General features: G+C 33.6%; 3 protein-coding genes and 1 long non-coding RNA gene across 9 annotated transcripts; 2 read left to right on the plus strand and 2 right to left on the minus strand.

Annotated features, from left to right (window-relative positions):
• The first annotated feature begins 17,742 nt into the window (after window positions 1-17,742).
• Window positions 17,743-33,630, plus strand: LOC126737277 (uncharacterized). Of its 2 annotated transcripts, none has more exons than XM_050442108.1 (4): window positions 17,743-17,783; window positions 18,002-18,189; window positions 24,715-24,838; window positions 33,144-33,630. In XM_050442108.1, the coding sequence occupies exons 1-4, from the start codon at window positions 17,772-17,774 to the stop codon at window positions 33,492-33,494; spliced, it is 675 nt and encodes a 224-aa protein (XP_050298065.1). In that variant the 5' UTR covers window positions 17,743-17,771; the 3' UTR covers window positions 33,495-33,630. The 2 variants fall into 2 exon arrangements, with proteins under 2 accessions (XP_050298065.1, XP_050298066.1); XM_050442109.1 differs by lacking the exon at window positions 24,715-24,838 and adding an exon at window positions 29,220-29,337.
• A 2,522-nt stretch (window positions 33,631-36,152) lies between these two features.
• Window positions 36,153-82,602, minus strand: LOC126737274 (PI-PLC X domain-containing protein 3-like). Of its 5 annotated transcripts, none has more exons than XM_050442103.1 (7): window positions 82,160-82,593; window positions 65,061-65,229; window positions 64,869-64,998; window positions 44,185-44,346; window positions 42,978-43,191; window positions 41,603-41,811; window positions 36,153-36,800 (listed from the first exon to the last, which is right to left on the minus strand). In XM_050442103.1, the coding sequence occupies exons 1-6, from the start codon at window positions 82,314-82,316 to the stop codon at window positions 41,606-41,608; spliced, it is 1,038 nt and encodes a 345-aa protein (XP_050298060.1). In that variant the 5' UTR covers window positions 82,317-82,593; the 3' UTR covers window positions 36,153-36,800; window positions 41,603-41,605. The 5 variants fall into 5 exon arrangements, with proteins under 5 accessions (XP_050298060.1, XP_050298061.1, XP_050298062.1 ...); XM_050442104.1 differs by lacking the exon at window positions 36,153-36,800 and having other exon boundaries at window positions 41,524-41,811; window positions 82,160-82,345; window positions 82,443-82,583; XM_050442105.1 differs by lacking the exons at window positions 36,153-36,800; window positions 82,160-82,593 and adding an exon at window positions 65,292-65,899 and having other exon boundaries at window positions 41,524-41,811.
• LOC126737269 (uncharacterized) lies at window positions 52,477-55,155 on the minus strand. The gene is made up of 2 exons (XM_050442092.1): window positions 54,380-55,155; window positions 52,477-54,315 (listed from the first exon to the last, which is right to left on the minus strand). Exons 1-2 carry the CDS (start codon window positions 54,455-54,457, stop codon window positions 52,855-52,857), a joined length of 1,539 nt encoding a protein of 512 aa, XP_050298049.1. The 5' UTR covers window positions 54,458-55,155; the 3' UTR covers window positions 52,477-52,854.
• LOC126737278 (uncharacterized) lies at window positions 55,138-56,108 on the plus strand. The gene is made up of 2 exons (XR_007660978.1): window positions 55,138-55,437; window positions 55,501-56,108. It is a non-coding gene; the product is annotated as an uncharacterized LOC126737278 (long non-coding RNA).
• Window positions 82,603-144,179: the final 61,577 nt, after the last annotated feature.

Raw genomic sequence — 144,179 nt, forward strand, 5'->3', positions numbered from 1 at the left:
AACAATTATTATTGTTTAATAATTTAGGGTCATTTACTAACAATTCTGCAAAATATTATTTATTTGATTTAACTTTTTATCTTGTTTAGTAGTTTTTATCTTGTTCATTTCATGTTTCTTGTTCTTGTTAGTGTTAAATAGTTTTTTCGTATCTAGTTCTTTTCGTTTGTTTTTAGTGAGTTTTGTCTAAAATTGTAATTTCCAAAATTCGCCATGCGATATACCAGTGAAGAAAAATGTGGGAATGTTATATTATATGTAATAGGAATGCAAATCTTGCAATCGCCAGATATTTGGAACTGTATCCTGAGAGACAACTGCCAGGTCCAAGACTATTCGCTATGCTTGTTATGAACCTTAGAACTCATGAAAGTTTTGAAATAACGCCAGAAAATTATCAAAGGGACAATGAAGCTCGCGATGAAAACATTTTAGACCAATTTAATGCGAATCCAAAAACATTGACTCCAAAAGCTGCAACTGATATGAATATACCAAGGACTACCATTCAAAGAGTCCTTAAAAAAAATATCGTCCATAAAAGCCTACTATTGTTCAAGTTTTAAGGGATACAGACTACCCAAGACGATTAGAATTTTCAAACTGGTTTGTAAGGCAATGTCAAGAAATACCTAATTTCAGCAGGAAAATTATTTAGACCGACGGGACATTTTTTAGCAACTGCGGAGTATTCAACAGGCATAATCGTCATTTTTGGGCTAGTGAAAATCCTCATGAAATGGCTGAACGTAGGCTACAAGTAAGATTTGGATTTAATGTATGGTGTGGTATGTATGGTAAGTTAATTACCCACTCCACAAAATTATTTTCAAGTAAAATGCTATAATTGTTTTTAGATAATCACCTTATTGGTCCCTTTATTTATCACCAAATATTGACAGGTCAAAGATATTTAAATCTTTTGGAAGCGCAGATATTACCTACCGTGAAAGCTATAATACCTGAAGAACAAATACGGAGTGAAGTGTGGTTTCAACAAGACGGGTGTCCCGCATATAATACTCGGGACGTTCAAAACTTGTTAACGCAAGCATTTAACAATAAACTTATCGCGAACCGCGGTGCTGTAAATTGGCCAGCTAGGTCTCCAGATATTACACCCTTGGATTTTTATCTTTGGGGATATGTTACAAATGAAGTTTACGAGTTTAAACCACCCGCGACTCTCGAACAACTAGAGGACAGGGTTCAGACTGTCTTATATAAATAAAAACACCCTGCGCAAGGTAACTAGAAGTGTTTTAAAGAAATGTGAAAAATGTTTTAACAAAAATGGCCGTCATTTTGAATAGTTTCATTTAATATTATTGTTACAAATAGTTATTTATTTTATTTAGAAATTACGTAAAAGTATAAGTTAGCAAGTTAGTAAGTTAATAATAATTGTGTGTACGACAAAATGCCAATAAAAACCATGGCCAACTCAGCGAAAAATAAACTATTTAATTTTTTGACGTAAACATAAAATATTTTCATAAAGTGTTATACATCATTTTAAAGGGACAAAAAAGATCTTTTTAATTTAGCAAAAAAACAAAATGACCGCCATAAGAAAAAAAGAAGTTGAGGATGGAATCTCAGAACCGAAACGTCGAAAACAAAAACTGAATTCAGGTATGCGTTGTCCTTAATAAGTTGTCCTAATAATGTTTTTACAGATTTTAAAAATATGTTGAAATAAAAAAAATACAGCCCTTTTTCAAAAATGCAACTTTTTGATTTTTTCCAAATATTTTAAAATCGGAAAAAGATAAAATCCTTCTGAAAGCGGCACTAAATTGGTAACTAAATGCCCTACAACTTTCTCCATTTAACTAATTTTCTATCTCTTATAGTTTCCAAGATACCCATACATGTACACCCAATTTGGGCCACACTGTATAATTGCTAATTATAGTAACTTAAAATATTACGTATGTAGGTATCTACTATTATGCTAAATAACATAAATAACCTACTATATGATTATATGATAAACTTAATTCTAAATAATATTATATAATTTAAAGCCTCTATTATTATACTTCTTTCTAATAATTTTGGTAATAAAATCGAAAAGAATCAATATTTTTAATTAAAAAAGGTGATCTTGTCTTATTTCGATAGGAGCGCCCGTTTATGAAATAACCAAACGTAAATGTTTTGCAACCTACACTCATAAAGTATTTTTGATCACGTTTAATAAAATTAAAAGGTATGTTACAAATCATCAGGTATAAACATGACATAGGGCTATTACAAATAATTCATTTTAAGATCAAATACTGTTTTCTTTGTTAAAAATTTTACTTCAAAATTGTAAATAATTGAGAAAAATTAAAACAATTAACTTATTAGCTAAGAAAAAAACTGAAAATACCAAACAAAACAAACAAACAAATTATAGCGAACGTTCGAAGTGGTTGCCATTTTGTTGGAGACATAATCTTGCTCTACCAGACTTATTGCGCGAGTAGCCCTTAAAATAGAAAATGGATTTTCACGACTTTTAATTTCTACAGCATATACCAATCCATAAATAGTAATCTACGGAAGTTAGTTATCTCCAGATATCGAGGAGGCCAAGTTATAGGACCTTGATTCGTAAATCTATCCATAGTTTTAAAGAAATAATTTATACAAAGAACTATTTAACTTTACCAACGTAAATGTAAAATAATTAAAATGCCAAACAAAATTCAAGCAATAAACAAATTGTCAACAAGCATGTCATGATTTACTTAAAACTTAATAATTATTTTTCTTCAAACAGGAGGCTTCTAACGAAATAAGACGAGAGTACTTTTTTTATGTAAAAATGTTCTTTTTAATTTTACTATCGAAATAATTAAAAAGTGACCGGAAAAAAAGTTATGACATTTTTATCTTTGCTGACTACTAATTTTAAACGACCCTGTATACATTTTAGCATAAAGTCAGTAACAATAACAGTAGTATACGATAAGAATTTCGAAAGTAGACGACCAGGCGTTTCGAAAATATTAACAAAAAATCATCTTCAATGGGAATTGACGACAAACAAAGAAAAACACAAAGTCATGTAAACATGTCATAAAACGGGCTACACGTGTTTCGCTCTAGTTAGAGCATCATCAGGCCTAAAATAAAAATACTACTTAAATAAAACTAAAAACTTACATAAAAAACCTTTAGAAGCCATCTACACACTTCACAGTACATAAATAAACAATAATTTTAAGGTTATAATTGTACAAAGCAAAAAATAAAAAATTAAAAAGTGGAACGCAGCAACATAGACTCAACGAGAATCGAACCCGGTACAAGGTTATAAGTTAGTGGAGCGATATAGGCCATGAATTGTTTCAAAAAAAATTTTAGGCATACAACCAGATAAAATGTCTATATTATTATAAAGTATATTAGTGAGCATCCGAAATGACAATTTACGATATTTTTTCGTGGTCGAGAGATTTTTGATTTGGAAAAATAACATAAATTTGGGTAAATTCGAAAAATGCATATTTTCAGCTTACACGCATAATATCTCTAAAACGGACAAAGCTAGGAGATAAATTTTTTCACCAAAATAAAGCTCATTTATTACACTTTCTAACAGATGTATAGATTGTCAAACCGTATTTTACTTTATATGTTTTAAATGACGTTGAATGGCTGACGTCACAAAAAAATACTGTAAAATTTCACTAAGCGACAAACTTTTTTATTTCTAACTTTTTTCACATACATGCTGAGAAGCAAATTAAGAAAAAGAATCCAAAAAGTTTTTAAAGCAAAAATTTTTTATTTCTGACAAATAGTTTTTTTGTTATGAATTTTACAAAACCGCGAAATTAAAAAGCTTAAAAATATTTGCTGATGTTATAGACGCAGCCGTGATGATTTTGGATCGACGCGACGGCGCGGGGTCTTTTTTTCCGTGCTTAGTTGATACAATGTTACACCTAAAATATATATTTCTGATATAAGATGATTTTTTAATGCTATTTTAGCAGACCAATTTATTTAGAAGAGAGAAGTCCATTTTTAAACCACTTAAAACTAAAAGTACAAAAATAAAAGCAATACATTTTTTTAATTCTCGTAACTAATAAGGTATACCTTGTTTTTAGAATTCAGCCTCTTCTTCGTCGTTTTCAGATAACTGCGTTTCATCTATTACCTCTTTTTGATTGTTGCACTGCTTACAACCGCATTGGTCAAAACATTTTAGGCCCTCTTTAATACAGGTGCATTTTGAATTGATGCACTTCTTATCCGAGCAGCACAAGTTCAACCCTTGCCTGATAAATTCGGGCACTGGTTGTTGCTTCGCAGTATACGTTTTCCAGGATCCAACCATTATATTCAGGATCATTATTAGAGCCCAACTTTGCTACGTTACTATTACACCAGATTCTTAGCTGGTGCATAAACCTAAAATTGTATGATAAAAATAATAAAATAAAAGTTTGTGTTAATAATTTAAATGATTTACTCACCTAAGAAAATGCTGATAAAAGGCCGCGTTAGTTGGTGGCAGTTCTGATGATGGCTTATTGGTCGTTGTAGCCATACGCAAGCGTAATTCATTAAGTGTTGTTATATTTTTATATATCAACAACACATATTTTGTAGCCAGCTCCAATGCGTTATCCTCTGGAAGAAGGGGTAATATTGCCAAATCTTTGAGTGTAAGAAGATTCTTCTTTAAGATGTCAAATGCGGTCCTTTTCCCAACTTTATAAAATGCACAAGTTGTGTCACATCCAGTTAAGCAGTGCATGGACAAAAAACAGGAACAAATTTCTTGTCCTAGAATTTCAACAACCATATTTATTGAAACATATCGTCGTTTCGTACCGTGTCCCAATTCGATCAATAATTCAACTGATTTTAATGCAGTCAAAGAGCAATGAGAAATGAATCAATAAAATGAACACATCTGTATCTATAGATTTTATCAGAATTCGTTGACTATATTGCGATTCGTACACTGTACGTAAAATCATCCGTGTATCAGCTTCTTCTTGATTGCTATATAAGTCCTTCAAATATTGTTCAGGAATGTTTTTGGTCAACAAAATAACTTTTCATGGTCTTCAAATCCTTCAGCAATTATTAAAGCCTCACCGTTTAAAAGATTTGTGGAGCTATTTAAAGTCAGATATTCGGTAAAGAATATTAACAACGATCTTTTATTGCGGACTGATTTTAACAGATATCGAAATGCACCAACTTTTCTTGTTCCAATTATATTAAATTGTGCTACATCAGATTCTCCACGTCTAATTCTTTCAGCTGATTTAATGGAAGAAATTTTGTAAGTATCAAAAACTATGGTGATGCGTGGTGCCTGACATTCTCAAAGTCCAAAATTTTCTTCAAAAAAACTTTTCCAAAGTCGTTAAACGTTTCGAACTGTTTTTCATTCATTCCTTGAATTGTAGCCATTGCATCTATTATTAAAGACTGTACTACAGGAACTTTTTCCGATGTATTAGGTAAATCTACAATTTTTTAGCAAGATCCGATTTATTTATTTTCCGCATCGAACCATCTTCATGGAACATAGCTAATAGTACTAGGGTTAATTCATGTGAGAATATCTCACCTAAATTAATTTCTCTCAGTTGTGCAGCACATAATATTCTTCTCAACATTAATTCGGATCCAATCAAAATATTTCCTTTATTTTTTGCATGTTTTATATGGCTGTCTTTAAATGTTTTTATTTTGTTTCTCTTTTGAGGTTTCCAAAATTCTGAAGATTTACTTGTATTAAAATTTGTAAAGTCTATTTGTAAAGCGCTACTAATAATTGATAACAGACCCTGCACTCTTGGATTTTGCACCACAGATTTGTCCCTGTCACTCACAGGTTTTTCACAAATAATACACTCCATCTGTAAAAATGTCAAAAAAAACCAAATCTAATTAACTAAAACACGCGCAATAAATCCAACTACATTGCTATACAGTATTCAGTCAACTGAGCTGGAAGGCCCAAGTACGATACAAACCACAAAACACAAACAATACAAATAATAGAGAAATGCATGCATCGCATTTCCAATAATTATGCCGCTAGCACGGGTTGGGAAGGCACGCTGCGAGAGTTTTTCATAGATAGCGCGGTCTTGTAAAATTCATAGCAAAAAAAACTATTTACCAGAAATAAAAAAAAAATTACTTCAAAAACTTTTTGGTTATGTTGTCTTAATTTGCTTCGCAGCATGTATGTGAAAAAAGTTAGAAATAAAAAAGTTTGTCGCTTAGTGAAATTTTAGAGTATTTTTTTGTGACGTCAGCCATTCAACGTCATTTAAAAAATATAAAGCAAAATACGGTGTAGCAATCTATACATCTGTTAGAAAGTGTAATAAATAGGCTTTATTTTGGTGAAAAAAAATGCATTTTTCGAATTTACCCAATTTATGTTATTTTTCTAAATAAAAAATCTCTCGACCACTAAAAAATATCGTAAATCGTCATTACGGATGCTCACTAATATACTTTAGAATAACATAGGCATTTTATCTGGTTGTACTCCGATTTTTTTATCTCGCGAAATAAGCGACTTTTTGTCTCTGTTTCGCTGCACATAAGTGTAAAACCTATCGGCTATACGGACCTAATGCTAAAACAACTTAGCACGTTAGCCAATGTAAATTGAAGAAAGTGACTACAAGGAAAACGAAACTTAGCTAAATTAAATTGTTAAAAATTAAATTAGGTTCAAAAGTAAACACGTCATTCACACACACGAGAACAGGACTCTTTTTAGCTTTTGTAATTTCCATTTTCTCCAAAAGGTCAAGCTTCTTACCTTTAGGGTTACCAAGATAATAAGAGTTACCATGAAGCATTTCAGCTTCCACCCCCGGAGAAAAATTATGAGTAGAGGCCAGCAAATGCTTCGCAAACGCTGATTTGGTATCACTGACATTGGTATTTTTAAATTTTTCAAAAAGCGCTACGTGTTCTTTAATGCGTGTAGAAATTTTTCTTCCAGACTGGCCAATGTATTTGTTACAAAATTTGCTTATTAAAATTTTTTGAAATTTTGCACGAGGGTTTGCCAGATTCGTCTCTTCAAAAAGTTATATTACATTTTTTCTGTAAAATGTACAGGGAAGCCAATAATTGACCCCCTTAAAATTTACATGGGATTTCCTATGTTACGCTCGGCGACGCAGACGCACCACTCGGTAGATTTCTTCGGCGTCTATGGCTTTGATGATCGCCATTTGAAAATACCTGGCTGCGAGTAATCTCTAACAATATTAAGGGTAGTGCGTAATCTAAGGGTTAATCTTATGTCGCCAGAAAGTTTTTTCACTTTTTTTATCGTGAAATATCTGAACAACCGCAAATTTAAAGCATTCCGCAAGGCGGAATATTCTTTCAAGTTCACGACAGCCGTCAACTTAAAGCGGTTGCATATTTTAATAAAGTCACTAGTCTGGCAGAGCAGGTTTGCCATAGCTATAGAGCTAAAAATACTTGCCGTAATTGAAAGTTTAAAACGTTTTAGGATTTATTTGATTGGCCATCATTTTAAAATAATAACTTAACTAACTTTGGTATTAGATGAGCGTCTTACTGGAGAAGGATATTTACGCTTTCTGGAAGACCATTTAATACAAATGTTGGATGATGTTCCGCTAATTGTTTGACACCGAAGGTATTTTCAACACGATGGAGCCCCGCTTCATTTTAGTCGCCGAGTGCGTAATTTCTTAGACAATCGTTTTCCTAATCGTTGGATTGGCAGAAGAGAACCTCAAGTTTGGCCACCGAGGTCACCAGATTTAAATCCACTGGATTATTGCCTCTGGGGGGTGGATGAAAGCTCTAGTGTACGAAACACCAGTAGAAACCGTAGAAGGACTTCACAATCAAATTTTGAATGCTTCAAATATTATTAAAAATAATCCCCAAGCAATTAAACGTGCAACACGAGCGCTTAACAAACGTGCTGCAGCTTGCTTTGAAGTTGGTGGGGGTATTTTCGAAAACATTTTAAATTAGTGGAATTTTGTTTTCTTATTAGTATTTGTTTGTATTGCTTTTAAAATAAAAATTCCTACAAAAAACTTCAAAACCAATTATTTCAGAAACGGTTGAGAATCGGATTAAAACATATGGGTTAATTTATCTTATTTTAAACTTCTGAACATGTTCCCAAAATATTTCCCTTTTCTCCCGAAACACCCTTTATGTACAGATGTATTTCAGTAGATTATATGGATAAATTCTTAAAATCATCAGAAAGAGAATCCCGAGCAATAAAAGAGCAAGCAGGTTTTCATGCTGAACTATCATAAGATTTATTTTCGTTTTATTGTAGGCGAAAAAATTAGACATATCATACCAAATATTATTATTACGCGCTTATACAGGATGTCCCATAAATAATGGTAATTAATTTACCAGCAGATTTCTTTAAAAAAAAATTAGGTAATTTTTCCTAGTCCGAAAGTCATAGATAGCCAAGATACAGGGTGATAAACTTAATGTAATTTTTTTGAATTTTGACCATACTAACCGTACCTTGGTTAATAAGTGGCAAATCTGGATATTTCTGCCTGAATAAGTGGACAACCTCTAGCTGAGTACGACTTCTGTCCCCATAACCAATCATCATTAAGATTTCAGTCTTGTGGGATTCGGATAAATAAGGCATTTTTTCAATATAAGCTAACTCATTTAACAACTGGTTGAAATTCAATTTAACAGTGACACTACAACAATGTCAGGAAATGTCTCGATACCAATAAAATAAACAAACACGCCAAAAATTTACCAACACAAAATATTTCGAGACTTTTAATAATTTAAGGGTTTTTATTTTTTTTTTTCGTATTTCTCCTTTAGATAATCACAAAAGTAAATAGGGCAATTTAATCAAGAAAAAGGGCTATTTTCAATGAGAGTTTAAAAAAAGTGGCTTTCCATTTGAAAAAAAAAAGTTTGGGTTAATTTGGACCCCCCCTGTAGGTGAAAAAATACAAAAACTATCTTGAAATGTGAAAAAAAATAAACAAAAATCGACGGGTCTCAGGAATTTTGCGAGATAAATTTTGATTAGTTTTAACTGAATTTATTCCAGTTAAAGTCACCACACTGTATATTAATTTGTCATTAAAAAAAACTTCTGCTGTGCTATACAACGCTATAGCATGACTTTGCAGGGCCAGGGCCTACTTGAATTTGAGTACTAATGAAGAACTCTTGTATATATATAAAGAATTTTATTATCAACAAGACGTTTTCAACGTATTTAATATTATAAATATCATTCGAAGTATTCATCCACATTCAAAATCTATTTTAGAGGTAACAGTTAGGTAATCTTTAACTACATTCATTTTTTACTAATTGAGGATATAGTAGTTAAGGTATTATAACTAATTCTACTGAAGTGGACAAAATTGTTTGCAAGCTGCAAGCTTTTTATGTCGTGCCGAGTTATGACATGCGTAATTATTACCTTTCTATTATTTTATGTTTGTTTTGATTTAATTTTAAGAATTATCCTGTTGTTTTGTTCCGTGAATAATCAACTAAGTTTAACGCCAACAAAACAAACTATGGATAAAGGATTAAATGCGCTATATTTAATCCTTTATTACTATTTAAACTAATTTAATTTTTTACTAATTAAAGGGTCACTACTGGCCCTTTAATTATCATATTAATCAACCCAAGGAGCCTTTCTGGCTCCTTGATTATGCGCGGCGTACGGGGATAGGGGACAGATAGCTCGAGGAAAACGACTTAATTTCTTTGACAAATGTACAATACATTATCGCCTTAGGCTGTACAAAGGGCCTTACCACAAAAGACCAAGGGTAGTACAGGGTGTAACTTTGTCTATTGGTTTTCAGCTGAGAAGCGTTATCAACAATAAAAATACCTAAATTAAGAAATAGTTTTAAACCCAACCCTTTGGATAACTATGCCTCGGGATTCCCCGGAACCTAGCTATCCGAGCCAACTCTTCCCTCAGGTAAGGAGACCGACTGGGTAACGGCAGGTAATTTGTCGGTTCACCCAAAGGGCAGAGTTACCCCCTTACAAGGATATTTTACCCCTAGGTAAAAACCAGTGGCTTATGGTCCAACCGGTTCCTACCTGAGGGTAGAGGATCAGCACGAAGTGGTTATCGAATAACTGATGATCTCCCTATTATTTTGTCCCTAGATTTCGAGCCTGTATTTATACCTATAAATTATGTCAATGACCCATAGTAAAATAAAGATGAAATACGCACAATTGCTAAGGTTGCATTTTGTGCTTCGCAAATTCGGTTGTGAAGTTGACTAGTAATTATTAATTGTTTAGAAATTATGACAGTGGAAATTATGTGTACTGAGTGTAATTAATTTGGACACGACAGTATTATAATATTTATCGTAATAAACATAAAAATAAAAAAAAAATCTATGTTTATACTAAAGCAAAAAAGACCTATTTAACAAAACCAAGACCTTTAAAAAAAAAAAAAAATTTAAGCATGTTTGTACAGTAAATCATGTTCTCATAAACAGGGCGAAAGTAAGTTTAAAGAACAAATAAAGTGTTTTTTAAGTGTAATATGCAAATCAAGCCAAAAAAAAACTGTATAGTCCATTTTTTATAATAACGTATTGAAGAACAAAAGTACCGTAAGAAGTACCAAAAATACATATTTAGATTTTAGTAATACTCAGATCTAAGTTTAAAAAAGGGTTTTCGCAAGTGCACAAACTAAACCAAATTATATAAATTAAAAAGCGAATTAACGCAAAAAAAAACCAATGTTAGCAAAGAATTCAATTATATTATATAGAACGCTTTCTTTTTTTTTAAGGGATCTCTCTGCAGCGGTTTCCTTTTATGATTATGTGCTTGGCGGTTTTAATTCCACCGGAAGTGAAAGGATTAAATATAATACTATATTCTTTCCGACATTTCATAATATTACACAGGTCTTTACAATAAGATGTTTATAAATCTCATCATTTTTATTTTTTATGTTGCAGGATAAGTAGTTATTATAAAAATTATAATTTTCTTTACAATTTTCATTTGTTTTCGAAGATAATTTTCATTTCGTTTTAATTATCGGTTAAAAGTGATTTGAAACTTTTCAATTAGGTTATTTCTTTTTTTGAATTAAGTTTTAATATGCATTAATAGCTATAGGTTTCTTTAATTTTATTTGATCTGCATAGCGGCTAAATCATGGTCCTTCTGGGTGTATCAATATGAATTTAGTAAATCTTGGAATTTTTTTTCAGTTTGTAGCTGATATAGTTGGATTGGTAACGGGGATTTCCTAATAGAATTACCGGACCATACCCCAATAAAATTGGTTTTTTTTTGTTTCAATTTTATTGGGGTATGGTCAGAGGCAACATTATTGATGTTTTTAATTTGATTATGGAAAGGGGTGTTTTTTTCAAGGGATATATCTAAAAAATCTGCGCTATTATAGGAATAGTGGGTTGGTTCTATGGGAGAAAGGATTTGTATTCTATTAGCGCTGCACTGAGAGGAGAGCAATTTCCCTGCAACATTGTTTCTTTTGCAATCTCAAAGGGTGTTTGTAGAGTTTAAATTGCCCGCAATAGTTATTGGGAAATACTGATGTGGACATCTTCTGGTAACTGCTCTTCTGAGATTTCATTTGTTATGGAAACAGTTGGCTTTAATCAATTTAATCAATGGTGACATGTCTTCTAACCATACACTGGTATTTAACATGCCATCTCCACACCCATGGTATTGTGGAAAACCCAGAATGTTGGTGGTGTTGGGAGTAGGATGAAACTGCAGACCTCGTTATCGGGGAGTGCGCAGGACTTACGCGTGTTTAATCTATAGTTTAGCCAGCAACATTAAATCCTTCAAACCATTGGTTCTTCTAAAGCTTTTGGTAATTCTTGGTGGGGCGCGACGAATTCTCCCACTGCCTTACAATTCAATTCAACACTACTCTATCCTTAAAATAACTTTCTTACATTCTTCGTAAATAACAAATAAATCATCTTCGTGTACGTAATTCAATCGTCCCGGCATGATTTATTAATTAACAATTTGCAAATGACAAGTAGTGTAGGATCACTTGACTGATTTATAACGCCGCGCCCTCACGGTCATCTGATGCAATTTAGAATTAAACACTATAGTATTCTTACCATAGAAAAATATTAAATTGGAAATTAGTCGTCAGTTACCAAATCAAATTATTTGGAAAAAAACTGTATTTCAAAAGTGGTTGTTCCTAATTACGTGCTATTTAAAAAAAAAGAAGTATATACCAAGATTTCTTGAAGATTTCTTCTTTAATAATAAAACAAAAAGTAGCAAATATGGTATTGTTGCTATGAGAATATTCTTGTCTATCGAAATACGTAATAATATACCAAGTGTACCGGCGGAACCCTGGGCGGTGTTGGAGGCAAAAGGTAATGAAAGGATTGACTCAAGATAATATATCAACCTCATTAAAGATATCTATAAGGGGGCTACACTACAATATACGTCAATGTAGACGAAAATATAACGATCGAAAAGATCTCTATAGAGGGGTAAGACAAGTCGATTCAATTTCTCTAAAAATGATTTACCCTGGCATTAGAAGACGCGTGTAGGAACTTGACATGGCAACAAAAGGGAGTCAATATAGACCGGAGATTTTTGAGTCATCTCCGATTCGCCGACGACATTGTGATCATGAGCACTGATCCGGACGAATTTTCCACTATGGTATACGAACTAAAGAAGGTAGGAATAGAAATGAACCTCCAGAAAACATCAATATCAAATCGTTAATCTTACACTTCAACTTGTGGAAGAATATATATTTATCTGGGACACAGTATCAGGATAGGCAAAGACAACCAATGCAGACAGCCGAGAAAGGAGGTGAATCAGTTTGGTATGGGTAGCATTTAGAAAACTCGCATATATTTTCAAAGAACCGAAGATACTAATTAATCTGAAACGGAAAATATACGATGCATTCGTATTACCAGTTATATTGTACGGGCTCGACACCATGACAAAGAAAAGTCCACATTAACTACGGGTTTTTCAACGTGTGATGGAGGGTGCGATGATGGGAATTCGCTTAAGTAATAAATAAAGAAACGAGAATATCAAGATAAGAACCAAAATGAGTGACGTCAGAGAATCAATTGCAGTTGCGTTGGGCAAAATGATGAGAAATAGACGAAATTCATTATACAGTGGAGAACAAAGAGAAGCAGAGGCAGACCCAGGCTAAATTAAATACATAGAGAGAAGGGCGGGAAAGAACTGGATGCTCTCAGAATAAAACAGTGACCATAGAAGGAAATGGAATAGGCCCATGTCCGGGACTGGATTAATACATGCTGATAAATACCAAGTGTCCCATTTATTATTTATTTATGTGTACAGTGCCAATTTATTATACTGTGTTTATAGCAAAAAAAGATAAGAAACTTAAACATTATAAGCCCTGAAACTAGTAGAGATCGAATTGACATACAATGTAAGTGGGCATAGTAGGCTAACAATAAAAATCACATAAATATTCAAAAACTCAAGATGACATGATAAAAAGTAAACTAGAAAAAATATTTTAAATAGACTACGTAAGTACAGAGTGTCCCAAAAATATACCGACAAACTTCAAGCAGTGGTAGAGGACATCAAAACAAATATTTTTTGTCCAGTAAGCATATGTCCGCAAATAAGCCATTTGAGCTCTAGACAAAAAAAAACTGTGTTTAATACTATTATTTTTCTCATTAACTGAAGCGCTGTTTGCAGTGCTCGCTTGTACGAAGAAAGATATCCAAATCGTAGACACCATACAATCTGTTCTATCCATCGTCGCTTTGGAGGGGGGGACCCTGGTGGAGCTGGTCGACCAAGAGCAGTTCGTACAGTTCAGGTCGAAGAAGAAGGATGTATCGCGTGTGGAAAATAACCAATTTACAAGTGTTCATGTAATTTCACACCAGATCATATAAATTCTAGGATCATCTAGAAATTTAGTATATTGAATCTTCCAGGAATAACTTTTGTACCTTTTTCATTAAGATTTAAATTATAAATATGATCCACACCAGTGGGCTTTTTGCAAATGGTTTCTGAATTTTAACGAGCCTGATTATGAAAAAATATTATTTTTAGATGAGGCATGTTTTACGCGTGATGGTTACTTCAATACCAGAAACAGCCCTATTTGGCATGATGAAAATTCGAATGTAATCGGCCACCAACAATAATTTTCTGTAAAAATCTGGGCTGGTATTTTTTGACAGAATATAATTGTTTACTTATTGCCTGTCCGTTTGAATGCGGACCTCCATTTTCTACAAAATTCCTTGCCTCGAATATTGCGAAGCATTCCTATAAACCTTACAAATAACATGTGGTTTCAACATGACGGGGCACCTCCACATTTTGGTGCAAACGTGCGCCGGTATTTAGATTACCGATTTACTTAACGATGGATTGGAAGAGGAAGTCCCGTTATCTGGCCCGCGCGTTCTCCTGATCCCAACCTCCTAGTTTTTTTTTCTTTGGGGTTATTTGACAAGTTTGGTCTTAGTCTAAGAAACATCTGTTCCTAATGAGGAAGATCTGCTAGCAAGAATTATAGGTAGCTGTACCTATGTTCCGAAGAGTTCGCAACTCAATGACCTAACGAAACAAACTTTGAATTGAACCAAATAGTAGGCATTTCGAGCAACTATTATAAACAATAATTTATTTGTTAATAAAGAAAATAATGGTTAAAATGCACTGCAAACAGAGATTCAGTTAATGAGCAAACTAATAGTACCGAAAACAGTTTTTTTGCTCTAGAGCTTAAATGGCCTATTCGCGGACATAGACAAAAAATGTGTGTGTTGATGTCCCCCCCCCATCCCTTGAAGTTTGTTGAACCCGTTCTAAAGAATTATGTCAGCTTTGCTGTGAATTTCTTTAAATATTTTTAAATCATTTGCATATAGCAGAATTGCATAATTGAAAGAACACAGGACAACATCATTAATAAATATAAATAAAAGTAAAGGTGCAAGGTAAACATTTAATTTTATTAGTAGTCGAGTCTTTAGTTTTGTTTTGACTAATATTTTTGATTTTAGGCTGATGATGGCTAATGATGGTCTAGCTAGAGCTAAATACTTGTAGCCTGTGATTATATGTTGTGAGAGCGTGGACTTTGTGTTTTCTTTGTTTTCGTCAATTTTAGACGGTATAATAAATTTCATTTATATTCTTCTCTTTTGACCATCCTGTATTAATTAATAATTATCGAAATTGCATATAAAGTCTATTAAAATTAGTTCCCCTCTATAATAAACCCGACCTAAATATAATTATAAAGATCTCCTTATAGGAAAATTTGATACGTAATTTTTGACATAAATATTTCGATATATAAAAGACGGTAAGGCTTAGATATAGGATATATATGACACAAAATGTATTTGGATCCTAATTTATACAGGGTGTAAATAAATAGATGCGAATAAATTCAGGAGCTGATTCTTGGGCAAATTTTAACAAAAAAACTTTATATGAACGTATGTCCTAAAAGGCGTAACTTTTGAGATACCGGGTGGTAAAGATTGAAGAAAAATATATGTATTTTAATAAAATTTGATATAGGTTTAAACTAAATATTTTTGATGAAAAATATGGTATACTACTTTTTTAAAAAAAAATTTTGTTTTTGTAATTTCCATTTATTTCTGAGCAAATTTGATCTCTTGACTTTCTTTTGTCTGAAGTTGCGTATACGATTAAAAAAATTTAATCCATCTACCTAAATGTATTACGTGTTTATTATTAATGTTTAGATGTAATTCTAATTTTTGTTTTAAACCAAATGAAACGAAAAGAAATTAAATAATTATAAAAAATTTTGAAAATGATCAGCTTCTGCCATTATGCAAGAGGCTATACGTCGCCGCATTTGTCGACGAATCCGATAAAAAATTCCGGGAGAATTTTGAATTGCACATGAATTAATGATTCGATTTCTCAAGTCCCCATGTGGTAAAATCTAGTGGATTCATATCTGGTAACCGAGGTAGCCAAAACTGAGGACCGCCTCGGCCTGTCCAACGATTTATATATGTTTCGTCTAAATAACGACGTGAGTCGTTAATAAAGTAATTTATGTTATTAATAAAGTAAAATGGGCAGGAGCCCCATCGTGCATAAACCACATTACTCTTTTAATATCTAGGGGTACCGCCTCAAGAAGTCCTGGAAGTATGTTTTGGAGAAAACGAGTGTATGTTTCCCCATTCAATCTCTGTGATAGAAAATGTGTACCAATAAGGTGGTCTCCAATGATTCCAATCCATACATTTAAAGAAAATTGTTGTTGGTGATGAGCTGCAACTATGGTATGGGGATTTTCATCTGCTCAAATGTGGTTATTAATGATTGCCTCTCTGGGAAAATTAGGGTTTTGCTTAATGACTTCTAACATCCAACGAGAAAATTCAAGACGCTTACGAAAATCTTGTTGTAATAGGGCCTGGATTAGTAGTTGGATTAGTACGTAATATAGATATAATAACTGATCTTTTAAAATAGTCCATACCGTCATATGATTGACATGTAGCTGCAGACCAATTTTTCTAGTACTGGTGTCAGGTTGTTCATCAATTAAAATAAGTACTGCTTCTTCCAATTTCGGTGTTCTAATATCACGTTGGCGACCACAATCATACTTTCTTGGTTAAGAAGTTCCAGTTTCTCGTAGTCTTTGATGAAGGCGTGCAAATAATGTATGATGAGGTACCATTCGTTAAGGGTACATTTTAGCATACATTCTAGATACTTGCAATGAATTTCCGTTGGCAAGACCATAAACAAAATTCATATTGGTCATTTCTGCATTTGAAAAATCTGCCATTTAGATGAAATGGATCAAAATTGCACAAAAAAGTTTCTACTTTAAAGGAGGCAAAAACTGACAATCAACCAATAATCATCAGCAAACCTTTTTAACAGGTTAATACAGATTCATAGGTTAATACATTATTTAATAGGTTAAGTAAACAGTGATGTATCATATTTTCCATCAAAAATATTTACTTTAAACCTTGCACGAATGTCACTGATACAAATTAAAAAAATGAGTGAGCCTCAAAAAATGCCTTTTGATGCATAGATAATGCATACCAAATATTGCTAAAATATCTGCAGGGGTTCCGTAGGTATTGTAAAAAAACATATATTTTTCTTCAATCTTTATCACCCGGTATCTCAAAAGTTACGCCTTTTAAGACACACGTTCATTTAAAGTTTTTTTCTTAAAATTTACCCAAGAATCAGCCCCTGAATTTTTTCGCATCTATTTATTTACACCCTGTATATAATTCAAAAATGTAATAATATATTCAAAATAACAAAGTTGACACCTACTTCCCGTACTGTCAAATTATTCCTGAGTATAGTTTTCCCACAGGCGATCGATGCGGTGCCTGGAGACTGATGCTGAATATCTGAAACCTTAGTTATTATACATACAAAAATTAAAAATAAAAGTTAAATATAAAAAACTAGACGAGTTTACTCGCGCCCAGGTCTGAGTTAACAGTTCATTTATGTTCAATGATCTAGATAAATATCACCTTTCTTTAAAGATTTTTAGTCAAAAAAAAAGCGAAACTGTAGTTTAGATCTGCATTGAAACGTAAACATATAAAAGTTAGAATTTCTGTAAGCTACTCTAGTCTAACTCCACTACTTGTTATAAACTAGTCATACATTTGGTAAAAATGTTGTTAAAGGTAAATATATATTTTGCATAAGCGATCGCATATCGATTTCAAAGATAATAAAAAAATTCCTTATATATTTTCATTAAAAATATAATATATAGGCATACAAATCTGACATACAATTAAAAATTAAATTGAATTAAATATTTTAACACTTATTTTGTATAATAATACAAATAGGTATGTATTTATGAAGTAAGTAATGTTAATAATCTTTTTTTTTCCAGTTTTGTCCAGTACTACTAGGAAGCTTGATAGGAGTTTTGGCTTCACAGAAACCTTATTTATTAAAAGAAAAAAATCACATGAATAGTCCTTTGACATCACCAAATGACCAATCCTTCGCAGAGTCAGGTTTGGTAGGTTCAGCACAGCCTGCAGCGTTGAACCACGGAGCAGTAAGCAAATATTTTCAGTAAGTCGGTATTTATTTATTTTAAATTATTAAATATCAAAAAAGTAGAGAAGATCCATAGAATTTACTACAACTAATAAAATAATGCAGTTTTGCAGCACTATTTACTGTATTCTACTTCTTTTAATATTTTTTCTCTTAGGATATATCAATAGAATATATTGAAGAACCCTTTTAAGTTGCATTGTCTAATTAAAGCTACCGAAAAAAATATATATTAAATATATAAACATATTTATATTCTTTTTGAGGATAATTTATTACAATTATGTATAAAAGATAATATCAGAAATAAAAAATATAAATGACTGCTACGTCGCATGATATAATACATTTAAAGGAATTTTCGACTACCCTATGGCACAAACACGATTTCGGGTCTGATTTCCTATTCCAGTGGTTTTGCAATTATGTTGTTAACCATTTGCAACTTGCGATGCAGTGATTGCATTATTTCTCATGTGTGACATTATTTGTGTGAGTGCATTATTTCAGAGATGTTCCATGTTAATATCTTCCAATAGTAAGCGGTTAGCCTGCATCAAGTTTTTTTAAAATTTTGATTATAGGTGCAACCATAATCAACATCAAATCATAGGCTACGTTGGGATCAAAAGAAGCTTAAACTTCCCGCTTATATAGAGTGTCCGATATATAATTGACCAGCTTGTCTCTTGAATATTTGTGAAATGAAATATACCCATTTTTGCCACCTTCAGCTTTTACTGAAACTAACAATTATGTATTAAAAGTAATACAGCCCCTGGAAGCCATACAACCCTGAGCGCTCTTAATTACACTTTTTGGTGGGTTTGGGAGAAATATTTTGAACGGCTTTCGTAATATTGTTTCCTTCAGCTGCCCTACAGCAACTGCTTTGCTGGTATAAACTCATAGCCCGTTAAATCCGGTGACCTTGAGAACCAGGTCACCAAATTGAGAAATTAACTATCTGGAAAATAATGTTCATTAAAGATTAATTATTTCCCTAGCTGGTGATTAATTTTTCAGTCTTGCTGGACCTCATGTTTTGTAGATTAAATTGTTGAATTAGAAGGAGCCAGAAAGTTTATAATTACACCATATTATGATAGCATTCGCTGGTTACAGAAAGATAATTACCTGCTGCGTCTTTAAAGAAAGAAGTAGAATCAGAAGAGCAGAGTCACCAAACTGTACTCGACAGGAATAAAGTGGTTGACCCAAGATTTTGTAATACCTAGTTATGACAATTTTTCCTATTAACAAATCCATTCATATTAAAGCGGGCTTCATCGCTCATTATAACTTTTTGGGAAAAATCTATCTTGTATGACTAGAATTTTATGCGATTTTCATGATCTCATGGCTGTACCCTTGAGTTAGTTGAATTTAATATGTCTGCAAATATGATATTTTTTTAATATAGTGCCTAACCGCATCCGGTGAATGCCCAGTTCTTAAGCATGATATTTGGTAGATGTCCCAGACCTAGAAAAGTCTTTAACGTCATCGATGTATTCAAATGTACGCACCAAGGGACGATATTTTGATTGTAATTTTATCATATATTCCAAATAGTTAAAAATGTTCAAATAAAAATGTCTAAAATAAGAAAGTCTCCAAATAATATGCAGTCGAGAGAAAAGGTAGTATTCTTTAAGTTCTTGCAAATGAGCAAACTTAACGGCTTCCATTGGACATGGGTTATCAGGAAGGCGTCGTATGTCAGTACCTTGAGATGCAACTTGGTGTCGAGGCAATTGTCTCCATCCGACGTCTAAAAAGTGCAACTTGTGGGAAACCGCTTCGTTTGGATCTCTAGCTCTCTGTTAGCTCTCAGAGTTCCGTTTAATCAATAACCTTTTCAGGTTTTAATTTAATATCACAAAATAACTTAGGGTAGAATTAGTATTGCCATGGAACTATGGGCAGTTTGTTTGCTTGCAACATCTATAATGCATTGATGCCAAATACTTATGTAGAAATGGCAAAGAAACACACTTTATAATATCATAAAAATTTGTCACTTATTTTGACAGGGGCAAAACAATACTATTTCTCTTTAACAAAATATGACAATTTTTTTTAATATATATATATATATATATATATATATATATATATATATATATATATATATATATATATATATATATATATATATATATATATATATATATAATATATATATAATATATATATAATATATATATAATACTCTATAAAGAAGTCAACATTCAAAGTTAAATTAATGTAGATCACGTATATAAGAGAAAAAGGCAATACCATCGCAACGCCGCTCGATCGCATTGTTGATTCCACCGACAGAAGTAATCTTTACCAGTGAGGTAAAAAAAAATTTACTTGATAAATATTTATTAATAATAGATTATGCTTTAAATTAGAAACAATATTACCGTTCATAAACTCTTTATGCTTTCTTTTAACGTACTTCATTAGAGTAAAGGTACTTATCTAATAAAAAGCATTTATTATAGAAATTAAATATTTTATAATTATTATAAATTTCTTAATAAGTTTTTATTATTCTACGTTTATGAAGACGGTTGTCCCTTGATATGATGTTATGACAATATCAGTATTTGCTTGTAAAAAGATCGGCTTAAGTCGCCTTTTTCCCATGGTGCGGCACAAACGGCACAAGTTTTTTACTATCTTAACAGTTCACAAAAGCACTAAAATGACTCAACCTTTTTCCTTTTTCAACCAAAAACTAAAGAAAAAACACAGAACTTCACAAATGCCAAATGTAAACACATAGCTGTTTGTCAATATGACCTTTTGCAAGATAACATCAGCTTTTGCCTGCAGTGTTGCCATTTTAAATTTTTTGGAAGCAGTTTTAGGAATAAGAATGTTTTTCTGCTTTGAAGATGTTATTTTTTCGTTTAGAATAACATATATCTATTTCTACTTTTTATTTTCGATTTTCAATCTAACATCAATAAGTTAAATTTTGGTGGTAGATATTGTCCACTTGCATCGCCCGGTTCAATACCACCACATAGGACTTAGGCGGCGTGAAGTGGTTCCATGGAACTCACGTTTCGCCGCCATGTCGATGTGTCCGGTTTCCAAAGGGGAAATGGAGTAGAAAAATAAATGCATGATGGCGCCCTCACGACCAAAATTTTCCAAAATGTTCACCTCATTTATCCTGGATACGATCTACACACCCGATTTCGACTAAACTTTGGATTGGCAGTATTTGTCAAGAGCGATTTGAGTTGCCAGCGGGAGGAAACGCTTGAACCTGCGGACTTCGACGTTATGTGGTTCAAAATAATAGCCAGTGGAGCCACAAAATTTATCTGTTGTATCTACAGACCACCAAGCGACACCCAATATAGGCGGCTCTTTTTGAACCTGGTTGATTGCATTAACCAACTGCAAATTGACTACCCAAGCGCAGAAATCATCGTCATGGGTGATTTTAACGTTCACAATATCAACTGGCTGCGCTTCTGCAACAAGAACGATGATGAAGGACGAGAAGCTGAGCTATTTGCCACCATATGCGGGCTTACGCAGCTTGTACTACTACCAGAATCCCCGATCCAGACGGCGAGTTCGCGAGTCTCCTAGATCTGGTCTTGGCTTCAGACCCTGACTCGTACACTGTATCAGTACAGGCCCCCCTAGGAACATCGGACCACAAATTGATAACAGTCTCTTGCCAGTTGGATGTTAAAACGCAGGATCCTCCGATGCCGCGGAAGGTATGGCACTATAAATCAGCAGAGTGGAACCATCTTCAGGAATCTAATCGCTCATTCCCTTGGAAAGAAGTCTGCTTTAGAACCAATAACATCTCAGAATGTGCAAACCAAATTACAGAGACGATCTTGGCAGGAATGGAAGCTTATATCCCTTTTTCTATTAAATACGGATCAAACAACAAGCAATGGTTCAACCTGAATTGCAAAAAGGCAGTAAACACTAAAAACGCAGCATATCGCAAATGGCGTCGACATCCTTCCACCGAAAATCGGAGGAACTTTTTAACCTCCAGAAATAGCTGCAAGCGAATTATTGATGAATGCAAAGAGAGTCACAACAACAGGATCAAAAACAAATTGCTAAACTTCCCAAATGGAACAAGATCTTTCTGGTCGGTATCGAAAGCCGTTAGTCAAGGAGTCGGCCTTGCCACCCCTAACAGCAGATGATGGTTCTATCGCGGTAACAGCAAGGGAAAAAGCCAACTTACTGGGTAAACTCTTCGCGTCCAATTCTACTCTGCACTCGCAAGGCAAAACACCGCCATATTTGCCAAGGGTGAATTCATCGATGGGAGAAATTTCGTTTCCCCAACGAATTATAAATAAAATTCTTAAAAGCGTAGACACCAACAAAGCTTCTGGATCCGATGAAATTCCAGCCCTAGTACTAAAACGTTGTGCAGACGAATTGACTCCTCCCTTATGTAGACTGTTCACGGCATCGTATAAGCAGGGCTCATTTCCAACAAGCTGGAAAACTGCTCGAGTGCAAGCTGTACCCAAAAAGGGTAAGAAGACGATGCCCTCCAATTACCGCCCGATTGCACTAGTTCCAGTAATATCGAAGATTATGGAGAAAGCAGTCAACCAACAACTGTTAAGATATCTGGAATCATCGGGACTAATCAGCGATCATCAATACGGCTTCCGAAAGCTTAGATCCACCGGCGATCTTCTGGCTTACGTCACACACTTGTGGACGGATGCCATGGAGAAGCACGACGAGTCCCGCTCAGTCGCTCTTGACATTTCCAAGGCATTTGATAGAGTGTGGCATGAGGGACTACTAACCAAGCTCTCCTCAATCGGCATACAAAACTCATTATTGAATTGGATCAAAAGTTTTCTTGAACAACGAACAATCCAAGTAGCCGTCGATGGACACCTCTCCGACAAATTTAACATTAACGCTGGAGTCCCTCAAGGATGCATTCTATCCCCCACCCTTTTCTTGATATATATCAACGATTTGCTAGGAACCACTGTCAATCCAATCTACAGCTTTGCGGACGATAGCACACTTATTTTCACATTTAAGTCCGCCAAACCAACGACAGCCGCAAGTTCTCAGAATCTTAGACAGCAACAAGTAGCTTCAACCAACAACGATATTAGAGCAATCTTGGAGTGGGGCGGTAACAATCTGGTCAATTTTAACGCTAAAAAAACGCAGGCTGCAGTATTTACGATGAAGACTAACCTTGGTGGCCCGGAGCTGGTTATGGCAGGGAAAACATTGCCAATGAAATCATCTTTACATCTTCTAGGAGCCGAAGTCACCAACAGTGTGTCCTGGCATGACCACGTTGCCGAGATCGCCAGGGCAGCTTCCAAAAAACTCGGAGTGCTTTTCAAAACGAAAAAACTGTATACACCAGAACAGCTGCTGACTCTTTATAAGGCTCACATACGCCCTTCCCTCGAGTATTGCTCGCATATCTGGAGCTCTGCACCCAAGCATAGTTTAAAGCTGCTAGATTCTTTACAGAAGAGAGCTATTCGTCTTATCGACAAACCAGAACTGACAAAGAGTCTGGATAGTCTGGAGCACAGGAGAAAGGTGGCTGATCTCTGTTTATTCTACCGTTATTATCACGGTAAGTGCACCTCTGAGCTGGCAGGCCTGATTCCACCCAGGGCTGTTTTGGCAAGAAGGACGCGTCTAGCAGTTGCGGCTCATCAACATCGAGTCTACCTGCCTACCCCAAGGACGTCGCTGTATCGGGACTCATTCATCTGGAGAACATCTTCTTTGTGGAACGGGCTTCCACCTCACATATTTCCCGACGCATACAACCTACAGCGATTCAAGATAAATGCCCACAAATATCTTCGCGCAAGCACCACTCCAAGAGTGACATAGGACTTTCCTACTGTGCTTGTGTTTACCATAAAAAAAAATAAAATAAATTAACATTAATATCTGTTATGTGTTGCTATATAGCTAAAAGTTCCTAGGTTGTCAAGTTTACACGCATTTTCCTCTTTTGAAAAACAACTTGACAACAGAGAATCGATTAATATGTTTGTAAATAAAACACCCTCCTTGACCCTGTGCAATGTTGAACTCAAACAAAGTTATTGTTTACTAATTCTAGCCTTTCAATGTTCTAAGCAAAATAATAAATATTTTTGAGTAATATAACAGCCTAGAAACGTGGAAATGACGAAAAACTCCCCTGTCATTTTTTCGTTTCTGACATATAATTTGCTTTAACCAATTCAAGGTTTTAAAGACATGAGAAATATTAGCTACTACGCTAGCTCTGCTGTATCTTTCATGATTCAGATGAGGGATTTTGCAGTTTATAGTAGGGGCGTTGACTTTGGTTCGTAATATCTGTACAGTGCTAATTTTTTGGCGACCTTTTACAGTAAGAACGAAGTTTCACATAACAGGCTATTGTTTTAGTTAGTTATCAGACAATCTTATATTTTATTGCTTAAAAACAAATTAAATCAGATATCAATTACTTCAAACTAATTAAATTGAATGAAAAAATGTATTTTTTTAATATAGGGATATTTATATGGCCCAACACAATCCCAAAGAAATCGAGTTTGGTCATGTGTTCGAAAATTCAAACGATTGGGAGCAACGGTTCGAGAAAATTAATTTGGATAATTTAAGCCGACAAGGAAAGGTTAATAAAAAATATAATGTTTTGTTCTGCACGCTATTTTGGTTCTTTTTTTGCCAGTTTAATTTACTGCTTTTTTTAGAATGATTTAATTGTACTAACTGTGCTGGGCTTGTAAAAAGGGTTTTTTAAGCAGATTTTAAATTAATAAAAAGGTTATATATTGACTTATACATGTACCATTTCATGCTAGAAAGGCAGCAGAAGCAGGAATGCCACGATGTAATTACAACTATTGAACAAAGCATTCATTGCTTATAGTATGACAAAGCAGATATTGATTTTTGAGGAAAAATTCTAACGCACCACTTTCTGGTTTTTTCGTTATACACTCTTGGTTTTCAATAGCCCCAGAACAAAAACTCTAGTCGTTCTAAGACTCCTACTAAAACATTCTTAAGAAAAAACAAGTACCTGTACCGTGTTCTAAACGAACTTTTCGCATTTGACGCTAAAAATTAGGTCTCAAAATATAGATTCAATTTTAACACTTAATTTGTTTTATATTTAGTATACATTTTTATATAATTCTTTTAGTGCAAAAAAAATGTGAAACAGGAAATTATAAGAGAGTTTTTCTCAAATATCATTATCTGATTTTTAAATACTATTATTCCATATCTAGCCACTCACTGTACATATTCTTCGGGTAATGCTTAATTGGAACAAACTCATCCAAAGTCTGAATATGTATTTTTGTACTCCAGTCATAATATGTTGTCATCCTCAACTGCCGTATTTCTAACGAAGTTTGCACGTCACATGATCGTTGGATAACTTTTACCTTGAACTAATGTCATAACCTCTAGACTATACCGAGATCCTTGAATCACTCTAGACTATACTGAAATCCTTTTTACCTTCATGGTCCCAACATTACGGAGGGCCGAATGCAGATACCTCACTTACCCAACAATATGAATTTAGTACTTGTTGACCAGATAATATACATAGATAAATTAAAATGGGCAGTCACTGCCCTCGAAATTCTCATTCTTCAAATGCCGGGACGCATTTATCCAGGGCTACTTTAGAGGAGTTTGGGAAAAATATTGCTGTAGATGGTACAGGTGTTCAAAACGTGCCTGGCAGGAACCCAAGGTAGGGCGAGAAAAAAAACCGTACCACACCTTTATCCTAATCAGTACGAATACCCCTGGGAGATCAACAGACTCCATTCAGTAGTAGGGCGGATGTAAAGTTCGATACAAAGGTTTCAGTTCAAGCTCGGTCACAAAAAGTCCACCCTAAGAGTACTGTTTTGACAAAACAACCGTCTGAAATATAACTTACTCGTTTAATACAAGAAACACTCCAAACAAGTGAATCAGGTGAAGTTTTAATATGCTTGCTAAAAGAAGAGTGTGCAGAACATCAAAATTAAGGGTATGCGGTAACTATAAGCTTATAGAAGCTGTCTGTGGGTAGGGATGTTTTCAACTTAACTGTGGAACATGGTTCTAGATAGTCTCATTGTCCACCTAAATAATTACTTAGCAATATCTTACGATACAATTGCTTATACAGATGACATACTGGAAATGGGCAAATTCGATAGATTTGTTCTCGAGTTGCGAACGTTACATACGTTCGCAACCGGGTCTTCAAATAATGTAAAAATGATGTACGTAACACTTTTTATGCATTAACTTAAAAGGACTGAGGTGGAGGACTTATTCACTAGCAATAGAAAACTCATAAGTTTTGCTTTGGAAGGCAAGCAAAAAAAGGAAGTCACCTTTGTGTGACACTCGATAGGAAAGTAAATTAGAAATCTTATACCACAAAGATAATACAAAAGGCATAGGTAGAAACTATGGTTTCTACAGTAATACCTAAGACCTATACTATCGTACGATCTATCGTATCATCTTGAGCCATAAAGTATGTCACATCACGATTTGTCGGAAACCATGTTTATAAAATCGAATGCGTCAACATAGCAGGAGCCATGAAAGCCAGAGCTTTAAATTGAGTGTCTGTCATGCCTAGACATTTATGTTAAGGAGATCTTCACATTGACTCGCTTCTGCTCCTTTGAAATCAATATGAAATGAGGATTGGCCTGCAAATGGGTCGCTTCTGGCGGGAAACAACAACTACGCTTCTACTAGCCTATAGGCTGCTTTTTGGCTATTTCCTTTTATTTCTAAAGGTTCATATTGGCATAATAAATGTAATGCTCCTCGCTAATTTTACCTTAATATATACAAAGTCTGTCAGAATTTCACCTGTAAAAAAACTAGTTTATCCAGGGCATCAGGTATCTAGTCACTCTCAAAGTAGTTCCTTTGACTCGACACACTTCTCCCAACAGGGTCGCCGAAAGCATTATTGAAGTTTAACCCATCTGTCACAACCATATTGTCTTCGCTTGTCTGAAATCGTGTTCTTTTTAATAGCTCCTTGATTTCGGAGGATGACTTGCCGTCAGTAGCGGCTCGTCAGGGGACGCGGGTGAAGCGCCGCTTCACCACAAATTTTAAAAAATTTAAGAGTTTTAAAATCGACATCTTTACGTTTACAATTTAGTTTGTTTTATATTTTATAACAAATTAATTCTTTATTTTATCTGATTTATCAAAATAAGTGTAATCCTATAAAGAATATATTTGTAAAAGTATTCAGAAACCCGAGCGCGCTAAACATATTCTCATAAGAGCAGCGGCGACCGCCACCGCATGTGTCAATGCAGCACAATTAGCAGAAACAATAATCCGCTGCAACACCTCTCCCCGCGCTTACGACGGTTGCTATGGCAACGGACGGACAAACACGCGGGGTAATTTACAGAACGGCGCGGCGTATGCATGCCGCTGCCAGCAAGGTTCTTATTCTATTGACTTAGTTCTTGTTTATCGGAAGTAAATTCCATCGCGTTCGGGAATTTTTTTATAAAATGTTGCCGTTATATGACCCAATTTGCATAATAAAATTTTGTTTTTGCTGCTTATGGTATATTCTGAGTTTTGCGCTTCACCTCTTCCTAAAGTCACCAGCCGCCACTGCTTGCCGTGAATGATCCCCAATTTCTTGGTGATCATAACTGCGCTCACTTGCACTGTACAGCCTCACATAGATGATGTCGGACTCTAGTACTCTGGGTTTTTTCCCTGCGAGTTAGCAGTTAACGTCCCTTTGGTTTTATGTGATACCAAAATATCTTCCTTCGTAATGCTGTAACGATGTGCTAGTGGTTCTTCGTTGTACTTAAACTGAAAACTAGAAAAGACACTTTACATGACATAACTTTACTTAAACTCTGCGTAACAGCAATTGACACTACAATGTACGTACACTGCTTGATTCAAACTTCATATATTGTAATATATAACATAGTATACAGAATTTTTCTGTATATTATGGCAAAATATTTTCTGTATAGTATCTGGAAAAAATTTACACTAAAATATTTTTTAGTGTCAATGTTTGTTACGAAAGTATTTTGTAAGGCAGCTATATGTTGAATAAACAATACAGTGAAGCATGTCTTAAACGAAGTGGGACAATTTTATTAAGAAAAAATATTTGTTAATTTAAAGAATTAGTAGAGGAATGATAGGAATATCAGCCATTATGTAACAAGGTTTCCGCCTTTTAAAAGTAGCTAGAGTATTATAGAGAGTCTAAAGGGCACTATTGTAAACTGCCTAAGTTCTATCCTAGACGAAGGCGAAGTGTTTTCCTTATCTCTTGGGTGCATTTTTATCCGCCAGTATTTACTTTTCAGATTTAGCGTTGAAAACTGATGTGAACCTGATAGCATGTCTAGAGTGTCGTCAATTTTTCTAGTCTTTTATGCGCTTAAGCAAGTTTTTATTTTTTTTTATGATTTTTAATTGGTCTTTCTATTTCTCGTCATGTCACTTTTTCTTTCTTATTTTATTCCTCAACCTTCTTCAACAGCAACTCCATTAAATTCTAAATATCCATTTTCGGCCTGACTTCTGGTTCAAGGCATCTGCTTAGTTAAATATGCTTACTTCAGAGATAGAACTCGGGAACATACTCCGGTCTGGAACACTATTATGCCAGGAATACCCTTTTATATCAGGAACACACTTTTTTAACTCTCAACTCAGACTACAAAACTTTCACCTGACTTGCATTGACTGTCTATCTACAATTGAATTACATAAATAATCTTTAATAACTTTTAATAATATCCTTTTATGTCCTGCTACACTGTAGCAGTCTCAATGTACATATATTTAAGCCAAAATGGTTTGATCAAATTAGATTTTTGAAAGGTCAACTATTTAAGACACAAATCAATACTAGTTAAATATTACATTCGTACTATTTTATCGAAATAAAAGTATAAATTATTAAATTTTGGTAACACTAAATTCCTAACTAATTTAGATTTTTTTCCTACTAACAGATACGCCCACCACCCTGCACTAGACCAGTACGAACACGGACACAAACAAGGCAACGAACAGCACTTTATTGAAAATCACGCAAAAGGACATCCCCACATAGGGGAATTCAAAAATAAAGTAATTCATATTTAAATTTCTGTAGATAAAGCAAGCATATAAGTAATACCACTTAGATTTCAAACCAAATAGTCTACTCACTCACCGCGTTCTATAGTGACACAATTCTAAAAATGAAGTTTTCAGGTAAAAGCATTTACAACTTAGAAAGAAAGATTTAGAATTTCCGAATATTTGAAGAGAATAGAGGTCTAAAAAAAGTCTAAAAAATATTTATTAGAATTATAAATGTGCAGGCTTAAAATAATGCACTCGGTTGAAGTAATTCTATCATTTCTGCTACTGAAAGGTAGATGACACCGTCCTATTGCCAAATAACAAACCAAAGATGTTCGATGCCTATATCCTGCAGCAGAAAATGTCTGCTACCGTGTTCCAATATCTTTGCCTTTTATTTTTCTTCCAAACTCATTCCCAGAGCCCCTCCGACCTCTAACCTCACTGCATAGTGGGGAGCGGATAAAAATATATATTATCATATATATATGATAAATATTTATCATATATTTATCATCTCTAGGACTGTTGATGGTCCCTTCGCTTCAATTTTTAGATTATTTGGGTCTGTCTCATTCAGATATAACTGAAAAACTTTTATTAAAATCTGCTGCGTAGAGTTTGCCCGATCTGTTGGACCAAATTTCAAATCGTCTTTTCAGTCACTCGTATATTACTCCATAACTTCTTCTTCTTCTGGCTTTGGCTTCTGTTCTATCTGCCATATAATTTGCCAGTTTATTTGCTAAGTCATCGGTTTGGCTGGTTCTAAGCATAATCACTGTAACTTTGTTTTACTGATTATCGTTTCATTCGTTCTTCGTTGGTTGGTCGTAACTAAAATTGAGTAAGCACAACTCATATATTGTCATTAGAAAGGAATGCAGGTGCATGTTGGCACTTGTTGATAGATTACACTGACTATGAGAATCACAAACGAGAATAAATTTAAAAATGTATCCTCTCTTTTGAATTCTTTATTTGTATGTCCTATCACCAATCTGTAGTCCAAGTAGCTGCGCTAAAGAAATTAAAAAAGACTGTAACAATTATAATTTGTCAGGTTTCCCTCGCTGTATAGAATGATACTAAACATGGTTGATATCAAACACATTTGGTTTAACTCACAAAGTAAGCTGGGATGTTTCTAAAAATTCACTTAACTCAGAATTTAGTAAGTAGTCCATTTTTCTGAAAAAGACCTCTCAGTCGGTCTGGGTATATAAACTGAAACCGTTGACTTTGTGTCCCTTCACCCTCTGAAATAACTTAGAACTTAGCCTGTTGTCGAGTTGTGTCTCTATAGAACTTTGTGAGCGTAGTACTTTTATTAGTTTTATAATTTTCAAACCTGCATTAAGTGAATAATTTAATCTTTATAGTACTATAGTGAGGTATAGGTATCAGGATTTTCTTAAACTTTTAGGTTAGTGCGGTTACTTACCCAAAATTCGTATTGGATTGAAATTTTTGAACTAGATTTATCCGTGTAACATTTTTACCCGTTCGTTAGTGAATTAAAACATTTGATGCACAAAAATAGTCAACTGATTGGTTTTACATGTACAGACTAAATACGATCACTTAGGACTATTACAAATATTTATTTACAGTCTATTTATTTACTACTATTTATGTCGATTTAAAAGTCGTGCCAACATTCCAGCTAGACCATTGTTCCAGAAGATTCGCTAACCTTCCACATGTCTCCAGAGATGTCGTGCGGTGTGCCGCTTGCGCCACCGGAATAACGGAGAACAGCTGATATATCGGCAGCGTTGTCAATATTGTTACATTGGATTGAAAAAAACTTTCTTTAATAACTATTATTCTATGATAATGGAAATGACTATTATGTCAGAGAAAAGATAATTATATTATATTATAATTAAATTATTATCAGTTACTCTCACTACTTCAGAAATTGTACACATCTGTAGAGCCTGGTGTGCACATCCCGCGATTTTCCTGCCGTAGTCCAATTTTTTGAAGTTTTTTGTTAATGTCTTAGATATTACTTCTTCGGCCAAGAGAATTAGTGATACTCTAGTGACTTTTATTATTTGCCACATGTTTTTCGATTCTACTACTAAGTTTTTGTAGCTCGTTCTTTTTTTCCGACTGTGTTTTCCTGATTTTATAAGTCAGTGGCACTGCGATATCAATTATTTTTCCGGATCAATTATTTATGTAACTAGCCTGCATTGAGTCATGGCAAAGAAGCTACTTGGTCAACGTTTTGTTCCTTTAGATTATAGAAGTTTGGGAAATTTACCGCGCAAGGTTTGTTCCTTGAAATTTGTTCTTCGCATATAGCACATACTTAAATTACTTCTTCATGTCTGTGCTTGCTTTAGAACAACAAGTCTGTTTTGCAACCTGCTGATCCTCGAGTGCAAAATTTCTTTCCTCCCTCCAATGGGTTATTAGTTGCAAAATGACAATATTAAGACGTGAAGTAAATAGTTTATAAACCACAGATAAGTAGGTTATAATTCTGTAGTTTTTTTGGTTTGCTATAGTCTCCCTTTTTGTATAACATGTATGCGTTGCCTTAATCAAGGAGGGCAGAAATCTTCATAGGGTCCTCTAGTCCTTACAGCTTAATCCAGAAGTTGTTGAGTCAATCAGGTCCAGGCGATCTCCACCAGCCAGTAAGCTGGTCAATATTCTCGGCTGGAAACTGATCGACTCTTATTTCAACGAATCTTGATGAATGCTGCTCGATGTCCAGCCAGCTAGTGTTTAGTTTTGGATCATAAGAAGTTCCAGTATTGAGGGAATTGGTCTCTGTTAGTGTTTTTTTGTGATCTGAGGGAGCTTTTGGATACTGCTTCTAGACTCTTGTCTTAGGCGATCTTCTAATTCAACAATGAGTTGTTCGTCAATTTTGACGTCAATCAATTTTGCCTCGAAGTTTGTCGACATCTTGCATCGACCTTCCGTTTCAGGCAGGGATCTAATTTTCGGCATTTTCTCGATTCTTCGGTTCCTGGTATATATAAACTTTATCCATTGTGTTTAAGGACTGTGACGGCATCGCAATACAAACATAGGACTTGATTTAACTTGCTCTAACGTCCGCTGCCTGCCTTCTTATTATTATCATTATTAGTTATTATCTGAAGAATTTTCAAATTCTCATTCTTTAATATGTGTAATGAGCATGGCTTGTACTTTTTTTTATGCGCGACATTTACCTAGATAATATCGTGTTATTAATTACATAAACCAATGATTTATTTTACTGCGGAGCAGGTTGAGGTGATAGAGTTTCTTTTTAACATAAAAATTTGCCAATCAAACAGTGATGATTTAACCAGCCAAATTGGTCAATAGTCTCAAATTTTCAATCATCATCAATAATGTTCGAAAAACTGGAAATGTCTAAATAAAAACATCGAAACAGTCTCAGAAAATTGGCAAGAAGTACAGGAGTAAGCAAAAGTAGAGTTCACAGATGGCGTCGTAAATGCCGATAAAGTACAGTGTGTCGTGAGTATCTCACTATTAAAGTCAATAATGAATCTATTACATCTAAAATGGGATACACTGTAACTCATGGTAACCATAGAAAAAAAACTAATATTACCCGCGACAGAGAGAGTTGAACTATATGAATGAGAATTGATAATATCACAGGTTCATAACACATATACAATTCCACAACTGCAAATTGTACAAATCAATTCTTTTAAGGCTTTTGCATGTTCATAAATGTTGCTTGCTCTTAAATCTTTTAAATATAACAATTCTGTAAATTAGATAATAATAGAAGCTTTTTAAAATTTATTTTCAAAATTTTTTAGGTAAGATGGGGGGACAAACATGGAGGATATGGTGAACACTACTGGGACTTAAATCATGCGGGTCATGGAGGAGAAAGTGATGCGGAGGAGACTGAACAAAGTGACATTTATGCTGAATACCCTCAGGAGACGCAAACTAGCAATGTTCTTCTCAATCCAAATAATCAACGTACTTTCTCTCGTAGTAAAAGAAATCCAGATGATGATGTTGAGTTCATTAATGAAAAGGCCAAGTCAATAATATTAAATGATAGAACACCTAAACATGGCGGCAATTACAGAAATGCAAAAAAAAGTAGATCAAAACGGAGTACAACCAATAAATACTATTTTAAAAATAAATATCATTAGTTTTAAATCACTCTAAGAGCTTGAACCAAAGTATTTAAAAGAATAACGGCTCACTTCAGTGTTGGTTAAGGCTTAAATATTTTATTTCTTATTTAGATTTTTTTATAATTTTTTTAAATAAAAACATAAACTTTGAGCAAGTTGTTTAATTTTAAATACATACCCATAAAAAAACATGCCAGAAATATATCATTAAGATTCAATTTAGACCGAAATGACCCACTACTACAATATTTCGTTAAGAACCTTAATATGGTTTAAAATATTGTACATTACAACATATTCTATACTAGATTATACTATACTATAAACTAAGGACCACACAACACATTCATTTCACTTTTATGCCAGGGACGCACTTATTTTGTCTGTTGGGTCTGCCAGTATTGACGTCCAAGGGTAAAATTGATCACCGAAGACAACATTTCCAGACTTTTTCGACTAGACTCGTAGATAAAAGAACGATATACTAATAGGAATGGTTGTAAACTGGTATCCAGATTAGTTTGCTTAAAGTTTACCATAATTCTTAAATAGGTTTTAAAAGTGCGACTAAATCTTTTAACTATTCCATCAGACTGGCGGATGTAGATAGAGGTGCGGCTATTATTGATTACTAGCAAATGGCAGTTTCTTCCTTAGTCTAAATGTATTTCTCGGGAGACACTAAATCGGCATGTCCAGTTCTGGAACAGTACTTCAGCTACTATGGTTCCTTCTTGGTTTGGAATGGCATAAATCTCGAACGACTTACTTAAGCAGTCCACAGCAACATGAGCATATTGATTTCCAGAGTTGCTATTAGGATAATGTCCGGTTGCTAGGTGATGGCAATTCGTTCAAAGGGTGCACCAACAAGATACTGTATCATTTTTATCTGGTCCGGGTTCTTGGACCCTTGGTTGATGACCATTGCTTATAATGTCGGTACCGGCGTTCAAAATCTTCCTGACTTTTAAACCTATAAAAACATTTATCTCTCTTTTGCCAAGGTCTTAATAACTCCAAAATATCCGCCGCCAACATATAGACAGCTTTAGGTACTTGGACTCGGCTTTTAAGGCGTGACTGTCAGATATGTCTTTTTTTCCATCTGTGCCAGGTCTTCCAGACTCTTCTTAATAATTCATCTTGGATAGCCAACAAATTCCATTGTCCTCAGAAGCTTTTGGTTTTGAAACTTGTTAGAATAGCTCTCCATTTTGGCTTTAAACTTTCTCAAGACTTCAATTCATACATAAGGCCATTAACTGGGTCGTCACACTGATTCTAGATTATACTAGCTGCGTGCCACTCTTCAGGACTATTAATGCGATAACAAGCAAATGTCCCTGGCTATTAGTTCAAATCCTTTTTAAGGTACTGTTGGCATGTTTTAATATAAGGTATTCCGGACAAAGCATCGGTATTTCTGTGTGATTCGCCGTTCATGTGTTGTAAAGTGAAACTATTGGAGCTGTTCTTGATTTGTCCTTTAAGGTTTTTAAATTGCTGCCTCATAATTCAGCCATTATTAAACAATGATTAGTATCTCCAACTCCGCTAATAAAATAATTTATAGAGATTCGTTCTCGAAACTCCGTTGAGGCGAAAGGGTAAGCCTACTAATCAAGAAATATTGGCCTTAAACTGTTGGAGACCTTCATCAGGTTGTTGTCTTTTAGAATTAAATTGGCTCAATATACTTATTGAACATCGGCTTCACCGTATCCCATCTCTAAAATACGCACCGGTACGTCAAAATTGAATTTATCCTGAGATAACCACATTCATACTATTTCTGTAGCTTCTTCTCTTAGGCATAGCTTAAGATTGATCGCCCTTTCTTCCTTATCCAAGCGGACCCCTGGCAGCGGCCTCCAACTGATTCAAACTTAACTGTCCACAATTTACATTCCAAGATTGGAATGAATAGGGCCACGCTTTTTTTAAGTATTTTTTTATATAATTATTCAATTTCTTCTTGAACTGTTGCTTTAAAGTGAATGATTAACTCTCTTTGTTTCCTCGCAAGATCTTCTTAAAATTATGTATCTTATTTAACAAGAGGCACGAAACCGACTTGTGCCTCTTGTTCATTTTTGTGTTTCTTATCTCGTTCTTTTTGCTTATAGTCTCATTCCTTGCTCTTCTACGTTTACGAATTCTTTTCCTTTGTTATTTTTTCTCTCTCGTTTTTCTTGTTTACGATCTCACTCCTAGTTCTTCTCTTTGTTCTTGAAAATTACGAAACTCACGTCACATTTAAAGACATATGTGACGTGAGTTTGATGTGATCATGGAATAATTTAGAAATCCTTAAAAGTTTCTACATTGTTTTTGCCCATGGAAGCAGACCAATATTTGTAAGATAACACTAACAGTCAAATTCAAACTACCAAGACTTACAACAAAATGCTCGATAAGGGAATTCCTCAAACAAGATGAACTATTAATAACTAGACCCTATGGGTGGAAATATTAAACTAAGTGTAAGTAAAATCCTAAATAAACTTTACTAACCGACTTAAACTATAAAATAAACACAAAACGTAACTTTCCTAACAGTATTTTTATTTTTATGAACATGATACACATATTGTAAAATATACAGGAAAAGTTACCACCCTTAGTTACCTCTCACTCTAAGATTTCAGGAAAATGACGTTACACGTGAAAAATTCTTATGTAAAAATTAGATCCATGGAGCCTCAGAAGTCAATTTTTACGCAAGTATCTTATATAAGAAGTCGATTCGTTACTTAGTAGTTTTCATTTCAGATCAGAACTATTTTATTACTTGCCAAAATTCCATCCATAGCCGTAGTTCCCCAAACAAAAGTTTGAAACTTGACGAATACACCATCTATCAAGCGATTACACCAAAATGTAATCGCTTGATAGATGGTGGTTGTACTATTCTTAAGACCGTCACTTTTCTGGCAATCTAACTTTAGAAGATAATTCAATAACGAGATTTAGATATTAAATAACGAGACTGTTTAAAAAAATTCTACAATCAAATGCTTCCTTTCAATATACTCGTCACACACTTTTTTATCAGTTACGAATTCCGCCAGTTTTCGCTTCACGTCTCCCATCGCCTCGAGCCGGGTTCCTTTGAAGGAAGACCTAATCGTTGGAAATAGGAAAAAGTCACAGGGTTCTATATCAGGCGAGTACGGCAAACGTTCCAACACTGGAGTATCTCTAACGTCTAAGTAACGGTTCTTAGATAGAGCATTAAGAGCAGCTGCATTTTCCTGGTGCAACATCCACGAATTCGGTAGTTTTTTACGAACTCTCATCCTTATCACGCTGCCGTTGCTATATAAAAAACGATGCTAATCATTAAATTTTCGTATACATATATCGTTTATTTAGTCAAAAAATAATACAAATTAACAACTAATACAAGTTATACTACGAGGATACTTAATAATTACCATATTACGTTTTAAAAAATTAAATAAATAATAAACACAATTACCACAAACATATGTATATTATACAAACAAAAACGAGACGCAAATTAGACAAACAAACATGAAAATGTTGGTAGAAATAAGTGGTTTATTATACTAAATTTGCAATTAAATGATTTTTACAAGCCCTTTTAAAAAACTTTATACTTTCGATTGTTTTCATTTCTATTGGCAACATATTTGTTTAGACCATTAAAAAATAATGAATTTTGAGCACGTTCTTAAGAAACTCTAGGTATATAAAAATTATTTCTCGATCGCCTGTTATGATCATGTATTTTGACAGAGAATGTGACTTTACTCAACAGATACTGTGGAGCTTGACAAATTTTAATCTTACGGACAAATATCAGCGTATTGAGTAGAAGATGCTCTCTGACTAGTAACCATTCTAAAGCCTTCGATTTTGACTTCATTTCGACATCCTTAGTTTTTTTATTCTTAGGGATGCATGAGTTTTCCAATATGCGTATGAATTGCCGCTTAGATTCAACATCCTATGGGAATATCCAGGTTTAAACGCAAGTCAGATTCTATTAAATCTTTTGGGACCAACTTCACGCAGAGTTTCGTAATTTAAAATTTTTCTGACAGTTTTTTTATTGACATTTACAATCTCAGCAATGAATATAAATACGATGATCTCCGTGCACAGTTGATTTTAGTCACTATTTGCGAAGTTGAACCAGAACAGATGGATATCAGTTAATTTATTATATAAGATATCAGATAACAGTTGGTCATCTTCGGTGCTCTCTCAGCCACATGCACGAAATAGAGAATTCTCATCACAGACCTCTCTCAAAAATTTATAGGACTTAGTCAATTTTTTTAAAATTTAACGAGAAACGTCAAACTGATCCAAAACACTTTTCGTTCCTAACCTCAATAGAAAAAATACTACTACAGCGACAAAAACGTATTTTCATACTGGAATAGTAGACACTTTCACCTATTCCAACGCTGCATGCGTTTCCGACCAATCTAGGACGCCTTCTGCGGGCAGCAGGAGCTAATCTTATTCTCATATAGTTCAGAGAGTGTAATTCCCGTTTGGAAGTTCGAAGGGAAGGACTATGCTTTCGACAAATATCAAGCACATCCATAAAATAGTACAGCAACTCAGCTTAGATCAATTTGTTGGCGTCCGCCGGCAGTAAATTTCTTAAATAAATCGCAAAAGAAATAAAACTTTACCAATGTACATGACATTCAAAATAGCTAAACACCTAAAAAAAATATTATGTACTTTGAAGTAGTAAGAGTATGTTTAGAAAAATGTATTTAAAAATTATATAGCGAGAACAGGAGTCCAGCCTAACCACTATATAGAATAAAACCACTATATGATTTTTACTATATAGAAATTTTAGTTATTTGCCAGACTTTATATAAAATTTATTTTTCAAAAATATTGCGCCAACTAAAAGATAAATATAGATATTTAGAGACTCGCCTATAGGCACGTTGATGTAGACTGATGTCTGCCATATCAAATCATTAGTAATCTATCAGTCGGTTTGGTACGCAAGGGGTCAGGTAAAAAAGTACCATATTTCCTAAAAGCTTTGTAAACCCTTCTCTTAGTACCACTCACAATGGAGACCGAGAAAGATTTAAGCTTACCCATTCTAATTCTCCTTGTGAAGAACCACCATGGAGGCATAGGCACATCAATCTGTTCACAGGCTCTATTCATATCATTTCTTTACAGCAAACCTACACAGACACACACACAGACTGGACAATACCTACACTATGAGTTCAACCATCCTGCATCTACCAAAGTGGGGATCATTAACGCATAAATGAATATATTAGTAGAGATTTGCAGTAGACTGGTTTCCTGAAGAAGTTCATCAAGACCATCATCCAGAGGGCTGAACAGCCCACGAACATCCAACGGATAAATTCGCAGGATATATCTACGGAGAAGACCAGGTGTATTGCCAGAAAATACCCCGACAAGGCTGCCTTTAAATCGGGGAAAGCAACCAGATCCGCAGCGTCAAAAGACAAACTTCTGAAAAACTGAGTCACCATCCTCTGTAAGTATGGAGTTTTCGAAAGATGGAGGATTGAAAATAGACTAGAGTAGGAGAAGAATCTAAATCAGGCATATCTATAGAAGTAAAGCCAAGATTATGTACAAGAAGCGACACAACCCAGGATTCTTTTGCTAATCAGGTCTACACCTGATTAGCAAAGTAGTTAGCGGCGTAGTGAGGTATTTTAGTTTAGGCTTAATAACAGTTAGAGATACTCACCAACCGGAAGTATTTAACCCTAGTGTTAAACCTTCAAAATATAGAAATATCTTTTCATTATAGGTGCTTACTGCTCAATTTAACCGTATAGTTAATAAAAATAGTCAAAAGAGATATGGCTGTTACTATACATATTTAAAGTGCTTTCATTGCAAAACAAACCACCCTTAATACCGTCTAAAAAAAACACCTAAATCTAGATATACAGGGGGGCGTCTAATTTTATATTTGACAAAGTTCGGTCTATCACCTCCAGCTAATCTCACTTTGATACGTCAAATGGGCATCCCCATCGTGTGACACATGATTGTAAGCAGCATTAAAATGTCTATTCCACAGTGCCAATAAAAGTAAATCGGTTGACGTAGCAGCGAATAGTGTTATTTTATCGACAGTATACCCTGTACTGGGATCACATAACACATAAGAATACATTCTTATGTGTTATGTGACTGGGATTCCAAAATTATGATTCGACGCGATTACTCGATATGACTGATTCTAAAAAAAATTTTCAGTAGTGAGTGTCTTGCGGATTGCCTGGTTTTTAACGATTTGTCGACGACACACTTGGGTATAACGTATGCCCCAGAGATATATTTTCCATAAAATATAAACCTACGGTTTACGGTCCGTAGGTTTATATTTTATGATATTTTCTTACTTATTTAATACGCGCATACTGCGTCAGCATCTTTTTTAAACGTATTTGCTTTATCGATGTTTATCTTTTCATTTGTTAATCAAGAAGCTTGCTTAAACTCAAACAACTAATAAATCTAATTCAAAGAAGCATTGGACAAGATTTTAATTTTGGAATTAGCGAAACTACTGCAAGTCGTTGGATCCATAAAACTACTGAAATTATGGACAATCACCTTGCTGACCGATTCATTAATATTTTAAATACAAGAGATGAGAGACAACTTAATAAATTAAGATTTATGGAGAGATCGAATAAAACGAGTTTAGTCGACAATTGAAATTCAGAATTAATTAGAATCACCCTGCTCGTTACGTCTGAGTCGCGATCGAATTCGAAGTCGTGATCGTATCGAGATCAACTCATGATTTTAGAATCCCAGCTCCAGGACTATAGGCGATCGACGGATAGCCATTTGACATTTACAATACCAAAGTATGTCAAATCGCTATCAGTATGATACATCATTTTAAAGAACATAAAATCAACCAACAGTGTATAAAAACATTTAAGTTTATATACTTATAAACAGTAAGGGTGTAAAAAGATGTTTAAAAAATAAAAAATTCAATCTGTTCACAGAATTTATTTATTAAGTACTCAAAATGTGCTCCGTTATTCGCGAGACAATAATAAAGTCTATTTTCGAAATTCCTCACGAACATTGGCAAGTGCTTGTCCGCTAATATCTCTACGTTCACGAGTAATTCGATCCTTTAAATCATTAATACTTTTAGGTGGAGTTATATAAACGTTGCATTTCAAATACCCCCAAAGGAAAAAATCTTGTGGTGTTAAGTCTGGCTACCGTGCGGGCCATTCAATTGCACCACGCCTGCCAATACACATCCGTGGAAACTGTTCATTAAGCCACTCTTGAACTGTCAAAGCCTAGTGCGGGGGAGATCCATCTTATTGGAAATACAAAATTATTTTCGTTTAGTATCCCAACACCAATTTCATCCACACAAAAATATTTGGACTCAATGCACTGTTTATTACCATACATTTTTACTGGTAAATCCATTCAACTTGCATCAATTTTTTTGGTTAAGTAAGAAAGGAAAATTGTTTTTCATTTAACATAATGTGTGACACTATGAGGCAACTACTAAAGTTTGAGCTTATAAAATGTGTCTTACTATCATACATTTTTGCTTACTATTCGCTTATACGTCAACCAATTTAATTTTTTTCGTTTTGGTTAGAGATTGATTGCCTCCCCTTTAAAATGATGGACAAAAGATCCATTATTCCCAGACATTTTTGGTCACTATTCGCTGGTACGTCAACCGATTTAATTTTTTTGGCACTGTTGAATAGATATTTTAATGATGTGTCACACGATGGAGGTTCCCATTTGACATATCAAAGTGAGGTTAGCTGGAGGTGAGGAGCTGATTGACAGAACTTTGTGAAATATAAAATTAAACGTCCCCCTGTATATCTAAATTCCCGTGTTTTTTTTAGTACTTGTTAAGGGTGGTTCGTTGTGAAATGAAAGCACTGTATATATCTGTATATATATTAAATCCACCGATTTATCCTTTTTTTAAATATTACCTTGAGAAATCAGGTCTTGAAGAAATATTACATTTTCAACACAACAATCATTTATTACTACATGAGATGGTAAATAATAACAAGTAAATTTCAACAACTCTTTAGACTTACCGTTTAATTTATGGGTGAGGTCATGCGCTTAGGCAAGTCTCTAAGTAGCTTTAAATTTAGATTAATTACAGTTTTTGTAAATAAATTATCTGATAAATCTATAAAATCGCCTATTACTATATTCACGCCCCTTCTGCCAGGAGTTTGCTTAGAGATCCACCCAGTCCTTAGGTCCTCGAAGTCTATAGCCAGCTTTTGTTCAAGAGTTGCTGAAAAACATAAAACCCATTTAAAAAATAAAAAATAATAAAAAAAAACGATTTCATTCCATGCAGTAGAAAATTGAATTATTCATAATTGAATTATTGACGAGTAAACCAAATACAATCATAGGTATTAAAATCGTTAAATCTATTCTTTCACATAAAGGTAATATTGCAGTGTTTGACAATGACCTACGCTAAAAATTTTGTAAGATTTAAAATCGTATTGCAGCTTATACAGGGTGGCCCATGAAAAACAGACCAGCAAAGTTTACGGCTTTGGATGTGAACATTTAAAAAAAACCTCGAATCCGTATACTTTTGTTTTCAGGGGGACATGTTTACACATAAATTCCATCACTATAACTTCAACTCCTTAGCGAAGGTCATGGGCTATTGGGATATTGAATTGAATTTTATTTATTAGTACTTAGGATTTGTCTTATTAATAATTAAAAATGTCCGTCGGTCACCTCCATAGTAAAGCAACTGTTCAAAGTTTTCCCACACATCGTTATTAATATCTGGTGGAATTTGATGGAATTCATTAGTGATGCGGTTCCGTAAATTTTCTATGGATTTAGCCAAAAAAACATCAAGAGGACAAATCGGGTGATCTTACGGGCTATTTGATGCTGTCCGTTTTCCCAATCCTCCTACCAGAAAAACGTTTCAAACAAATTGAACAGAATCTATTTTACAGCTGAGGCTGTGGATATTATGGCTGAACCATACTTCGGAACAAAACGAGCATAAACTGAAATCAGTTAAAAAGTTTACAAAAGGAAAAGTCGATCAGTTTTTGGATAACAGACATATGTAAACCAAAATTTGGTTCGAGTATTTCTCAGAATAAGCATTCCACCGGCAAGGCAATCAACAGCTATGCAATAGCGGGCGGAAAACACAAATTTTAAGAAAAGCTCATTTCAAAAATTCATGCTTCTAGCATCCTAAATTAAAAATAATAAATGGATGTTTCATCCGGATAATATGAATGAATTAATGCTGGGTATGTCACAGTCACATCACAGTGGGCACGTGTCAGACACCAGTTATTTTTTTAAAAGCAGACACGACACGAAAATTTTAAAGATAAGGACAATATGGCCAGAATATATAGTAATAGTACTAGTAGGGAATAAAGAGTTTTTAACATCTTGAATACTTACTGCACGAATTAAATAAAATATCTGTTAAAGTAGGAGTCAGGACAATTTGAGTAATAAATCCAACATTGTCCTTTCTATCCTTAATTTTGTCATCCAAAAAATTAAATAACGCATTGTGATCTATGGTGTTAGCCCAAGGAGTGGGAAAGCTAGCAGAGGGCCAAAATAAAGGCTGTCCAAAACGTGCAGCATCTGATCTGTAGACAGTTATAACCTAGAAAAAAAATATGTTTATGTTCTTAAATTCTTAAAAGCATATGAGGGCGGTTCAAATATTATCGAGACAACTGCTGTAGATGATAGACATACTGATAGCATGTATGTTTTCAAGGTCGTGGCTCGAGTATGTAATAGCTGGGTCCCTTACGAACATTGTGGCATAGTTTTTGTCAGGAGCGCATGTTTCACCCGCGTGCTAACGATCATGAGTAAACGTCAAGTGCCGACCGCTGTTGCTCACCGTATTGTCATTCGTGTTTCAATGTGAGAAGGTGTTTAAAATACCCAATTTTTTTGTTGAAAATGAATAAAATTTGCTTTGAAATTGTCTGCAATCAGTTCGGTAGTGAATATATTTAAATAGGCTAAAGCATTCAAGAATGGCCGCGAAATCGTCGAGAATGAGCCTCATGACCGCCGATCGTGGGTCATCATACCAGATATCATTCGCCGCGCACAACTTCCTGCGCATTCAACGTTCTATCAATACTGCATACTACTCTAAACTCTACTCTCTGCATTCTAACCATCTGAAAATATACGTGAAACCCGCTTATTGCTCGAAACGAAGAAGCATTCCATCAAGAAGTGTGATTCTTCTCCAGGATAACGCGCCCTCACACCATGGGTTTGATGCTCGATACAATATCGAAATTGGGGTGGGAGGTACTGAAACATGCTCTTTACAGTTCGGATGTATCACCTAGCGACTACCACATATTTGGATCACTGAAAGAAACCCTCAGAGGTAAAAAATTCAACACCGATGACGGGGTAGAGGAGTAGAGGAGTTTGTGCGCACATGGCTGTCCGAGTTGCCCAAGAAATTCTTCTATACCGGCATTAAAAAGGTGAACAAAATGTGTAAATAGTGAGGAAAAGTACTTAGAAAAACGGCAAATTTTTGTACATTTTTTTCGATAGCAAATAAACGTGTCAGAGCATTTGTCTCGATCATATTTGACCCGCCCTTAATTTAGATGCGTACCTGGTAGCTAAACTGACTTGTCATATAATCAAGAGATAAATGATCCATATGATCAGAATATGGCAGAAGCTTGGTTCCATATGTTTTTAATAACATTTGCATTAATTTTCCATGTGTTTGTTGAGTAAATCCATAAAAATGTTGAAAATCTAATATAACGACCTTAAAAAAAAAATTGTGTAAGAATTTTCAAGTAGATAACTTTGGTGTCCTACACCAATACAATAAGCAAAAAAAGAGTAAAAAAGTGTTCAATTTTATAGGTTTTACGTACAAAACTAACATCAATGTTTGTAGTAATATTTCATTTTTTTTTTTATTTCTTAATATTATATGTCTTTTATTTTAAAGTCTGTAGCTGTCCCAACAAATTTTAAGTGTGAAAATACTTTGACAACCAATATATAACAACTGCTTATATACAAAAAATATAAGGCATTTTCAAAAAACATTTGGATATATCATGGTAACTTAAACAGATGTTGGTTTGATCTAAATACAGTCAAATACGGCAATCTAGCACGTTAAAATTAAATTGCCAAATTAAAATGGTTTTTGAATTCAGCGCCAATCCAACTGTCCAAGTTATTTTGAATTTAACCAATAACGATTTACAACGTCTGCATGATGATGATTGACAGGTATATTTCTATGACGTATTTCCTCTCCAGACAGAGAGCCTCTCCTATCTGTTCTCTTAACCAATAATCATCAAAAGTTATATGAAAGATAGAGTAGCAAAGTGTCAGATCATAATAGAGCCACAATAGACCTAGTGTCATAGTGGAAGGACACAAGATGCTCACAGATCCTAATGCGTTTATTGTCTACCTTTCATTTGTTTCCAAACAACAAAACTGAATAAAATATCACGAAAATTGGTTCCTTTAATCTACGGAATTATTTAGAAGTGTAGGGTGCTTTTTTAACGGTAATTAAATGACGTTTAAAGCACAGTATGATTTTAAACAGATAATCATGTTTTTTTCTTACATTTTTGCATTTCCTTGCTTGTCAAGCTGACTATAAAGCTTTTCGGAATCTAATAGGTACAAGATGCTATAGGGCGCGTATTACAATTAGGATAGCGGAAGTGTTTGCTATACTTGAAGTAGCAGAAAACGAGAAGCATTGGAAGGTAACGGAGGGATTTACATCTACTCTGATAGTCAAGCTATCCTCAAGGCGATCCACAAATCCAGGGCCAGCTCAGCGCTAGCCCAGAAATGCAGAGACGCATTGGAAAGACTTGCAGCACACAGGGAAGTGAGACTGAGGTGGGTGCCAGGACGAGGGCAATGAGCGGGCCGACGAACTGGCAAGACAAAGTTTTGTTAGCGATTTCGTAGGTCTCGAACCTTGTCTCGGTCTCAGTAAGAAACGGAAGAATTGGAGAAGGACAGAAGAATGTAGACAGGCCAAGGAAATAATGACCAGACCATGACGGCTCTAAAGCAATGCGACTGCTAGCAAAGACCCGACAGAGTATCAAAGACTTGGTGGGAATCCTGACTGAGCACAACTGCCTAAACAGGCATCTAAACCTTCTTGGTTAAAGAGAAAGCCCGCTTCATCCGAATTGCGGTACAGGGGAAGAAACTTCATACATCATACTAGGTATCTGTGATAGGTGGAGTCGCCTGAGAAGAAAAACTTTCGGAGCAACGGAAAGATCTGGACTGGGACAACGTGCAAGCTTTCATTAAAAGGACACCGACTCAGTGAAGACCGCGCATTGGGGGTTCTGCGGTTGGCGAAAAGAGACTCCTTAGGCCTACTTGCCGAGCTCTAGCTCCTCCACCCTTACTACTACTACTACTACTAGATTACCATTAGGATAATCCTGCGAAATAACACCTCATCCATACATCATAAGAACTTGCATCCGATTCAGTATTATAGGTAAGTACGGATAATAATGAAGCAACACTTTGGCAGAGGCTAATTAATTTTTATTTTATAAAAGCAGTCATTTTTTTAATTTACCCTATTGCCATAAAGAGCTCTTTGTTAAAAGCCTATACAAATTAGTGCTTAAATCGGATATGAATTTGCCATTAAAATTAACCAATCTCATGAATGATTTAAGAGCAGTAATATCGCTCTGATCAGACGCATTTAAAATTGCATTTATTTTATCTAGAGAAGTGCTCAGTCATTTTTTAATAAGTCATTTTTTGTATAAGTATGTGAGCTTTCTCATCCTCCTCATTGATTAAAATATCAACAGACAAGATGGCTACAATCTCCAACTTTGCTAAAATACTTTCGATAACGCACTGAAAAATTCTTTGATATGCAACTCCAAATGAAAGTCTGTTTATTCTAAATAGACCTTTGTGGGTATTTAAAACTGTTAGGGGTTTAGATTTATCTGATAATTTAATTTGTGCATAAGCTTGTTATAAGTCAATTTTGTTAAAATGAACGCCATTATTTAACTCAGCAAAAAGATGATCTATTTTTGGAAATGGATATTTATTAATTTCCAAATGTTGATTTAAGATGACTTTAAAATATCCGCAAATTTTCCAGGTGTTTCGGCATTAACTTTTCATTTCACTGACATTCCAATTATTGTTCAACTTTCTCCCTTAGAGCCAATGCTAAATTTCGAGATTTATAGTAAAACGTTTTAATAATATTGGATACGTATGTCAGGAATAAATGGAAAAAGGTACTTACAATTCTCATCAATAATAAATATATACTAGAACTCTCTTTAGCTTGGCGGCTTTCTGATACCTTCTTATACCAGGTTAAAGGAACGAGGGTTTAAGGATAAAGGAGGGTGACACTTTACAAAGATTAAAAAATAAGCTATACGCGAACGCGTTTCAAAGTGTAGTAAAGTATATGTTATCTATCTATAAAAGACAAGAAAAAGAGCATTACGAACTACAGAGTGTGTACAGGTTGTTTAGAAACATACATTTTTAAACAAATGAAAACTGAACATACAGAAAGCAAGTGCAGGATTATCCTTTAAGTGTATGGTAGCCTTGGCGTTTGGTATAGTTTTTTTTTTTTTTTTTTTTTTTGGGGTCGGTGGAGAAATTCTTTATGAACACTGGTTACGCGGCGCCGCCCCCAGTAGTGTGGGACTCAGTGTCGAGTCTGTTTCGTCCTATACCCACTAAAACTCCACCGCTGGGTGGTGCCTTGTGGCTCCCTACACTGCGGTCTGCTAAGAAGCAGTCCTATTGTGTCCCATATGTTTAGTCCCACAGGTTCAATTCTGTAGCTTCAAGGAAGTCCAGGATTGTGCCCAGTGGTAGATTTCTTATACCCTCTGGTGAGGGTTTCTCTTCCCCCAGGAATGTTGCCCTGGTTTGATTAAATGCTTCACAGAAGCACAGTATGTGAAGAGTTGTTTCGTCCTCCTCATTGCATCCCCTACATAGCGAGGTAACTGATTTCCCTAGCGTATGCAGGTGTTTCCTGCTGGGTGCATGGCCTGTAAATAGCCCTGCGACCCTTCGCAGTTGTTGTCTGGAGAGGCCCAGTATGTTCTCACCCTTCTTGAAGGGTGGGCTGCCTATAAGTTGTTTGGATTGTTCCATCTTTGGCAGCTGCTCCCAGTAGAATTTGTTCTGGTTTGTTAGCCAGTTGCCGATTTCCCTCTTCCAGGTCTTATCGCTGACACAACATGTTGGTTCAGGGCCTACCAGGCTGTTGCTGGCTCCCTGGGTTGCAAGTTGGATAGCCCTTCTTGCAGCCTTATTGTTGCCCATATTCTCTGCTAGGATTATCTCTGGCCTATTTTGCGCTTCGGCGAGGTTCCTGAGATCCTCCCAGCAGCTTTGCACAGTCCTTGACTTAGTCTCGAACTGTTGTAGTGCAAGTGTTGCAGCCTGGTCTCCTGTGAAAATTGCGAAGGTTTTGCCTCTTGGCAGCCCTTCTCTCATCAGTTGGACACAGGTTTGTATTCCTATTACGCTTGCCTGTAAATTTGTTGTTTCGAGGCCCAGGTTTAGCATAAGTTGTCTGCCCTGTTGTTCGTCCTCCACCATGCCCACAGCTACCCCGATCTTGGATCGTTTGGTTACCGTGTGCCATACTGAGTAACCTCTTTGCCTGAGCCTGTCCGCTTCTGCGTCCAGTGGTCCCCTTTTCTCTTTGATGACAAAAGGTTTGTCTAGGTATGTGACCTTGGTTCTGTCTGTTCTTAGGACCAGGCCCCCAAGGTCCTGTATCTTGTCAAATAAGGCATTGTGCCCATCTTTCGATAGGATTGTTGCGCCATTTGACAGCAGTCTTTTCGCCCCCGTTATAGCTTCAGCCCGTACCACTAAGTGTAGCGGGCTTAGTCCTATCAGGTTCTCTAGGGCAGCAGTCGGCGTTGTTGACATCGCTCCTGTTATGCCCAGACATGCTATTCGTTGTGTTTTGTTGAGTATCTGTATTACAGTCCTCTTTTCTGCCGCATGCCACCATATAGGTGCTGCGTATGTAATGATGGGTCTAACCACTGTCGTGTACATCCAATGTACCATTTTTGGTGACAGTCCCCATGATCTACCGAACATTCTCTTACAGTACATAAGAGTTTTCGTGGCTTTATTTGTAGCCTGGATTACATGTTTCTTGAAGCTGAGTTTTTTATCCAGGGTTATACCTAGATATTTGACCTCGTCTTCAAGTCGCAGATTTTCTCCATAAAATTTTATGTTTCTAATGGGCTCTAGTTTCCTTCTTTTGGTAAAGGAAACCAGAGTAGTTTTTGTGGGATTTACCCTTAGTTGTTCTTCCTCACACCAGTGCTCGACAGTAGTCAGGGCTCTTTGCATTTTTTCGAATACATGAGCCTGACTACCCCCTCGTGTAAGGATGACTATATCGTCAGCATATCCTATAGCGAGGATAAGCTGCCTCTCCAGTCGTGTCAGCAAGCTGTCCGATTCAAGGTTCCACAGCAGCGGTGACAGTACGCCCCCTTGCGGTGTTCCCCTGCACACTTTGGCCTTAACCGTTGTGCTGTTGAGATTTGCTGCTACTTTCCTATGATTTAGCATTTGGGTTATCCAGCCGCCAATCATGGGATGTATTCCTCGTGCTGCTATCGCACGGTTGATTGAGTCATATGATGTATTGTCGAATGCTCCCTCAATGTCTAAGAAAGCTCCTAGGGCGATCTCTTTGTTGTTCAGAGATTGTTCGACCCTCTGGGTTATCTCGTGAATCGCTGATTCGCAAGATTTACCTGTTTGGTTGGCATACTGGTGTCGATGTAGAGGGTTGACCCGTAATACATTGTCCCTGATATGCCTTTCTATGAGCTTTTCCTCTGTTTTTAGGAGGAATGATGTAAGGCAGATTGGTCGGAAGGATTTAGGTTTCGCATAGGAGTCGCGCCCCGTCTTTGGTAGAAATACTACCTTTGCTTCCCTCCTCTCTGGTATATGCGCCGTGGCTAGACTTGCCCGCATTATTTTACATAGTGCAGGCAGCAGCAGTTCGCTACCCCGCTGTAACATGACTGGCATTATGCCATCCATTCCGGGAGATTTAAATGGTTTGAAGGAATTTATCGCCCATTTAACCTTCTCGTAGGTTACTACCTTTATTGCTAGTTCCCAGTGTTCCCTTTTGCCCCTGTTCGGAATGATAGGAGTTGGGTCCTGGGTATGTTCTGGTTGGTGGAGAATTTTCGATCCCGGAAAGTGCGTGTTCAGCATTAAGCCAAGCGTTTCTTCCTCGGTTGTCGTATATTCTCCATCGGGTTTTAGACAAGAGCCTAGGGTTTGTCGTGGCCCTTTGGATATTGCCTTGTGGAGTCTAGCATATGCTGGTGTCTCTGCTATGTCCCGGCATAGCTTCCTCCACCCTTCTTTTTTTGCTCTTTTTATAGCATCATTGTACCTGGTTAAGTGTTGTCTGTATAGATTCCACTCGCCAGTTCTTTTGGCTCTGTTAAAAAGCTTTCTTACTGTCTTCCTTAGCTCGCTTAATTCTTGGTTCCACCATGAGGTGTTCCCTGCTTGACGTAGTTTGCTTGGTATAGTTAGGTAACCTTAAAAACTTTTGATAATTTATTTAATCAAATTTCTAAAATCTTAAGCGGGTTGGGAAGGGCAGGAAGACTTTTCTCCACAAATGAAAATGCCAATCTTTTGTCAAGAGTTATGTATTTCGATGAGTTCACTCATCATCATCAGACTCTAACACTACATAGCTGCGGTGTTTACATTGTAAACATAATTGTTGTTATGTTTTTCTTTATTAAATCTGTTATTACTTAGAGGAAAAGAGACAAAACGATGTATCAAGAAATACATGCTAGTCATTATATGTTAAAAATAATGATTAGTCACTAGTTATGTATCTAAAGCCGCGTATCCACTAGCATTAACATTTGTAGCAACATTTGTAAACGTTTGCGAATATTGATAAACGCTTGCAAAACGAAGTACCCACCGATTAGCACATGTTATTTAAAATTGTTCACAAAGCAGTTTTGAGAGCGTTTGTCGTGTATCCAGGTTTTTTTTTATTTTGAGGAAAACCGAGAATAGAAAAATTGTAAAAATGGCCCCGTTAAGTAGAAAGAAACTTGCTGCCTGTGCTGCATTAGTATTTTGTGCACTAATAGAAAAAGAAAAGAAGAAAAAAAGAAGGAAACATAGATTTTGGGTGTCTCATTTTTTAAAAACTAGAGTTTCTATGCAGCTGATTTCTGATATCAAAACTGACAGGAGTAGCTTATTCAAAAATTTTACTCGAGTTTCGCCAAGATATTTTGATTTTCTGCTCTCAAGAATTTCTCCAGAAATATCTAAAATTGACACGAACTATCGAGAGTGCGTCTCTAGCGAGCCGAAATTAGACTGGCCATCACACTTCGCTTTCTAGCGACAGGAGATTCCTATGCCAGTCTTATGTACCTCTTCAGAGTTTCGAAGCAGCTCATTTCTATAATAATTCCTGAAGTATGTGCCGCCATCATGAAAGCATTAGCGAGCTATGTAAATATCTATTTATCTACAAACGTAGAATATCGCGTCTCCACTGAAATCAGGCAGAAATCCACAAACAAGTCAAATCCTTTGAAGTTACCAACTTTTCGCGGAACAGTGACAAACGCCTGCAAACGTTTGATGTGAGTGACCGACGTATCCACCGGATAAACATCGTGTTTGTAAACGATTGCAAATGTTTCTAAACGTTCCGTTTGTCAGGTGGATACGCGGCTTAAAAGTATTTGTTTATTTTCTATAAAAATATAAATAAATATCAAATTCTACTTGCATGGCGCTTTTCAGAATTCACCGGTGGTTGCACCGGCAGTAACCGGGCCATTTAGAATCAACCCGGTACAAAAAAAAACCCATATTTCAGAATTAACCGGTGAAATCAGCTAGTTGCGACCGACGAGGCTAACCGGGATTTTAAGGTGAAATCTCGACCAAATAGATTCTTCCTAGGATTCCTAACCTAATTTTGTATTTTTTGCGGCTTAGTTTTTATAAATTTGTTGTTGCTCACTTTTCATTTTGATTTTTTGTGGATATTTTAAAATGGTAAGTTTATTTTGATGGTCGAGTGATAATAATACTTTAAAAATATTTCACACTTAAAAAATATCTTTCCTTAAAAACTAAATATTTACTTGTGAATCTCTTGTAATCTGTCCGTTTGATTATGGAGATTCTGGTGTATTTTGTAAAAAAATTCAAAAGTTACAGAACTCGTGTCAGTTTTGACCTTATGCGCACCATACACGTGACTTTTATCCGTGATATCCGTGACTTGTATCTCATCCACTAGAGACAAGCCTATCTGTAAAATGACCATATATTTTTACTCGAGTTTTTGGTGTTTACAGTTTTGACCTTCCATGCTTCATAATTGCTTCAACCTATTTTTATTCCTTGATTGTAAAAGGGTTCTCGGATCCCACAGAGGTTTTGTGGCATAAATGAATGAAACCAACATTTCGTCATCTAATTTGTTGTGTTTTAGGTCACTTAAGTTAAAATATTATCCTCGTTTGTGCAAAGCTCGAAGGTGATACCCTGGTTCTCCCCAAGATATACTAGGAAACCTTGGTGTTCCAAATAATTTTGGCACTGACTATTAATTAAAAAGCCGCAATAGTCACATTTAAAATATGTGGAACCCAAACTCGACATATGGTACAAAATAACAACTAGTAAAAAAAATTGGTAAAAACTCAAAAATAACAATAAAAAACAAATAGTACAACAGACTAAAAATATGGACTGAAGTTCAAATTCATCAACTTGCCTGCTTATAAACAAGACAGATATAATGTATATGTGCCTTATATGAGGAGCAGACTTGCAAATTGCATTTTGTCCATTTTTACCAATTTTCAGAAAACGCAAAAAACTACTATACAAAAACTAAATGAAAGAAAAAAAAAATTATGTCATCATATAATGGCATTGAGTGTATGGACCTCGATTACGAGTTTCTGTACAAGAAAGTGAAAAAACAACTTGAAAAAATACAAAAAATTGGTGGACAAAATGCATTTTGATTATCTATAGTGGACAAAATGCAATTTGAATGTCATTATAATTTTACAAAATGAATAAACTGTCTTAAATGAAAAAGTATTCTATTCAAACATAAACATGAAACAAATAAAATTATTAGACATGTCAAGAAAACAAAAAAACAATATCTCTTGTTTTTTTTTAAATTTTAAATGAAGTTATTTTCATCAGTTTCAGCGCATTCGCAAGCTTCTTCACCATCTTCGTACTCTTGATCTTCATTATGGCTTACAGCAAGATTTTCAAATATTTCAGCCATCCATCTTAACTCAGGGTCTGTGTCGTACCATTTGTCACCAGATAACGTAACAAGTAATTTTTTTAAACTATCAAGTTTTTTCTGTTTTATTTCATGTCCAAGCCGTACTTTAGAAAGAACGATTTGATCCAAGCGCTTTTTGGGTTTTAGCAAAGTTTGGAATTTTTTTGCTGGATCATCCGTCCGATATAAAGATTCAGATTTTACCACCACTTTTGAGACCGTACCTCTTTTAATGATTATTCTCTTACTTAAGCTAATTCCTATTACTTTCTTTAAAGAGACTGAAGCTTTTTTGATATTAACCAATGACCAATTCGTTCCAAGTTGTCTAATTTCTCCTACTTGTTTGTAAAGTTCACAATATTTTTCAGGTGTTTTTATGACCGCGTGTCGCTTTAGGATCTTTTCCACCCTCCCAAAAATTCTGTCTGCTGGAAGGTAAGAGTGTCCCCGGACTGGGAAGATAACCTCTACCTTCTTAATTGTTTCTGGAGCAAAGCTGTGCAGCCATAACATAAGCATGTGGATGATAAAGCTGTTTTTATTTTGCCCCCCGCATCCATCAGAAAAGAGCCGAAGAGTGTCTACGTTAGGGGCAAAATTAGTTCTTTTTAAAAAATCAAGTACTGCTGATGAAATTTCTGTGGCCCCTCTACCAGCTTGGTGTTCCATCCATGAATAAAAAACTGGGTTTTTACAATTAGTGGCTGTAATGCAAAAAAAGTAAATTGAAAGTTGCTGTGCATAAAAAGCATCTTGTATGGGAACTTTTGGAAGAACCTGCACTTGCTGCAAATCAAAACAAAAAGACACTGAGCTAGGTAGTTCTTCCTTCATTATTTTGAGGAACTGAGATGCTCTAACCTTATGAACTTTTAGTTTGGTCTGCAGTTCGCTTTTGTCAATAATATTTCTGGCATTACAGATTTGTGTTGCAGTTCGAACACAAAAATTACATACATCCGTAGCCGGGCTACCAAAGCCTATATTAAAGTGATTATTGAAAACTCTACTAAAGTGTTTATAATTTACTTTTTGATCAGCCGACACATTTTGATTATAGATTGTCCAAAGTTTGGCAATACTGTATTCGGCAGATAAGTAAATTCTTCTTGATTTGGCACGGCCGTAGTGGCTTTCTTTGCCTTTAAGATTGCTTATAAATTTTTTTACCTCATTAAATTTATTTGCAAACTTGTGAGACTTTCTATCTCCTCCTCTTTTTTCAGTAAGGGTTGAACCAATTTTAATTTTTTTAGAAATTGTATTTATTCGCCTTTGGGAAACGCTGAACAGAGCCCGAAAGAGTTTCTGGCAAATTTGTTTCTTAGTACCTTTAAGAAACACCTAAAAGGAATTTGAACTTATAGTTATATTTTAAAATACATATTAGATGACCAAACTTACGAACGAAATAATTAACGGAAAAATTATGCGGCTTTCCATTTTCTTTTCGATTTCGTTTTCTTTGTGGCTCCTTAATATCCATGTAGCTAGCAAGTAAGTTATCCTGCTTAATTTTGTCAGGGTGCTCAAAAAACGTTTGGCGAATCTCTAGCAGAGCTTGTTTTGATAATTCTTGGCAATCAAAATTAGCATTTTTATTTTATGATCACAAACTACGTCAAAATTGTCGAGATTGATATCCAAATTTGAATACCTTAGAGATTAAATAAAAAATATTAACTTAATTTATAAAACCTAACCTTATAAATTACCTTATTTGCTTTTTTCTCTCGCGGCTTATTATATTTCTTTTTCTTTTCCTACTGCCCCTATCAACACTATCACCAACAATATGCTATCCTTCTAACCCTTCCATTTTTTTCGAAAACAATACTTTTATTCTAGTTTTATAAAAAGCTTGTAAACAACACCGAGCTCTAACACGTGGATCGCTAAAATGAACAAAATCTCCATCGAAATGCGTTTTGTCCACGTTTACGGACAAAATGCGCTTTGAAAGTACAACGTGACTGGACTTAAATCAGTTTGTTTGTCTGGGTGAAATTTACCACCTAATAACACGGGGACTTAATGCAGTTTGACTGTCTAAATGTTCATAAAAAGTTGGTATTTCATCATAGGAATGCAACGCCATCTCTATCTCAAATATGGAAAATTTGGACAAAATGCATTTTGCAAGTCTGCTCCTCATATGGTCTTTTCCAAAAACATAATATTTTATGTAAATTTATTCCCGCAAAAAAAGCGCAAAACAATGCGACTCATGCACCAAGGGGCCAGAATATACCATCTTCTAAAGCTGCCTTAACCAATCTATTTAAAATACTAATGGCTGTGCAGGAGACACTACCCTAACCTTAATTAAATCACCCTCCAGTTTCAATTTTTTGTTTATTTACTGTATGAAGTATAACCTAAATAATTATTTACATTTAATATTATTCTTAAATTAAATCATATTTGTTAAACTCTGAATGGTCCTGAGTGCAGTCTATAATGCAGGTGAGCAAACATAGTATAGGCATCAACTTAGCACTTAGAACATAATATATGCGTTTTTTTTAGGAGGTAGACAAATGTCCTTTGTGTAGACAAGCACTAACTGTTCAACAAATAAATTTTAAATCGGCAATAGTGATGTGTCTTAACACTAAGTGCCCCTACCCTTTTCCTGGAGAGTCTATAGTTATTAACCGAAGTATGAAAGACATTAAAAAATCCATAGATATAAAAAAGCTAGTTGAAAATGAAAGGGTTACAAATGCAAGGAATTTACAAAATTCAGAATACATATTTACTTCGGAATTAGAAGACGCAATAATTTCACAAGAAATTTATCAAAACAGGGAGAAGAGTGTGATAGAGAGTGAAAGTGGCTGTTCAAAACAAAGATCTCCAATGAGTAAGCATCCAATTGAAATATCGGAGCTTGATGAATTTTTAGCTCAATTGCTTCAATAACTTTACAAGTTACTATGGTAATTTACTGCCAATAGGGTAAGCTATACAGTGATTGGGCACTTAAGAAACTTACTGCAAATAATAAAGTTGTTTATTCAGATTTAAATCAAATGTATGCATATATTTTTGTGGTTTAATGGAGAGTTCTAACCAGTTTTTTTTTAAATTACTATTTATATAAATGTTTTTGAAATTAAAAAAAATAAGAATAATTTAGGTTTTTCATTGTTTTAGGGCTTGACTATGTGCCATCTGATATTGGCTCATTTAATATCAGTGATTGGCATATGGTTAGGTGTTAAATAATTTAATTTAGGTTATAAGATGTAGGTTTTTATTCAAAAATATTTTACAACTAAGTATTACTTAAAGATACAATAAATGTCCTTTAAAATGTTAGTTATGTTATGTGTACAGATGAAACATATTTTTCCAACAGCAGTTGAGTTAATAGTTAACTCTTCAAATTTACTGGCTTTCATCTTCACTCTCGGAGTCAGTGACAATTCTTCTGATGTGTGGCTGCAAAATTGTTAATTTCTTACCCGCGTCTGTGTCCAGTGTTTCAGACTTGGAACCACCCTTTTTAACTGCACTGTCTTTTACCATACCGGAACCCTTTACCTGTGTTTTCTTTTTTTTAATAATTTTCTCTCTGCAAGTAATATTTTTTGGTTATGTTTTTATATTACTTTCTTGGTTTCAATCTTATCTTGATTGCCATTATCAACATGTTGTGTGCTTGAGAGCAAGATCCTCATCATTGGAAGTTAACTGTGGTGTCCCACAGGGCACTGTTTTGGGTCCTGTCTTGTTCCTGCTATAAATTAATGATCTTGCTCAGTAGAATATCTCTGGTTACTTCACCCTTTTTGCCAATGATACTTCAATACTATGGCAGGACATGGACATTGGGCGGCTGAAGCGAACAATAGTTGATGATCTAATTATCGTTAAAGAGTGGTTCAACTGCATTTGCTTGTGTATAAATCTGATGAAGACTCACTTAATGGGACTAAAATGTGATCTCACAGATTTACTTTTTAATGGAGATCTTCCTCAGGTGCCTGTGGCTAGGTTCTTGGGAATCCTTATTGACTGTGATCTGCGTTTTGAGGAGCATATCCTGGTTTTAAGCAGGAGACTCTATTGAGTGTCCTACTTAAAGGACACTTAATAGAGTGAGAAAAGTTAGGGAGGAATTGGGTCACAAACTGGCTAGAACTGTATATATTTTCTTTATTTCAGTCACATCTCTGTATGGTATACTGTTCTGGAGTGTGGCTAATCAAGGTCTTTTAAATATCCTCTTCACTACTCAAAAGAGGGCAGTTAGATTCATTGTAAATGTTTCTCAAAGAGAATCCTACAGAACGCACTTTGGGGAACAGAGGATCTTGACGCTGACTTCTCTCTTCCTTTTGGAAACATCTTCCCTTATTTTTAAAAATCCTAGTAGGCTGCAAGGTCCAACACCACTGCATGTGACTCGTCAGAAATTTACTCTTACCGATTTCTAACAATACTTGGGTAAAGAGGTCATTGTTATATGAGGGTCGAAAAGTTTTTAATTATTTGCCTATTGGTTTAAAAGATACTAATTCATTAAGGACTTTTAGAGGATTGCTGAAGAAGTCAGTTTTAAGCAAACCTTATTATGATTTGGAAGAGTTCTACCGGAACGTCCTTGAGATTATTGTATATAAGTTTGTATATATTATAGTTTTATGGGTTCCTTTCTTGTTGTGAATGACGCTAAAGTTTTATTTATATATGTTTTTTAATTGATTTTATAGTTTATGATATACCTACTAGTTTTAATACCTTTTTTTTTTATACGTCAAGTTTTGCCAGAGTTTGATATTTTATTCCGTTTTACTATTTCATAATTTGTTTTATAACTTAAATCATATGTTTTACCACTACTTTATATATTTTATAATTTATATTTAATCCTTTATTGAGGTATAATTATTTTCATTCATCTTGTTAAGCTATATTTTGAGTATCAGTTTTGTTAACAAACGTATATCATATTTTGTTAACAAAAATGTATATTTTTTTAAACAATAAAGCACTTTTTGACTTTGACTATTTACTTTTTTGCCAAACCACAAAGGCTGGTGTTAATTTCGTTTGTTTCCATATTTTTCGTCAATAGAGATAACGTTTTCTGGTTTGAATTTGTAAATTCTGTCAGAGAAATATATTTTGCTTTATTCTTGGTTGTTTGCTTTATTTCAAAAATCCCTTCCAAAGCTCGTTCTATATGTATAATATCTTCTACTAAATTTGCATTACTTCCTTAATTTTCTCTGGCTGATCTCAAAGCATTTTTTTCTGTCATATCTACTGAAAATACTAAAGGCTCTTTATCTATGAGAATGTGCTTTGACAAAATGGTGTTTGTGTCTTCAGTGATCTCTTCAACATAATCTATTTTAGCACTGTTTTGGAAAACAATATGAATATTTTCTGTGTCCATATTTATTTATTTAATAACGGTATCCACCAATTTTACAAAAATAAAATAATACAAAAGATACTAATATTAATACAACTTAAGCTAGATAATACTAAGACATAAATCAATGTTACAAATTAATTAAAGAAACATGTTAAAGTCAAGAGTTTCTAATGAATTTGAGAGAACTCCTAAAACTGCTAAAAGAAACGTGCCAAAGTCAAGACTATATCTATCGAAAGAACGTTGCATTCTAGTTATAGGATTGTGCTGTCCATAAGAACCTCTATCAAAATCTATATAGAAGAGTTTTTTTTAATTCTAGTCAATTTTTGCGCCTGAAAATTCAGTCATGCCAGATATTAATTTAAAAATAAAACACAAGTCTGAATTATTATGCCTTAACTCAAGTGGGTCCAAAGAGAGAACTGACATGACCGATTTGTCATCAGTGTGACCATTAGCAAATGGAACCTTAAGTTTAAAAGAACAATTTCTTAAGAATTTATTTTGGACTTTCTCAATATTTTCAATATGCGATTTATAAAATGAAGACCATACAGAACTAGCATATTCCAAACTAGAAGGGACTAACGAACAGTACATATGTAAGTATATCATCATTCAATCTCTTAGGTTCATGTGTTCCATGGTTTTCCCATAAAAATGTTTCGTTATTGTTTTAAATTCTTTGTACAATATGATAAACTCATCGGTACTATTTTCATCGAAGTGATTCATCATTTCAAAGATTTTAATTCTTTGTTCTCCAACTATATTTTTGGACTAATCGTATGTAATCTATGTCTCTAGGTACCAGTTAGGTCAGTTTCTTCCATTTGTTTATTGCAATCTTGTAGTAACTCATTCATATAACACATATGTTTAGTACCAAGACATTTACTAAAATCAATAGATGGCGAGTTTCAAGTATTCCACTCGCTCGAAATCCATATTTTATAGTGTCAGCTTTCGCGTATTCTTCTATAACACCTTTTAACAGTGGAGCAAACTGATTAATGCTTCATTAGGGTTTTATCTTCTAAATTCTAATACAGCTTTTTTCCACCCTGTTTTTAAAGGTTTGAAAGCGAAAATATCTGGGGGCTGCATTATTCTGGTAGAGTTAGGATAGAGCGCAATTAATACTATTTCTAGCTGGGTACAAAGTTGATTGATTTTAAGTGTCTGATGCGTGGAGTGACCATCGACAAATAGGATTATTGGAAATACTGATCAGTTTCTTTTTAAATGGGGGTAGACATTACAATGTACTCATAGAACAATTCAACCTTCATCCATTCATTGTCGCTATGACCTATTCCCGAGGAAGTGGGCACGGAATTTATTATGGGAGCTGGAAGCCTTTTATAAGGATATAGATAAGTATCGATATCATTACCATTATATTTATTTTAGCTTGACCAGAAAGTACCTTATACACATTTCTTGCACCTCGTGACGCAATAACTTTATAATGTTTTGGACAAAGATAAAAACAAGTTTCGTCGCCATTGAAAACTCTGTTGGGATCATTAAGTAACTGAATTAGGCTTTTACTTTTTAAATATTCTTTAATTGTTAAAAACCATTTACGGATAACTCCTTCTGAGACCACTGAGCTGGCAGATGTAACTGCCTCTGGCGTACGGTGAGTTAAAGTCGGATCACTAAAAATACACGATACCAGCCATCTCCGGATAAATTGTCTGAAAATTTATTTTCACGTGAATTTGATTTTAGGAATTATTTAACAGATAATTGGATGTCCAATTTTCTGACCGGAAATCCTTTTTGGTAGCTGCATAATATCCATTCTGCCAATATAGCCTCTTCTTCGACTGTAAGAATGGTAGCCCGGCTCAAACTGGTCTTGTTATGGAATTTTTCACTTTTTCTAAATTGTAGTTTGCCGCGGTACTTTAAAGATTTGTCTATCTAATTAAATTAGAATAGCTTGATTAGTACACATCTAATTATATATAATTTCTTGTACATAATAAATTTTCAATTTCATAAATTGTATTTTAATAAGTTATAACAAAAATATTGTGATAAAAAAGAATTATTTTTTAGAAAGAATAATTGTTTAAGAATCCAAGCACAAAATTTGTGTGTTTACTTAAGAGAAATAAATGCAATTTAATTAATTACAAAGCTATATCTATTTTGTGTAATTTCTCTAAAACTTTATTTGAAATATGCATTTATAATTAAACTTACTCTCAAAGAAAACTATCTGCTCTCACTAACATGGGTTTATGGAGAATAGGTCACATATCACTAATTTAGGATGACTTTCTCAGTATATATGTTGTTCCACACTTGATAATCGGGGACAAGTTGATATAATTTATACTGATTTTCAAAAGACATTTGATCAGATCTTGAAATAGTTAGGATTTTCAGAAAAATTAATAAAACTTCTTAAATATTTAATTCTTTAATGCAGTCGAGTTAAAATAATTTATAAAAAGGCAGCAAGAAAACTATTAGCATAAAAATTAATCTTTTTCACACTGTACCAAAAATTAAAGTTACTGTCACAATAGCCATTAAAATATAATAAAAAGAAAAAATATAAGGAAACAAACAAAACTAAACTTAATAATTTTAAGATTGTATAAAACGTAGATATATAGAAAGTTATTAAAAAACAGTTTTGTACAAATTAAAAAAGATGAAGGAACGGCATAACAACATGCCTCTTTCCAAAATCAATTTCTTAGCAGATGAGAAAAAAACTTTAAGACTTAACCGACTTTTTAAACCAAATGATAAATGGTTAAAGTCTTTGTGAGTGTCATAAATCAGTGACCTTTTAACTATTAGGAAGTTTGAGGTATAGGTAGAGGCAAAATTAAGAGTTTGTCGAGTCACATGTCAAGTGGGCCCTTGGAGACTTAGCTGGTTGTTAAATGTAAGGGAAGATGTCTCCAAGATATAAATGACTTATATAATATCCAACCTGGTTTTGGTTTAATATTTTCTCCCGAGTCTTGAAGTGTGGTCTGCAAGATTCTCTTCGGTCTACATTAATAACCATAAATTGATTAATTTTTTTCTCTAGAATAAAAAGAAAATTTAAAAGTCCTTGATTTGCCACTCCTCAGAATGATATACCATATTTAAGATAAGATTCAAACAAGAAAAAATACACTGACCGTATAAGTTGCTGGCCTAATCCATTCCTTATTCACACCAAAACATCCAGGAGATAGCTTTTTGCTCAGTGTAATAATATGATTTTCAAAATGTCCCCATCAATAACTAATCCTAGGAAGTTCTAATGGTCTAGGAAGATGAATATTATCTATAACTAAACCTCTTACATCTCACTCAAACCCAACAACATAGGTTTTGCTTAGGTTTAAACAAAGGCAATTAGCATGAAACCATTCCTTAATGGTCTTTAGGACGTTAGGTCCCACATTATAATATGTGTTAATTCTACAATATTTTTACATTTACCACAATATTGAAGCATCATATACAAACAGAGTGAACCCCCCAGATATAATTAGATGAACCAGGTCATTAATATAAAAGGAATAGAATAATAGATTCAAAAAATACCCCAGAGGAACACCACGGTTTATTTTCAATGCAGAGGAAATTTGGTTTTAAAAATAGGACCTCGGAAGCGATGCTTCAGACCCTTATTCGACCCTTCATGCGTTGACAGCAGTATCCCATGATCCATACAATGAAAGGCATTGAATAGATCACAGCACATCACCGCCGAATCACGGTAAAGTAGAGCCCCTCGAGAGAGTGATGTAAACCATCATGTGTACCCGAGGCTGGCTGGAATTCAAATTAAGTGCTAGTTATTAGGTTAAATGATTAAAGATAATTCCAAATTCTTCTTTTAGTGAGTTTTTCACTAAGAGTCTTTCACATTGGACCGTGTTGTCGACAAGAGTATAGGGCGGAAGTTAGAAGCCTCCTCAGACTTACCACCTTTAAAAAGAAGAAACACCAAAGCAGTTTTAAGAAAATTTGGAAAAACACCTCGTGACCACGATTAATTCACAGAGGATTAGAGGGCACCTAAGAACATATCTGGCAGATGTAAAAGAACCTCTGTGGAGATTTCACCACCGCCACCAGATTCCTCGATTTTAATGTCGGACACTTAGAACATTGAAAGACTATTTTCAATGTTCTAAGATCAATAATAATTTACTTATTGACCTCCTGACCTTAAGTTGGTTCCAACGAAAGCAAAAGAGCTACTGCTTGGAATAATTTTAAGATGGGATAGGAGATGCGTTCTGGATGGTAAATTCCTAGATTACCATTATGTTGCAGAAATAATCATTAAGATTACTCCGCGTCATTTGTCACCCAGTCAACACGGGGTCCTTCTTTGACCTTTCCTATCCTTTGTATACCTTTCCTACGCCTTGGCGATGGTAGCTGAACCTATTCACGTCGATAGCCAGGACGGATGATGCCGGATGTACCGTGGGAAAACGCTGGTACATACACGACGGTTTACCCGAATCTTTAAATCGTGCTGGCAATTACTTTGTAGCAGATCCAATAAATTAACAAGACTAAGACAAGACAACTAACGTTATCTGGATTTAAAATTGTCATGATTGTAAGACTTATTCCGAAATTCATTGGAAATTTCAGGATTTCAAAAATTTCATGGACCAGCTTTCTTCTTGCCTATTCCTATCTCAAAGTATATTATTATGATAGTTTTTAGCAATCTTAATAAGCGTTTTATATAAACTACGGTATTTACTACATAGGCACGACTATCCCTAAATTTTTGTAGGTAAATTAGAGATCGAAGGTAAGTGAGAGTTTTTGAAGCCTTTTTAGTTTTTTTAATTTTTGGTTGTTTTTATTTCTTTTTAATCATATTTTCATTTCTCTTAAGAATTTGACTAGAGTTAATATTAAAATTTGCCCATACAACATTAGTACATAAATGATAAAACTTTTCAAAGCTCGTTGTGTTAAAACATTCTACCGGAAGCGTGCCTTGAAGCTTTTGTAAAAGTTAAGTCTGGGCTATTAAGCGTTCAAGACTGCTGTAGTGCTGTGCAAACTACGTTATGTAAGAGGTTGTATATGTTATGAGTTGACTTGCTAACATGTATAAATAAACTATAAACTTCAAGCAAGCCTGCAAGCAGGAAGGTATTGGAAGAGTTTTTATCACTAAAATTAATATTTTAATTCTCGAGTAGTTTTCGACGAATAAGGAATACTTGACAGAATCAAATCTAGCACAAATAAAATTCAAAATTTTTTTCTTCTAACAAACATCAAACAAATCCAGTCATTGCCATAAGGCAGTTACTTAGAGGAGATGACTTTTTAATCAGTAAAAGTGGCCACATATGGATGTAATTTTCTCTACACTTTCTAAATATGGCTTTGTAGTCACTAACATAAAAAAAAACATCTCATCTGGTTTAAACCAGTGTTTAGTTAGTAAAACATAGTCAGTCACATATAAACTATCAGATTCCTTAAGCATTAAATAATTAATAAAAATAATGAGCGTTTAGAATTTGCGTCATATAAAATAACGATTTTACAATTCTTAAAGACTTCCTTAGATGCAAGGAAAATCTATAAAAAAAATATTTTCAATTTCTTTATCTTCAAATAAGCAAATAATTTAAGATTGTCATTAAATACAATTTGCATTCTGTATTATTGTCTGGAGCTTTTTGAAGCTCATTAGAAACACCATTAAAAACAGGATTTTCAAAATGTGAAGTGGTCTTGGAAACTGTGTAATACCCCACTTACGCTATTTTTTTATTCTGTCGAAGGTTGAATGAAAGAAAAAAATTCTCATATTCATTAAACTTCGATAGGTTTCCTCATTGCATACACATTAATTTTAATTCTTAAAAACCAGTAAAGCGGTTTCTTTATTATAAAATACCACAAGCAGCAAACGTTTCTCTACTATGTGTACCATATTTGAGGGAGAGTATTGGGGTCTTGCAAACTGTAAAATTAGTAAGACTTTATTGACCTTTTATATCTTTGACGGTTTTTAAGATCCCAATGAGTGACCACTCGAATTTGGGACACCATGCACAGAAATTTTAAAACTGCATTTGGAGTATTAATATGGATGAAATATAACTTCTATATACTTTACCTTCCATAACATATAACAATACAGATGTTACTAGAGTAAACTTAAATTACTTGGTAAATATTTATAAATAGCAGCTTTGTAAAATTTTCTTTTTCTTAAAAGGTTAAATTTGTTCAGTAATTTTCTCCACTGCTATATCTTAAATCGGCTCCCACTTCACATATATGCCAGTCGAAATATACTAGTAAATATTCAATTATCCTAACAGCCTATCAATGACCAATGTGTGACAATGATGAAAACTTGCTCCTACCAACAACGAATTTTTACAATAATTAGTTAACTTTTTAAGATTTAAAATATAATGTCGCTTCAATATATCTTAATGTTACACTTATTTTAGTTAGTTTAATATCTTTCACTTACTTCCTTGGAATGTGTCTCCAAAAATGTAGAAATTTCGTTTAAAACAGGCTCAACTTTGCAAGAATACATTCCATGACAAAAATACAGATTATTTTCTCTAGACTTAGCACTCACTCTTAAGTCGAAATACCTAGAATAATACATGTATCAGTTTTAAATTTTAGAGTGCCTATTTCTGGTATTTCTACTAGCCTAATTCCAGCCTTCAGTTGCTCTTTAACAGCAACATTTTGATTTTTTGTCCAGTTAGCCATTATATGCCTAATACAATAAATCCATTCCAGATTTTGAAGAATTTTTGGGGAATCTAATGATACAATAGAGCCTCCTGATATATTTGAAGTAAAACTATTATGAGAGCCTAAAAATCGATCATATAAATTTGAAAGTTCCTTACTTTACACCTAATTAGGGTGACCATACGTGCAGCATGCTGCTTTGTTATACAGCTTTGTGAACGCCTGCCTCTGGTTTCTACAAGATACCCCACATTCGAGAGTAAAAAAAGCTGCATAATTTAATGCTTATTAAAATGCCGTTTGAAAATGTACAAAATGACGGCGAAATATTCGAATAAAAAACGAAATTGTCAGCTTCTAATTTGGGGCACCCAGTACAAACATAGCAATCCAATAATATATATGTTTCAAGAACTTAAATTATATTATTGACTTTTTATTTATTGCCAAAATGTAATATACTACCTCTTTTATGTACTGGCAAGAATAGGAAGATACGTTGTAGTAAAAAAGGAATTTACAACATACGCCAGTACAAAAAACAATATTTGACATAATAAATTGTTTTTATGATTTGCGTTTTACTAAAGTCACTTTAAAACAATGTTGTTGTTTTTTTTTCTCCAAAATTAAGTAGTGCAACCTCCCTCATGACAATGTGTTACCCCTTCCCTCCTCAGAAAAGTTACCTAGATCGGCTTTGCCCCAAAGTCACGGAAACTTTTGTTTGTGTGTTTTTGTGAACTGTAAATTTCCGGAAATCGCATCGGTTAGGTGCTGTCATGAAATATAACCTTTCTTCTCTCTTACCTTAGCAACCATACGTAGCTGAGATGAGAATAAGGTCAGTCTCTCATTAGAGATAGAAATGGTTGTAGGTATCCGAAAATGATCCACCTTGGAGCCATTACTATACTTAATTTTTATTAATGATAACCATCAATTGTAGGCCCAATCACATATACCGTTTTTGCGGATGATACAACAATCTCCCTTCAACATCACTCACAATTTTTTAATTTCTTAAGTCAAATTTCAAGGAATGTCCAGATTTTAAACTTGATCCTAATGGATTTTCATTCTAGTTAGCAGTGAGCAGTTAGCAGCACAGCAAACACCACATCTATTCATCAACCAGCCAAGTCACTAAAGCAAACGGCAGAGTAGAGCGTCGACTCGCTCCCAATTATCAGTGGAGGGCTCAACCAGCGTAAGAAGTACTCGTACTTCTTACGGCGAAAGACAAAAAAATCGACCTATCCGACGTCTACCTAACCGATAGGTCAATCAAAAGAAGCAATTGAAGATAGCAACAAAACAAAAAGTAGACAAGACATCTGCGAATTGAGAGAAGGGACAAAGAGATCTACGAGATTAAATTCTAAAATTCTCGACTCACCGAGAGAATTAAATGCTTAGAGTTCAAGATACACTCGATGACCTCTGAAAACCGTTCTTTCAAGAAGCAGATCACTGACTTGAATAGAAAACTGAAGGAGATGTTGAACTACAACGACGCCCTAATTAATAAAAATGCCAAACTCGAAAAGGGGAGGTCAGGCTAAAGACGCGATAAATCTCCAAGAACAAAAGAGGAAAAGAACCAGGGACGATGCAAGCCTATCTCCGTCTTCACAATATGAAGGCGAGCTGGCGTCTGAACTGTTAAAACACCAAACAGGGAACATCATCAGATTCAAACCCAAACCCAACAGTAAGTCCCATCCAAAATCCTAAAAACCCATTATACATGCCCTTAAATAACCTCTACGGGAAAAGAGAGAAGCGTTGATCCCAATATATCTAAAGTCCCAAAGGTGAGTGCTAAGAGACACGTCAAATTGGGCTACAAAATTTAAATTATTTTGTGAAAATAAAATAAACATCACAAAAGGACAGATTGGGATTAGCGCTTTTCCCCAAAACATCCCCAAACAAGATCATAGAGAACTTACAAGACTCCTCAAGGAAAGGGAAATGGAATTCCATTCCTTCTTTGAGGAGGACAGAAAATTAAATGTTAATAATAATAATAAAATATTTTTTATTTGCAAACTCATCATAACTACATAAAAAAAATACACATTTATTATTTTATGCAAATAAAAGGCCAACAAATTAAGAATTCTGCCAAGGCGGATTCTGGTCTTTAACATTGTGGCCAAAACTTAAAAAAAGTAACTAAAAAAAAATGTAGAAACGCTTGTAACAGACTAAGTTATACACACCTTATCCTGAGAGAACTTGACCAAAACTTTAAGCTGGAAGAAGTTGAGGAGGAGCTTAGAATGATGGGGTTCGAGCCTGAGGAAATGGGTTGGTTTAAAACCGGCCCAGGCCGCAGAAGGCCTACGGACCTCATCAGGTTCCTCGTCCCGAGAGATCATGAGGGTATATTCAAGATAGAAAACCTTTTGAACATTAGGGTCCGTGTCAAGCGTTTAAGGACCCACACTATCGAAAATATGAAGCAAATTGGGCAGTGCCATTGATTCCAAGAGTATGGACACGTCATAAGCAACTGCAACGCAAATCCGCGTTGCCATAAATGCAAGGGCGATCACTTTTACTCAAACTGTGATAAAAACAGAGCAGCCCCGACGGAGTGTTGTAATTGCGGTGGCGACCACCCGGCGAGTTTTTGGCGCTGCCCAAAAAACCCAAACCTAAAAAACATAAACAAACAAAAAAACAGCTTCGCGGATACCTTAACAAAAACGACCGACACGGACTCTATCACCAGGAGGGCGGAGCTCACGGCTGGCACTTCAGGATCTCATATGAAACGTCCCGAGTTGACTATCAAAAATACAAACCTCTTGAATCTGCTAAGTTTGCCTGATGGGATGTTAGAAAAAAAATTGACAACCTTAATAAACAATCCTTATTAAACACACCAAACACAAATCCCACATAAAACCCAAATCATACGCCAAATAACCATAAACAATCCTAAAACACCGTAAAAGACCAGTTACGTTCACACCCTTCGTCCGACCGTTTCTCATCAGCCAAAAGTTCCGCATACTGAGGGGGCCGCCCACCATGTCTATGAACACAATCATGGCAGAATCAAGTAAAACAGCTATTAAAAAAATAATTCCTGTCGATATTTAAACCATTAAAATATAAAGTAATGTACCTGATTTGATCCAATTTGGCCTGCTCTGCAGGCTCGCGTCAGATTTTCAAACCGACGTTTTGTATTTAAGCTGTCATCATCAAGTTTGTTTTTTTACATACGGCCCTGGATTTTTTATTACAGATTTTAAGAGCCCCTTATGTTCCTAAATCAATACTTATTTAAAAATTTTATAATAATGACAAAAAAATAAATGGGATTAAAAACAAAGACCTTTTTTATAATAACGCATTAATAAAAAAAGCTTAAACGCTAACATAAACAGAGGTTCAAAAATAATGCAAATATTTAAATAGTAATCCGCCCGCTTGGATGCATCTTCGTGTCAGTCTGCGAATTTCATGGATCGCACTCTGAATAATCCTTGCGGAGATAGCCCTGATCTCCCTTGTTAGGTCTTGACGTAAGGCTACAAGATTTTGTGGCGTATTTTGATAGAGACGGGTTTGAAGAAATCCCCAAAGAAAGTAATCTAAAGGGTCGGGGCTTCTAGCGGGCCAACGTACGGGTCCTTGGTTTCCAATCCATTTGTTAGGAAACAATTCATTCAATAAATTAGTGACACATTGTCCATTATGGAGTGGTGCACCGTCCTGTTGCCATCATAGTTAACGTAATACATCCAAAGGTTCTTCCATTAAGGAAGCCCTTATATTGGTCCTTATTAATTCTGCATATCTTTCAGAAGTTATGATTCTTTCAAGAAAAAACGGGCCGATAATTTTATTGTGCTACATTCCGACCCACACATTAAATGATTGTTGTCCCTGAGGACTTACTTCTTGATTCTGCCTTGGGATTTCTATTGACCAATAGTGTTCGTTATGTCTATTAAATAGTCCATTTATTGAAAAACTGCATCCATCTGTCACTATAACTTTATTTAGGAAGTCGGCATCTTCATTAACTTTATCTGGCAACCAAACAAAATTGTAAGCGTCTCTCAGCATCGCCAGATCTTAGTGTTTGACTAATATGAATTTTGTAAGGTGTATATCCACGATTATGTAAAGTTCTCCAAACTGTCATTCGAGGTAGTGCCACTTCGTTTGAGAAAACTCTAATTGAAGCTCGAGGATTATTATTTGCCTTAAAAATAATTTAAAATAATTTATTTTGCTTTCTACTCTGCAATGGTTTTAAAACTTACAGTGTCTAAGATAATTTGTCCTCTTCGGGATCGACTCGTCTTTCATATTTAATCCTTGGCTTAACAAAAGTTCCGTATTGAGCTAAATTATTATCAATATTAGCAAACTAAGTGTAATGCGGTTGTCGTCTTTGTGGATATTCCAACCAATAATGAACGAAATCCAATGAAAAAATTAACAGTAAACTGTCAAAATATTTAATAGTTAAAATGTTTTTAATCCTATTAAAAATATATTTTTTGTCTCTCTTTTTAACACACGAGTTCTTATGAAAATATCCATTAATATAAAATTTTTCAATAAATGCGATACATCAGTGGTTTAGGAACATAAGGGGCTCTTAAAATCCATAATAAAAAATCCAGGACCGTATTTAAAAAAACAAACTTGATGATGACAGCTTAAATACGAAACGTCGGTTTGAAAATTTGACGATACCATTTTGTAAAATAGAGAAAGTAGCAATGAGAATGAGTAATTTATTTTGTTATATCTATTCAAATAGAGTCATAAAAAAATAAAAATGAAATCGCGAATTTTTCCAAATATCTTCAGAACTATTTGGATTTTTTGAAATTTCGAAAGAACGTTTTAATGAGCACAAAAATTGTGCAACTTTGCCTCAATTTAACCGACCTCGTAACTCTTCTAGTTTACGAGGTCCCAATGGTGAGGCTCGAATTTGGGACACCCTGTACAGCTATGTCCTATAGGATATTAGCGTGGGCAGTGTACAATTTCAATTTATTCACCGTTAAAGTTTACAGAAATATTAAAATAATTGTACAAACCTAAAAGCTAATCCGCTAGTACATTCTCAAGATCTTACAGCTTTTTTCTGCATTACAAATATCTTGCGAAACCAGGATGACTATTCCCAGAAAATTAAATAGTACTGTAAGACTGATTGCACTTTGTACTAAGCCGAAATATAAACGTTTCGTAGTTTATGCATCCACAGTTATTTTCAAAAGTTTAACTACAAAACACAAGCACAAGAGCTTAGTTTTGACCACAGGGCATCCACGTGCTCTTCCCAGGTAAGTTTGGAGTGAATGCACAATCCAAGAAACTTAAAATCTGACACTTTTTTTTTATTTGCTATGTCTTAGGAGGTTGGTCAATAAAATAATTGTTTCCTTTACCGAGCAAACTATTTAATATTCTGGCAGATCGGTATCACGAGTTATACAATTTTACCACAATTACAAGGTATGCGCATTGGAAAAAAAAGCATTTATTTCCAACGGGGGAAGAATTTGATTTGAAAAAAAAAAGAGAAACAATAAAAATATGTTGAAGTTGGTACTTCAACACATGCAGAAAAGAAAAATGAAAATAACTTAATATATATAAAAATGGAAAATAAAAATGCTTATCATTTTATGTACTTAAACTGTCAACAAAAATATCGCACCGTTTATGTAAATTATTATTAATATAATTCTGACACATTATATTAAAAGAGGATTTAAACAAGATATTAGTCTTAGCGGGATTTACATAAAATAATCTAAAATGTCTAAAGTTTATTTTATTCTTAGTACCCGAAAATTTAATCCAGCCAAAAGGATGGGACAGACAATCTTGTTTTAAATAAGGTTATATAAGAATTTTATGGATAGAATTGCTCTTCTTTTTGCTAAGGGTATAATATTAAATTTATTTCAGTATAATTGACTATCCAAACCTTTTGCCGGAAAGACACCTTCCTCTCTAAACCAGAGATACTTCATAAACTTCCGCTGAATGTGGTCAATATCATCTATCAGGTAGCTGTATACATTGGGTCCCAAATTAGAGATCCGTATTCTAATTTTGAGCGTATGTAAGAGAAGAAAGGTAGTTTTAAAGTATTAATATTTTCAAAATGCTGACAGTTACGATAAATAAAACTCAACAATTTGGCAGAATCAGAAACTATTTTTGCTACACGCTTGGCGAAACTTAATTTCGCATCGATTGCCTCATCCACTTTGGTTAACACAACATTATTTGCTCTATAGTTAAAATTGATCGGCAACAGTTTTCACGAAACTGAGAGAATAGAGCATCTATTAACATTTAAATATAGTCTATTCACATTGCACCAATTCTCAACTTTATTTACCTGAAGGAATTCGCAATCGTCTTCAGTATCTATTTTTGTGAACAATTTTATATCATTCGCAAAAAGTAAACTCTGACAAGACAGTAATTTGGCAACATCGTTTATAAATAATAAAAAGAGAAGCGGGCCCAAGTTAGATCCTTGCGGAACTCCCGAGCACACTTATCATATACAGGAGACTTAAAAACTTATGACCTCGTAAATAAGATTTTATTAAGTTCTTAGAAAAACCAAAAAATGTTAAGTTATGAAGAAGTACAAAGTGGTCAAAAGCTTTGCAGCAATCAAGGTAGATTACATCAACCTGACCTCTATTATCCAAATGCTGACACAAATAATCATTTAGGCAAGCCAGGTTTACTGTACAGGAGCGATAGCAACGTACTGTACAGGAGGGAATTAGCATGATTGAGCTCAATCGTTCGTTAATCGCTATTCAAGTGAGAGAAGGCGAAGGTGAGAACACTGCATCGAACTGTTCGTAGCTACGTGCATATGGCGCATCTGCACGTTCTTTTGGCGACTCGTTTATAACATGAGGCGTGTCACAGCAAAAGCGCCTATATCCGATTTTTAAAAAAAATGAGCTAAAAGTCAATTTATATCTATTTGATCCGCCTGATAGATGGCTAAAATGTTGATACACCAAAAATGCCTTTATCCCATATAAAACTACTAGTAAATATCAGGTGTCGCGGCAAAGGGCTCCATATTAACCGACTTGATCGCGTCAAACTGGCCTATATCCAATGAACCAATGAAATGGCTAGAAACTTCCCGCGTAAATAAAAAGTTTCTTCGAAGACCTTTTAGTTGTTGTTTACTTTTTGTCACAGGAAGAGCTTATTAAGTAATTTGCTCCTGCATAAATATTATTATAAACTGTTATAAATAATTAAGATTAGTGACCATGAATGAGAGTATAACTTCATCAGAGCCAGGAAAAGCTAGGCGAACTCCTGAAGATCGTCGCAAGTGGAAAACAAACCTAGCACAATCTAAAAGGTTGGTTATTTTTTTTTCTTTAAATTAGCGATATATAAATTTAATATGTATTAATTTAAATCAGGCATTATTATTTTAATGTTTAAAATTTACAGATAATTTAATACACTCTAAAGAATTGATTAATTTTTTATAGGTTTTTAAAATTTGTTTTTTATTATTTCAGATACGATCCTCCAGGGCCACCAGAATATCCTCGTTGCGACCATTTGAACAAGTCTTATAAATGCAAGAGGTTAACAATGAGGCATGACATCAAAGAATTTCATGCAAATGTTTACGCAACTCGCGAGAAGAACTCCCAGGATGCTTTTATCATCAAACATGTAAAGGTAACAACTACAAAAAGACCACGTCCTAAAAAGAAGCCTACATCTACAAAGAAAGTTAGTACAAACTACTACATTAGAGTTTCCGGCACGGAGAAATTTTGTTTACGTGTATGTCAGCAAACCTTTGTTGATATTCTTCAAATCTCACGGAAAAGAATTCAAGGCTTATTTACAATTTTTCCATTGTGAAGGGAAGCTCAAAAGACGGTTTGTCTCCTGAAAATGTATTTTGTTATACTTGGATGGAGCACGAGCATAAAAAGGGTGCTAATGAAATTGCTTCCGCGGTATTTCATCAATTGTCGATCCTCGAATTATTGGCATCTGTTTCTACAATAAGGTTGTGTGCTGATGGATGCGGTGGGCAAAATCGTAACTCGATTATGATCGGAATGCTGCACTATTTTTTAGCAAAAGTCGCACCTCCAAACATTAAGGAAATACAAGTTATTTTTCCTATTACTGGACACTCGTTCCTACCCGCTGACCGCGTATTTGCTTCTATAGAAAAGAAATTACGTAAGTTACCAGTGATAATAAATCCAAAAGAATATGAGACAGTTTTTTCAGAGCATTCTACTATTTTTAGGCCTGGACCTGACTTAAATATTTATGATTGGAAGACTTTCGCAGAAACTTCCTGGCACTTTAAATTTAATGAAGCGAAACGTTTTATCCTTACCAAATCTGCACAGCAAAATGTGTTGCTCCGGGGAAAAGCATCTTATAATAGCGATATATCCACTGGAAAATTAATTGTAAAAAAAGGGATAAAAATTAAATTTGCTACATTGCCAGGTCAGATACCTATGGGAGTGGCACTTACAGCAGTAAAGATTCAAGATGTTAAGAATCTTCTGAAAAAACACTTTGGCGAAACCTGGACCACAATGGAGGAATGCTCTTTCTACCAAAATGTGTTGGAAACCATGACAGCAATTCATGAAGCAGAAGATCTTGAAGAAGATGAGTTTTGTGAGGGACATGAAAATGAGCAACTTGCTGATCGAGTGTAAATTTGTCAAAATATTATTATGTTTCTTAATAATTTAGTTTTGTTTCCATTTGTTTTCATTTTTTGACAGAGTATTGTTTTTAATTTTTGTAAACACCTTTAAATAATAAAAATAAAAGGCGTTTTGGTTATTCATTAAAACTGCATTATTATATCAAAACAGCCTATATCCTTATGTGGCTGTGGCAAAGGTTCCTATATCCATTTGGTTACAGCAAATGGTCCTATATCCAAATTTTAAAACTAAATAGCATTCTTTTCATGAATTTTCGGATTATTTTCGCTGCTTATTTTAGTATTAAGAGTTGCTATGAATTATTTATAATAATGATATAGGTTTCGCTACCTATACTTTAGTTGCTACAGTTTTTTGCATCTCCTGAGAAATTAGCGGAAGTGGATATAGCCCCTTTTGCAGTGAGGCGCCTCACATGATCTATTATTCATTTAAATTAATTTGAACATGTAACTGTTTTGAGAATTAATTTTATTATATGACTTTTGAGACAGAGACTTTGTGTTTTTTCGCCTATTTAAATTGCTGTCTCTTTAAACGACATGAACGATTTTTTAAAATTTAAATTAGAAAGTTATAATCAAGAGAATTTTTTGGAAAAATGCATCTTATTAGTATTCAAAACTAGTCCGTTATTTATAGAATATTAACTGAACAACTGGAAATAGCATTAACCTTCAAAGCTAAACCAGTAACCATGGAATTACTTAACAAGATATTTGCGATCTGCATTCTAGACAAGGCGACCCAAACCCCCACAAGTCCTTTGAATACCATCAATGGAGATAATAAAAAACAGGAACTCAGTATGGATTAGTGAGCAACATTTAAGCTGACCCATGCAGTATATGACTTTATGAGCACCATTCATCATAATAGTTATCTTGTTACCTAAATACGAAACGGTCCACCCATAGTCAGGACCTGGAACAGCACAAGCAGATTTTTCAAGCAAAAGTTTATGGCTTATCGGCTGAAATGATCGACTTAGATCATTTAACAGACCCAGTATTATAGATTCTGAAATAGCAGTATTTATAGACTTTTAGAAATTGTCCACTCATAAAATATGATATACGGTGAAATATAAGATCTGCAACAAATCTTATTACCCTAGGTGAATTTCATTAGTACTAGCAGAGGGCTTTCTCCTCTATGGGACTCATAAGAAAACTAAACTATAAGGACTCATGGCTGCAAATTTTATTTTTATCAAATTGTGGATGTGAAGCGTCTTTGCAGTTAAAAAAAAACATGAAAAATATACATAAAGACATTTTCCACTTTATCGATATTGTGTAAAGGTGTTAAAAAATTCTCCCTATTTTCATCTTCACAATTATTTTGCAGGTATGGTTAGACACGTTTCCTGCATTCCATAATCTTGAACTATTTTTTTGATCTTTATATTAAAAAACAGTACAAACATTTCTATTTTTTCTATACTTCATAGATTAGACGTTTAAAACTCATTGCATATGGACAAACTGTTCCCAGATTGGAACACAGCTGCTTAACATTAAGCATGTTATTATCAATTACTATGCGTAAGAATTTATTAAAATTTATGACACCAAGATTCTGAATACCCAAATATTACCATGCCAAAGAAGAGTAGTGTCATCAGCAAATAATGTGCCTTGGCCATGATCGACCAAGGCTTGTCAAAGGTAGTACTTATCACAGTTAAGTCATTTATGTAATTAAGAAATAAGAGAGGACCAAGAACAGAACCCTATGGCACACCTGCTGTGACACTTAACTCTTCAGATTCACTGCCGGCAAAACGAACCCTCTGATATCTAGAATGATATGAACTACTCCAAAATAGAACTTCGAAAGCTGTAGGCTTTAAGTTTCCGCAGCAGTATCTTGTGCGACACACAGTCAAAGGCTTTGGCTATCTCAGAAAATAATAATAATATCGTTTACTTCCTCAATACAAAGCACATATATATTCATAAAGTTCTCTAACTCTAGAAAGAAAAGTCATATTTACAGTGCAAATAAGAAAAAAATACAAATATTATTCACATTATACACATTATTCATAATACACATCTTACATCAATATACAGACACATATATCTTACATACATACAAATTATTTAGAGTTTCAATTTACAAATACAACTAATTATCTAGTTCCAGAAGATTACCCATCAATACAAACATTTGCTGCTAAAAATTTGTTTGTTAAAAAACTCAACGAGAGTAGCAGCTTTTCTCGACCAGGCAATGTTTCAGCCTTTTCTTAAAAATAAATATATTTGGGACATTTGCTATGTTATGACGCAAGTGATTATATAACTAACATTTTTGATGATCAAATGCTGTTTGGTGAACATCTGGCAATAAAAGGTCTTGCCTACGAGTATTATATATCTAAACAGATCTATTTGCTTGGAAAATTGGTATATTTTTAAATACATAAGTACTTATTTCAACAATGTAAACTCCATTATTTTGGATTACATTATTGGATTACATCCAATCCGTGTAAGGATTTTATTCTCTTTAAAGCAGAATTTTGTCCTTTTTACATCATAATTGCATTTTGTCTGCAAATCAGTTTGGATTTCAAGCCGGTAAATGGACTCACGATGCTGTTTTTAGCTTTTTGGAGAGCGTGTATGTGACCTTGAATTCTGGAGTTATCGGCGGCAGTGTTTTGTGATCTATCCAAAGCATTTGACTGTGTGGATCATGGAATACTGTTATCTAAGATCGATAAATATGGTTTTAGGGGCGAGGGGCGTAGCGTTGCGATGGCTTGAGTCCTATCTATCAAATCGTACTCAGAAGGTTACAGTGTCTGGGCGTTTGTCTGCTTCTAGATCCTTAAAATGCGGCGTTCCCCAGGGTTCAGTGTTGGGACCACTGTTATTTTTACTGTATGTGGATGACTTGAGTTTATTGAAACTGCAGGGCAAGGTGGTTCAGTTTGCTGATGATACCACCATACTATGGAGCCATAAAAATTCTGATTATATTAAGACTTGTATCCTTGAAGACCTTCAAATTTTATCAGGGTGGTGTGCTTCCAACAGGCTCGTGTTTAATGTAAGAAAGACGTCTATTATGGGGTTTAAGTGCGATGTTCAGGGTCTGATGTTTGACGAAAATTCCCTCTTGCAGAATAAAGAGTGCTGCAAGTTCCTAGGAATTACCATTGATGGTCGCCTTCAGTTTGAAGATCATATTTTAAATTTAGCTGGAAAATTATCTTCTGGATGTTTTGCAGTAAGAATGGCAAAACAAGAGCTGGGAGGGGTGGTTGCACGTTTAGTGTACTTTTCAATTCTTGAATCTCATATTCAGTATGGTTTGCCTTTTTGAGGTTTAACCAATAAGGGGCTACTTAACATTGTCTTTGTTATTCAAAAAAAAGCAGTTAGATACCTGCGTTCTGCTAAGTTAAGAGATTCTTGCAAAGCCCTCTTCATTTCTGAAAAAATCCTAACTCTTTTTTCACTCTTTATCTTAGAAACAGCTGCTCTTATTCACAAAATTTCCAAACTACCCTCTGACACTGGCCATTTGACTCGTCGTGTAAATGATGTTCCCCAACCTATTCCTACATCCTCCCTTACCAAAAACTCATTAATTTACATAAGTAAAAAAATTTACAATCATGTTTCTCTATGTGTTAGACATATATCGGATGTTAAGAAATTTTAAAAAAAATTAAAGACGCTTTTATTGGCTAAAATTTGGCTTTAAGTATGTTCAAAAAGTTTTGTCTTCTTGTTTTGTTTTTTTAGCTTGTAGGATGCTTGTACACAAGATTATTCTTACGTAATATAGCACATTTTCTTTCTTTCTGAAAGTGTACTAGATCTGGAAATTCACCATCCAAGAAAGATTCATGCAATCTGCTAATAAGTCATAAGAGATAGGTCGTATAAGAGTAGAATAGATTCAAATTCAAAAAGTAGCTTAACAGAGTTATTGACAAAGCCTTATTAACCTCAGTAAAACTTAGGACTAGTAGATATCAGAAAGCAAAATAGAGTTACAATAATGTTTTTTTTGAATGTACACATACATATTTGGTAATCAGGACAAAACATCACTAAAAAACTCGTCTTATGCATAATATGCCTTAGTAACTAACAATCTTCTTAAATGCTTTTTAAATCTAATATAAGAGTTAAGTTTTCATATTCAAAGAGGAAGGTAATGATTTTTACCCATGCAAATAAAACAACTTCTCACTTGCTCTGAATGTGGAATGGGCAATCGAAGGGTGTATGTAAGACAAGTTCCTAATAAACTGCTTCCTACAATTTGCTGCTTGTGCTTCTTGAAGACCATAGTTATTGTTTCAAGCATATATAAGCAACAAAGGGTCAAGATTCTATTTTGCACCAAAAGATGCCGACAAGATACACGACACCTCACTCCACAAAATAGAGCTCTAATTGCTCTTTTTTGCAGAACAAATACAAATACTTAAATAGCTTGTGGGCACATGATCGCCAGAAACAAATCCCATAGCGAAGATGTGACTCGACAAGGGCATGATGAGCATTTTTTGCAATGTAATTATCTAAGTTCTTAGAAATTATTCTAAGGGCATAGCAACGTGATGAAGCCTATTGCACACTTTATTTATGTGTTGCTGGAATTTGTGGAAACACTATGGAGTTCAAATCAGCTCCTTATTGATAGTGACAGAATTCATTGAACATTTGAAACTTAACAGATTTATTATACGGATTACAACAATGTCGATTTGCATTGCACCATTCCCTAATCATAAGCAAGTCAGAATCCAGAAACATTTTTAGTTGATGAACCCTACCCTTTATGGAGAGCAAAGAAGGGTCATTAACATAAAGAAGAAATAATAACAGCCCCAATACAGAACCTTGGGGAACCTCTGTAGTAGCCTTTAGTTCTTTAGAGCAATGACCACCAAAATTAACCCTTTGGATATGACCCGATAAATAGGAGCTGAACCAACCCAAAGAAGAACCTCTAAAGACATATCTCTCCATCTTCCACAACAGTATTCTGTAATCCACACAGTCAAAAGCCTTGGATATGTCACAGAACACTGCTGCAATAACAGAAGTGTGCTATAAACAAATTAAAGATCAAAAATAGCATCACCCGTGTCCACCTCTTGACCTCTTGAAACCCAAACCGTGCCTCTCTTAGATTGATAAATCTCTCAAAAAATATATCATTATGAACCGGAACAATTATTGCTTGTTTAAGGTAATTGGGAAATGTATTTGAAGTAAAAGATTCATTCAATGAATCTACAAATACCTGAAGGGCATTGGGTAGTAAAGTCAAGAGTATCCTTAAACAGACATAATCCCAACTTCCTGAACAAACTATGATTATGATAACCTAGAATCACCTACATAGTATTAGTGTAGAAGTTTAATTTTTGCAGAACAACTTTATAAGATAACTAGCTAAATTTTGGTGCCATCTGGGGTGCCACAGGGCTCTCACTCAGGCCCTGTTTTGTTTTGCTTTTTTTTGATTGATTTAGTCTGGAAACTTGAAAATTGCTGTGTGCTAATGTTTGCTGATGATGTGAAGCTATTTAGGCCTATCACATCCCTTTCCGATGCTGTGCTCCTGCAACAAGACCTTAATTTGTTCTTTGATTGGAGCCACTTGAATAGAATGTCCCTTAATATCAATAAGTGCCTTAAGATTACTTTTTCTAAGCAAAGAAACCCTATTGCTTTTCTTTATAAAATAAATAATGTAGCAGATGGTGTCAAAACAGAGGTTTCTGACTTAGGAATATTTATTGACTCCAGGTTGTCTTTTAAAAGTCACATCAATCAGGTGACTGGTAGGGCAATGAAAATGCTGGGTTTTATCCAACGGTCTACAACTGATTTGTCTTTGTCTACTTTTAGATTACTTTATTGCTCTCTTGTTAGGCCAATCTTGGAGTATGGCTCAACTGTGTGGTCCCCGTCATATAACTGCTACATTGAGCAGATTGAAAAACCTCAAAATAAATTTTTAAGGGTGGCTGCTTTTAGATGTGGTTACAGGAGACAGGAGTATTATTATCAGTGGGTTAGGGATAACCTGAACTCACCCACATCAGAGTCACGAAGAACATTACTCGACTTATGTTTTATGCATAAGGTTTTAAATGCTACTATAGATTGTCCCGAGTTATTCTTATTAAACTTAGGGTGCCTTCCAGATTGAATAGACAATCAGAAATATTTTCAGTCCCATTCCACCATAATAATTAAGGCATTAATGAGCCAATTAAACGAATGGCTCGAAGTGCTAATGGTCTCTCAGGACAGATAAGCTTTTTTGACTCTAGGATTACATCTTTCAAGTGGCAGTTAAAGAATATTATTTCATAGGGGCTTCAATTAATTAACTCATCTACACCTTTCATTGATTTATAGATAGTTTTGTATCTGAATATATATGTTTGTATGGGTATGCTATGTAACACTTTTGTAAATGGATTCCGTAAATAAATAAATAAATAAAATAAATAGAAGAAATTAGGTAAAAAAATAAAATAAAAATGATGTGTTTCACCGTTTTTTAAAAAAGTACATAGTCTTGAAGCTATGATACATAAGGGGTGGTTTTAACCCCTTCCCGATGGAATTTCAAAAAATCCCTTCTTAGTGGATGCCTACATAACCATAGGAATGTTGTCATCAAATTTCATATTTCTAGGTTTTACCGTTTGGGCTGTACATTGATTATCAGTTAGGACAAGTCTTTTTATATATAGATGAAATTAGAACAACCATTTTGATATACCTTAAATAAGAATCATCCAATTATTCTTTCATTGCAAAGGAACTCAGTGTCTATTTTGATGGAAGATTGTCTCTCTGGCAGCATGTTGCAACAATTTCTCTCAAAGGTATGAAAGTATTAGGTTTTCTGTTAAAAATTTGCAGCAATTTCTGTCATGATATTATAATAAATGGCCTTTATACATTCCTAGTCACATCTGAATTTGAAATAGACTTCTGCCATTTGATCACTCTATTTTAATTTACATAAGCAGAGCAGAAAGCTTGTATAGCTTAAGTTTTTATGATTTATTGCTATATCATGTACCTCTTGAGAAATAGGTATCAGCATTTTTTTTTAATTTGCATTAGATTTGATAATTTACTTTAAGTTGTAATTTAGGATTAGTATATTAGAATAAGTTTCTTTTCGTTTATTAAATTAAGTTTCCTATGCCTACGTTCAGGACCTTATGTTTAGTAAAAACTCCCCCTTGCAATACAAAGAAAGCTGTAAGTTCCTTGGTATTACCATTGATGGTCCTTTGCTTCGAAGATCATATCCTAAATCTTGCATCAAAATTATCATCTGGATGCTTTGCAGTAAGAATGGTGGGGCATGAGCTGGGAGGGGTAGTTGCACGTTCAGTGTACTTTTTTCTTATTGAGTCCCATCTTCGTTATGGCTTGCCTTTTTGGGGTTTAAGCAACAAGGCATTATTAGACATAATTTTTGTGATTCAAAAAAAGGGAGTTAGATACCTATGTTCCGCTGGGTTGAGTTGGGTTGGAAGAGATTCTTGTAAACCTCTATATCTCAAAAAGTCCTTTATCTTAGTAACAGCTACTCTTATACATAAATGTCCTAAACCTCCCTCTAACACTGGTCATATGTTAACAATTTTCCCTTACCAATCCCTACATCCTCCCTCACCAAGAACTCACTTATATACCTTAGCAAAAAAATTTACAACCATGTTCCTCTATGTATCAGACAAATTTTAGAAGTTAAGAAATTCGAAAAGAAATTAAAATCACTTTTATTATCCAGGGCATATTATAGCCTTGACGATTTTTTTTTATTAATACCTTTTGACCTGTGCTCTGACATCATTTTAGTGTTTTAGTTTTGTTTCCTATTAAATATTTTAATTTACTTCCTCTAAATTCTGTTTTATTGACAGCTTTACTTATTTTTTTATCAAATTTATCAAAAAGATGCTTTTTTTTAATTTTTTCAATCAATATAGCATATTTTCTTTTCTATAAATATATAATAAATAAATATTTTCTTTTATTATTATTTAGATTAGACAATTAAAGTGCATTTATCATAATTAATATGAAATAAAATAATGCAAAATAATCAGTTGTATAAGACACTATTTGAAAGGTTTTTTTCCTGATATCCCAGAAAAGTGCATTGCATTTCAAGCCAGGGCAGTCTTATAGCCCTTGATCAAAAGAAATATGGTCACCCTATACTTAATAAGAAGGAACTTATAAGTATACTTAATAAAACTAACCTGGAATGGATAAATATATTATTGGCAGGGCTCTTAAACAGGCAGGAAGTTTTGACATCCAAAATTCAAGATCCCTAGTCAAATCCATATTTTCACCAATCATTCTATCAACTTTAGTAGAGTACTCATCAGGGCTACTAGTACTAATGAAGTACATTTTCCGGGAATTACGATCGAATTTAAATGCTTTAAAATTTTTAGAGAATACAAACAATAAGGAATGGGTGCATCAGGTAGAAATAAATTAGTTCGGGTGGTCTCGTTTGAGACGAAGTTAGATTACCTATTCAATGAACAAGAGTCGAGACATTGTTTTCTAGTCTATTATACCAGGAACAATACAATATACAACAGGAGCCGCATACAGGTTTAACGATCCATATTTAAAATAAAACGAAAAAAAATCAAAATAAACACAAATGACAAAAATAATGACAGCATGGTGTCAAAATGGTGGTTATGGGTGTGAAAACTGTACGAAGCAAAATTGCCACTTGTCATTCTGTCAATTCACTGTGTTGCTACAAAATTAAAATACAGTGAAATGCTGGCTGCATACAACTAGGGAGGTTAAGAATAAGATCACGATCAAGAAGAGTGGAGTGAGGAGAGTTATGTTGTGAATGCTGGGGGAGCCAAATCCTGTATGGTAAGTTCGCTATTCTCGGACTGGTGTTTGCGCAGTAGCGTAGTGCGCAACGCCCGCCTGACAAATATAAATAAAAATCAACACGTAAACAAGCACCAAACATGCGGACGGAGAACATGTGACAGCGGACAAATAATAGCACAGGGCTGGGATTCTAAAATCACGACTCGATCTCGATACGATCACGACTTCGAATTCGACAAGGGTGATTTTAAATTTCAATCGTCGCACAGTGATTGTTGCACATTCGACCAATGGTCAAAAATCGAAAAAGTGACTTGTTTTTCAGAAGTATTTAAATACCTTAGCTTAAAGACCACAAACTAATAGCCACTATTCCACAAAAATGTTATCGCAAATAGCATTTTTTGTTTATAAATATTTGCGCCAAAAATAATAAAATCTCGTGTGTTGACCAGTACCTTTTTGTTATTAAAACTTGACTAGACTTTGTTGGTGTTTCAAGACAAGCGGTTAAAAGTTGAAATCTTTTTTAAACATGGACAGTGTACAACAAGGTATTTACTTTAATATCATGTATTAAAAAATTTAAAAGTCGTTTATCATTTAACCATAATAAATGTAAAAGTAGTTTGCAATTATTTTATATTTCTCTTTAAATTTGAAACTTTGAAAAGGCCTCTTAAAAAAAGCCTCTTAAAACCATTTGTAGTTTTTACATTTTATTGTTAATACATTTATATATTATCATTTCTTATACAGTTTATCTGCGTCAGTCTGCGACGAAGCTTTAAGTTTTTTTTTTTCAGAGGATGTCAAATCAATAAAGAAAGCGGATCTTTTTGAGACATGGCCATCGGAATTAAAATCCAAAACTATTTATTTATGAAAAAATCCATTCCCTTTTAAATTTGAGCAATCCCTTGCCTCAAGTTGAAACTCACTTCACCAAGCAAAGCAGAAATAAAATTAATGACCTTAATAATTTTATTTTAAAATTTCAAAATGGAACTACTTGTATAGTATCATTTAAAATATTGTTCACTATGATGGATGGTAGTGTAGCAAATATTCTCTCCGACACAAACGTAATATCCAGATGCATCATCTGTGGAAGTCCGAAAGAAATGAGTTTGCCAAATACCAACCGTCCTTCAAAAGTAGAAAACTACAGCTTTGGTTTGTCCACATTACACTGCTGGATAAGATTTTTTGAGTGCTTACTTCACATTAGTTATCGATTGCAAATAAGATCTTGGCAAGTTAAAGGAGCAGAAAATAAGAAAATAGTGGAAAACAACAAAAAGAAAATACAGTCAGATTTTAAATAAAAAATGGTCCTGATTGTGGACAAACCAAAGCAAGGATATGGGTCAAGTAACGATGGCAATACAGCTCGCTTTTTTTACAATCCAGACTTAAGCTCTGAAATAACAGGAATAGACAAGCGTCTTATAATAAATTTTTCGACTATTCTTGGAACTCTTTCTAGTGGCTGTCACATTCAGGTACTAGAGTTTAAGAAACTTTTAGATGAGACTAAACAATTATATTTAGATTTATATAATTGGTATTACATGCCAAGTAGGCATAAGGTTCTGGTACACGGATCTGAAATACTTGATTCATTTCCTTTACTTATAGGACAACTTTCCGAGGATGCTTTAGAAGCGAGGCATAAAGAGGCAAGAAAATATCGATTATTTCACACCCGCAAGTATTCTAGAACAAAATGTAATATGGATTTATTAAAAATACTACTTTTAACATCAGAGCCCATTATCTCATCGCAAAGGACAGTCACTTCAAAGAAAAATGAGAATCGAAACCGGGAAGTCAAAAGTTTTCAGTTTTAGTTAAAATACAAACAAAATTTTAGTTTTGATTAGATTAATTTTCACATAAAACTTAAAAGTATTTTCATGCTTCGTATTAGTACTGTTTATTTTTTGCTAAATTTAGGAGTTATTTTTTCCCACTTTTTACATTTATTATTTGTATCTATAATATTTTTTGTTGTAATTCCTTTAAAGGAAAATTTGTAGTTGTATGTATATACCTTTTTATTAATATTTTAAATACATTATATGTATAGTGATAGTTTTTTTTGGACTAAATTTCTCTCGTAAGAAATACCAGCATATTAAAGGTTACGAAAAAGAAATCAACTTTTACACTTATGGAAGTTATAGATATCATGTACTTTAAATTTGTTATGTAATTGTATTGTTGTTATTAAAAGTTTAGTAACTAATTTAATTTTCATAGGGTTAATCGGCAAGTTACTGTTAGTTTTTTATAAGAAAACTAAAAAGCAACATTTTTATTTGTCCAGCTCTTAATGTATTCGTCGCATATTTCCCTGTAACATTAGATATTAAATTCTCTAAATTCTTTCAATGAAAGGGTCCTATATACTCGAAGCACTGTGCGTCGGCTAAACTCGTTTTATTCGATTTGATTTGGGTTTCTTGGTATATATTTGTTAAGCCATATTTTAGCGATTAAGCGCCTTACTCGGTTGTCTTACGATGTCTTAAGCGTTACGTCATAATATTTTTTCGCTCGAATGACGTCATGTCTAACAGCTGTCAGAGTCTAAACTGTTGCTCCGTTTTCGTTGGTATTGACTTTGTTTGAAAACAGAATAAACCATGAAAACACTCATTTGTCTCAGTTTTCAAAACATTTTGAGGTTAAATCCAACCTTATATCCATACATTTTTTAAGGTCGGATCTAGATCCTAACAAGATTCAAATTAGTTTGCCTCATTCCGACTATTTTTCAAAATGCATAAACAATTGCAATAAATACCTGGGAAAATTAGTCACTGATTTTTCAACCGAAATTACATAAAACATATCTTTTACCTACGTTCTTTAATTAACTTTTAGTACTACTTTTACTAAGGGAAAAACAATAATCGCAGTAATTAATAATTACCCCAAATTTCTCATTCTCAATAAGCTTTTCAACGCAAATAAACTTTATAACACAGAGAAACTAAATAAACTAAAGAATGTAATGTTTTTCAACTCAAAAAAATATTGAAAACATCAATTTATTGTTTATTTTTGTTTGTATATCTTTCCTTCTGACATATCGAGTTTATTTAGCGCCTTATACGGTGACGTCATGACTTGATCGCTCGAATGAGATGTCTTAAAGACGCTTATAGCCGCTTACTCGCTAAAATATGCCTTTATTTTCCCTAATATTTGACAGATGGAAACGTCAATTGTCTTTTCTATTGGTAAACACCACGAACTTAAAAATATACCTGGACTGCTAATGCATATGGCCACGATACCCAAAAATGACCACTGCATGGTGGCCGCCATTTTTATAGTGGTTGTGTCCTTTTGATGTTGGTCACTCTGAAAATTTTTAGTGTTACCAACAAAAAATATATTAAATAACGGTAATGAAGTTGACATTTGACGTGTGAGTATAGCGGATTGCCTAGTTTTTGACGATTTGTAAACGACGCTTGGGTATATCGTCTGGAACAGGCGATGTATCTTTCTCCTTATTTAATACGTGAATAACGTATCACCATCTTTATTTAAAGGTATTTGGTTCAGTTTCTCAAAACCGAATTCTTGTGAATTGTCCACCTGTGTTGTTTATAATAGAATAATATATTGAGTTGTTGACAGAATAATATATTTTTTCTATATAAACCCTTTATAATTACAAACCCTCATAAAATCATCTATATTTTGATTCTTATATATGGTTGTACCTATTAATGTGGAAACACTGTACATGGAAGGAAAGTATACTTAGTAAAAGTAAAAATAGAAAGAAAATAAGTATTTTTAATTGAATTTGTTAAGTAAGTACAAGCAAAAATTTAAATGAATATCATAATTTTCATGGTATTAGGATTTATAAGATTCAAGATTATCAGAATGATAAAACAAATATTTTAAGGTGCACGCATCTATTCCAAGTTGATTGAAACTTTGTCTCATTTTAGGGAGGATTACTTTTTTTCATAAATTTTAACGAAATTAAAATTTAAAGTACCAGAAAAATCACAGATCTAACGCAACTATCTTAAATTCTTACCTATATGTAACTTTCTATTTTGTATTTTTGTAAACATTACCTCTCAAAAACTTTAATTGTTTTGTTTCCCTACAGTTGGCACAATTAAAATTTGTCAGAGTGACCAATATCGAAAGGACACAATCACGCAAAATGGTGGCCCCCTAGTAGTGGTCATTTACCTTTCATTGAATTGGCAGTCCAGGTATATTTTTAAGTTCGTGGTAAACACTTAGAATTTATATTTATTTTGTTAATTTTTTCGCCTCCGTGTGTTTTTATTTAAATATATGCCCATATTATTTCTTTAAAATAAAAAAAAATGTCGTTTAAAACCACCGCTACCCATAGGAAAATAATAATTAAATTATATAACTTGTTGTGTTCATCCACTTTTGGTTTTAATATGGCAACATGGGTGCAATCAATAGGACCTATAACACAAGAGAAATTGAATCTCTCTATAAATGTTAATTTATTAATTTGCCTCTCATCTCTTATATTTGAAAAATTAATGAATTGGTCAGCAAGGTGATTGTCAATAATTTCAGACTTGTAGTAGTTTCGCTAATTCCAAATTTAAAATCTTGTCCAATGTTTCTTTGGTAACAATCTGTGGCATAAAACCTTAACATACTAAAATTGCCCATTCAATGGTAACTCTACTTCCTCTGCCTCTATTATTAACAGAAGGTTGTGGAAAATAGGGTCGAATTAAATCTATTAGTTGTTGTGTTTAAGAAAGCTTCTTGATATACTAATGAAAACCTGATATGACTATTGGTAAACAACAAATGAAACAAATACGTTTAAAAAAAGGATGCTGTCACATTATGCACGTATTAAAAAAGGAAGAAGCTATATCGTCTGGTATATACGATATACCGTAGCCGATCGATAGTTCGATATGGATCGATAGTTCGATATGGATCGATAGAATTCGAATCGATAGAACTATCGATCGGCTACGGATATACCCAAGCGTGTCGTCGACTAATCGTTAAAAACTAGGCAATCCGCAAGACACTCACGATTAAAAATTTTATTTAGAATCAGTCATATCGAGTAATCGTGTCGAATCGTGATTTTAGAATCCCAGCCCAGAACACAAATATATAATAATAGCAGTGACGAGAGTGACTAGGGAGGGAAAGAGACTAGACGATGAGACGTGTGCGAAGGGCATTCCAGAAGACTGGAAGTAGAAGAGATATCTCCTATGCTTGCACCATGCATCGCGCTGGAGCCGACCTACGGGAACTACCTGGTCCCCACAACTCTCGTGTAACTTATATTATTATGTATTGGAATATTAAGGTAAACTTACGCATGGCAATTAACCACACTTGAAATGAGCAACATAAAGGGTGTACACATTTCATATGTTTATTGTTGTTAAAAATTTAGGGATTATAAGTATTTCTTGACAATAATACACAAGCTCCAAAAAAAAATCGTTTTTAAGTTTTAAATTAGAGGCCCCGGCAGCACGGCAGGTGCACAACCCAGCTGTGGCATGGTCATGGTCGTTGGTGTGTGTCTGACTTACAGCGTTTTCCATTTGATGCACTGATCCCAGTTTTCGTATTTCATTTGTTTGCACCTTTCAAGTTTTACAATCCATTGAAAACCAATGCATATAATCACCTTCGGGAGATCGTGTTGGTTCAGTGTATTTATCAAATACAAATATGGCGGCAAAAAATCAACAAAGTCTAGTTGCTGCTATTTTATCCATATTAAGCAGTAGTGACAGAAATGATTAAAATGCTGATGACTCTTGTAGAAGAAAGGGCTACTGAAATAGAGTTTAGAAAAGTAATTCCGGTTTTAAAAACAAGGCTGGGTTGTCTCTTTTAATGTACTATCGTGCCGAAAAAAAACTGGGACAGCAAAATCTCCTAAATCTCTTGGTCTATTAGAATAATATATTTTGATGTTGTCAAAGTTATTTTAATTTTCTGACAGCCGCGTCAACAAAATCGTTTTTTCAAAATTCACGCATTATCTCCTCAACAAAAATACACTCGTCTGATGGATGGAGTCCCTATAAGAAGAATCGCAGAATAATTGGGCATTAGTAAAAATACTGTTTCCTTAGCAAAAATTACAGAATATGGAGCTACTGTAAGAAATCCAGGTTCTGGTTGACCAAATATTTTAAACGACATTCAAATCTTCTGCTCATACAGCTCGTAGTAGGATAAGAAATTCGGAAGTTAAAACTTGCTGTGCAACAAATAAAATATTTTTGACTGAAGCAAACAAACAGAGAAGATTTGTATTTGCCCATCAATATGCACAACAAAACAACATATGGAAAACGGTTATATTTTCGGATGAAAAAAAACCTTTCAATCGTGAAATAATGGCTAAATCCGCGTTTACAGGCCTTCTAATACCAGATATGATGAAAGATATACACATAAGACTAATCAAAGTGGACGTTTTAGTATAAACGTTTGGGCCTGGATTAGTTTTAGAGGATGTTAAATAAAAAAAAAATTAGAATTAATAATTATAATTAATCAATAACAATTTATTACTTTAATATCGCTTTAATTATACTTGGATTAAATCAAATTTTAATGGACGGATGGGTAATAACAGGAAGGAAAAAGGAGAGTTAAGGTATGGGAAGTGAGGGTTAGAAAATGGGTACAAGGGAACCAATGGAAGGAGGGAGACTTACTATAGACTATAGAGACAGCTCAGGGGATCTTCTTAAAGGGAAGCCGACTAGCACTAACCACTTTGGTAGAGTGGCGTGGATTCAACAAAAGTTCAATAAAATATAAGCGCCACCTGTTTTATCCCAGATGGATAAGAAAATCCCGATGACCAAGAAAACAGGAAATTACTAAAAGCACTATACCTATAAACCTGAAAGAAAATCTCACAAGGAAGAACAAACAGTTTTAAGTGAATCTATATTAAAAGAAAAGTTAATAATCAAACTTATTATTTTAAAAACAAGTTATGTTGCCCTTCCTAAATATAGTGTCTATATCAAGACTAAAATCTCACATTATGTTGTTTGGGGCTAAAAGTTCGCGTGAGTACTTTCGAAATAGGCCTATTTATCCAGTTTACAAGATCTATACGGTCTATTTCAATAAAATAACTTCTAGCTTCTATACATACAGCCCGTATAGTTCAAATCTATCTAGACGAATTGAAGTTCAATCAACCTAATTCAGAACGTTTGGGGTAAAATGGCAAAATACATGTATATGTAAAGATAACCTTAGGCCTAGAAATCAGAATGAATTACGCCTAAAGATAAATGACGCATGAGACCAGATACCAGAACCGAATATACCAGAATCCAGAAACTTTTTAAGTATGCCACGATGTTCGCAAGCTGTAATTGATAAGTACTTGCTTACTAAGTATTAATAATTTTTTATTTCATATTATGAAAAAAGGTAATATTAGTTAGTTTTGGTTTATTTATAAAATGTGTTCCAAATAAAAATAAATATCGAAAAATAAAAATGTCTTGTGTCAATATTGTTTTTTAAACATGTAACTAATAAGACTCCAAAAATTCATAATGCGTAAATATGCATACCATACCCAAGGAATGCGATTTGTTATAATAGACCAGGAGACAATTCCCTACATAATTTTAATGGCCCAGTTTTTTTTTCGGCACAATGGTACATATTGATGTTTTAGAAATCAGGTTTTCATGGAATATTGCGGGTTGCATTGATGGGTTTTTCATAAATATTAGAACACCAGCGAATAAAGTTTAGTCTACCTAAATGGACATGATTTGCCAACAATACACTTCAAGTCATATGTGATTATGAAAGGCTTACAAATATTTTTACTGGAATACCTGGAAAAGTTTGGAAAATTCAAGAGTTTTAAAAATGTATTCAATTAGTAACCAGCTACACGATATTTGCTGTGAATATGAAGGAGAGAACAAATATCATATCATATAGGTGATGGTGCATATTCAATCCAACCATGGTTACTGATAAAGACTATTGAAGTCTGAGTCAACAACAGAAGTTGTATAATCTTAAATTCTCATCAACAAGGGTTCTAATTGAAAACTCATTTGGCATCCTCAAAGGAAGGTTTCGCCAGCTTTTGCAGATTGATATGCACAGTGTAAAAAAAATTACTAAATTTATGATCAGTTGTTGCATTTTGCATAACTTGTGCATTTTTTACAACGATGATCTTAATAGTTCAGAAATGTACAGGGTGTAACAAAATTCGGTGCAAATATTTTAAAAGCGTGTTGTTGGAGTTAAAATAATACTTTTTCTTCCTATAAACATGTGTCCTAAAATGCATCTCCTCGGAGCTACAGCCCGCGCAAATTACTTCGAAGAAAATCGATTATTTGGAATCGTAACTACAATTATGCATCAATCCTTCTGAAAATTTGCATATCCCTGTTTTTTGAGAGCTCTTTTTATTTTTCTTTGCTAAAATGGTAATGGTAAATTGTAAATTTAATTTTAGGAGAGAATTCAGGAAAGCTTACCTTTCTGATGGCCCGTATCTTAGGTTTCCCATCAGCAATTTAAAAATCTAGCAACACTATCTAGTTGGCCATGAAAAAATATAAATTTTTTGTCTCTTGCATTTTTTCGGTAAAATTAAGCGTTTTCGAGAAAATCGCTGCTAAACCAAAGGAAGTATTAATAAACCCGATTAATCTATTAAATTAGAAAAACCGAAGTGGGCTGATCAAATCAAGTTAATTTTACCCAAAAATGCAAAAAACGATAATTTTAGATTCTTTCATGGCTAATTAGATGGTGTTCTACATTTTCAAATTTCTTATTGGAAACATAAGATATGAAGCATCAAAAGGGGAAGCTTCCCTGAATCTTTTCCTAAAATTCGGTTTACACTATTTTTGAGACGGAAGATGTCAAGAGGACCCAAAACAATTAGGAGTTACACATTTTCAAAAGATTTGACGTATAACTGTAGTCAGTGTTCTAAATAATCGATTTTCTTCAAGCAATTTGCGTGGGCTGTAGCTCTGAGGGGGTGCATGATGATGAGGACTTCAGTGTTATTATCATCTACCATTTTAATGGTTTTTAGGGGCTCAGTTACCGATATAAATCCATTATTTATAAGATAATTGATTGTGTATTCATTATCATCTGCAACAACAAAAAATCTAATAAAACAAGTTCCGAGCCATCAACTTCAAATAATAATATTATTCAAAGTTAAATGCCATATTTATTACTCCTCTGCTTATATATCATACCAACAAAAACGACAAGTAAGAACACAAATCAGCCTAGCATTCTCCAACTTTACTTACTTGTGATTTTTAACAAGTGGTCTGACAAGTCTATAGGAAATGAGCATTCAAATTGCTCTCCATTAATATTAAAAAGTAATGTGAACTGGCCTTCCTGAGTTTCATCCATTTTGCCACTTATAAACTCTTATTTACAGCACCCTTATAGTTTATATTCAATACATTTATTGAGTTCAGAATATCCAAAAATTAATTCAAACATACCGTATGTTATATACTCATATACTCATATGAAAATGAGACAATTTACACTCATGGTTAAAAAATAGTGTTCAATTTACGAAGCAGCCGTGCACAAAAAGGTGGCAGTGCGCACTGAGTGCTGCACTTTCATTACAAATGGAAAACGCTATTAGTATTTAGTATACAGGTTGGCGAATCGATCATTAGGTACGCATAGACAGGTGCTTAAAGGCGCAATATGACAACGCGCACGCATACATTTCGCGCGCCCCGCTATTCGCCTGCTAAATCGTTATTTATCAGTACGACGTTACGTTATTTGTAAGTGAAAGCCTGTATCTGTGATGGGAACAAACTGTATTATTTTATTATGCAATAAATTTTCTCAAAATATTACGCGAAAGATCAGGAATTTCTAAAATATTTTTCTGATCCAGGCTTTGCATTCATCAGTGTACAACTATATAGAACCTTAATCTCAAAATGTTTTTTATGTTGTGAATTCCGAAATGAACATAGAGCGTCATTCAACTAAAACATAAACTCCGATTAAAATTGAAATATTTAAAAATTTATTCTTAAAATAAAAGCAAACCCGGTTTTTTTGGCTAAACAACAGGTTAAGACTTTCATAAAAGCCATTTTGTACAAAAAAAGTTTCTGGTGAAATGAAATTGACACATTGAACAATTTTCTCTCGCTACTCCACTAGTTGTTGGCTTACTAAATTCGTGTTTGTAAATGGTCTCTTGAAGTTAACTCCAAAAATAAGAGTCATTTGGGGAATCAAATCTTCAAATTTTCAAATATGAAGATCTAGGAGGCTATTTAATATCGCCAGTCCTACTAATAAGACAGTTAAGAATGTTAATTGTTCACAATTCTTTTAAAATAACCGCATTCTAACCAGGACAGCTGTCTTGTTGAAAATAGATCTTTCCGAGGTTTAAATCGGAGAAAATTTGAGTGGCAAGTAGAACTTAGTTTTGCAGCAACTAAAGGTATTTTTGGGTATTTAACGTACTATAAAAAAAAGGCTCTATAATATAATCGCTTAAAATATCAGCCCATACATTCAATTTTTGAAAATACCAAGTACGGAAGTGAGCACCTGCTAATTTTTCCAATATCGAATAAGAGCAGGATTGTGTTTCCCATGTAATGGAAAAAAAGATTTATCTGAAAATAGAATATTTCTTAAAAAATTTCCTTTTCGTTTGCTTTTTTCATCATTGATTCACAAAATTCCATTCTTCGCCACTGGTCTTCGGTAAATATCTCTTGAGTTTTGGAATATTTGAAACGTTTGTACCCACGTTTTATCCAAACATTGGTAACAGTTCTAAGGTCCATACCCAGTTTCTCTTCAACACTTCGACTTGATCGTGTTGAATCCACTTCTTGAGTTCGACAAATCATTTCTTCCAGTTGTTCTTGCTCCTGGACCCTTTCCATAGAAAGTTCTTGCACTTTAGTGTAGCATATATGCCAAACTTAAAGACAAAAGAATGTCTTAAAATTTGAATCCACATTTAAAACGGTTTTTCGGAAGGAATCGGTATATTTTCAAATATGATTGAGAATAAATCCCTACATTGTACTACCGAATTGCCTCCATAAAATCATTTAATAATTTGAACACTTCCGGAGGCAGTATAAGCAGCCATAATAAATTGAGAAAATATTAATTTAATAGCGCTTTAAAATTCAATAGTGCAGTGTGCAGTCACACCTCAAAGTGAAGCATGCCGATATTACTATTGTTATTCTGTAAAAAATTAAAACAGCAAATATCTATCAGACGATTGGAGGTGACAGCTCACGGTGAGAGCAAGCGGTATTGTCATTATTTTTTTCAATTCCCCTACTATTTTCTATAAGTATAATTCTGTAAAAAAAAATAAAATTTCGTGACTAAAACACAAGGCTTGGAAAATCAATCTACCCTTGATCTTTATTAAAGGCAATGTTAAGTTTTCTTAAAAAGGCCTCTTTTGATAGAGAATTAAAATATATGATTTGTTTCGTCTTGATTCTATGATTTGTTCATTTCAGTTGACCCGTTGTTTTAAGTAATCCTGACAAAAAGCGAGAATAAAAGCAATGGTTAAAATTACCAAAAAACTTTAATGTTTTTACTTATAATTCCTGTGACACCCTAGTTACTAATTAATTCATAATATTTTTTTACTACAATCGAATTTAAAAATTAAAGTTACAATTTATAATGGTTAAATAAAAAAGTTTACATAATAAAAGAGTTAAAGTTATAATACGGTCTTCTGTAAGTTCATTGAAATCTATTTATACGCGCTATTTTATTTTAATAAAACGCAATGCCAAATTTTGTAATAGCAAACTGATCGATTGACTTATCAACGCACAATATTTCCTAAGAACTGACCACCCGAAACCATTCTTCCGTTTTGGCCATTTTTGTAATCTGTGCCAAACAATGTGATTTTATTTTTAAGCCTTTTACCTACTTGTCACTTGTCACCATGGGTCAGCCTTTACAAATATATGTATTATAAAGGGTTTTTGACATGAAACGCCACAAAACCAGCCTTCACTTACGTGCTTTGTATGAGTTATGATAGATGTATCTACGACTAGGTAATAACTGTACATAAATTTGACCAACCACCTTTAATCTCCCTTGCAAATATGGCTAACGTTTTTGACCTATATTAAGTTGGAAAACATCTGCCACTACCGCAAAAAGGGTTCTGTGTGATTTTTGCTTAGTTGCGGGAATTTTCAGTTTCCGTATATTAAGCCGTTTTAAGGGGGTGGAAGATGACATGGTGTGTCGAAATATGTTATTTGTTCAACCGGGTTTAATTCAAGTTCTTTGTGAGATTTGTACGGTTAGTTCTGGCTCAATTTTTTGCCCATATTTCATTATTTGGAAGGAAAATACAGGGCTATTTAGTTATTTTTCTTTTTAGATTCCTTCAAATTAAATATCCATTTTCGCGCATATGAAATATGCAATGCACAAAATAGATGTTTATTTCTCTCTTTAAGTTGTTGTTTTAACATTTAATGTCTTTCGAATTGTGTAATTAATGTTCTAATGTAATTAAATGTAGGGTACATAAAACTTGTTATTACAGCAATGTTTGTGTTATCAATCTATTTTCTTTTTATATTTTCTTAATTCTGTTATTTTATTACTTTTTTTATGTTGGTAATTTTAGGATTACGATATTTTATACGATAGTATACAGGGTATTTCGGAAGGAAAGGGAAATATTTTGGGAACATGTTCAGAAGGTCAAAATAAGATAATTTAACCTATATGTTTTAATCCGATTCTCAACCGTTTCGGAAATAATCGGTTCTGAATTTTTTTTGTAAGATTTTTTATCTTAAACGCAACACAAACAAATAATAGTAAAAAAATTACACTAATTACATTAAAATGTTTTTGAAAATACCACCACCAACTTCAAGGCAAGCTGCAGCACGTTTGTTAAGCGCTCGTGTTGCACGTTTAATTGTCTTAATAATGTTATTTGAAGCATTCAAAATTTGATTGTGGAGACCTTTTAACGGTTTCTGCTGATTTTTCATACACTAGAGCTTTCATCCACCCCCAGAGACAATAATCCAGTGGATTATTGTTTGGTGACCTCGATGGCTAAACTTGAGGTCCTCCTCTGCCAATCCAACGATCAGGTAAACGATTGTCTAAGAAATTACGCACTCGGTCATTAAAATGAAACTAAAATGAGACTCCAACGTGTTAAAAAAACATTCGATGTCGAACAATTAGAGGAACATCATCCAACATGAGTATTAAATAGTCTTCCAAAAAGCATAAATATCTTTCCTCAATAAGACGCTCATCTAACACAAAAGTGTTTTTGAAGGTGGTAGACAATGGTACAGTGAAAACATCTTGTCGGACTTGCATTGTCTTATTTATTTAATGTAACACGACGTTTCGGTTGGTAAGTATCTCCAACCGTTATCAAGTGTAAACTGACAATTTTTACTTTTAACATACTAACATGTAAACTTTTAACACAAAAGGACGAAACAACTGGTCGTTCAGCATTCCACACCACACGTTAACAATCGATGTTGAAAGTTTTGTTCAAACGTGGCATGATGATTTCCGTTGCGGGTAAAATGAGCTTCATCGCTAAATAAAATGTATTTATGTAGGCCTCGATTTTATTGGATCCATTCGCAAAATTGAACCCTTAAGACATAATCACCCTCTTGAAGATGTTGAATCGCTTGAATATGAAAGGGCTTAAAATCATTTTTCCTAAGTGTCCTTCAAACGTCTACATGTAATGCTAATCCAAGTTCTTTTGCAATCCGCCTCGTACTAACACCTGGGTTCTCTTCAGCCATATACAGAACATTTTTTTCATTTTCCAAATTTAGTCCCGCCTCTCGTTCAGAATTAATTCTTACGCTTGGAAACAGTTTCCTGAGCATTTGTAAAAACTGTCTGAAACATTTTTCGATTTGGAATTCTTCGATTTAGAAAACGACGTCGGTATTCATCAACAGCACGTAATCCGCCACCATTACAGAAACTATACACGAATATATCAGCATACTCCCTATGGGTGAATGTGTGAGGCATTATGTAATGGAAACTTTGCTCTTTTCAAATTGAAATACTCAGAATCAATCAAACTGAAAGCCATGCTTGTCAAAACTACCAGTCAATTAAAATAAGTTTGCAACGTGAGTTAGAAATACAGAGTACGTAATTATTCCAAAAATTTACAAAAAAACTTTTTGAGCCGATTATTTCACAAACGGTTAAGAATCAGATTAAAACGTATATGTTAATTTATCTTATGTTGACCTTCTAAATATGTTCCCAAAATATTTCCCTTTCTTCCCGAAACACCCTGTATATCGTTTATTTAGTCAAAAACCACCTTTCTCTTTGAGTAATGGTATGGGTTTTAATAATCGTGATTCGATTCTTTTTGTCTCAAATCCACATACTTCTTGCTAAACGTAATAAGAATTGTATTTTTCATATGCAAATAAAATGTTTTCAATTTTAATATTGCCGACGTTTCGGCCTATATTAGGACAACCTCTGAGCGATAAAAAGTAAAAACCTATTGTCCATAAACATTACATGTACAAACATTAAAATGTATTGAGCCATGAAAAAAACTTTAAAGAACGGCTTTTCTGGTTCTTAAACAGAAGTGGAACCACCAAATAATATATTCACCTAGTCAACACGTGGGAGTTATTGTATCATGTACTTATGTTTTCTTCTTTTTTTAAAGTTACTGCCGCGTCATCCTTCACCTAGACAGTACGTGATTGTTCTTTATCTTATCCTAACTAAAAACCCTTTCCCACACCCTTTTATGTCTGTGGTCAGCTGAATCTATTCATGCCGGTAGCCAGGCCGGATGATGTATTGTGGGGGAAGTAGAAGACCATGGAAGAATAGTTTTTTTGTAATATGATATGATATTATGTATATGTTTTTAACGAGAGCATAATGTTACATATTTTGTTTTATAAATAATCAGCCCTAAAAATGAATATTCAAAACAAACTTTTCGTTTTGTAATCGTAGCAAACCTCCAAGTTAAGAATCCAACAACGTTTATAGTGCTGTTAGTTACCGGTATGGTACACCACAATAATAAATAAAATATACAGAGTGCCCCGATTAAGTCGGCGCTTTTAATATCTTTGTTAATATTTAAGATACAGGGTCGGTTAAATTAGCAATCTAGTAGAATTTTTTCTGTTGATTAAAATGGTGAAAACACTAAAAAATTGAAACTCGCGTTTTCAAGAAAATGTGAAAAATGTACTTTTGCTGATTATATTGATTTACAATAATAGCCTAAAAATAACAAAGTTATAGCGATATTAACAATTTTACCAAATTTAAGCAAGTTGGGTTTGAACTTTTTGAGAGCAAAACAAATAAATCATTGTTTGAATAATAAAATGACAGCAGCCATAGAGATTAAATAAAATAAATAAATACTAATAGTTTTATATACTGAGACGTTAGCAACGTTCGTGATTTTTGCAAAATCTAAATTAGTGAAATGCCTTTTACGAATAATTTTCTGCTATTGCATGAAAATGATTTCTGGAATATAATAATATAATATATGTAAATTCTGTATAGGAATATAATAAAGAGAGCCAGATCTTGTGCGATAATTACTGATGTTTTCACGTTAAATTAGCTTATAAGAGCATCTGTTAAAATAACAGAAAAATAAAATAATTTAAATAATTATAAAAGTGCGCTGAATAAATTAGGAACAGAAGTGTGCCTAGGATACAACCCTGCGGACACCTCTTGAATTCGTCAAATAATCGGAATGCTTACCTCTGTATATTACTCTTTGTTTGCAATTTAATATATAATTTTTTAAAAAAGTTGACAGTTTCCATAGACAACCTAAAATAAGAAAGTTTACCACACAAAAGACTATCGCTGTTAAAAATCTGCATAAATGTGCTCTCGCACAGCAATAGCAAAATATGCGGAGCAACCATCTAACTGCAAAAACATGTTTTGTCGCAATTCAAATGGCACATCTTCCAGCAACAACGGCTATTGAATGGTCCAAAAGTTAAGAAAGACGTTGCCATTTAGGGATTATTCGAAAAACTATTTGCCCAATAATTCTGCCTTCCAGTATACCACACATTTAAGCATCAACGTCCTTGGTGCTTAACTTCACGCAACCAATGCGGATTTTCTGCAGACCAGTAATGCATGTTGTACAGATTGACTCGTTAGCAAACTACTGTCGCTATTAAAGGTGGCTTCATCGGTCCAAAGAATTTTGAATAAAAATTCTCTATTTTCCCGAATCATATTAAACATCCAATGACAATAGTCCAACCTTCGATCGAAGTCTTCTTCTTTTAGGGCCTGATGCAAAACGACGTGATGTGGGTGCATTATAAAATTACTAATAAAAATTAAAATAAATGTTACATAATTTCAAATAAGTCAGTATATTGGACATTTAAACATGCCTATGGTCATTCATTCAAAATATTTTGAACCGTTTGTCGCGATGTGCCAAACTCAAGCGATAATGCTCTTTTGCTAACATGAGGATTTCCTTAAATGTATTCTATCTTTCCGAAAAGTACGTAGTTAATATTTTCTTGGGTTCTTTCAATTCGTTACCGTTGAAATGTAGGCCGAAAACTTCCATTGGCTCGTAAGTATTGACAACTATTGACAATCTGAGGTATATATATGTTTTGATTAAATATTTTTTTTTGTTTCCATGGCTTCCTTCAATGGCCTGCTTTTATTGGCAAATTTTCTTTGGCCTAAATTTTAGTTAAGGGAAAAGGTTAGGTTAGAATATTTAGATGCAGTTTTCGCAATCCTCTTTGGAATTTCTAAAAACTTTACCTTTTTAAATTCAACATTGCAGCTACGCCCCCTAGTGGTCATTTTAGAAACGTACAAATATTTTCCAGGTTTTCCTTGGCCGCTTTCATTATAATATTTTTTACCATAATCCATTACGATAAAGTACCTCTGCTCATGCTGATACATACTCAAGCTGATTGTTGTTACAAGATATTAAAACATAATAATCATTTCAGTTACCAAAAGTAAGATATTTTATTTTAGTGACGTTTAAAAATAAATCATTTTGCAGAAAATATTTATCAAGCAGGTCCATTGCGGCGTGTGCTTTATAAATACATATACCTATTTGCATTTATAAAAAATAGCCCAGGATTGATCCCTGAGGATTCCCTTTAGAGATTAGCACTTACAGAGCTTTATACAAATTACCCAGCTCATCATTTTCCGCTACCATCTGCACTCTATCGCTCAAGTAAGATTTTATCAGAATCTATGACACGCCATATGGCTTTAACTTTTTACACTTTAATGTCGTGATTCACAAAATCGAACTCGGCTTTCGAAAGGCACATCAATATTGCATAATCCTTGTTATTTAATAAATTTATAACTTTTTTTTCTATTGCTTGATAAATAGCTCTAATCGTAGATTTGCAAGCTATTCTGTTTGTCAGTTGTTATTGAATATTTATCAAAAAGATGCAAGTCTTCCATACAAACATTTTTCAGGCATCTTGCTAGTATTTGACAAGAGGGAAATCGGTCGATAATTTTCCTCCTTGTCTGCATCGCTCTTTTTGCATATATATATTTAAAGTTTAGATGGAAAAGTACCTGTAGTAAATGACAAGTTTAGAACATGAGATGTGGTCTTCTCACTTCTTCACAACTTCTTCAGTCACTCCCTTCAAAACAGATCAGGTACTGTCAACCTCACCAACAGTCACATTTTTTATGACTGTAATGATTTCAGTTTGTTTTTCAGTTGTTTTTATGACTGTTATGACTGTAATGTTTTAGTTCTATTCCATTGCAGCGATCCAGTGTGTCTAGAGAATTAAAACTGTGGTTTATATCGATAAAACAGACACCGACGTTATCGACTTAAACAAATCGGACTATGTATTTAAATTTTTCTGATTATTTAACATTATATTTACAGTTTGTTTAAAATGTATAATACTATTGTCCATATTTACAAACTTTTATTCAAATGAGACAATTACTTTGCCAACTTAGATTAAAGACTGTGCTAAATAGTAGACATGGTTCGGATACTCTGCTTTTTCCTTTCTTCGTGCTCAGTTTTTTTTTTCTAACTAGATTGAAATTATCAGCCTCAGTGCCATTCAGTGAATACCACAGTCATATTATTGAGAAACCCCTGCTAAAAACCATAACCTTCTCTTGGACGTCATAAGTAAACAAAAACAAAATGGACATTTGAAAGAAAACAAAAGAGGTAATCTCATACAGAATCTATATCAAGAGGAAGAATGGAAATTTGTCCAAAAGAGGCGTAGAAACATTGAAGCAACAATAGGCCAACCCTAACCAAGCGTTCAGCTTACAATGTTGGTAACTTAAGATTTGCACAGAAAAGACATTGGATTCTCCTTTCAGAATTTTCATCTACGATGACAGGTGACATATTAGATTTTCTAAAAAGATACAACCTGGACAATAATTGTATCTCTGAAAAAAATGAGGATAAAGGAGAAGTGATGGAGATGGTGGATAGCCAACGTTGGCCCGTCGGTGTTATGATTAACTCTGTTGTGAACCTTTACTGCCATCTGGCAAAGAACATTCAAGTAAGTTTATGGTACAGGTAAACATATAAATCACACTTTTAGTAGTAGAACTTTTAGAATATTTAAAGGTAATTTTCAAGGTTTAAAAAATAAAAATTTTACAGTTGGAGGTATACTTCAAGCAATAAAATGTTATCTTAGCATTAGTTGGATTTGATAGCCGCTCTTTGGCCTGTCGGCAACTGCTGTTCCTACTCCAATTCATTAAATTTTTAGACTTTTCCCATGCCCAGTTGTTTTTAATATGGGAGATATGTCTCTTACTTAGTCCAAGGTAGGGCTCGGGCTAATCGGTGGGAGAGATCATCCGAGCCTGGCGAATTTGTCTTTTAGAACTGGTCCTGGGTGCTTCGCTGGCCTTTAAGGTAGCCTGACGATTGGAGTTAATGATTATTACCAGTTCTGGACTTAACTTCTTCCCTTGTAGCAACCTCCAGAATAGCGAACACCTTCCGTGCGAAAAAGCTTATCCTTAATCGGTATTACTTCAATATACTCCAGCTCCTGACAGCCCTCTGTCTGTATATCATATTTGCAAATAGTTTCGACAAATGAAAATTTTGCAAATACGATCGAGCCTTTGTGTTAGAGATTAGGTTGAGTTGAAGGAATCTCCTAGCCATATAGTGTCCTCTGGCTTTACATTGAGAAGTAGCAGAATTGGCATTCGTATGCCCCACTACCCGAGTTGATGCTGCGATATGGCTCTATCCTTAATCCTAACATAGGATGCCAGCAACTCCTAGTGGAAGCTCCAACAAACCCAAAAGGAGATTTAGCGCTGCACCTCGTGTGGTTATTATCGCACCTGTAATGCCAAGACTGGCCAGCTTTTGTAGTATAGTCGATTTTTGATCATTTAAGGCCTTGTTTGTTGCTATCTACGAAACTACCGTATATTACTTTAGATTTGATCACACCAGTGAAGTTAGGAGAATGGTTGACCTCTGTAACTGTTCTTATCATTTGTCAAAAACTGTAAATTATTATATAATGTATTACAACACAAAAAAGTCAAAATCTGCAAAGGCGCATATCAAGAAAATGTCTTTATCATTTTTTTTGTGTTACGGGTGTATTTTCGGGATTTCTCATTTTTTTTAGACTATGATAGTTGAGTTATTTATTATATTGGGTATTACGTCACTTATAGTAAAAATCAATTTAGAAATTTTTATCTCACACGCTCAACAATTGAAAAGAAGAAGAAAATAGACTTATTCACGTATTTAAAAGAAATATGAACTTAAATCTGTAACGATACCGTTCGATATACTTAATTTAATTTAAGTTCAATAAGTTTTAAATACAATAATTTACTTGAGGTATAATAGATTTTTTTATATACCTAGGAGCTGAGGTTCAATCTATTAATCTCTGAGCTCGTTTCTTCTTTTCAATATCCTACCTAACTTTGTTATGAATATTATAATTAAAAAACGATAAAAAACAACAAGAAGACCTACTTTTTTTAAAAATACCTAATTTGAACCAACGTTTCGGTAGTTATATCTACTACCGTTATCAAGGTAATTAAATAGTTAATATTAATAATTAATAATTAATATTAACTATGATAGTTGTTGCAAAAAGGATTTTTTTTGTTAAAAGATAAAAATTTTAAACAATATTCGACACGAAAAAAAATATACCTTGGCAGTAAATATGCGGAATGGTACCTTTGGAACTTCTGGATGTTGGGTTTCGCAGGAATCCCTCACTTTGTTATATTTTCTTAGAAATACTTAGAAACAATATAGACTTTTGCGAAAAAAAACTGGCGAAAACTGCGTTTTTTTAGTAAGAACTTTTTAGATGATCAGTAAGAGAGGGAGAGCCGTCAGGGGGCGCTTCGTGTGTCGAATGTGTAGTCTGGAGCTTCAGTTTGGATGGGACTATTTGTCCGGAGAGAAGGTCTGGGATGTTATTGGAGAGTATTTCGCTTGCAGCAAACAAAGCCTTTCCAATAAAGTCAAGGCTTACATCTGGTGGTCAAAGCAGAATGGCTGTCAACTGGGTCAGTGACCATCTGCGGGACATGCCGAAAATGCTATGAACTCTAGTAGCTATCAACAAAGTAAATGGTGCCCTTGTTACCAAAGAGGTACACTCTGATTTTAATTGAATGGTTTCTTTCTTGGCGGTGCTGAGAAGGTTATCTCTGTTTTTCCGACAGCCTCTGGATGTTTCTCCGATTTTCTAGTATAGCTGTTTGGGAAGGATCTACATTTCACCTTTGGAACTTTCAGCATTAATGATCTGTGGAGCATTATTGATTCTATAAAGAACACTTAAAGTAAAGACAGCTTTGACTTGAATATAAAAATTGCAAAATAATTAAATATATTATAAATCATCCACTAACTATTATTATTACCTCATGCATTACTGCAAATATTTTTCCAAGTGTTCTCAAGATTGCTTCTAAAGGTTGCTATGTTCAAGAACAAGAACCTGAGAAATGAAAAAAAAATGTTATAATATATGTTATAATACTTAACAACCAAATTAAGTAGTGTGAATCGAAGAGGCTATTTATTAAAAATCAGTTTGGTTTTCGCAATAGTGGATGTATTACTGTTACTACAAGTGCACTAGCAACTTATATTCTTGAGAGTCTTGAGCGTAATTCAGATACTTATGCCTCATTTTTGGATCTGGCAAAGGCATTTGATTATAGATCCCATCATATTCTTTTACAGAAACTTACATTTTATAATTTTCATCCAGATAGTATTAACCACATTCATATTTGAGTGATAGGTCGCATTATGTATCATGTGGTGGTCAGAAGTCCCGCAGGGCTCTGTTCTGGGTCCCACTCTGTTTCTTATCTATATTTAGTGAATGCAGTTCATTGTGCAGAATTAATCCTCTTTGCCGATGATATCACGATCTATTTCTCTTATAAGAGGCATATGAATATTGATGAGATAATGTCAGATACTAGTGAGAGGCGGCAGTCTTCATTTGTGGCGAATTGTTGACGAAATTGTGTCTAAATTTTTCTAAGACTCAAACAATTAATTTTACTCTAGCACATAGGGCTGGTGTTACTGATGAATACCTTGAAGTATACTTTGATCCAGGTATGACTCCGTTGGGGCTTGTGGTAATTTGTGTAAAAAACTGTTTAGTGTCATATATCCTATAAGGAACCTTTTAGTATCTGTCTCTGCAAGGATCTGGTTGGCAGTCTATCATGGATGCTTCGCTTCTTGACTTTCCTATGCTATTCTTGTGTACTTTACAAGGAATGGGATAAGACTTGGGGTAGTCTGCACATACTAAGAGACTGTTCGACTGTTCTGAGTGATCATCAAGTTACATCTTGGTTTTGTGTAAAAGTTTGCATTTGCATTTTGTTGCATTTATAGAGTTGTATAACTCCTAGAACTTTTACTGGTAAGAAAAATTGTAATTAATAATTAAGTAATATGCAGGAATGAGGCAGTTGGAATAAAAAGTTTTGAGGTTATATTCAAATTTATCTGGTGGGGTCAGATTAATCATTAATGTGGGATTAGATTGATCATTAGGGTGGAATGAGTTTAATTACAAATTTTTTATTATACCAATAATGTGGTTTTTTTTCAGTTAGTAAAGTATGCCATGGCAATATATAAGAAAACTGGGAGCCCGAAGATATGAGAATTATGAGCCAGACACATAGGTGATCATTACGTCGGACTTCAGCGAAATTTAAAATTCCCTTTGGTACGCTTAGGAATAAAAAATGCAGTTTACGGAGTATTTTCAACTATGATGAGATCAATTTACAGGATGATCCTGGTAAGGAAAAAGCTCTTTCATCGCGGAACAAAGTACCCAGAACGTGCCTGCAATTTTACGAAAAACTTCCCTATGTCGTCTACAAAGTTGCAATGAGAGGTGCTGCAGCGAAGGATCGTGTTATAATACGGATATATCACGGATGGATGGACGCACAAACATTTACCGAATGGTTCGAGCCGTCATTTTTGTCGCACGCAAAAAGGTTACCAGGACGAAAAGTTTTGCTGGAGGACAACCTTTCGTCTGATTTTACTGAGACTCTAGAGCAATGTAAAATGACACACAAACAGCAGATGAAATGGGAATGAAACCATTAAAAATGAGCTCATAACCTCATTTCAAGCAGAAATTGTGCCACTAGATCCAGAGCGGATCCAGTAAATTCCAGTTCATGATGATGCTGTTGACGATGTTAATGATACCCTTTTGAACGACTTACAAGAACAATGATTATTGGCAGCTCCAACAAGAAGAAATGTTAAATGCAAAAAGCTTACTGTAGAGCCAGGCAAAAGTGTTACGGCTAGCAATAAAAGCTCCAGTGACTCAGATGAAGATGGACCACTAATGATCCATCTATCCAATAACTCAGATGACAAAACTGTTGGAATTGATGTGGATGTAAGAGATGAAACGGAATACTTCGAACCAAGAGTGGAAGATCTCGGAAGTTTTTTGCTTGTAAAGGTCTTCGGAGGATCAAGAATGAAAACGATTTATCGCTATACGGCAGTAGTTCAAGGAGTTAATTCCGATGAAGAAAATCATGATTTTGAACTATTAGGTATGAAATCGTGTAACAAAACTATTACTAACGGAAATTATTTGCTCCGCAACCCGGTGATGAATATCTAGCTAATATAGAAGATGTTATAGCCATTTTACCTACTCCTATTATAAACAACCAGGATAATAACTTTATATTGATTTTGCATTGTCATTATCCTCACCCGCGGTGATCAATCTCAGCCCGTAAATTGGAAATTTGAATAATTTTGATACCATTAATCCGAAACAGACCGGAGGTTTTGTTCAGCAGGTTTTTCTGATGATATACCTTCTTTTAGTATATATTGATATATTATTTACAAATACGAAAAAGTTTCCAACCCTAAATTAAATGCAAAAAAAATCTGATCAATTTTACCCCAAGACGGCACTCAGAATTTTTATTATGTGTGTACCATTTTTATTGACTTGTGTATAATAATATTATCTGTAAGTTGCATAAATAGATAAATTTCATTTAAAAATATTTAGTTAGGGTACAAGTTATGGGTGACTACCTAATTGGCTCATGATTTCTCAACAAGATTAACACATGAATCCTAGAGATCTTATGAAGCCGCTCAATGTCCCGTTTAACTAAAGGTCCCACGGGACCTAAAAATTTTAATATAAAATTGGATTTTTTTAACTTTAATGCAATGTATGTCAGATATGAAGAAACTCAGCACATATGTTCATAGAAACTTCTTTCTGGAAATGACCAACCATCTGAAGTACCGTATCACAGTTAGGAAACACAATAACAATGTTTGCGGCTTTAGATTTGTTAAATTTAAAAGTATATTCTCTGATGCAAGTGGTAATTTTTCTACCTGTTTGTCCTACGTAAACTGCGGGGCACGCAAAATCCGAAGAATAGAAAAGATCGTTTGTCTTTCGTCTTAACTAAATATTTCTTAAGTAATTTCCGTCTTAAAAGCCAAAGCATTATGGGGACAAAATAACTTTTAACATTGTTCCAAAGTAAGTTAAGAATCTAAATGAGTTTTTGGAACTATTTTTTTATGTTACGGGAGAATGTATATTTGTTGACATTTCTAAATTTTTTTTGTAACTTATAATGGAAAATATTAATTATAAATAATTTATTTTAAATTCATTTATTGCTTTTTTGATTACATAAAGTAATATAAGGTCGTCGATGTCTGAATGTCGTAAAAGTTTTTTTTATTATAATATATTGAGTTATCTTAGTTTTGATCAAAGGCTATTTACAGAAAAATCAAGAAATAAAAGTTTTCAATAATAATAATGGACAGCCTGAGAAGATTTTTAATTTAAAGCAGAAAATAGTCAGATAAATACCGCCAGCTCAATACAAAATTTGCCTTGAAATACATTGTATTCGACAACATTACATTTAGTCATGCTGATAATTTCTTGAAAGGAGAGGACACACTAAACTACTGGTCTTCTCAGCGTATGAAGTTTTTCATTTTTTTTTTAAACAACAGTATATTTCAGACCTTAAAACAGTTTCAAAATAACTGGCACTTACCAGTAATTTTTCAATGGAAATCATTATTTAGTTTTATTTATATTAATTTTTTTTGATCTTACATACTAATTTGCCTCATAAAAATTAATAAGAATATACATTCCATTATCTGTTTTAAATTTAATAAATCATACAGTTTGGAAATTGTTTCAGTTGGTGTACTTGCATTTATTGAGAAGAAAGTGCATGACGATTTTGACACACTTGTATTCCTCCATCATCAAATTAGGTATTGTAGGTGCAAATCAATAAAACTATTATATAGCATAAATTTAGCTTTTGAATATAGGTAATTGATGTAACCATCCACACCTATAAACAGAACTATTTTACGGATGACACTATTTATATGTGATTCCCAACTTAATTTACTCAGTATTGAACAAATTATACCAGATAATATGAAGTATTTTTGATCCTATGTTAATAATCTGCGTAAAGATCAAGGAATACCAAAATCTATGGAATACAAGACTCCCGAGGAAGTATCTGAGGCTTTTGCTGACCATTTTGAATCATGCTATTCAGATTTTTCTACTGTTCCAGAAAATCTGGTGTCTGTCACAACATATTTTTACCAATGAAGAAATACTGGACAAACTTAACTCATTGGATGCCAATAAAGGATCAGGACCTGATGGAATCTCACCAGTGTTTGTCAAAAACTGTTTATCTGTGTTGGTTAAGCCTCTTCGGCTAATTTTTCAGAGGTCATTTGATACATCTTCATTTCCCACGTATTGGAAGCTGTCAGTTCTATTCCCTATTTTTAAAAGTGGACGCAAAACTGAGATTGGAAATTATAGGGGTGTTTCTTTGCTTTTAGTTTTCTCCAAAATATTTGAATCCATTTTGACTGATGAAATATTTAACACCTTCAAATCCTATATTTTTCCGAAACAACATGGCTTTTACAAAAGTAGATCAACGGCGACAAACCTAGCGGATTTTCAGGATTTTTTAAGTGAAAATATCGAAAAAGGCTATCAGATTGATGTTGTTTACACCGATTTACAAAAAGCATTCGACAATGTATTCCATGGTCTGTTGATAAAGAAACTTGAAGCATTGAATCTAAACATGAAGTGGATCGATTCATATTTGAATAGTCGTACTCAACAAGTCAAGCTAAGGTTAAATAAGGTTATAAGAGGAACAGGGGGATAAGCTAGATAATATATGTAGATTCTTTATTTTCTTGCCTTTTTGTTTGATTTGTAAGCTTGTTTCATATTATTTGTGTTTCTTTTAACATTTACATGTAACTACCTGTTAAGGTGTGTGTAACTGAATATATAAATAAATAAATTCCTTTATGAGTAAAGATCATGTACACTATCTTTTCAATATTTATACTTAGTTTGTATAAATTAGGCACAGGGATGCAAAGTATTTTACCACGTAGTCATTAATAGCTCTTTCTAGTTTATTCTGATTGTAAACGTATATACCAAGTGTCATCAGTAAACAGTAAATATTTTGATTTAATCAACAGATATTTAAGATTTTGTTATAAGAGATACTCAAAAGAACCCAATACAGAGACCTAAGCAAAGCCATAATCTAGAACTTACTCTTCACTACTTTTTCTATTTATAATAGTATATATTTTCCAAGTAAAATGTTTTCTGCCTTTTGTATATGACTCTAATAGTTCATGGCAAGTTCCATAAAATCCCATTTTGTATAGTTTTTCTAGTAGTTCAAAGTCCACGGTATCGAAGGCTTTTTACAAATCAATACAAACCGTGACAAAAAATTTATTTTTGTCCAATTCACCAGTAATACCTTTTAATGAGTCAAGCTCCAAGAGTATTGCTTTTTTTGGAAACCATATTGATTTTTGTAAAAAAGAAAGGCAGTATCTATGAAATTTACAATCCTAATCTGTATGACTTTGCTAGTATCTTGCTGAAAGTTGTCAGTAAAGAGATTGGGCGGTAATTGCTTAGTTATCTGTAGTTCCTTTCTTATGGAATAATATTTTTAGCCCTTTGGCCAACATTTCATTTATTAATTCTACTATTTTGAGTCAAATTCCATCAAATATTGACTATATCTTCTTAATTAATGCATTCTTAATCATATCCTGGAGCATAGTTATTTTTTAAATTTCTTGAAAGGTTGTTGGTTTTCTTTTAAAATTTACTTAGGGCTTCTGCGTCACAATTCATTTATAATCTATTTACCATTAATAGGGCAAAGATGTGTTTGGTTTAAGAAAAGCTAATTAATTAAACTAAGTAATTAAAATCTCTTCTAAAATCTTCTTTAATATATCGAAAGAAGATTTGCAATCTTTGTTAAGCCTCTCAAGAGCGCTATTGCTATAAAGCAATTTTCCTTATCTGCTTTGGTGGAGATTAAATCGTTAACTTTGATTTTGCTCTGTATAGAATGTAAAGAAGATTTAGAATTCTAAGAAGAAGGGTTAATGTTTATGGTACATTACGAAATAAGCATTTGCTAATCTCTTAAGTTCATTAAATCATAATTTCTTGTCGAAGGATGAGATTAGAGTTCACGCATTAGAACTAACGCTTATGAAAAAGCAATGAAATTTTATATTTCATTTGATTTTTACTGTTTGTTTTATTTATATTTTTAACAAATTGTTTTGCAAATCGCTCTTTAAATTTAAATATTTTTGTTATTATTGTTTTTTGCCGTTCACTTTTTACTAATTAGTACGTACATTGTAGAGAAAATGTTTGCTAGGTACTAATTAGTAGTTGCTATATTTAAATATTAGCTTTGATAATTAATTATAATTTTGCAATTAAAGACGATTCTTTGTAAAAATAGATGAATTTTGTGTTTAAAAGAATCCAATGAAGACACAAAATTATTCTTTTTTAGTAAAATATAAATCAGAGAATGGGTAACTTACGTTCATTAAGAAAAAAATGCTTAGAAATAATTTATTTGTCATGTGTCAAACTTTTCATAAAGTTTGTAGCACCTTCAAGTTTTTGTTCCGTTTTATAATATTTAAATAAACTGTTAAACAATTAATATGCCAATTAATTTTATACGGGCGTAAAAATTTTGATGTATTTTTGGAGTCAAATAGTATAATTAAAATATTGGGTATAAAAAATGCATACAAAAAAGTGTATATTTTGATACAATTAGATTCGGACTATTGACTTTTGTCAGTTATCCGACATTTTGCCCCAGTATACTCTAATTCTCGTTTAATTTTTCGCTAAATGCCCTATTTCCTTAAATTCTATAAGCTCCTTTTTTTATGATTGTATATGATGCATTTTATCATGTATTGCTTATGCCAGAATGTATTTTCTTTTTTTTTCTTTAATAGACGGTTTACAAACTCCTAGTGAGGATTGCATAAATTAAATTTCTTTGTTTTTTCATTATTCTACCATCAAAGCGACCTACAGAAAGGCTGTTTTATTACATGCTAAATATACAGTAAAAGGCAACTTTAATTGTTCTATCTCTGGAAGGCGTGCAATTGGAATACTCCAGGACAGTTAGATTTCTGGAAATCACATTAAATTATAAGTTTTACTGATCCGATCATGCAGGCATCAGAATTAAGGCCACGTGTGCGCTTTGGACCTGCAGGAGGGCTTTTGGTAGCACTTGGGGTCTGTCCCCTAAAATCTTTCACTGGATCTAGTCATTAATTGTCCAACCTCTTATCACATATGGGGATATTGTTTGTTGGTCCTCCACGGACAAAGCAAAAATTGAAGCTTAACTGGATAGAGCTCAATTCACTGTCTGTCTAAGCATAACAGGTGCCATGCGAGCGGCCCCAACTAGAGCGCATAAGACTCTGTTGAGCCTTTCACCCCTGGACCTTGTGATGTAAATCGAGGTAATGAGAACTGTGCTTAGGTAGCTGTTGCAACAATTAAGAGTCTGCAGGTACTGGACAAGTGGTCCAGCACCAAAACAGGCTAGAGACCACGATATTAGGAAGCATCCAGCACTCACCCGCGTAAGTTTAATTATCTGAGTAACTTCTACAGCTTTCTTTACATTAAGTCTTCCAAATCAGAGATACATTAGTATATCTAAGGTTATTGGCTTCTGGTAAACATCGGTGGGGCATGACGGGTCCATTAGGAGATCTATGTGCATTACAGCTTCTTTGGCGGACTATTGCGTTACAAATTCACAAATTTAAGGTAAATTTAAAAAACGTACTTTATTAAAGGTAAAGAATAATAAACGATTAAATTTTGAATAAAAAAATCGTATTCTTTCGTATATATGTAGCTGCTGTTGTAAGTTCATTGAAGGGATAGGAGGAACTCCTACCTTTCTACACTTTATATTCCACATGTGTTCGACGTCTTAAAGAATCTGTAATTTAACCACCGCAGTATGGAATCGGGGTTATCTTGTTGGAATGAAACATTAACAACCTCTTGTATGTACGGTGAATCGCCTACAGAACTTCTTTGAGTATTTAATCGGAGCTTTCTACTTATGATAACATTACTCTCCTGATGGTGAAAATAAAAATCGCATTTCATCTCTTCGACACACTGGATAAAGGGGAATAGGATCGTGTATCCAATGCAAGTATACATTACACATTTAAAACGTAAAAAAATTCAAAAAAGGAAAAAGAGCATACAGCACAGTGCTAGTAAAAAAAGTTTAAACATCCTCTAAACCTTCAAAAATGGATCAATTTATTAATCAAAATTTAAATCAGGTAATAAATAATAAATATTTAGAGCAACCAACTTTTAAGATATTTGACGTGGCAAGTTTTAAAATGAACACCCTGTATATACATATCAAGTCTAAGGAAATGTATAATGATCAATACGTGAGAAACGGCCATACCTATATTTAAAAACAAATTTAGTAAATGAGGCAATTATATCAAATAATACTTTAATATTACGTAAAAGCTTGAAACTTGTACAAAATCATAGCCGCCTAATTGATATTTTATTATTAATTGGCTGCGAATAACAAATAGTACGATAATACAAAGAAAAAATAACAAGGATGGTAATTGCCGGCACGTGTTTCAGCTGATTGGACAGGAGCGAACAATCAATTTATGTAATCAGCTGTAGTAGGTCTATTTTATGAGAAAAAATAAAGCAATACAAGGAAAGAATGTGCTATCTGTATGATATAACCTTAACCCGAGTCAATATAATTTCAGAAAAGAAGGTTAGCAAAAAAATTGGTTCCTTGCGAGATTCCGTCAGTCAGGAAACACAACAAAACAACTTTTTTTTGTCATTAACTTTTCGTGCTAATGTACTTTTTTTTAAAGAATCTTCCAATATTTGCAACTATACAATATAAGATATACAACTGTGGCAGCTTTTTGTGATATGTCCAGAGCATCTGATTGCGTTGATCACCGAATTCTGCTGCGGGGTTTTTAAGGTTTTAGTCATATTTGTCGGGACGTTGTCAGTGAGTCATGATCAAAGCAGTCTGATTCTCTGGAGAATGGCTGTGGAGCTTCTCAGGGGTCAGTTCTGAGTCTGCTTGTTCCTTATTTTTATCAATGAGTTTACGACACTGAGGATTACTATCAAATTTAAGTTATTTGCTGACGATACCACTATTCTTTAGGACTCTACTGACGTTCTGACTCTACTCTGGATTATCTTCAAATGCTTATGCTGTCTTCGTGTAATTCTAATCTTCTTTTAATAAACCTATCAAAGACAACTATTTTATATTTTAGGGGTGACTTGGCTTTCTGAAATCTTTATTGGATGCCGACCTGAAACAAGTCTCTTGGAGTAATCATTGACTCTGGGCTGAACTGTAAAACCCACATTTTGCCTCTTTCAAAAAGAAATTTCATCTGGCTGCTTTGCAGTTCGAATAATAGCCATTGAACTTGAATGTTCCTTCTCCTGATATTATTACAGCGTAAATAAGTATTACTATTATAGCTTTTAATTTCCTATTATATTTTATTAGTATTTAAGTTTTTATCCTGTCTTAAATTTGTATTCACTTTACTGTTTTCTGGCCAGATACAAAGTATAACATTTATTTGTTGAAACATTTTGTTTGTGTGTTACTTTTTTATGTTTTCTGTTGATCCATTGACCCTATCTTAATATTTGTTTTTATTATTTTGGTAATTCTGTCTAAGTATGTACTTATATAAAATATTGTCTAGCTATTATATCAACATATATTTTCAGAAAAAAGCTTATTTTCACTTTGACTTTGACCAAAAATGAAAAAGAAAATTTTAATACATGTTTTCGTCGATTCTTTTTTTATGAAGTTATAAGCCTCTATCATAAATTTATATCATACATTTTTAATACGATAATAAGTAAGCTAATCTCAAAATATATCGGAGTCACACATTTGATTCCGATCCGCATTGAGCACAAGAGAAGCGATCTTCAGTCTGCAAGTTCAAAGTCAAACATAACAAGATCATGGAAATGCTCAGGACGATGCATATTGATAGCAAAGATCTGCGCATAATAACCAATACCAAAATACTGATAAAAATTGCAACTTACACAGTGGAAAAATAAATATTAAAAAGAGTGTATGACAGGGATGCGATTTCTCGTCGCTTCTGTTTAATATATAGAAATTTCAGAGGGAAGAAGGAGAAGGGGAGAAGTTTCAGAGGGTATCAAATTGAACGAAGAAATAATCAATAACATTACATATGCTGATGATAAAGTTATTATAGCAAATAACTGAAACAAGCTTTAAAGACTCATGCAAAGCATACACAGAGCAAGTCAACAATATGGCCTAGAACTAAATACAACCAAAGCTAAATGCATGCTCATCAGCAGATCACAACAACCTCCGATGCAATTGCCATTAAACAACCAATACATAAAACAAGTATTAGAGACATACATATACTTTGGAACCACAGTTAACACAAAATGGGATCAGTCAACAGAAATAAGAACACGAATTGAAGAAGCGCAAAATGTGTTCTACAATATGAAAAACTGGTTCACAAGCAAAATCTTAATGGAACAAAAATTGGTCAAGTGTTAGTCGTAGCATTGTTCTATAGAACAGAGGCATGGACCACAACTGAAGCCATCGTGAAGAAATTAGAATCTTTTGAGAGGTGGACATATCCCCGCATTCTTCGGATATCCTGGACTGACCACACCACCAACTTAGAAGTGATGTGGAGAATAGGCAAAAGGAAAAAAAATCTTCACCCTAAAGAAACGGACCCTTGAATACCTCAGACATATCATGAGGCATACTAAGTACCTCCTGCTACAGTTAATAGTCCAAGGAAGTATCGATAGCAGGAGTGGAGCGGGAAGAAGACAACATCCTGGATGAATACGACAATGAGAATAATTTAAAAGTGTATAAAGCAAAAACATACAATTTAGAGAAGGAATTAAAATAAAAGGATTTGTTTATTGAAATTGTTTAATAAAATTAATAGTCAGATATTCGACAATGAGGTTACGGAAGCAGAAAAAAATTTTCTTTTCGCCTAGAAAATCTTAGCAATCAGAATGATCTGTTAAGCAATAAGCTGCATACAATGAGGAAAGTAATAACCTTTGATAAAACTAAAAATGAGTTTAAACAAAAAATCAATGGATTAGGCATATTAAAGAAGAACTTAATAAAGACTATTAAACTCTGGAGAAAGAAAGCATTGCTCATGTAAATGCTATTATCAAATAATAGAAAAGAATGATGTTTAATTAACTAGTCTAAATAAGCAAATGATTTATGCCTTAATTTATACTCAATTAAGAAGACAATAAAATTCTGTCTCTTAAAATGACCGCACATAGAAAATGTAAATAATGCCAATCATTTACAGCATTTTCCACTCACTCAAATGCTTAGTTGTTATATTACTTAAACAGTAGAAAATATCATCAGATGAAAGTGATAAATCAAGAAATTATAGAATCTCTTCAGACTATCTAATCTCTAGAGTAGGTAATGATGTATTAGAATGTGTAAATATCCTGGATAGAATATTACCTGAAATCTTGACTATAGCTATGACTTTTGTCAGGTAATTGATGAGCCAACTCGTCTGACTGATACAACAGCCACTTTATTAGACCCAATTTTTATTAACGATAAAAATATTGTAACTCAGAGTGGGACATTAGATTCAAATGGTGTAAGTTAAGTGATCACCTGTTGACATTTTGCTATATAAACATATCATGTATTGTAAAAACTGAAAAACTTTTGACTATAAGGGATTTTAAGCATTTCGATGAACCAGAGAGACTACAGTACATCTCATACATATCATGTATGATACCATGTATGTACCATTATATATGATATGTACCATTTTGATACATTTTTGCATTATATGTACAAAGAATTACTTGAATAAACGCGTTATTTATTTATTTATTTATTTAACATTTGAACGGAATTGGAATAAATTGTCCATATGGTGAATGGGTCACACAAAATAAGGGGCTTCATCGTTATATCTACTAAACAGTTTAATGTGGACTATTCTCTGAAATTGTTTGACACTCTGGTATTATTGATTGAAATATGAGTAGAGTATAATTTGCTCCACTCAATACGAGGTTTGGATTAAAACCATTGAGCGTGTGCAGAGAAAATTTCTGAAGTATAGGTTTTTTAAAAAGTTTGGGTATTACCCAGAGCAGGGCTATGACTATTTGCTTTTACGAAAATTGAAGTTAATAACAAAAATTGATTCCCCTGAAATTCTCTCAGTACTTCTGTAAATAGTGGAAATACCAGACAGAAAATGATGTTTCATTTAAGCCTCCCTAGAACCAATATTTATAAAAACTCTCTCGCATTTTCAAAATTATTTTAATATCTATGCATGTGATTTGGATTTAGAACTTTTAGATTTAAATAAATTCACAAAAAATTATTGATGATAAATTTTATGCTTCTCAGACTCAGGTCTATACATTTTAATTTTTAAGTTACTCCTTATTATTAGCATAAAAATATAACTTGGTATTATTATTATTATTTCTGTCATACTGGGTTTGGTTTCTTTTGTTGTGTCTATTGTTATGTATATAATTTTCTTTTATATATATTGATGTCTGGAATTGACCCTGGGGCTGTTAATAACCAACTTATAAATAAATAAATAAATTAAATTAAAAATTTGAAACTCCCAAACTATAAATTTATAAAATACTTTTATTAAAACAGATAAATTATATAAATACTTTACAAATTTAGAAATAATAAATGCATAAAAAAACAATACTGTTGTAAATCATTTGTTTAAACTAATAGCATATGTACAACATTAAAAACCTATGTAACAATCTATACAAATTAAAATATAATTTTATTACTACGAAGTCTTTGGTAAAAAAAAAACAAAAATATTGAATAAAATATTTAGCAAGGAATTTGTCGCTCTTCGAACAGCTCAATTTTTCTTAACCTTTCGAGATCTTGAATTTCTGATTGAATCTTGTATTTGAGCATCATATTTTCTTGCTCTAAAAACGTGGCCCTAATCGCGATTTCATCTTGTTTGCTTCTTCTGGAATCACGTGACCGTTTAGCAGCTTCATTATTTCTTCTTCTTTTTTCCAAATATTCTGGATCATTGATTTTGTTTCCATTATTTTGCATTCTTCTCATATTGTGATTGGTCATTTTGTTATTGTGTCCCAATTGTTCTAACATTTTTTCTTTAAACTCAATATATTTTTGCGCAGATTCTTCCATTAGACGTTTGGTTTCCTCCGGACCGAAATCTTTCTCATCAATTAGAAAGGACGATGTTGAATAAAAGTTGAGCTGATTAATAGCGTTTGTTGATAAAGATAACGAGTCTTTGCCTAAACTCTTGAATGGCCGGACGATTTTACTTTTGGTTTTTGGAGAGCTGGATATATCCGATGATTGGTATGAAGCTTCTGATAATGTTTCAGATATGGTATCTAAACTTTTAACGCTACTTGGGGAGTGATGACACACTGACATTTCTATATTTCTTATTTCTGGAGGTGGAGAGACGTTTCTTATCTTATCACAATTTTTCATAAAATTGTCTTCTTCAAAGGTCTCGCTAGGGCTTGCTTTAGGGCTTGGGTAACAATAAGTATAATCAGGCGACGATGTACGTTTTGATTTTGTAGATAAATCTAACACGTACTCTTTATCAGAAGGCTCCATGGGGCTGATCAATTGCTGATTGTTGTTGTGGGGTAGGAAGTCCATACAATGAACGAACTGTGGAGCTGGCATTGTGGAGTACATCTGAAATAAAATACATATTATTTATAGCTATTAACTTTTACATATATTAACATATATGTCAATGTTACAGTAAGATATTCTTATAATAATAAACACATTAATAATTTAAATGTGTTCGTCTTATCAACAAAAAAAAAGTGAAAATATAAGTCGATATTATAGTTGACCCTATTTTGTCGGGCTTAGGGATCACAAAAAGTCCAATCTTGTTTAAATTGGCCGAGGTTTCGCAAAATATATTTACATCTCAGGGCGGATTAAACATTTTGGACCTCGAAAAATAAACATGTATGTGACATCTATTAAAATATAAATTATCTAAGTCAGGCAAACACTTATTCACCTTGCATGTTTATTGTAAAATTGCCTTTCGAATTAAGTCCAAGATTTTAAATTTGTCCTGAGGGTGCAAATATATTTTGCGAAACCTTGACCAATTTAAATAAGATTGGTCGTTTATTTTGTGATCTCTAAACCCAACAATATTACTAACCATAAAACCTTATTTGGATCGTTATCATAAAAAAATACTACTATAAATTGATAGTACCATTGCTTAAATGTCAAATACCGTTTTCTATTTGCAATTGCAACGGGCCTTAGAAAATATGTATAGGAGCTTATCTTCTAAATACATCTACTTTTAATAGTTTAATTGTCAATATTATTTATTAAGAGAACACAATAAACCAATTCGTTGTTCACCCCTGTCTGTAACCCCTAGTGTATGTTTTCCTATATTTTTTCTTTTTCTTTGGTTTTCCGGTTCTATTGACTGGGGTGAAAGTTGTATCATACAGGTAGTTTTTAATTGCTTAATGTAAATGTATTTTTTCTCAAAAACCGCGACACTAGAGCCGATTACAAAATGTATTTTATTCTTTTTCCTTTGTTTTGTCTTCCCGTTATTTTATAGTTGATGGTTATGTGTGATGTTTACATCACACTGATGTAAACATCACAGCTTTGTAGTGTTAGAGTCTGATGATAATGAGTGAACTCATAGAAATGCATAAAATAAAGATTGGCATTATCATTTGTAGAGATAAGTCTTCCCGCCCTTCCCAACCCGCTATGTTATAGCCACTCCACTTTAACAATGGACTTCTACTTCCCGTTATTTAATTGTACTGGAGGCGCTGTACTACTAAGTGCGGATTGCGGACATTTTCTATAACGTTAGAATATTAATATTTGTTAAAATTATTTGTGTTTAAGTCCCAATTTTTGGAGTTCTAGTAGATCTGCATTTCGATTTTTTGTTAGTCAGGCACGTTCTACTCTTCGACCGATCAAGTTATCTTAGATAAGTCTAGCTTAGCTAGAGCTTTGTTTTTTCACAGCCCATTTATCAGCTTCTTTGCGTGAGAAGGGGTCATGCATAATCAATTTTTTTTTCTAATATTTTTCTAAATTTACCTCATTGATGTAATTTTTCACTAATAAGTCAGACATTTTTTCCTGGAGCATATGGCGATTGATGATTGTTGTATGAGTATATGTTTCCAGACCATTACTTTTGCAATAAAAAATATAAGAAAAATATCAGCTAAAAGAAATCCATGACTTTTTTTTTATATCTTAATAAAATTTTCGACAGAAAACGTAATTATTTGTACATACGCTCATAGAAAAATAGCTGTCAGGAAATATATATTAATATTGCACCCGTCCTTTTCAATAAAAAAATTAATAAAGTTTTGCATTAGGATTGACAATTCAATAATGCTTTGTTTTCAGTTAAATTATTAACAAGTTTGGAAATGTATAGTATTCCAGAAAAAAAGGTATTCCTGCTGCATTATTTTTTTGTAAAAGTACTCTCCTGACAGAGTCTGCGGCAGTATATACTTTCAAGTATCTAATAGAAGGTATCCTTTAAGAGTATATGTATTAGATTATGTTATACTAAAACCAGCAAAATTTTTAGACCTAGCAGTGCAGCCAGCATTATTATATTATTAAGTCATAATACTACTTCACTTCTATAATAAAAGTAAACTTACCTTATATATTTGCAGAAAATCACACTATAGTAAAAGCGTAAGGCAGAGCACTCACTAAAATAAACTGATTTCACCACTGTATTCTCTGACACTTTGCAAGTACGAAACTAAGATTGGCACTTATTTTCCTCCAACCCTTTTGGATAGGGTAGAAAGTCGGACCATCCCCTCCCACGTTGTAGGCGGTCTTTTTCTATTTTGCGAATTTTATTGCAAGGGTATTACCCAAATAATACCGTTAAAAGGTAAAAATACTGGTTGGGTGGTGGCAGAGTTACAAGATATAGAGATTAAATGTTTTTTTTATTTCTTAGTATTTTTAATTTCTTCAATTTTCTGGTATTTATGTTGTTAATAAAATAATTTCTAATTGGTACGATAATAGTCTGTGTTTTCATCTCGTTATTTACCTGTTGTGCTTTTTAGTTGACAATATACGAGGAACGTAAAATTTAAATAAATTTAGCTTGAACGATGCATCTATAAATAAATAAAATAAGAAAAATTAAAAGAGTAAATAGAGATTACTAATAATTATGATCAAAACCAAAGGAAGTGACTCCTTACCGATTTTGAATAATTTTTTTATATCAAAAATGACTTAAACCAATTCAGTGCAAATTTAAGCAATTGCTGATGGTTCAATTGCTGCCTTTAAAAAACTTATTGCTGATTGCTGATTAGCTAATTGCTGATCAATAGAAAACCTAAAGTTTAAAACGTTTTAAAGTCTATCTAAGTAGACCAATGTATTCTAATTCTTCTAACTCTATGAGCTTGTTGGTGAAACATACTATTTACATTTTTTAACTACCTGCAAAAAAATTATTTTAGCAAAAGCTAAAAAAAACAAAATTTCCGTGAAGTCGTAAAATAATTTAAAAAGGGGCCTTTCCTTTTGACCAGCATTCATAAAATGTAATATAACACAAATCTTGGGGCTCCAACTGCTCTAAAAAACTCAATAAATTCTATTTGCAAATAAAATTATATTGCTCGAAGCGTAAAGAATTTTTGCAGTCCTAAATCTACGGGAAAAAAAATGAACGCCATAGGAGACGTGGTGAACATACCTACGTATGTAGGGTTAGAAAAACGAACAATGACAATCCATGTCACTTTTACGGAACTCTAAATGATAAAATAAGTTCACCTACGATTGTTTTATGACAAAAAAACCTGTTGGATTCATTGGCATTTTATAGGCATCTGCTAACGGCGATCTAAGTGCGGGTATACACGATTCAATTTCAACGGATGCGGTAGAAACGCATCCGGTTCTACGGCATGGGATATACGCGATACACATTGCGTTGAAAACGGATATGCACTAAGAAAAATGCCAAAATTTAATTGCTTCGATACTTTCATCAAGAAATAATGTCTTCATTGCTAAGAATTGTTTATGGTCTTGAAGCAGAAGATTTTTTGCGAGAGTCAGAATAACCTAACCATTAAAGGCATCCATATTTTGAAAGTAAAGTACGCTGATGACCCGAGGTAGTCGCATCTCATCGACGCGGACAATGCGTGAAGATTCCCTAACCTGTATACAATTCCTTTTATAATCAGATTTGAAACGTGCGCGATAATTCTTCGAACCAATCATATACAAATCATTGCAATTGGTTCGCATGGGTGCAAAAATTAATACATCCTCGCATTTCTTTTGGTATAATTCTCTTTACCGCACTTTTACAAATGTTCAAAGAGTCTTATTTAAAAAAAATAATGCAGCCTTGGCTCAGTAAGATAATATTTAGCACAATATTTGTTATGTGGAACAAAGACCATTCATCCATTAAGGAAAATTTTAAATACAAAGATTGAAAATTTAATGCAAATAACTTTAATCAGTTTTTGCATATTTTGGGAAATGTTCTTAAACTGGGTTATAACTTATCAGTGTAATTCACGTGAATAATTTTGCATACCTGCCATTATACTAACTTATTTAAAACGTTCACCCTTCCTAATTTCGAATCTCCAAAACAGAAAAAAGAATAATTTGACAAACCATCTTGCTCTCCCATGGTGTTTTGACAATCGAAAATGTGCAATGCTGACGCCTTAACATAAATCATTTTACTTTAAGCTATTTATAAGAGACACCGTAAGTAAGACCGACATTTTTGTTACCTACATTTTATGCAAATTTTCGGATTATGTAGTAAAAGGGTTGAAAATTGCAGTACGTAATTTAATGGTTCTTCGAAACCCAAGTAATAAAATACCATCAATGGCATTATTCTTTTATAAGTTATATACCTACTCATATATTAAAATTTAAGGGATGGTTCTGAGTACAGCTTTACATTCGAAAATTCGTTTAATAGTATGTCTTTCTTATAATAATCTTATATATATTAAATATTACCATACAAATATGCTTTGATTTAGCTTATTCTTATCCACAAAAAGTAGTTAGTTATTTTTAAGTCAGTAAAGCAGATGCTACAACTGGGGTAAACTTCAACCAGCACTTAATACACTCCCCTAGCTATCTTAAATCTGCTCTTTGAGGCTCTGAGTACATTTCGGAAAACAACATTTAAAATCAAAAAAATCGCAAGATCAGTTGTAGAATTCTGCATGATTACTCTCCTCTGAAGATGTCCAAGATTTTCCTGCACTTAATTGTATTTAGTACCATTTCGTTGGTCTGCATAGCTATCAGGGTATTATCAGCAGCATTCGCCATTATAATTACATCTCGAACGCTTCTAAACGATTAACTGTACCCAGTAGCGGCCTTAAATCTCCAGATCTCTACCCCGTCAGTAACACACTGAACATATATACGATTTTACTATTCTCTGTCGTAATTTTAGGTTCAGATTATCATCGTAGAATAGTAGTTTCATTTTTTGGAATATTGTTCGGATTATCTGTATTCTACATCTTTTTCCCTATCTGGATGTTCGGTGATTCTGATGCTGGCAGCATAAGAATTTTGTTCTTCTGCGTTTACAGATTTTAGTAGATATTGTAGGTCTTCTAGTTTGTCATTTAGAATGACAGTGTCATCGACATATCGTATTGTATTCCTATATTTTAAATTGATTTGTATTTCCATTTTTCGTTCTTGAGTAGCTCGTTTAACAATGTTGTACTTAATATATGTTAAAAAGTACTGACAGTATGCAGACCTGCCTGACGCCTTGTAGAATTTGGCTTTCCGTTTAGTTGTGCTCTCTTTCCTACAAATATTCTCCTCTCGAACCGAATATTTGAAAATGTTCGGTGTGAAATTTCGTACCGACTGTTCTTGTGCCAAGAAATTCAAGGTAACCATTTCCAGCATCTTCTCAATTGAACTCAATGTATTTATTCGATATATCAAGCTAAATGTTCATGTATTCAGGTAATTATTAAATATACCACCATTTTGTAGTAGGTAAAGATATTGAATTTATATTCTAGGGTTATAAAGTACTCGTCAGCAGCTTTAAAATGATGTGCTACAAGACCACCCTTTCCATTTAATTTTTTTCCAAGATGGCGTCCAGCAGCCATCTTAAAATTTTCATCTGTTAATTTTGCTTTAAAACATAGTATTCATTCATCAATTGCATTACCTCAAGTTTCAATATTTTGAATTGATCCGTTTAAAAAATAAAGAAGGGGAGGACATTCAAGAAAAGCACTGTATAAGCTTTCAGTGTTATACTTTGTCCAAGGCCTTCTTGTTATCATCGAAACATATAAAAACGTTAAAACTTCCTGCGATGGTCACGACGTATTTGAGTAGTATGTTCAAAGCAAACAGTGCCTCTCTAGTTCCCAAAGTGTTTCTAAATTCAAATTGGGGTTCATCCAAATATGCCTCACATTTGGATCTTCTCCTCACATAAATAATTTTGAGAAAGATCTTTAAGGTGTGGCTCCTAAGGCCTATTAGCTCACTGCATCGTTTCGCTCTTTAACTTTTTGAAATTAAAATGTATACAGATCTTCCGGTAAGTCTCCAGTCGTGCACACCGTATAAATCAGTTTGACCAAGATTCCAATGTCTTCTTCTTTAATTATTTGTACAGCACCGTTGGGATCAGGTTTTTTGGTTTTTGCAGATTTTACTGAAAATAGAATCTTATTCTTGATATTTTTTGGTTTTCGTCTATGTCAGCGTGGTGGTCGAGGTTCTTGGCACGTTCAACGTTCTATGAAACCAAGTTAAATAAATATTTTGAATGCGCTCTGTAACATGTTGTAAACGTCACTTTTCCCAAAAGATAGTTCCAGTTAATTGAACCATGTAAAGTTTTTAAAAGAAAGACATCATATCTAAATTAAGGTAATCAATATGAGCAATAATAAGAAATTCCTATATTTGGAAATTTATTGCCATAATTCAGGTATAACTTTGCATAACTTAAGAATTAAATTTTAGAAATTTCTATTAATACTTCTCTATTAATGCGAGATTTTATAGCATTGGATATAATACCTAATACCGATGAAAAAAGGTTTTTGACCTGACGAGCATCCTAATCTACTTGCTACTATGAATGAATAGCGATTTAACTCTTTAATATGAAAAGTGGCCAAGGAATGGGTTATTTTTATGGTGGACTCATAAAGCAATTTTATGAAATTGTACGAAACTGCTACCACTTTTCTTGCAGCTAGTGAAATACTGGGTTATATTCTTTATTTTATTGAATGTAGCTAATAAAAGAAAATTATTTTTATACTTATATTTATATTCTTACAATTATATTGGTCAGTAAAAAATTATTATACAAGAGTTATTAGACTTAAAAAATATTTCTTTTCTTTCTAATAATAATAATATTCTGGTGTTCAGTAATACCAAAATGTTAAAGTTTGCGGAAACGGAAGAGTTGGACAGTTAATATCACCCAATGTATTCCACCTTTTCAAAGGGAGTAAAATGAAGAGAAAAGGGGGAGAGCCGTTAGCTGAACTGTCAAGTGGATGATTCACAATAAATAATACTAGGGGCGATAAAGGGTTTGACACCCATTCGTTCATTGTGATCCTGTATGCCAGACATTTGTCACACGACTGTAAAATTTCAATCTACCGTTAAAGCTTAGAAATAATTTTCGCAATCCTTTTTGCGTTTATTTTTACTATAGTGTAAGAAATTAATTAGAATAGACTTATGATTATATTTTAAACTGATGATTAAATAATTAAATCCACCCTAATAAGAAAAAAAATATATCATTTAGATAACATATTTTCATCAGGAAAGTCAAATAGAACGCCAACACGTATTCAGTGTAAGAAAATATGGTTTTTAAGTTTGTGTTGGTGTTCTGTTTGACTTTCCTGATAATCAATTACAGCGTACAATTGTCGAAATTCAATAATCTATTTTTTATTTTGTATATAAAGGATGCTTCAATATGAACGCAAGATTTCAGTTACAGATTAAGTATAACTAAAAATTAAGCTATAGTTAATCTGTGTTTCAGTGTAAAATATAACATAGTTTTCTATAGCAAAGTATTAAAATATTTATTGACCCAAAAAATATATATTTGGGAATTATGCATGAAACAAAATATGTTGTAAATGGCCACCACGGCTTCGCTGGCATAGGTATTCTTTTGACAAAATTTTCAATAAAGTTATTGTATATATGTAGTAGTATGTCATTGATACGGCGTCTAATTTCGGCTTTCAATGCTTTGATGGTTGCCGGCTTATTGGCATAAACCTGTGACTTCTGATAACCCCACAGCCAGAAGTCTAAAGGCGATAAATCGCAAGAGGGTGGAGGCCAACTCTAGTCACCTAATCGGGAAATGAGACGAAGAAGCAAATTCGTACAAGATCGCCAATGTTTCACAGGCGGTATGACATGTGGCGGTATGACATTTCACTGTCCTGCTAAAACCACATACCGTCAAGATCAATAGCTTTCAAATAAGGCACAAGAAACTGTGTTCTTATAGAACGATAACGTTCGTCGTTCCCCGTTACTGCATTACCTTCTTTGTTTTCGAAGAAAAACGGTCGAAATATTCCTCCAGACCATAATGCACACCATACATTGACACGTTGTGGATGCATTGCTTTCTGTTCAATCATTCGTGGATTTTCTAAGACCCAAATGCGACAGTTGCCTATTAATCACACCATCGAGGTAAAAATGGGCCTCGTTAATGAAAATGTGTTTGCAAAATCAGCAGGTTGCTCAAGGATCCAATTGGTGCATTCCCTTGGCTGCTCATGATCTGCTGGCAGAAGCTGTTGAGTCAGTTGAATTTTGTAGGCATGCAGGTGTAAATGTTTAGTGCGAATTCGCTGAAGATTACCTGTTGAAATGTCCAATTATTGTTGTCACACTCTCGCGAACAGCCATGATGTTTTGTTCTGAACCACCTCTACGAGCTCGTAGCGTGTGTTTCACATCGCTAACCGAACCAGTATCTTCGATTTTTTTTTTTTTTTACATTAAATAAATTAGGAACATTATTTCGACCGAATATTGGACGCACTTTAGGAATAGTGGCAATTGACCTTTCACCATTTTGATAATAATTTTTTAAAATCAGGACGCGTTGTTCTACAGTGTAATGTTCCATATTTACTAGGTTTCATCTGTCAACTTTCGATGTATCACGTCATAATCATGTGACATTATGATTGTCCAATGTGGCGCGCAATTCAAATCTTGCGTTTTTATTGAAACAGCCTTTATATCATATGTGGAGAATTTTGAATAAATGCGCCATTGAAAGAAAAAACGCTAATTTTTTTGGTTTTTAACCATATAAAGTAGCTTATAGACTTTACGTATTTATTATTATATGTTGAATGTTTACTTTTTTTATTTTGAGTTTTTATTATTAGTGAGATAAAAATGAGGATTTGTAGCTATTAAGGGTACTGCAGTTTGTGGAAAAACAGATAATTTCTCCAATGTCTACTACTAAACTATTAGGACAGTAACTGGTTCCGAGTAGCGGCAACAACTTAAGATCATCCATATAAAGTAGATTATTAAGTCTGGCTAGTTCTCTATTGTTATTCTTAATAGCAAATCCATACCTGGTTGAATTTAATTGACTTAAGGGTGGATTCATGGCAAGGCAAAACGACAACGGGCTTAGGGAGGGAATTCCCCTGATATATACTTCTCCGAATTGGGATTTTTATCCCTGTGGGGAGCTCAAGAATATTCGTTGTCCGCCATATTAACATAGTGGATGCCAAAAAGGAAATGAAGCGGTTGTCTATATAATAAGTATAGTAACATCTAACCCATTAACGTGGCATTGCATCGAAGCCTCTCCGTAATAGATGTAGGGAAAGGTTCCTCTTTGTGTTGTAGGTCTGATTGCAGATACATGATGCTGATCTGTTGCTAGTCTGATGCCGGATCCTGTCTGCTATTTTGATTGCAATGACTAGGTAAGTGGTATGTTGACCATAGTTTCTTAATCGAATAGTTTGTATCGGATGTGATCGATCTAAGTAGTCGCCTAATCTTCTCTTTTTCTAGAAGCGTCACAACCTTTCGTGGGTCTTAGTTGTCCAACAAAACCTCCTTCGAGTCCCGCCTTCCCAAGATTTTTACATCCTCTCTGATATTGTCCCTCCATCTCAGTCTTCTCAAAGGTCACTTTCCTACAGCGTTTTTCTCCCATATTCTCTTAATAAAACATTTATTCGGGGATCTCTGTACGTGTTCGGCCCACCTGAGCCTTTGTGCTTATGTACTTCTTGAACTACTTATTCGTTCGTTTTGACCCGTTCTCGCATCAACTGTAGTTTCAAAGATTTTCCGCAACATCTTTCTTTCAAAGAGTCTAAGCGCTAGTTTGTTCTATTTTACAACTTATTTCCTACAATTTGAAAAATTGTTTATTAAATAAATGCATATTCTATTGTAATTCGTTGCCGACGATTTTTTTTGGCACTGGTTTAACCAACTGGATACCTTCTCATTGCCTAAGATTATCACGGAAATCTGTTTGTGTTTTTCAAGTGACCCTAGAGAAAAAAATCGAGGAGTGTTACATCTGGTGATCTTGGTGGCCATTCTATTAGACCTCTTTTTCTAATCCAGCGCTCTGCAAATGTATCATTTAAATATTGCCCTACAGGAAGAACTCTCCATAGTGAGGTAGCGCTCCACCTTTGACTAATTTATTAAAATATTTGCTTAAACTTAAATCACAGTACAAAAAATTAACAAATGGGTGAACACGAGCTTAAAAAAACCACAGTAAATTATAAAAAAAACTTTAAAAAAAAGATAAATAAATACATCAAAGTACTTTTGTGATTCAAAGTACAAAATACAAATTCTTAGTAAAGATGAATGCTTACAAAGATTTGTCCTGAGTGTGGAATTATAGAATATATATGAATATGTAGGATATAGAATAAAGTGAATGTTTTTTTTGCAAAATTTAATGAGAATAACCAATATCTGGATATTGACTAAGATATTTAAAGAAGATAAGATATCTAAACATTTTTACAAATTATCAATGTGAATTTGGTAGTAAGGAGACGATATTACAGAAACGTAATCAAGTTTGGATTTGATAAATGCATAGCAGAGTATTTTAAGCGTTGAGCTGTTATGAAATAATTTAGAATTTCATATTAATAGAACCAAGTGACGTAAAACACTCTGCTATAAGATTGTTTATATGGTGTACAATAAAAAGTTTGCTATCAAAGATCAAGATCTCTAGAACTCTCCACACGAGGTAGAGTTACTCCATTTATTTTATATTCAATCAGCATTTTAATGAATATGTCATAACATTACACTTATTAGCATTTAAAAATAGTCTGTTGTTGTTACACTATTTAGCCAATATATTAACCGCTGACTGATGGCTGTCATGCATGTCCTTTACATACATCATAAAGATCGACTATACTATAATAAAGATGCTACACAGTAACGAGCCAAATATAGATCATTAGGGGACCCCAAGGTTGACCCCCAAACAATCCAAAAGAATGAAGATTGATATATACTCTGTGAAATCCTTGATCTAAAGTATCCGCCACAAACTGTATAAAATAAAAAAGATTGGTTACTATGGATTTTTATTCTATAAGCCCATGCTGAGAGTTAGTAAACTTCTGTTTCAATTGAAAAATAAGTGTTCATGAATGTACATGTAACATTTAGTAAAATTCTTAAACATATGCAGGTAGCAAGTATACAGAGGACTCTGTTTATCCCCTTTTTTAAATATGGGAATCATTTTAGAAATTTGCCAAATTTGCCAAATGCCAGAGTTTTGCAGCCGAAGAGAGTAGAACGTGATTTTGGCAATACACATACGCAATCATAAAGAAAACTGAGGGAATTTTATCTGGACCTACTATTCCTTTAGGGTTCACTTTCTTCAAGCAGTCAAATACCTCAGTCACAATAGAACATACATCCCACTCCCTATATCTGAGCATCCAGAGCAGTGGAAAACTAAGTTGGTTTTGACATCATATAGGCAATGTGTAAGCAGTTTCCGAATGCACTAAAAAATTAAGTAGCTTCATTCAAGGCTTCGTGTACCTGGTCATTGTCATATTCTCGCAGTTGGTCAACGGCTGTAGCAGAGGTCTTTTAATTATTGCAACAGCCATGAAAAATATGTGAAACGTATGTAAGAAGTTATATAAAATCTTTTTTTCTATTGGACTCTTAAATGGATAAAGCAGATCCGCATTATCAACAGTTTGGGATCATGGGGATTGCGTTTTGCTATTTTAACTGCGTTAAATGGGACCATCCTTGAGCTTGAGTACTTATATATTGGCGTTTTGATTTATTCGAAAATTTGATCCATGGCATTTTCATCCACTCCATCTTAGAGAACTATCTGAAGAAATTTTTCTATTAGTAATAGCGTCCTCCAGTTTCTTGGTAGAAAAAAATACTTTTTTTTGTCATTTCAACTACTTGAAATGGCTTTCGCTTCCGTGCAGATTTAATTATAGTCATTCAGTGCTCCGGTATAAACACATTTTTATGGAACTTTTTTTCTTTCTCTACAATGCCAAAATCCTGATCACAAGGAAGATATGAGTGGCCTGATACTCGAAGCTTGTGATTTATTTCAGTAATAGAAAATTTCGTGGAACAGTCATGAAGTAACTATTATTAATTTCGTTTTATCATTTTATTGAAAAAGCTAACTTACCTAAGCAATATGTCCAAAGTTGACGTTTATAGTATGTTATTCCTGTGGACAAAACTGGAGTGGGCAAAGTTTTCATTAAATCAAACGCAATGGCAACTGTTTCGTTTTCTTTAACTGCTTTTTCTTGTCCATCTAATGTCATTTCATTTCTTGCCAACTCTGCTTTTCGAAGATGTAGATCTTTTTGTATTTTCAAGTTTTTTTTTCTTCGTCAGTACTAACTTTAAGTTTATTATTCAATTCATCGCATTTGCGACAGCTATCCGTTATTGGAGCATGAAAATGGTGGTTAAAGTGACTACTGCAAATATTTCCAAATACATGATTGATGACAGGCGACGCGTACTGCTCTTTATATAGATTGTATAATATTTGAATACTTAAATTAGGTGCCAAATATTTCCTTTGGCCACTCTTAGCTTTGGAGTAATGTGACTCAAAAATAGGTAATCTTTCTATAAAGTCGTTAACCTCTTGAACCTTCGGATCAGCGTTTTCCTTGCCGAAGGATGTTTTTCCCGTTTATACGGAAGGATTCCCTCTGATTTTGAACCCTTCACAATCTGCTATCCCAAATTTGCAAAATTTGCTTAAAAAACTCTTTGCATACTTTCACATCAGTTCAATTTTCATTTAGCAAACTATAAACCCTTGTCATAATTCGTCAATTATTTGTCAAAACTTGCCAAATTATAAACATTTTCAAAAAGTTTCTTACCATTCGTTTTCGTTTTTTTGCCTTTTTTCCTACCAAAGTCCCATCTTGTTCCTCCATGTTATCTTCAACTTGCCGTTGAAGGTCAGAGTCTAAATCGCTACGTGATGAAGGCTGATAACCAGACTCTTCATCCATAGCATAAAGATCAGAATAATCCCAAGAAGTATCTAAAATAAACAAAAATAGTATTGTTAATAAGTATTGAAAACATACAGGGTCTAAAAAACCATAAAATTTGTAGTATTTGCAGTTTCGGCAGTATCTAACGAAAATAACAAGCACGTTTTAACCTAAGCGCACGTAAACAAATGATAATCTTAACGTAATAGTGGCCTAACCCACCATAGGCCAGTATAATATTAAAACACGGGAAAATATTATGTAAATGTTAAAGTAGAACTTGTGGCGACATATATACATAAAGTGTAAAATCGGTTAGGCCGCTTTGTTATCGAATCTTTGGGTATTCGGCAAATATTTTGCAGGTTAACCTTAATATTGAATTTTTGTGGGTTAGGCCACTTTAATTCTCAACGTTTCAACTAATGTAAATGATCCACATGGGTACGTGATCACGGATCCGTTGCAACCACGTGACTGCTCTCGACCAATAAGGGTTTGTTATGGTTAATTGCCATTGGTTGATATCCGATCCGTGATCACGTACCCATGTGGATCCAGGCTTACTATTAATAAGGATGGCCAACAATAGAACTGAAAATTTGCAGGGCGGGAGGAGGTACACACAAGCCACTGGTTTGCCTATGAGGCATTTAGATTTCTTATGGATAAGAATAAATGCAGGAAATCTGTCAGCAGTACAAAAAAGATGACTCATTCCCAAATAGAAGATTCAGAGGTGAGAAATATTTTTTATTTTCCTTTAATTTTTTAAGCGAAAACTCATTCTTTACAAAAACACTAACACTGTACGTTGTACGTAGCTAAGCATGTTCATTTTGCCATGGAATAGCTCCATTGCTGGAAAAATATGTTGCAAATTCTTCACGAATTTCCTGAGGAATTTTTGCAGACTTTCAAGGAACTTTTTTAATACTAGTCAGGGACAACATTTCAGTATCATCTCTCCAAGCACCAGGACTAACTTTCCCTTCTACTTCACTATCCAGGGCTCCTTGTGGACAATAAATATTTGCTGAAGAGTTACTTTTGCGTAAGAAGTTGTGCAAATATATACAAGTCATCACAACTAATTCTGCTTTATGTGGCTCTAGAAGCATTGGTTTCCTTAAAACTCTAAAGACAGATGCTGGGATACCAAAAGCATTTTCCACTACTCGGCGTGCTCAACTCAACCTGTAATTGAAAATTCTTTGTATTGAACCTTTTTCATAAATTCCTGAATAAGGTTTCGTTAAATTATCAGCCAGGGCAAACGCTTCGTCTCCTAAAATTACGAAGGGATTAGGTTTCTCGCGACCAGGCAACCATTTTGGTAATAGCAAATTACCAAAATTAAAGGATTATTTTGAAGACGTTCATACAACTTTGTCTTTTTAAAAATTCCTCCATCTGAGATTCTTCCTTGAACACCAACATCAACAAATAGAAAATTATAATTAGCATCAACTAGGGCAAAGAGAACGATGCTGAAAAACGACTTATAATTAAAAAAGTCACTTCCGGTTTTTTTAGGGCACTGTAAAACTACATGCTTCCCATCAATCGAGCCAATGCATTGTGGAAAATTCCATAACATTTCAAATTCTTCACATGTCTGCAACCATTCCGCTTCGGTTTCTGGCATCTGCAAAGAAAGAATTGTTTTTTATTTGTATGCGATTGTTTGCGTCAATTTAAAATATGTGTTTCACCTCAACGTTAATTTAGAATATGCATATTTTAATTATTTTTATTATTAAACATTTTTTATTTTTGCATTTTTTTTTTCAGGTTATTGCTGATAATGAAGTAGTTGCCGAAGAAGTATATAATGAAAACAGTGAACCAATTGGTGGAGGAACAGAACCAGAACTTTATCCAAAAAGAGCCTTAGAACAGGAACCATTACCATCTATTTCTGCAACGTCTACAAATGAATTCACAATTGCAAAAAGCAAAACGAGCGAAACGGAATAAGGAAAATTCAAACGTCCCAAACGAGGATCCTCGTATTTCTGCAGTAGTCGATATTATTCGGTCAGCTCAAGACCGGGATTCTTGTAATATTTATGGGGAGCATATCGCATCAAAGCTACGTACTTACAGTCAAAGAACACTGGCCATGGTATTACACATGTTTAGTAATATCCTCTTTAATGCTGATATGGCATGTTACGACGATGTGGTGCCTAAGAACACCTCTGGTCATCTAATAATAATAATAATAATAATAATAATAATAATAATACAAGTCAAACAGTTCTTTCAAGTATACAAGTCAAACGTTTTTTTAAAAAAACTGCTTAGATGAATACTACTCGAAAATGTTCATTTGATATATCACAAAAATTTAAAATTTGTGGGTTGAAGTGCATAGAGCCCAAAGTTTGCCCTTTGGGCTCTATGCATCATGCATGTGTTTTGTAGCTTTTGTATTTTTTTCAGTAATTTCTAGAAATGGATTTAGAGTAAACCACATCTGTATAGTCAAAAAGAGAAACAATAAGACATACACAGAGCACATATTTAACCTTTGAAGGAAGATACTGCTTTAAATGAAGAATATTTTCTAATCGTAGATAGGCCACGGTTAATTTTTTGCTTACATAGTTTTCAAATTTTATTTGGCTATTAAAGTGGCCATTAAAAGTTTTTTGCTCTAAGGTATCAAACGCTTTACTAATATTTAGCAATGTAAGGCTAATAATAAATCTTTTTTTCTTCTTTATTTGAGCAAGGCATGAACTTGTGCTAAAACTTCTTTTAAAGCCAGATTGAGACTCCGGAGTCAACAATGATGTTCAATACAATCAACCATTACGTTATATAAGATTTGTTCTATTAGCTTGAACACACAACTGGCAAAATACTTATTAGCATAAGGTCTTTTTCCTCCTTGGGGTCATTATTTTTTGTTATAGATTTAATATTAGTTCTCTCCATATATTTATAAATATACGGCTTAAAATACATAAGTTAATAATGTTTATTAGTCCATCTATACAGTAAGTAAAATATTTAGATTTCTAATCGATATATTATTCATCAACAGCATTTGTTTTGTAAGATGTTAATTACTGTTTGGTTGGTTATAAACTATTTTTTTTTACACTTAGATGGTATTGGAAAATTAAAGCTAAACCTAGTTTGCGAAATTTTCGAAATCAAAATTATTTTTGATGCCTAAATAAAAGGGTATAAAACTTTTGTAATCACGACTTAATCGTATTAGTTTTTAAGGGTTCCTCTAATTGCCTTAATAAAACGCCGGTACTCTGTATCCAACTAAAATATATATTAGAGATTTTAATAAGACTATTATACCGTAAATTCTAGGGCAACTTTGAATAATAATTTTTACCTGCGATTAAATGAAGATTAAAATAAATAGATGTAGGTAATAGAATCGATACCTAGAAATTATGATATTCAGTTGTTCTCATGGTTGGTGTCAATCATTTTATTTTTTATGGTGTTTATTTTTAATTGTTCCTTTCACCACACATATACGTCTTCATCATTTTATGTCTTTTATCTATCATGAATTGAAGAAAGCTGACTATCAATAAACTTAATAAGTGTTTAATCTTAACACATTGGCATTATCTGTCAGTTGAGCCTAAAAAAACTGACAGATAAAAGAAAGTAGCTTTTAGTCTTAACAGATGCATGCGATTCAGTCTTTATTTTATAGGTTAAGTATTTTTAAGTTGAACATCAATCATTATAAACGAGCGAATACCAATTCGCTCCATTTATAGGAGAATGCATAGAGTAATTAAAAGTATGTAATTAATTACGAGAGTTATTAAAAAAATTAAGAGTAATTAAAAGTTTGTATTTAATATTCATTTCTCTATAGAAGAATGTCATAACTAAAAAAATTTAATTTTATAGATAAAGTATACATAATGTAACTTATTATTTACGGAAAAGATCGTCACAACATGTACATCAGAATATTTCCAAATTAACTGATGGGTTATGCAGAAGAACGACACTTCCAACTTAATTCGCAAGCGAATTTGTTGGTTTGGGTTTATTTTATGGAAAAAGATCATCAGTTTCATACCAAAAATATTGACGTATGTAATCATGGTGCTTGATTTAAAAGTTGTTCTGTCATGCCTCAAGAATAAAAATATTGTTAAATGTCTAAATTAAATATTTGAATTTTACCGTCTATGTAATGAAAGAGAACCCAAATTTAAACGATTGATTAAAGAATTTTCTGATGATATAGGAATGACCTTTGGACTGGATAAGTGCCGAACTGTGAATATTATTAATGGTAAACAACAATCAGGTGTCTTTTAGATAGAAAACGATCAGATAATTATTGCTATGGGCAAAGAAGAATTCCTCAAATATAGGGATAAAGCAGGCGCAAAGAATAGACCATATAACTATAACAAATGAGTTGACTAGTAAGTTAACTACAAGAAAGCGACGACTCTTTAAAACCAGCCTTAATAGCAGAAACTTATTTAAAGCAATCAATACATATGCTGTCAGTTCACTAACTTACTCTTTTGGTATTATAGGATGGACTAAACAGGCATCCAAAATTTGCAAAGAAAGGCTAGAACACTCCTAAAGAAACTCAAGCATCATCCGCGCAGTGCCGAAAAACAAACTACGCTAGCTCGACATATGGGATGAAGCGGAATGGCCGACATAGAGCAACTGATTCAGAAAATTAGTAACTTGCAATCCTTTTTCCTAGAAAAGGTTGCATATATCAGACATTCATCGTGCCGTATGTGAAGCAGTCGACTCAACACCATAGCACCAAGTAAGAAAAATGCAAGCAAATGAAATTGGATGAAAAAACCACTACATGGAAGGCATGTACACGAGGTTCAACAAGGGTATGTCGACATGGCGGCGTCGAACTACTAGTTGGCTTCGGGACAGCTTTTCTCCTAAACTGAAGGGTTTCTTGTGGCTATCCAAAATTAAATAGTACTAATAAGAAATTATTTAAAGTTTGTCGTATGTGACCCGACGGTACAAAGTGACAGATGTGGATATAGATGTGAGACAACGGAGTCCATTCACAGGGCCGAGTCTAGAGTATTTGCCGCCCGGGTGCAAGAGCTAATTTTGCCGCCCCTTCTGCAGTGATTTTTATAAAAAGTGTTTTAAAAAATGCTCTTACCAAAGTACAACGTTTAAGAAAAAAGGGTGTAATAAAAAAATCATATTGAATTAAATTCCAAACACACATATATTATATTTTTATAATCAATATATCAATATTATCTATACAAAAAATATACATAAAAGCATATATTATTTACTTATATAAGTATTTCTATATTAATATGTAATTACATCGATATAAACACCTAAAGAAAATATATTTTACTTACATACTAATTTAAAGAAATAAAAAAAAAGTAATTAGAACCCTGGTTTAAATGCTAACATTTACTTTTCTTGCCTTTTTATATGCAAATTCCCTAATTAGGTCGGTAACATCTAAATTAGAAACAATGTCTTCCTCAATACTTATTATTGATAAATTTGATAGTCTTGATTGGCTCATTGTGGATCTTAAGTAGTTTTTTATTAATTTTAGTTTGATAAATGAGCGTTCCCCATGAGCGTTAGCAACCAGATATATTAATATTTCTTTGGCCGAGAAAATATTTCTATATCATTAATGTAAATTGATAATATGTCGATTTCATTATAGAGGCCCAATCCATTTATGTCCATATTTTTTGTTTCAGGGTCAGTTAATTTAGCTTCTAAATTCTTACAATAGGTCATTATTTCAAAAGTATTGAAATTCCGCAAGAAATAAATTTCGAGGAAAATATGGTGGTACTTTACGCGGCTCTTTTAATTACGCCGCCCTTATAACATCATCAGCACCGGCGGCGCCGCCCTGGCTGAACCCACCATAATTGCGGTGCTATTGTTTTTATTACCTGGTCCTGGTACCTATTTATTTATCTATATAGATTATTATTATTATAGCAACGATTCGGGAAACAATGCTCGGTTTCAGTAAACATTGTATCCTGTTGGCGCCTTAAGTTTTAAATTTTTTAAAATTTTTGTTATTCATAATTTTTTTTTCATTACTTTTTTACAGCGCTTTTTTTTTTCGGATATTTTGCCGCCCCAAATGAGCGCCGCTCGGGGGGCGCACCCCGGCACGGCTCGGCCCTGTCCATTCAGCATGTCACCGGTGGATGTCAAACTTCTGCACCAACGAATATAAAGAACGGCATGATCTAGTGCAAAGATACTGCATCAAGAGCTCGCAGAAAAACTAAACCTCTTATCAGCAGCCAAGGTACCATATTATATTATAGTTTATGCCGGAACCAGTTCTTAAAAATCAAAAACACAAATTGTATTGGGATCGCACTGTACTTACAGACCAACGAGTAACAATAGATCTGACGACCTAATACTAATCGATAAAATTCCGAGAAAGACAACCATTATTGATGTAGCTATTTCTAATAATAATAATCTAAGAGCGAAACATAATGAAAAGATTAAGTACAAAGATCTAGAACACCAGATACGAAGACAATGGGAAATGGGAAAAATGCGGACAATCTCACTTATTGTGTCAACAACAGGAGTAATACCAAGGAGCCTGATCGAAAACATAAAACTGATCAACCTTAAGAAAGCATCTATAAGCTAATGCAGAAGCTGAGGCTATTATCCACATCTCAAATCGTCAGAAAGTTCATTGGAAATGCAGATAACATTGACTAGTTTAAGAAACTTTATTATTATTATTATTATTATTATTATTATTATTATATTAAGTAATATTCATTTCATCATTCCTTTACAGTTATTTCTTGCTTGGTAAAAATTTGGTAAATTGGTTGAGAAAAAAAATTCCCACATTAAAACTTCCCAAAATCAACAAAAATCGATTAAAATTCTCCGGAATTCGTAAGCCTAAATAGCCTTGTCTGGATACAGAACATTCAAGATTCGAACCCCGTAAGGACTCATTCACTCCATAATTTTATCACAATTAATTTAATTAATTCTATTAAATCCTTAATTCTATCACACTTAAACCTATCTAATGTCTAATAGAAACCTATAAGCAACATGTAATATAAAATACAAATGAAGTAGGACAAATATTTCTTTTTACATAATTTATCTATAATTACTTGTATAATAAAAAAATATATAAATATACTTATACATTTTAAAGATTTATAGAAGCAAGCCAAAGACATAAAATATATATATTTTGACTAAATATATATTTTTTAATTTTCGTTTCTGGTTTTATTCTAAAGTTATTTTGGCAATAAATTGTGTCCCTGTATATGCAAATATGCTTTGTCTTTTGCAAGTTTCTCCTCTAGGAATGAGAACATTGTCATTTTGACGAAATCGGGTCTGGTAGTGAAAATCCGCTTGATTCAAATTATCAATACCAATTAATTGCAATAATGACGATTTGTAATAAAGTTTCTTAACGAACAAAATATTAGCACTCTCAAAAAGATTTTCCGGGTTATATCAAATTGGCAAGTTATTGATTATTTTAATTATTTGCTGTTGTTACTGTTGTATTCCAACTTGTAAGCAAAACTTTAATTGAATTGTTAAATAGAATTATATAGGGGAGGATGGGGCAAGTGAGACAGCTTAAGGCTCTGCGGCGTATAACTTAATAAGTTTTAGAAATAAAAAAACTTTCATCGTTTGTAACATGAGTTTAATTGATTTCAAACTAAAATAACCTTAAAAATAAACTAAACATTAACTCTTTAGAAAAATATCAAACTTAAAACAAAAAAAGAAAAATGACTCTCTTGCCCCAAGTTATAGGGGTAAGTGAATCCGAATGCTAATTAATCAACGACAATTGTCACAAACATAATTATTAGTACCTGGCTCATTATCGGAACAATCCTCATGTAACCAGGCACCACATTGCATGCACATTATCCATTCTTCATAACAAGTGTCTTCGTAGGTCTCATGACAGTAAATGGATATATTTATTATCGGAACAATCCTCATGTAACCAGGCACCACATTGCATGCACATTATCCATTCTTCATAACAAGTGTCGTAGGTCTCTAAATGCATAATATGTTTTTCTCTTCGTCCGGCATTGTTTTTATGTTGTGTTGTTTCTCTTCTGCTCTTGACGTGGCACTTTGCTTCTTTTGCTTAGAAATTCCTTCTTTTAATTTTTTTCCATTACTAGTACTTGTCCCTGCTTTGCCGTCTAGTTTCTTTTTTACTTGCTTAGCTTTCACTGGTTTTAATTTTTCTTCCAATTGATCTTTGTAAGGAGAACTGGTTATTATTTTAGATCCTTCTATGCGCCTAGATTTGGATTTGGCATTTTCTTTATTTTAAGAGGGTTTTGGAACTGGGCTTAAAGTTGAAACTGAAACATAACTACATGGTGGTTGCTCTTGTTCAAAATTGTTTACTAATTCTTTAGAAGTACTTTGGATATCATCTTTTCTCAACAAGACATCATCACTTATTACTGGACTCTCGACGGGATTAATGTTTTCTGTCCTACATTCCTTTTGAAGACTCGGCTGGCGCAAAGTCACTGTCTTGAAACACATCTAGATTATATGGGTAGATTCCTGTTTTTTCAAAACCCTTAATAATATTTATTTATTAGTGTAACAGTGTTAATAAGCGCATTTTTAATAATAGGAGCCATAAGATATTCTGTGATCCTAGAGCCTGGATGATTTGTAAGCCAGTGATCCATTTCTCCTGCCAGATAGGTTTTAAATGGTCCAAAGGCACTTACGTCCAGCGGTTGCAACTTATTTGATGTGTAAGGAGGTAAGGTTATAATAGAAACTCCTGATTTTGCAGCCAGGTTTACTAAATTAATGGACTTATGACTTGAATGTCCATCTAGTATCAGTAGGCTTGGACAATCTGTCGTTGTTTTGGTGCAGCCTATAAAATAATTTAAAAATTTGATAAATAGGTCAGCATCCATCCAACCTGATGGAGCAGGAAATCCTACTGCTCCAGGAAATAAACCGCTCAAAAAACCAGGATTCATTCGAACATGAGCGAAGACCATAAATGCTGGAATAAATGTAGCGCTGACACAAGCTAATAAAGTTGTGTTTTTGCTCTCTCTAAAGAAGTTAATCTTCCCACTTGCTTTTTTCCCTTTTCAGCTAAAATTTTTCCCGGTTTTTGAACGCAGGTAATCCCCGTCTCATCACAGTTAAAAATCCGATGCGGAAAATGAAACTTGTCCAAGGTCTTTTTTAATTTTTAAAAAACATTAACCCTAGATTTGAAAAAATCCTGTTACTCTTGCAATGCTGGTTGCTTCAGGTTTTCGAATGGAGAGGATTTTCGGACGATTTAAAAATGAGCTTACCCAGTCTTTTCCTGCAAGTTTTCGATTTTTATTAAAAGGATGACTTATTTGATTGGCTTCAGCAAACTGAAATGCAATCCTTCGAAGATCTGTGCTCGAAAGTCCATGAATTTCCTCTGCAATATATAAAATATATTTATAAGAACTTTTTTTACTGCAATCGTTCTTAAAATATAAAAATTTAAATCTTGAAAAGACAGATAAATGTGGCAACATTCTAAGCATAACGCGGTATTAAGCAAATATAAGGTTATGGTATGCACTTCATAAAATATTAAGAAAATGCCTTTAAATTGGAGAAAATCCTTATTGATTTCGCTTAAAATATTATAAAACAACACGCAAAATTTAAAAAATGTTAATATTTACCTTAATTTTAGTAATTTTCAGCTAAATGCTTAAGGACACAATACGCGTTAATAGACATGTACACTACACTGATCATTGTCGTGCTATGATGCGGGTTGCTCGACATATTTCTAGAAACGCACTTGCCCCCTATGATTCACTTGCCCCACTCTCCCCTAGAGTGAAAAACGCAAATACATGGTTTTTCTATATTAATTGTTTAAAGGTTACTGTTAAATCAAATTACAGTTTGCCCCATATCTGTACTAATATTTGTTTCTACCTCATCCTATGTGTTTTCTTCTACGAAAGGAAAAGTATCGTCTGCATATGAAACTACGGTTCCAGAACATCTAAGAGCTAACAGTTCATTAATATAATTATGTTAAGAAATGGGTGGGCCGAGGACTGACTGAAATGTAATGTATACAATTCCTTGTACTTGTGATAAATTTTACATAGGTGAAACCTGTAGACCATTACCAAAAAGAATTAATGAACATAAATCTTACATAAAAACAATGATTTTCAAAAATCCAAAATTACACAACATGCATTCGACAATAACCATAGAATAAACAAATATAAATGAAGATATAGGCTTAGCTACTTGTTCGGTTGATTTTAATAATACATGGATTCCTTTGCTAAAAAGAGAGGTATAACAGGGCATTCTCATATTTCTTCATTATTAGAAAATATATCTTCATATATTTTCTATCATTAAGTTACATTAAGATCACACTCCTTTAATTTTAAAACAAGAAACCTTTGATTTTTTTATTATCTTTCAAAATGGTTTGTCAAGCTATGAATCTTATTAACCGTAAAATTATATACAAAATTTTTTTTTAAAGTATTGTTGAGTTAGGAAGCAGTTTTGAAGGGAGTGTAAATGAGAAATTTAAAAGAAAAGCATATTTTGTTTATATTTTTAATTTAATTAAATTTTATTTACCTTGATGACGGTAGTAGAGATAACTACCGAAACGTTGGTTCAAATTAGGTATTTTTATTAAAAAAGTAGGTCTTCTCGTTGTTTTTATCGTTTTCAATTTTAATATTCATAACAAAGTTAGGTAGGATATTAAAAAGAGTACCTAATAAAATAAGTAAGTCTTTATTTTAGGTAACTATTTTTTAAATCCTTAGCTGATCCACTAATGCAGATACTATGTAGCTTACGCAAAAGCCTGCGATGGCTCATTGTATCAAAGGCCTTCGCTAAGTCAATGAGTATCATTGCAAATTTTTTCTTCAATTGAGTAGAGACTTGTAAATATTTGATCTATCAAAAGGGTAATAGTATCATTGGTTGCTTTTCCCTTTAAAACCCAAATTGCGCATCTGATATTATGTTTATATGGAAAAAAAATTACTTATAATAAGTAACTGATAAAATACAATATAAAGTCAGAAAAAAAATAACAGTATTAGTGGCGTTTGTATCCTAATTTTAGTAATTTTTTTGTGTGTGGGTAATCGTATCTTCTCTAAGCAGATTTACTTGAAGGAAAATGACCAACTGAAAAATAGAACAAAAAATCATATTTCAAATACAAAAAAAATTATGTAGAGAGGGTAACAAATTCTTTTTATTAAAAATAACTAATTATTGCGAAATTTCCATTTATTAGTCATTAGCAAAAAACGTGAAAGTGGTTTAAGAGCAAGAGAATTTTAATCTGCTGTTAAATTATTGACAATTTCTCATGGGAAATAATTTATAATCAAACACACTTTTTAAACGATTCATACATGGTGTTCACATTAATACATGTGTAATAATTTTGTAATTCTAGAAAACCAATCAAATCACAATATTCCAATCAGCTTTCAGAAACCCTTTAGCTGTATTCTTCAAAACACTATTTGCGGTAGTTTTACGTACAAAAGAATAACGGCACCTAATAAATGTGACCCAAAAGTTAACCACAGAATTTGCGAAAATTGGGTGAATAACTGGGCGGACTAACCTTTTAAATCTGACCTGCCATTGGTCAACTAAGAGATCACATTAAATGGACAAGACCTTTGCGAAATGAAACTATACGGTGACTATAAGTTTGTCCTTGTTTATTTTTCAACAGATAAGAGACACAGGCTTAGGGTCAGTAGGTAAGACCCTATTCCGACTAGAAGTATATTCAAAATATTGGTCAAGTTTGCAGTCTTGAAATTTAAATCCATAAATTGAGACTTAATGGGTTTACAAATACCATTTCGTCTGTGGCCGTGATAGTGTGCATATCAAATAGTTTTTGTGTTTTGAAGTAAACAGCGCATTTTAACAAGTGACTTTTGGAATTTTAAATTATTAGTGTCGTGATACTAAGGTAATTTTTTATTTTATATTTTTTGCTTTATGGTACTATCTAATCTGACGCATTTGTTGATACGCTTTGTTTAATTTAACTTTAATGTATCTAGTTGTTAAACTTTAAAGATAGTTAATATTTTTTTTAATTTTCTTACAAATTCTAGCAAATATTTAAAGTCTTTTGAAAATTTTAAGATTTAATTTGGATACGTTTTCTATCTAAATTATTAAATTAATGAAAAAAAATAAACGAAATAATTCTGTATGTACAGAGTGTCTCATATTTGAGCCTTATCATTAAAATCTCGGAAACTAGAAGATATACGAGGTAGGTTAAATAGAGGCAAAGTTGCGCAACTTGATGCTTATTAAACATAACATCAAATTTCGAAAATTTTTGGAATATTCATGATTTGATTTTAATTTTTTACTCTATTTAAATAGAGATAACAAAACAAATGTTACATTTTATTGCTACATTCTCTGTTTTACAAAATGATGTTGTCAGATTTGCAAATCAACGTTTCGTATTTGAACTGTCATCATCAACTTTTAAATACGGCCCTGAATATTTCATTACAGATTTTAAGACCCCCTTATGTACATAAACCAAGGATGTATTGCACTTATTTAAAAAAAATTATATGAATGGATCTTCAAAACAACTCATGTGTTAGAGAGGGACATAAAATATAATATGTTTAATAGAATTCAAAACAAATATTTTTTTATAATAACGCATTAATAAATAAAGTTTAAGAACTAATAAAAAAAGGAAAATATTCAAACTGCAATTCGACTGCTTGGATGCATATTCCTGTCAGCTTGTGAATTTTATGGATCCCGCTGCATAATTCTTGTGAATATCGTATCCTGTGGGGATACCCTCCCACAGGAATATCCTAATCTATACCTGATCTCCCTTGTTAGGTCTTGACCTAAGCCACAGAAACTACCGACCAAAGAAAATAATCGCGTCTTGGTCTCCAATTCATTTAATAAATTGGTGACACATCTTTTATTATGGGGTGGTGCACCATCCTGTTGCCATACCATAATTGATGCAATACAACCAAAGATTCTTCCATTACGGAAACCATTATATTGGTGTTCATTAATTCTTCATATCATTTGGAAGTTAAATTTCCCTGAAGAAAAAACAGGCCGATAATCTTATTGTAATATATATTGACACATAAAATAAATGTTTGTTGCCCCTGAGGGCTTACTTCTTGATTCTGCCTTTGTTTACTTGATTTGATTGACCTTATGGAAAAAATACTTTTAGATAGAACTTTACATGTGTGAATGTTGATTCTGTGAA

This window comes from Anthonomus grandis, chromosome 6, assembly GCF_022605725.1.
Source record: "Anthonomus grandis grandis chromosome 6, icAntGran1.3, whole genome shotgun sequence".
Taxonomy (NCBI): domain Eukaryota; kingdom Metazoa; phylum Arthropoda; class Insecta; order Coleoptera; family Curculionidae; genus Anthonomus; species Anthonomus grandis.

Bases quoted from the DNA above. Each gene is read 5' to 3' on its own strand.
- LOC126737277 (XM_050442108.1), top strand. The intron at 18,190-24,714 runs GTAAGTCGGTAT...TTTTTAATATAG, and splicing joins GCAGTAAGCAAATATTTTCA to GGATATTTATATGGCCCAAC. The intron at 24,839-33,143 runs GTTAATAAAAAA...AAAATTTTTTAG, and splicing joins ATTTAAGCCGACAAGGAAAG to GTAAGATGGGGGGACAAACA.
- LOC126737269 (XM_050442092.1), bottom strand. From the start codon at position 54,457: ATGGATATTAAGGAGCCACAAAGAAAACGAAATCGAAAAGAAAATGGA. The intron at 54,316-54,379 runs GTTCGTAAGTTT...AATTCCTTTTAG, and splicing joins ATTTTTCCGTTAATTATTTC to GTGTTTCTTAAAGGTACTAA.
- LOC126737274 (XM_050442103.1), bottom strand. From the start codon at position 82,316: ATGTACTTCATTAGTACTAGTAGCCCTGATGAGTACTCTACTAAAGTT. The intron at 44,347-64,868 runs GTAAGTGAAAGA...TTTTTTTTTAAG, and splicing joins TGGAGACACATTCCAAGGAA to GTCGTTATATTAGATTTTCA. The intron at 41,812-42,977 runs GTAAGTATTCAA...TATGTTTTTCAG, and splicing joins TATTTTATTTAATTCGTGCA to CAACTCTTGAACAAAAGCTG.